The sequence below is a fragment of the Elephas maximus genome, chromosome 10, assembly GCF_024166365.1.
Source record: "Elephas maximus indicus isolate mEleMax1 chromosome 10, mEleMax1 primary haplotype, whole genome shotgun sequence".
NCBI classification, from domain to species: Eukaryota; Metazoa; Chordata; class Mammalia; order Proboscidea; family Elephantidae; genus Elephas; species Elephas maximus.
Genome location: NC_064828.1, coordinates 15,628,145 through 15,741,104, shown reverse-complemented (window position 1 = coordinate 15,741,104; position 112,960 = coordinate 15,628,145). Strand labels below are relative to the sequence as shown.

Sequence of the window (112,960 nt, the reverse complement as noted above, 5' to 3'; positions counted from 1 at the left end):
TTCCCATCCTTGCCCCGGGATGGTGTCCCCTCTTGTCTCATTTTGTTTTATGTGGCTGTCTAATTTTTGATGGAAAGGTGAACCTCAGGAGTGTCTCCAAGTTTCTCCAGTCTCTGTCAGACCAGTAAGCCTGGTCTTTTTTTGTGAGTTAGGATTTTGTTCTGTATTTTTCTTGAGCTCTGTCTGGGGTCCTCTGTTGTAATCCCTGTAGAGCAGTCAGTGGTGGTAGCTGGGCACCATCTGGTTGTACTGGACTCATTGTGGTGGAGGCTGTGGTAGTTCTGGTCCATTAGTCATTTGGACTAATCTTTCCCTTGTGTCTTTGGTTTTCTTCATTCTCCATTGTTCCAGACAGGGTGGGATCAGAGGAGTATCTTAGATGGCTACTCACAAGCTTTTAAGACCCCAGATGCTACTCATCAAAGTAGAATGTAGAACATTGTCTTTATAAACTGTGCTATGCCAATTGAGCTAGACGTCCCCCGAGACCAAAATTTTTTAAATTTGGCTCTGTTCTAGTTTTGCTTCCTCAGACATGCCTGAACAGTTCAAACATGGTTTTTACTCTCTACTTTCAAATTTATATTCTGCAAATGGATAACCTGGAGAAATTTCTTTTTTTTAATATTCTTTCTTTTTCTATTTTTTTATTGTATTTTAGATGAAGGTTTACAGAGCGAATTAGTTTCTCATTAAACAATTAATACGCATATAATTTTGTAACATGGATTGCCAACACCACAACTTGTCAACACTCTCCCCTTCTCAACCTTGGATTCCCCATTACCAGCTTTCATGTGCCCTCCTGCCTTCTCTTCCTTGCCCCTGGGCTGGTGTGCCCATTGAGACTTTGCTTTATGGGCCTGTCTAGTCTTTGGCTGAAGGGTGAACCTCAGGAGTGACTGAATTCAGTATTGAGTTAAAAGGGTGTCTAGAGACTATGCTCTTGGGATTTCTCCAGTCTCTGTTAGACCAACAAGCCTGTTTTTTTTCTTTTTGTAAGTTTGAATTTTGTTCTACGTTTTTCTCCTGCTCTGTCTGGAACCTTCTATTGTGATCCCTGCCAGAGCAGTCAGTGGTAGTAATCAGGCACCATCTAGTTGTTCTGGGCTCAGTCTGGTGGAGGTTGTGGTAGTTGTGGCCCACTAGTCCTTTGGACTAATCCTTCCCTTGTGTCTTTGGTTTTCTTCATTCTTCCTTGCTAACCTGGAGCAATTTCATCTGAAGAACAATAGCTACCAATTCATTCTTTATATTGCAAATAATATTGCATTTTTATATTAACTCAAATTTTGTTCATCCAAGACATTGTAATTAGTTTTGAAAGTATCAATACTAAGCTATTTGTTTCTACACGTTCGTTAATAATTAAATCTAAAGTGACAATAATGTTCAATTTCAACTGCTGTCTCAAAACATTTTGATACAAAGTAAAACGCATTTTTAAATTCTGTTTTTTTTAAATATACTAGAATTCACTGCAACACTGAGTCACTTTAAAAATAGTATTATGATAAGAGAGGTGGGGCCAAGATGGCAGAATAGCAGATGCTTCCGGTGAGCCCTCTCACAACAAAGACCCAAAAAAACAAGTGAAACGAGTATATTTATGACAAGCTAGGAGCCCTGAACATCAAAGGCAAAGTTAGAAAATGAACTGAGTGGCATGAGGAGGAAGAGATGGTTCAGAAGCAGAGAGGAGTTACTGGACCTGAATTGCCAGGAGCCCTCAGGCACCATTCCCGGGAATGGCTGTGGTGGGCTGATACTAGCGTTCGGCCGCAGTTTCCTTGGGGAGAAGCAGCCAGCCACACAGCCTACTCACACCTCCGGAACCAGGGAAGAATGGCGCCCTCGGCAAAAGCTAAGTACTTGCGTACATTTTACCATGTTCCCTGCCCCCTAGCCAGCTTTAGTGATGACTGTTGATTTCCCTGGGCCTGAGATAGGCCCTGTTGAGGGCCTAGAGCCATCCTCCTGGCCTTGGAAAAGGAATAAATTTGCAACTGGGGGGAAAAGATAATTTGCCAGCTCCACTAACCTGGGGAGCTCAGGACAGAAGTGGATCCTGTCTGGGCATAAAAAGTTCGTGGGCTTTGAGTACCTTTCCCCCCGCATGGACCTGTTTGGGCCTATTTCAGGAGAATAGGCCCTTGTTGGCAGACTACAACTGTTTCAGCTGTGCGGTGGAGAGGTGGGCATTTGATGTTTGGCACCACTTTGCCTATTAAACAGGGTCCTCACTAACCCACATCAGGGGTCTAAGGACTGGTGGCTCCACTCAGGTCACCCATCCACCCACGACAGGGATCCAAGGATAACTGGTACCTCCCAGTCCTTACAACCAAAAACTTTAGGTGCCCATGGTCCATCTGCAGAACCCACCCACCCGTACACTCTAAGGAAAAGTGAAATGCTTTCCTCACAGACACTCGGGGAATGAATCTCAGCCCCCTGCCTTGTTCAGAGTGTGACTCCCTCCTGCAACCAGATACCAGTACCTACACAAATCACCCCTGCACCTCTAAGACTGTAGGACAGAGTCTGTACCACACACTTGATGATCAGCTACCTGAACACCTGAGCTGAATCCATACAAGAAAATGAATGGACTCCTAGATTGATATACCTGATAACAGCTCTAGCCATCTGGGAAAAGGACGTCAGAGCTTCAAAGGTGAAAATAATTGAGCTAGCTCACTCAAACAACCCATTTGGGCATATCAAAACAGAACAAAGCAAGAAGCTAGGATACAGTGAGCAAACATAAAATAAACTAATACAATAACTTATAGATGGCTTGGAGACAACAGTTAATATCAAATCACATAAAGAAACAGACCATGATCACTTCAACAGGCTCTCAAAACAAAGAATCAAGGGATCTTCTAGATGAAAGTGCCTTCCTGGAATTACCAGATGCAGAATACAAAAGATTAATATACAGAACCCTTCAAGACATCAGGAAGGAAACAAGGCAATACGCAGAATAAGCCAAGAAACATTCAGATAAAGCAGCTGAAGAAATTAAAAAGGTTATTCAGGAACATAATGAAAAGTTTAATAAGCTGCAAAATCCATAGACAGACAGCAATCAGAAATTCAGAAGATTAACAATAAAATTACAGAATTAGAAAACACAGTAGAAAGTCAGAGGAGCAGAATTGAGCAAGTGGAAGGCTGAATTGGTGAACTTGACGATAAAGCACTTGGCACCAATATATTTGAAGAAAAATCAGTTAAAAAAACTTTTTTAAATGGAGAAACCTTAAGAATCATGTGGGAGTCTATCAAGAGAAACAACCTACAAGCAATTGGAGCACCAGAACAGGGAGGCATAACAGAAAATACAGAGAGAATTGTTGAAGATTTGTTGGCAGAAGACTTCCTTGATATCATGAAAGATGAGAAGATATCTACCCAAGATGCTCATCGAACTCCACATAACATAGATTTTAGAAGAAAGTCACCAAGACATATTATAATCAAACTTGCCAAAACCAAAGATAAAGAGAGAATTTTAAGAGCCGCTAGGGATAAACAAAAACTCATCTACAAAGGAGGGTCAATAAGAATAAGCTCAGACTACTTGGCAGAAACCATGCAGGCAAGAAGGCAATGGGATCACTTATATAAAGAATTGTAAGAAAAAAATTGCCAGCCAAGAATCATATACCCAGCAAAAAACTGTCTCTCAAATATGAAGGTGAAATTAGGACAGTTCCAGATAAACAGAAGTTTAGGGAATTCATAAAAGCCAAACTAAAACTACAAGAAATACTAAAGGGAGTTCTTTGGTTAGAAAATCAATAATATCGGATATCAACCCAAGACTAGACCGCTTGTCAGAGCAATCAGAAGCCAACCCAGACAGGGAAATCACAAAAATAAATCAAGATAAAAAAAAAAAAAATGCTTAAAACAGGGAAACAGTGATGTTATGTAAAATAGGACAACATTAAAACAATAAAGAGAGACAAAGAAATGTAGTCATAGATCTTTCATAAGGAGAGGAAGACAAGGCAATATGAAGAAATAAAAGTTAGGTTTAAATTTAAAAAATGGGGTAAATAGGAGACAAACTATCCTACACATCGAAATAAAACATGAGAAAAAAATAGAGACTCAAGAGAAACAGAATCAACAACGAAGAAGAGGAAAAGACAATATATAAAGATAAACTATTCAGCACATAAAATTAAGTGGGAAAAAGAAACTGTCAACAAGACACAAAAAAAGACATCAAAATGACAGCACTAAATTCATACCTATCCATAAGTATCCTGAATGTAAATGGACTAACTGCACCAGTAAAGAGACAGAGAGTGGCAGATTGGATAAAAAAACATGATCCATCTATATGCTGCCTACAAGAGACACACCTTAGACTTGGAGACACAAACAAACTAAAACTCAAAGGATGGAAAAAATATATCAAGCAAACAACAATCAAAAAAGAGCAGGAGCAGCAATATTAATTTCTGATAAAATAGACTTTAGAGTTAAATCCATCATAAAGGAGGAGGAATGACACTGTATAATGATTAAAGGGACAATACACCAAGAAGATATAACCATGTTAAATATTTATGCACCCAATGACAGGGCTGCAAGATACATAAAACGAACTCTGTCAACATTGAAAACTGAGATAGAGAGCTCCACAATAATAGTAGGAGACTTCAACACACCACTTTCGGTAAAGGACAGGACATCCAGAAAGAAGCTCAATAAAGACATGGAATATCTAAATGCCACAATCAACCAGCTTGACCTTCCAGACATATACAGAACACTTCACCCAACAGCAGTCAAGTATACTCTCTTATCTAGTGCACATGGAACATTCCCTAGAATAGACCACACATTAGGTCATAAAGCAAGCCTTAGCAGAATCCAAAATGTTGAAATATTACAAAGCATCTTCTCTGACCATAAGGCCATAAAAGTATAAATCAATAACAGAAAAAACAGGGAAAAGAAATCAAACACTTGGAAACTGAACAATAACCTGCTCAAAAAAGACTGGGTTATAGAAGACATTAGGGATGGAATAAAGAAATTTGTTGAATCCAATGAGAATGAAAACACTTCCTTTCAGAATGTTCGGGACACGGTGAAAGCAGTGCTCAGAGTTCAATTTATATCAATAAATGCACACACACAAAAAAGAAAAAAGGGTCAAAATCAAAGAATTATCCCTACAACTTGAACAAATAGAAAGAGAGCAACAAAAGAAACCCTCAGGTGCCAGAAGAAAGCAAATAATAAAAATTAGAGCAGAATTAAATGAAATAGAAAACAGAAAAACAATTGAAAGAATTAACAAGACCAAAAGCTTGTTCTTTGAAAGATCGACAAAGTTGATAAACCACTGACCAAACTGACAAAAGACAAACAGGACAGGAAGCAAATAACCTGAATAAGAAATGAGATGGGCAATATTACAACAGACCCAACTGAAATTAAAAGAATCATATCAGATTACTATGAAAAATTGTACTCTAACAAATTTGAAAACCTAGAAGAAATGGATGAATTCCTAGAAACACACTACCTACCTAAACTAACACAAGCAAAGGTAGAACAACTAAATAGACCCACAACAAAAGAAGAGATTGAAAAGGTAATCAAAAAACTCCACCCTCCCCCCCCCCAAAAAAGCCCTGGCCCGGATGGTTTCTCTGCAGAGTTCTACCAAACTTTCAGAAGAGTTAATACCACCACTACTAAAGGTATTTCAGAGCATAGAAGAGGATGGAATACTCCCAAACTCATTCTATGAAGCCAGCATATCCCTGACACCAAAACCAGGTAAAGACACCACAAAAAAAGAAAATTACAGACCTATATCCCTCATGAACTTAGATGCAAAGATCCTCAACAAAATTCTAACCAATAGAATTCAATAACATATCAAAGAAATAATTCACCATGACCAAGTGGGATTCATACCAGGTATGTAGGGATGGTTCAACATTAGAAAAACAATTAATGTAATCCATCATATAAATAAAACAAAAGACAAGAATCACATGATTTTATCAATTGATGCAGAAAAGGCATTTGACAAAGTTCAACACCCATTCATAGTAAAAACTCTCAGCAAAATAGGAATAGAAGGAAGATTCCTCAACATATTAAAGGGCATTTATACAAAGCCAATAGCCAGCATCATCCTAAATGGAGAGAGTCTGAAAGCATTCCCCTCAACATCAGGAATCAGACAAGGATGCCCTTTATCACCACTCTTATTCAACATTGTGCTGGAGGTCCTAGCCAGAGCAATTAGGCTAGATAAAGAAATAAAGGACATCAGATTGGCAAGAAAGAATTAAAAGTATCTCTATTTGCAGATGACATGAACTTATACACAGAAAACCCTAAAGAATCCTCAAGAAAACTACTGAAACTAATGGAAGAGCTCAGCAGAGGATCAGGACACAAGATAAATATACAAAAATCAGTTGGATTCCTCTACACCAACAAAAAGAACATCAAAGAGGAAATCACCAAATCAATACCATTTATAGTAGCCCCCAAGAAGATAAAATACTTAGGAATAAATCTTACCAGAAATGTAAAAGACTTATACAAAGAAAACTACAAAACACTACTGCAAGAAACCAAAAGAGACCTACATAAGTGGAAAAACATACTTTGCTCATGGATAGGAAGACTTAACATTGTAAAAATGTCTATTCTACCAAAAGCCGTCTATAGATATAATGCAATTCCGATTCTAATTCCAACAGCATTTTTTAATGAGATGGAGAAACAAATCACCAACTTCATATGGAAGGGAAAGAGTCCCCAGACAAGTAAAGCATTACTGATAAGAACGAAGTGGGAGGCCTCACTCTACCTGATTTAAAACCTATGATACCCCCACAGTAGTCAAAAGAACCTGGTACTGGAACAACAACAGATACATAGACCAACGGAACGGAGTTGAGAAACCAGACATAAATCCATCCACATATGAGCAGTCAATATTTCACAAAGGCCCCCAAAACAATTAAAAGGGGGAAAAGACAGTCCTGGCATAACTGGATATCCACCTGCAAAAAAATGAAACAAGACCCATACCTCCCACCATGCACAAAAACGAACACAAAATGGATCAAAGACCTAAATATAAAATCTAAAATGAGAAAGATCACTCAAGAAAAAATAGGGACAACATTAGGAACCCTAATACATGGCATAAACAGTGTACAAAACATTACGAGAACTGCACAAACAGCAAAAGAGAAATTAGATAGCCAGCAGCACCTAAAAGTCAAACACCTATGCTCATCCAAAGACTTCACCAAAAGAGTAAAAAGATTACCTACAGACTGGGAAAAAGTTTTTAGCTATGACATTTCCGATCAGCGTCAGATCTCTAAAATCTACATGCAACTGCAAAAACTCAACTTCAAAAAGACAACCCAATTAAAAAATGGGCAAAAGATATGAACAGGCAGTTCACTAAACAAGACATTCAGGTAGCTAACAGATACATGAGGAAATGCTCACGATCATTAGCCATTAGAGAAATGCAAATCAAAGCTACAGTGAGATTCCATCTCACTCTAACAAGGCTGGCATTAATCCAAAAAACACAAAATAATAAATGTTGGAGAGGTTGTGGAGAGAATCGAACACTTATACACTGCTGACGGGAATGTAAAATGGTACAACCACTTTTGAAATCGATTTGGCGCTTCCTTAAAAAGTTAGAAATAGAACTACCATGCAATCCTGCAATCGCACTCCTTGGAATATATCCTAGAGAAATAAGAGCCTTTACACGAACAGATATATGCACACCCATGTTCATTGCTGTACTGTTTACAATAGCAAAAGGATAGAAACAACCAATGTGCCCACCAACGGATGAATGGATAAATAAATTATGGTATAGTCACACAGTGGAATACTATGCATTGATAAAGAACAGTGAGGAATCTGTGAAACATTTCATAACATGGAGGAATCTGGAAGGCATTATGCTGAGTGAAATCAGTCAGTTGCAAAAGGACAAATATTGTATAAGATCACTATTTTAAGAACTCGAGAAATAGTTTAAACAGAGAAGAAAATATTCTTTGGTGGTTACAAGAGGGGTTAGGGAGGGAGGAAGGGAGAAGGGTATTCACTAATTAGATAGTAGACAAGAACTATTTTAGGTGAAGGGAAATACAACACACAGCACAGGAGAGGTCAGCACAACTGGACTAAACCAAAAGCAAAGAAGTTTCCTGAATAAACTGGACACTTCAAAGGCCAGAGTAGCAGGGGCAGGGGTTTGGGGACCATGGTTCTGGGGGACATCTAAGTCAATTGGCATAATAAAATCTATTAAGAAAACATTGTGCATTCCACTTTGGAGAGTGGCATCCGGGGTCTTAAAGGCTAGCAAGCAGCCATCTAAGAGCGCAATTGGTCTCAACCCACCTGGAGCAAAGGAGAATGAAGAATACCAAAGACACAAGGTAATTACGAGCCCAAGAGACAGAAAGGGCCACATAAACCAGAGACTACATTAGCCTGAGGCCAGAAGAACTAGACGGTGCCCAGCTACAACAGATGACTGCTCTGACAGGGAACACAGCAGAGAACCCCTAAGGGAGCAGTAGAGCAGTGGGATGCAGACCCCAAATTCTCTTAAAAAGACCAGACTTAATGGTCTGACTGAGACTAGAAGAACCCCGGTAGTCATAGTCCCCAGACCTTCTGTTAGCCCTAGACAGGAACTATTTGCAAAGCCAACTCTTTAGACAAGGATTGGACTGGACAATGGGATAGAAAATGACACTAGTGAAGAATGAGCTTCTCAGATCAAGTAGACACATAAGACTATGTTGGCATCTCCTGTCTGAAGGGGAGATAAGAGAGTAGAGGGGATCAGAAGCTGGCCAAATGGACAGGAAAAGAGAGAGTGGAGGGAAGAAGTGTGCTGTCTCATTAAGGGGAGAGTAATTAGGAGTATATAGCAAGGTGTATATAAATTTATGTATGAAAGCTTGACTTGATTTGTAAACTTTCACTTAAAGCACAATAAAAAATATATATATACCCAGTTTACAGTAAATTATTAATGTAAAAGATAGACCAATTGGTTTGATATCAGTTCCATTGGCTTGTGTTTAGAGCTGTAACTTCAAAAACTAGAAAATAAAACAAGGTGCTTAATTAATTTTTGTTGGGTTTTTTCCCATCCCATTTTTTTCCCCATAGTCAATTCACCTGTCTCATTTTGTTCTATGTCTATGTCTACATCTTTGTCTATGTCTATATCTGTGTCTTTATCTTTATTTTTGTAATTATATGTTTTTAACATAATATTTGCACCTAATATTCAATAAATTGTGCCAGTCATTCTTTTAATAATCAATAGTAGGTCCAATTTTAAAAGCTAGAGATACACAGGAAACCAATCAAGAATTTTCAAATTTTTAGGTTTTTCTTTTTAAAGTAACTCTCTGAAATAGCCTTGTTATTCCTCTAGTCTAGGTAGAGTTTGAATTTTTTTCAGTGTTTATTCACTAACAGATAGTGGGCTAACAGAAAGTGTAGTTATTGACTTAGGCTAATTTAGAATGAAAAGTAGGTAAGATTCTCAGGTCATACACTAAATTATCAGAATCTTCATTTATTAAAGCATTTACCTTATCAAAAATATAGATAACTTTCAACTGAAGAGACTTGATGTTTTTATATTATTCAGCTTAATTCAACTAAAGTAAATAAATTGTCTTTTTGGCAAAAAAAATAGTATTATGATAGAAAACACTCCTAACATACTTATAAATATTAAATTGAAGATTAAAAATACTTTTTAGTGGGAAATTCTCAATACACTGAAAACAAACTTAATCTTGATGTAGATGACATTTCAATACTAACACTTGATACCGTAAAATTGGCAAGAATTTATTCACAAAATACTAGAAATACAAAATATGCTATCATACCTAATACAGCGATACATAAAGGCAAAGCACAATAATATATTTAATACTTTAATATTCACCCCAGGTCTAAGCTGAAGAGTTGCCATAACATCACATAAAATAAGCATTTTATTACAAATATAGATTTAATTCAAATACAATTAAACAGTTCATTTAGAAAGCACCATTGCAATAAACCATAATTATAATTAGACCTAATTAAAAGAATATCTTCTAATATTTTTTCATTTAAGCTATCGCTGTTGTCTTACAAGATCAATTTCAAACCTGAGAAAGCTTTCTCAACACTGACCTGAGTAGCTGGTGCACTCCAAACTATCACAGCTATTTCATTTAACTGGGGATATTGTGAACCGTTTTCCTCCAAAAATCCAAGAATACTTTTTTTCTCTCAACTCTTTGTACACTGTTGAAGCTTGTTAATATAGAATCGATATTAACAGTACAGTCATTTGATGTCAGCTTTTTTTCTTTCATTTTGAGAGATAATTCCATCTTCTCAACGTCATCATTTGAAACAAGAGTATTTCCTGAATTACTTTCATTTGTTACAATTTCAGTATTGGTGCCCCCTTTCAGATTTTCTATCATTTCCCAAATGCTTTTTAAATGTGATACGGCCTTCACCTTAAGTTCAGAGCTAATTAAAATTTGAAAACGAGAATTTAGATAAACGGCTCCTAATACACTATCATTTTCGATGATAACTTTTTCTCAGACCTTAAATTTTTCAGTAAATGTGTGTCCAAGTGTATTATTAAGAGTTCTTAATTTTAGCTTAGTTTCCACCCACGTACCAAAAACATCACTCATGGTTAGTTGTTCACTTTGCGATCTTATCGTAACTGTCTTTAAAGTTTCCAAAATTCATTTCACATTTTCCCATTTGTTATTAGAAAAGTAATACTTCATATTATTCCCAGCTAATACATGGCAGAGATTTTTGCATCTTAGTTCTAACATGGAACTTTCCAACCAGCTGGGCAATCCAGTACAGGTTTCCTTAAATTATTTTCCAAAAATCTGGTAGACGACGTCGGAATACAAAGTATTCGAAGGAGTTCACGACATTCTCCCAAAAATTCTTCCAATTCAGTACCCTTTATTGCATCTTAATAACTAATTGAAGTGTGTGTGCAGCAGACTTTATACCAGTCGGTCTTTTCTTACAATCCTTGTTGCTTTTGCCGCACTCCACAATGGTTAAAGTCTGCAAATCAGAGTGCACTAGGTCAGAGTCTTCAAAATTGCCGTTTTTCCCTGACATCTGCCATTTGATTTCGCTATCATTTCTGAGCAAATCAGCAATCATGTTAGATCCATTATCCGTGGTTACAGAATGAATCTGTTGTAAACCAATGTTGTATTTCTCTAAAATTTGATACACAGTGTTTTTGTTTTTATGTACAGACCAGTGTGTTTTTCTTTTAATTCTTTCATTCCCAGTGTCAGCAGGTGGATTTTACTGTCTTGTGCGAACTGAGCATTAATTCTTAGAATTGACAATTCGATCTACTGGCAACATCCACTTGCAAAGAGAATATTCATTTTTCTAGATTAATACTTATTTTGGAGCTAAGTTTTAAGGACAAGTGAGGAATCTTTTCCCTAATATCCTTCAAGGTGATTGAAAATATTTGACCAATTAAAGCAATAATTGGATTTATAATTTTATGGAATCTGGAATATTCAATTAACTCAAACAAACAACACTTAATGGAACTAATCCAACACACGCATCAACAATGGTGTGTCTAATTTCACCTTAAAGCATTCCGGAATGGCAAACTTGTCTCCTGTTTTTTGTTGCTTATTCAGAAGACTTCTGACACTTTCTTCAATCTTTGTCTTCTTGCTTTGCACTGCATCGTATTCATCCGCATGATGATGCTTCAGGTGCCTCTCTAAATTCACTGCACGGTCTCTGTCTTAGTCATCTAGTGCTGCTATAACAGAAATACCACTGGTGGATGGCTTTAATAAACAGAAATTTATTCTCTCACAGTCTAAGAGGTTAGAAGTCCAAATTCAGGGTGCCAGCTCCATGGGAAGGCTTTCTTTTCTCTGTCAGTTCTTGGGGAAGGTCGTTATCATCGATCTTCCCCTGGTCAAGGAGCTTCTGTGCGCAGGGACCCCTGGTCTCAAAGATGAGCTCTGCTCTCAGCACTTCTTTCTTGGTCATATGAGGTCCCCTTTCTCTGCTTGCTTCTCTCTCCTTTTATGTCTTGTAAGATGAAGGGTGATACAGGCCACACTCCAGGGAAACTCACTGTATATGGGATCAGGGCTGTGACCTGAGTAAGAGTGTTGCATCCCACCCTAATCCTCTTTAACATAACCTAATCTTGTCTCACTAACTACAGGCAGAGATTAAGATTTACAACACATAGGAAAATTATATCAAATCACGAAATGGAGGACAACCACATAAAACTGGGAATAATGGCCTAGCCAAGTTGATGCATATTTTGGGGGGATACAATTCAATCCATGACAGTCTCCAACCATATCTGTGTTGCAAATTTTACATGTGCTTTTATTTTCAATCTTCATACTTGAAAAATTCTTGACATGGATTTTCTCTGGTTCATTCCATACCAGAATTCAAGGTATAAGAAGTAACACTAACATTAGGTCATATTTTATAGTCTCTATATTCCAGGGGCCCTGGTGGCACAGTGGTTAAGAGCTCAGCTGCTAACCAAAAGGTTGGCAGTTCGAATACACCAGCCATTCTTTGAAAACCCTACGGGGCAGTTTTACTCTATCATATAGGGTCACTATGAGTCAGCGTTGACTCGACAGCAGTGGGTTTGGTTTTTATATTACATTGCAGAATTTTTTTTTTTACAGTAAAAACAAGTTTTAAACTTTAATAACATGAAGAGAATGCAGTGCATAAATACATTTGCTGAAATGAATTACAGCCAGTGTGTATTAAAATGTTTCCAGACATGTATCATCAGTATATTAGAAAAACTGGAATAACTTTGATTTTACATTCACAGGGTTTGCCAATTTCTCCCATTCGAAGTCCTACTTTACAACATTCTCGTGCATTTATCCAGCACTTTTTGAATAAAGATCTCACTTCATAGTGATGCCATCAAGTTGTTTTCAATGAATTAATGGTATAGTGCAATTGAAACATTTTCTTCCCACTAGTTGTTGATGGAAAACGCTGGTGGTATAGTGGTTAAGAGCTACAGCTGCTAACCAAAAGGTCAGCAGTTCGAATCCACCAGGCACTCCTTGGAAACTCCATGGGGAAGTTCTACTCTGTCCTGTAGGGTCTCTTTAAGTTGGAATTGACTTGATGGCAATGAGTTTAATTGCTGATATTTGGTCACGTTTTGATTTGTGAGGTAAATATTAAATTTAAACATACACTTTTAACTTGAAGTTGAATATAAGAATGGAATCATCAAAAAATTATACACAACAGGAACCAGACAAGGATGTCTATTATCACCACTCTCATTCAACATCATACTGGAAGTCCTAGCCAGAGCAGTAAGGCAAGACAGGGAAATAAAAGGCATACAAATCAATAAGGAAGAAGTAAAATTATCCCTATTTGCAGATGATATGATCCTATGCATAGAAAATACCAAAGATTCTACAAAAAAAGCTACTGGAACTAATAGAAAGATTCATCAAAGTGGCAGGGTATAAGATCAATATACAAAAAATCAGTTGGATTCCTCTACACTAACAAAGACAACTCTGAAAAGGAAACCAGGAAAACAATACCATTTATAATAGCCCCCCAAAAGGTAAAATACTTAGGAATAAATCTAACCAGGAATGTAAAAGACCTATACAAAGAAAACTACAAAGCACAACTGCCAGAGGCCAAAGAGGCCTACAGAAACAGAAAAACATACTATGCTCATGGAAAGGAAGACTTAACATTGAGAAAATGTCGATGCTACCCAAAGCAATCTATAGATATAATGCAATCCTGATCCAAATCCCAACAACTTTTTTAAATGAGTTGGAAAACTAATCACCAAATTTATATGGAAAGGAAAGAGGCCCCAGAGAAGCAAAGCATTACTAAAGAAGAATGAAGTAGGAGACCTCATACTCCCCAATTTCAGAATCTACTATATAACCATGGTAGCCAAAACAGCCTGGTACTGTTACTATGTCAGACACACAGACCAATAGAACAGAATTGAGAACCCAGAAGTAAATCCATCCACCTATGGACAGCTGATCTTCAACAAAGGGTCACAATCCATAAAACGGAAAGGAGAAAGTTTCTTTAACAAAAGGTGCTGACAAAACTGAATATCCTTTTGCAGAAAAATTAAACAAGACCCATATCTCACACCATATACAAAAACTAACACAAGATCAATCAAAGACCTAAATGTAAAACCTAGAACTACAAAGATCATGGAAGAAAAAATAGGGGCAATGCTACGGGCCCTAATCTATGGCATAGACTATCAAACATAACTAAAAATGCACAAACAGCAGAAGATAAACTAGACAACTAGGACCTCCTAAAAATCAAATACTTATGTGCATCAAAAGACTTATCCAAAAGAATAAAAAGAGAACCTACAGACTGGGAAAAAATTTTGGCAATGACATATCTGACAAAGGACTAATCTCAAAAATTTATAGAAAACCTCAACAACTCAGCAACAAAAAAAACAAACAATCCAATTAAAAACGGGCAAAGGACATGAACAGACACTTCACCAAAGAAGACATTCAGGTGGCCAACAAATATATGAAGAGATGCCCCAATCATTAGCCATTAGAGAGATGCAAATCAAAACTACAATGAGATGCCATCTCATCCCAACAAAAATGGCACAGATCCCAAAAAAACCAACAAATACTGGAGAGATTGGAACTCTCATACCCTGCTGGTAGAAATGTAAAATGGTACAACCACTGTAGACAACGGTATGGCACTTCCTTAAAAAGCTAGAAATAGAAATACCATATGATCCAGCTGCTGAACTCCTAGGCACATATCCTAGAGAAATAAGAGCCGTAACATGAATAGACATATGCACACCCATGTTCACTGCAGCATTATTCACAATAGCAAAAACATGGAAACAACCTAAGTGTCCATCAGCGGATGAATGGATAAACAAACTGTGGTATATACACACAATGGAATACTATGCAACATTAAAGAATAATGATGAAACTTCAAAATTTCTCACAACATGGATGAATCTGGAGACATGATGCTGAGTGAAATAAGTCAATCACAAAAGGACAAATACTGTATGAGGCCACTATTATAAAATTCAAGAAAAGGTTTACACACAGAAAGAAATATTCTTTGATGGTTATCAGAAATGGGAGGGGGAGAGAGGGAAAATCACTAACTGGATAGTAGACCCATATTAACTTTGGTGAAGGAAGAGACAATACACAATATGGGGGAAGTCAGCACAGTATGACCAAGGCAAAGGAAGACACTGAGAGGTATACAAGAGTAAAAGGCAACAAAGGTAAATACTATTGCATATACAATCCTGCAGTAACAGTAGTAACAAACAATAAATTATGAGTAGTTACACAGGTTAATACATAAGCTGAACAAGTATGAGATGGTGTATGGGAGTACCCCCATGAGCATATATAAGTTTGGCAGTGTATATTACTACATACATATTTGTGTGTGCTGCAAATTTGTCTATCTGTATAATAGAGCACAGAGGGGGCACAGTTATAAAAACTTCTTAGCCAAAACCAAACACCTCTCAGGACTGAGTCACTGACTTGAGGGATTAGGACCATGGTCTCAGAGAACATCTAGGTCAACTGGCATAACATAGTCCGTAAACACAATGCTGTACATCCGACTTTGGTGAGTATTGGCTGGAGTCTTAAAAGCTTGGGAGCGGCCATCTAAGATACAACTAGTGATCTCTTCCCACCATGAGCAAAGAAGAGTGAAGAAAAACAAAGACTCAAGGAAACAACTAGTCCAAAGGACTAATGGACCACATGAATCATAGTCTCCATTAGCCTAAGACTAGAAGAATTAGATGGTGCCCGGCTACCCCTACCAACCACTCTGAGTATGGCCCTTAGAGACCCTTCAGACCTGGAACAGAACCCACTCTCGGAGATGGCCTTTCAGCCAAACAATAGATGGGCCTATAAAATGAATGATAACACCAATGATGCAAGTTTACAGAGCAAATCACTTCCCCATTCAACAATTTATACACAGCTTGCTCCATATCACTGGCAGCCATCCCCTCAATGTATCAGCACTCTCCGCCCTTCCTCCCTGGGTTCCCTGTGTCCATTCACCCTGTTTTGCCCCTACAGTCCTTCTGAACTTTGCTTTTGGGAAAATGCTGCTCTTTAGATTTTGTACAGTTAATTGTTCTGAGGTACACATTCCTCACTGGTGTTATTGCTCACTTTTTAGGCTTGTCTATTGTGACAGCACTGGGGTTTTTTATTGTATGGCTATAATGTGATCTCCAGGAGTGATTTCAGTTCCAGGTTTGAAGGGTGTCTAAGGGCCATAGTCTCAGGGGTTTCACCAGTCTCTACCAGACCAGTAAGCCTGGTCTTTTTTATGAGTTTGAATTTTGTTCTACATTTCTCTCCCACTCTGTCCATGACCTACTATTGTGATCCCAGTCAGAGCCCTCGGTAGTGGTAGCCCGGCACCATCTAGTTCTGGTCTCAGGCTAATGGAAGCTGTGGTTCACGTGGTCTGTTTGTCCTTTGGACTAATTGTTTCCTTGGGTCTTTTGTTTTCTTCAGTCTTCTTTGCTCTGGACAGGAAGAGACCAATTGTTGTATCTTAGATGGCCACTCACAAGTTTTAAGATCCCAGTTGCTACTCACCAAGGCAGAATGTAGAACATCGACTATATGAATTATGATATGCCAAATGGCCTAGATGTCCCCTGAGACTATGGTCCCCAGCCCTCAAGCCCAGTACCTCAGTCCCAGGAGGTATATGGTTGTGGCTAAGTACTTTTCATGACTCTATCCCCTGTGCAAACTATTGGAGCGTGTACACATTTGCAACATGTACACATATATGTGGGTGTGCTTCCATACATCTTCCCACCCCTGTTCAGCTTACATATCTACCTGTGTACCCAGTTGTACGTACATTATTGTTTGTTATTACTGTTGGTCCAGGATTGTATATGTATTAGTATTTATTGTTGTTGCCTTTTACTCTTGCGTACCTTTCAGTGTCTTCTTTTACCTTGAATATGTTGTGCTGACTTCCCTCATGTTGTATAATACCTCTCCTTCACCAAAGTTAGTACGTGAGAAAAACCTTTTTTTTTCGATTCAAGTTTCAGTTTTACTCCTGTGATAATTTCTTTTTTTTTCAGTTTTGGTTTTCGGTTCTGTTCCAGTTTGAAGTCCTGCATGAAACACACAGATCTTCACACTTTGTGCCCACTGCCACTGATACATTCCATGCCTCTTCCCGAGACCTTCTTGCTCCTTCGCAGTCCTCCCATATTTCTCTTTCTAGGCCCCTCGCCAATCAGCCAGGCCATTTGCCAGTGCCTACGAATCTGTATATATATATATATATTTTTTAAATAATTTTTATTGTGCTTTAAGTGAAAGTTTACAAATCAAGTCAGTCTCTCACACAAAAACCCATATACACCTTGCTACACACTCCCAATTACTCTCCCCCGAATGAGACAGCCCGCTCTCTCCCTCCACTCTCTCTTTTCGTGTCCATTTCGCCAGCTTCTAACCCCCTCCACCCTCTCATCTCCCCTCCAGGCAGGAGATGCCAACATAGTCTCAAGCGTCCACCTGATCCAAGAAGCTCACTCCTCACCAGCATCCCTTTCCAACCCATTGTCCGGTCCAATCCATGTCTAAAGAGTTGGCTTTGGGAATGGTTCCTGTTCTGGGCCAACAGAAGGTCTGGGGGCCATGACCACCGGGGTCCTTCCAGTCTCAGTCAGACCATTAAGTCTGGTCTTATGAAAATTTGGGGTCTGCATCCCACTGCTCTCCTGCTCCCTCAGGGGTTCTCTGTCGTGTTCCCTGTCAGGGCAGTCATCCATTGTAGCCAGGCACCATCTAGTTTTTCTGGTCTCAGGATGATGTAGTCTCTGGTTCATGTGGCCCTTTCTGTCCCTTGGCCTCGTAATCACCTTGTGTGCTTGGTGTTCTTCATTCTCCGTTGATCCGGGTGTCTGTATACATTTTTATCTCGAGTCACTCTACCAGGGGGCCATGATGATAATTCAGGTCCCCAGGTATAATGTGAATTCAGACCCTCCATTCCAGACCTTAAAATGTTGGGCTACTCCACTTTCCTCAGGATACTATTACTCAAGTAAATGGCTGTTGGTCCCTTTGGGGAAGGACTGGGGGAATTATTATTGTATTGCCATAATACTACAGGCTCCTTCCTCCTAGGAGCCAGGCCTCTCCTTTAGTTAATGGGTTCTGGACCTGAAAATTGGCTCAGGTCTGGAAACGGAACAAGGTATCGTGACTTTGTAGTGGATGGACTGCCATCAACCTCCTGGTCTTTCAACTTGATTTCATTTTACATCTCATCAATTCTCAACCTGCATCTGCAGATCCCTTGCGGTCCCTGAGACCATTTCTGGGGGTTCACAAGGTCAAAACTATTGTTGTAATAATGCTAAGAAGTTATGTGCATTTTTAACTGTGTTGACATTTGCATCGATGGTGCAAAAGCAATGTTGGATAAAACTTCCGGCACCTTAAAAATATCAAGGCAGTGGTACCAAACATTCTGGTAGTTCATTGTTCTGTTTTGTTTTCAGTCAGTTTCACTTAAAGAATGTCCTTGATGAAGCTGTAAAAATGATTAATATTATTAAATCTTGATGAATATATGTCTTTTTAACATTCTGTGTGATTAAATGGAAAGTACTGTACTGCGTACAGAAGTACAATGGTTCTCTTGAGGAAAAGCACTTGTGTGATTGTTTGAGATATGAGCCAAACAAGCCACTTTTTTCACAGAGCACACTTTTTATTTAAATGACTGGCAGATAAACAATGGTTATTCAGAGCTGAGTGTTTGGCAGATGTTTTCTCAAATTTGAACCAAGTGAGGCTGCCATGTTGAAGAAAACAACTGATAGTATTTGTTGCCAATGATAAAATTTGAGCTTTTGAGTAAAAATTAGAATTTCAGAAAACTTGTAAGCACTATCATGATCTTGACATCTTCCCAATACTTAAATTTTTCTAATGAGATCAGTGATGATATTAACCAAATGTGATTTTTTTAATATTGTATACTGAGATATATCAATATTTGGATGTTACAAAATCATGCATGAGTAAAAGCTCTATTCAAAGTGCAAGGTAGACCAGTGGATTTTAATGTAATTGAGTACAAAAAGTTCATTGATATGGTTTCATATTCTACATTGAAACTACCATTTAAAGAAAGACTACTTATTGAGTTTAGATGTAGTATCAAAGAAAAATATCCACAATTATCTGAAAAGGCTATTTAAATACTCTCCTCTTTTCCAACTACATTATCTGGGTGCGGTCAAGTTTTCCTCATATACGTATGTATTTTTCCGTACATTTCATCAAAACAACTTACTGCATCAGGTTAAATGCAGAAGCCAGACATTTAGGAGATTTTAAAAAATACGTAAAACAAGGTCACTTTTTTTCACAAATTTTTGTCTCGGAAAATGTGTTTGCCGTAAAAATATGCAATTTATGTTAACATATAATGGTTTGTTTTTTCTAATGCATAAATATTTTACTTATTTCTCTGTCTTATTTCTAATATGGCAAATATCAATAGATAAAAGCCACACATACCTCAATAATTGGGGACTTTGATACATTTTAAGAGTATAACGTGATCCTGAGATCAAAAAGTTTGAGAACCATTAGTATAGGTTAGCAATAGGGTTCCTGGTTGCCTATCTAGCTTGTCTCAGGGACAGTATGTTCTATTAGCTATTTCCATAGCCCTACCGGTCAGGACCCCTCACTGCTGCTTGAACTTTCTACTCATTATAATAGTTGTGCCAACCTCGCCTCTGACAATTAAGTGCCTCCCCCTGACTTCTATTATTTCATGGTCCTGTCGTTCTCACTGCTACCAGGGAGCAAGTTTGTACTGGCCTCTCTTGTCAGCCCTCGACTATAGAGGACAGTCAAACCTGAGCTTCTCAGTGATGCTGGTACCCCTCTCACCAGTGCACTCCTTTCCGCTTTGATAACCAGAGTATCCTTTGGGGCTTCCTGCAGAACTTCGTGCATTGTCTGGCAGTCTGTGTATTCTTTGTAAATACCCACTATAGCATGCCCACTTCTCTGAGCTTTTTGAACCCTTCTTCCACCTTCTGCCATGCATTTCTGGCATTTCCATTTCACCTTGGTGGGTCACTGCCTTTCTCCTATATCCCAGAATCCTTGTTAGAGTATTAAACCCTGTTTCATGGTTGTTGTTGTTGTTAGGTGCTGTCGAGTCGCTTCCAACTCGCAGCGACCTTATGTACAACAGAACGAAATACTGCCTGGTCCTGCACCATCCTCACAATCACTGCTACGTTTGAGCCCATTGTTGCAGCCACTGTGTCAATCCATCTCATTGAGGCTCTTCCTCTTTTTCGCTGACCCTCTACTTTACCAAGCATGACGTCCTTCTCCAGGGACTGGTCCCTCCTGATAACATGTCCTAAGTACATGAGATGAAGTCTCACCATCCTCACTTCCAAGGGGCACTCCAGCTATACTTCTTCAGGGACAGATTTGTTCGTTCTTCTGGCAGTCCCTAATGTATTCAATATTCTTCGCCAACACCATAGCTCAAAGGCGTCAGTTCTTCAGTCTTCCTTATTTATTGTCCAACTTTCACATGCATATGAGGTAACTAAAAATATCATGGCTTGGGTCAGGCATACCTTAGACTTCAGAGTGACATCTTTGCTTTTCAACACTTTGAAGAGGTTTTTTGCAGCAGATTTATCCAATGCAATATGTCGTTTGATTTCTTGACCACTGTTTCCATGGACATTGATTGTGGAACCAAGTAAAATGAAATCCTGGACAACTTCAATCTTTTCTCCATTTATAATGATGCTGCTTATTGGTTCATTTATGAGGATTTTTGTTTTCTCCATATTGAGATATAATCCATACTGAAAGCTGTAGTCTTTGATCTTCATTAGTAAGTTTCGTGGTTGAGCGTTCCCATATTAATAAACACTCCCTTATTCAACCTTATGTTCGTCCCCCTTTGATCCAGCCTTTACAGACTTGGGATACTGTCCCATACATACTCTTCTGGCTCCTGCAGGTACATGTTACTACTCCTGCAGTTCCTTCTGGGTAGAGCCCTCTTCCTTCCCTAGCAGGTCCAGCACATCTCTGGTTAGGTTTTGTTGCAAACCTGGCCCTATTTGTTGGGAGGGAGAATGACCAAGAGCAGACTCAGCTGTGAGCCATCAGTAGCCAACAAGGCTGGCAGCTGGGAATCGATCCTGAGGGTGATCTGGGTGGTAACGCACAGGATCCACTATGTAGACAAAGCTCACTTCTGCCTAGGATACAGAGTAGAGTAGGGATTAAGAACCTAATTCCCTTGAGTCAGAAACACTCAGGTTTCAATTCTCTTTCTGTCTATCCAGCTGCGTGACCTTGGGCAAATTAACCTTTTTGAGGCAGTTTCCTTGCCTATAAAATTAAGATAAGTAGTAACTACCCAATAAATTGTTGTGAGACTTAAATAAGATGCGGAATCTAAGCGCTTAGTTTGGTGGCTTGCGCATAATAAGGGCATGGTTTTTGCCGCTTTTATAATTGGTCATAGCTTTCCAAAGTCTGAAAAGGCTGCCTCAGGGAGCCGACAATAAGGTAGACTGTCATGGAAAGTGCTCTGCAGGGACGCTGTGAAGGAGATTCTGGGGCCCATGGGAGTATTATTTATCTTGGGCTCCTTCTAACCCCACGCAGCCTTACTTTTGATTCCTGCCTGTCCTTAGTGGGGGAGAAGCACTTAGAGAAGCATATTCGCTTTCAGGCCACTAGGGGGCCACTTAGTTGCCTGCAACAGCAATACACTAATGGTTTCTTAATGGCTCAGGCACCAGGGAGATCAGGCTCAATTATATCTGAAAGCATTTTCAGTTCCTGGGGTAAAAGACACTACGTAAATCCAGATAATAAATAGGGCTTATTGATGACAGGTTAAAGAATCTGGCATCGTTTAGTTTGGATAAGAAAAGGGTGTGAAGAATGGAATAAGGGCTTCAAGTATATTATTCTTTAGTACACAAAAGAGTGGCATGCTGTTTTCCTCCTCCACGGGGGACCAAACAAGAAGAAAGAAGTTTCATTTGCAACAGGAGAAATACGGAGTGCATTCAAGAAAGAGGATCGAGGGAATTTTTAAGAATAGTTCCCTTAGTATGATTCTATGATCTGTTCTGCCATTGAGAGAGAGGAGAATTTCCAGAGACAATCCAAGGATTTTAACTCTGACTTAATGGGTCACCCTGCTAGACAAGGTCTGGCTGACCTGGGAGCAGGGTGGAGAAGAAGTGGGCCCCATCAGCCCACAGAAGGCAATAAACACTCCTCCGAACTTCCAGTGTTCTTGTATTTCTCAGAAGGTAAAAAGGCGGCCCGTTCCTTGAAATCGCGTCCAATTGGCCATTGCTGGTGGCAGACACAGACCTGGGTCCTAGCTAGAAACGGGATTGAGGGGCTGGATTATGGGCCTGTGGTTCCTGCAGTCAATCAGCACGCAGGCCTCTGGTGGCCACGTGACCTCTGTGACGCTCAAGTGGCAGGGCACCTGAGTGGAGGAGGGGTCTGGAAGCCAAAGATTCCTGGGGCGAAGGGGGGAAAGCGGGGAAGGCAGAGAGGACCCTGCCCCACAGGGTCTGAAGGCCAGGAGTCATTCTCACCCGTCCAGGGGCCGGAGGAAGGGCTTCCCCACAGCACCCCATCATGATCACAGTCCTCCTCCCACACACTCATCAGGCACACTCTCCCACACCCATTCACACCCAGAAAGAAAATCCATACACCCCGCTCTGGGAACACAGGCAGTGGAATTCAAGGGCGAGGGAACTAGACATTCTAGAAAGCCTTGAATAGAGGGATGCAGAGGAGAAAAGGCTAGCAGAGAGAAATGAGGGAGAAGGCGAGGCGAAAGCGGCTACTGAGAGTCCAAGGTGGAAGAAGTCTTCAGCAGGGACCTCCCAGGACGGTCCAAAGACCAGGCACAAAGCAGACTGCCCGGCCCCCGGCTGGGCAATCTCCCAGGCTCTGAGGCCCGAAGAGGATCAGAGAAGAAGAAACCTCTGGGAACCACACTCCACAGGTACAATGCAGCTCCCTGAGTCCAAATCAAGCATAAACCTGGGAGTCAGGAGCCCCCAAAAGTGGGACCTGAGACCTGTCGCAAACTTGGGGACCGAGGTGGGGCTCTATCCCAGAGGTTCCGAGAGGACTAGCAGCCTGATTCCGGGACTCTAAGAGGACAGGTTATCGGGAAGATGCCAACACAGCCCGGAAGCTCGGCCCCGAAACCGGGTAGGGGGAGACGCGACCCGCAGGGACCACAGAGCGCGCTCCGGACCTCTTGGCTGCCTCGGCGGGACAAGGGCCTGGCTTGCTAAGTGCGGAGGGGCCCGGGAGACCGGTCCGGGGTGCACGTGCAGCGGGGAGCGAGCCAAGGGCACGAGCGTGGTATCCCCCCGCTTCTGGGGGTAAACTGAGGGGGCCGAAGGCGCTGCCATTTCACCAATCACTACCGATGGTCAGCGTCCGGAAAGGCAAAGAGAGGAGGTGCCAGTTGACCGCTCTGCTCCCGGAACGCCCCTCCTCGCCCCCCTTCCAGTTACGCACTCCGCCCCGCAAGACGCCCTTCCCCTTTTAAAGAAGCCTGCCGGGCGCCCCTCCTCCCGGTGCCAGCCCGCGCGGGGCAGCGAAGGCGTTGCCCTTTTAAGAACCAGCCCCTTTTAACTCCCTCTAAAAGGGGCGTTCTGGCGGGCGGGGGTGCTGGCGGCGCCCGACAGAAGCCCGCCTCCCCGCCCGGCACTTCCGGACCCCGGCGTTGCCCTTTTAAGAGGCAGCCCCCAGCAACGTTCTGCCCCGCCCCTGCTGCCGGCGCGCGAGGCGGGGGAGCCCGGCTGGAGCGGAGCGCGCGGTCCGCGCGGCCACTGGAGACCGGGCGGCCGGCGGCCGGGTAGGCGGCGGCGGAGCGCGGCGGCAGCGGATGGGGGCGCGGAGCCGGGCGGCTGTGGCTGTGGCGGTAGCGCGGAAGCAGCTGACGGGCCGGCGGCGGCGGCGGCGCTGGCGGCGGTGACTGGTTCAGGCCCCGGCGGCGGCGGCGGCAGCGACGCGGTGGCGGGTTGCGGGAGGGCGGCGTGAGGAGCGGCGGCGGAGCGCGGAGCCGCCGGGAGCCGAGGGCGCCGGGCCGCCCCCTGCCCAGTCCTCGCAGGCCGCCAGGCCCCCTCCAGCCGGGGCCGTGGAGCACCGGGGCAAAGCCCGGGGCCCCCCGATGAAGGAGCGCGACGCGGCCCCGGCCGAGCGGGGCAAGCCGGCCACCTACACCGGGGACAAGAAGGCGAAGATGGCGGCCAAGACCAACAAGAAGTGGGTCCGGCTCGCCACCGTGTTCGCCTACGTGCTGTCCGTGTCGCTGGCCGCCATCGTGCTCGCCGTCTACTACAGCCTCATCTGGCAGCCGGTGGGCGCCGGGACCTCAGGGGGAGCCGCCGGCCCGCCCCCCGGCGGCTCCAACGCCACCAGCCCGTACGGGACTTCGGGGGCGGCGCCGGGGCCCAACGCCACGGGGTCGTCCCGCCGCGAGGCGCCACGCGACGCGCCCCCGCTGCAGGCGGTGCGGCCCGCGCCTCCGGAGCCCCCCGCCGACAGCCCCCCGACCGGGCCGCTCGAGCGGCCGCAGGGACCGGACGAGGACGAGGAGGAAGCGGCAGCGGCGCCCGGGAGTCGCTGAACCTCCCCGCGCAGAGGGCGGCCGGGAACCATCCTCCCCAAACCCAGAGGCAGGACTTTGCAGCGGGACGGAGCGGGGAGCCCGCGGGAGTGACCCCCATGGGAGTGAACTTCTACCCCAGAGATCGCCAGCTCGCCCCGGGGGCGGGTGGCCCGCAGCCTGATCGAAAGCCAAGGGACCACGGGCTCGCCGAGGCCCCGGGCTTGGTCTTCCCAGGATCGTGGTGCGCCAGGGCCCTGAGCCATAAAGGGGATGGTGGGGAGGGGTGGGGAGACCCCAGCACCAAACCCTTCTGCGCCGCTTGCTCTTGTGTTTCCTACGTGCAGGGGTGACTCGGGTTTTCCCCCAAGACTCAGGGGAAGGAGACAGCTATAGGAGCTTTTTTTAAAAGTAAGCCAAGCTCTCACCAGGAGAAGGGCATCAAAAGTAGTGGAGCTCAGGTACATCAACCTAGTTGCAGTGGCCACAGATGCATTTAATTTGTAGATCCGTGTATATAGTTGTTGACATACGCTCTAGAACCTAAAATTACATAGAACTGTATGTATCTCTCACACCCTGGGTAGCTAGTAATTGATGGGGTCAAGCAAGGGCTGTTTGCTGGCCCCCAAAGTGCAGCTAGACAGAAGGGCACAAACGGCTTTTTTCATCACCCACTCTTTTCTCTCTCTTCCAACATCCTATGTCTGAAAGATTTATGATGTCCTTAAACAAAAGGGTATAACTATTCTTAGACTTGGTGACATGACAATGGAAAACCTTAGAGAAGCAGAAGCAGTTTAGGAGGGTGAGGGATGTCGGGATCCCCTCTGCTTCCCACCCTGGTGTGTCAACAGAGGCTTCCCGTTGTATCCCTAAGTATCTGGATTAGGGTCAGGGAAGAAGGAAGGGAAAGAGCAATGCCTGTGTGCTTCAAGCCTTGGCCTTTCCCTCACAGAGTTCGTTTAGGAAGAGCAAGCTTTTGTAAGTAGAGTGACCGGCAAGTGGTTTGTTTTTGTTTTGTCTTACTGCTCCTCAAATTTTGTCTTGTTCCAATAGTCAGCCTTGCCATCCCTCTTTCCTAAGCCTGTAGCAACAACGCAGCCCTGAGTTTGGGATGGAATCTGTCGTGAAACCAGAGCTTTGGTCACAGATGTTGGGTTTTGAGTTGTACTCTGGAATCAAAGGGCTGGAAGGTGGGCTTCAAACTCAGGATTGTGCTTAAGTACAAATAGCTTTGAAAGCCAGTCAGCAGACCCGCCGTAAGGTTTAATTGTCTCACCTTTACCTCTACTGATAAGCTCTGCTTATATGCAACCTATACTTCTAGGAGATGAGAAGCATAAAGGGAAATGACAGCTCTGGGGCAGCAAGAATTCTACTACCACAGTTGGGATTCCATTTCCTTCTGCCACTTGCTTTTAGGCATTTGAGGGTGGTAGTGACAAGATATCGAACCCCTTAGTATTTCCTTTTTGGGAAATGAGGCACTTAAAAAAATATATCCACCCGAATTCTGAAACGGTTTGTCTCTCCAGTTTTCTGACCTACACCTTAGTTAGCTCTGATCCACGTTTACAGGACAACAGCCTTGCTTTAAGCCATGTCCTGTTGTGGCTTCATAATAGCAACTGAGCTGTCGTAGCCTGCAGGCTGGCTGGTAGCACCCCCAAGGTCTCTTGGCTGGAGAAGATTTCTTAGCAGCTGACTTGGACTTCAGTCATTAGAAAGCCTATGAGGTCTTTTTAAAATTTTGGTGGGGGAATAGGGGAGGAAACATGAAATGCCACCTTTATAACTTCAACAATAGCCTGTAATTTATATTTACTGTGTGAATTTTTAGTCCTATATTTTAATAATTTATAAATTGCTCTCTTATTTCAAGAATCCTTTGACCTTGCAGAAGAACATCTGGGAGTTCGATCCCCTGTCCCCACCCTGACCCCAGCATTCTGGACTGTTTCAATCCACTTTGGGATGGATCAGAGCACCTGGAGAGATCACTTTAGGTCCAGCTGCTGGCCTCCCAACTCTCTAAAGCCTTCACTGGAATTGGACATTAGCGGCAGCTGTAGCTGTGAATATGACCAGAGACATTATTTATAATTCAGCCATTTAAGATATTCCTGTATTCAAAAAGTCCTGTATATTTTTTAAAAGTTTTATTTTTCAGGTGAACAAAAATACACCCTAAGAACTCTGCCTAGGCCTGTGGAAGTGATCATTTCTCTTTCCGTACTTGGGGAGGGTGGAGAGGCTACAGGAGTAAGTGGTTTGAGATGTGGTAGAGGGGTGGCGGTGGATGTAGGTCTGGGAGGCAAAAGAATTGCCCTGAGGCTCTCGCTGCCTGATGGCGTGGCTGAATTGGTTAGTGAAGGGTGGCCCGAATCCTTCTTTGTGGAGAAGCAGTCATGGGGTCTGAAGCGTAGCGACAGCTGGCTCAGCCACCTTTTGCCAACCTTAAAAAGGTTGAAAAAAAGTTCTGCCTTACGGGGACTGTGAGCAGATGCCTAGCTGACGAGGCTAAGGAACCAGTAAGCGAGAATATTAAGATGTATTGCAAACATTTAGCTGGCTGAGAGCTGAGGTAAGGCTAAGCTGCGTCATAGCACTGCTATTCTCACCCTTAAGCCCTTGGCTCCTGGATATTTCAAAAAGCGCAAAAAACAGAAAAGTTGAGCCTGTGCGTCTGCGGTGGTTTGGGCAGAGCGGCACCCACAGCAGTGGAGACCAGAGAGCCAAATGGCTGGGAGAAGGTGTAGGTTGCTTCAAAGGTGAAGCTTTTTCTTACCCTAAAGCAAACAAGAAAAGACATGTGGGTGAAAAGCACAAGCATAAGGGATTAGTTATGCCGCAAAATACATGGTAAGCAATTGAGCTGAGCTCATGATTAGACAATGCTGCCCAGTACAAATCTGGAGTGAGAAGCCGGTGCCGGTGGGCCCCCTGAGGCCTGCACTTCACCAGAGCTGCTGGCAGATCGCTACTGTGCTTTCCCATCACCCTGTAGTCTGCAGGGAAGCATGGAAAAAGTCCGCCCTTCTTTTATTTTCCTCTCCAGCCCACACAGTGGCTTTCTGTGAGAGGGCTTGGTAAGGCAGAGCCAAAGGGGAGTGAAAAGAGTGAGTTACGAGGTTCCTTGAGTCAGCCCCTCCTTTCTGCACCGTGTGGCTGCTGAGGCTTCTCGCACTGAGCACACAGCAGTACACACAGCAGAAGCCTGTGGCTGTTCAGAAGGGGCTGTGCCACCAGAACAGGGCCCAGTTGGCCCAGGAACAGTGGTTGGAATGGTTTCTTTTCAAGGGTTAGAAATTAGCTGCGAAATTGTTGATCAGGTTTGGAGCCAGAAAGGAGAGGTCTGTGCAAAATGGAGGGGGAGGGGGGCGGGGCGGGATTACTTCCCTTAAACTGCTTTGCACGGGGACTACCCGGACCGTTTCTAGGTGTTTGCTTATATTAGAGTTACTGTGTGCTTTTATTCGCTGACAGCCTGAATTTGAAGGAAGAGATAAGCCTCTTTTAAGGTGAGGTTTTGGAGAGTCAGGGGATTTGTTAAACCATTTTGACTGAGTTTGTGTTGGTATCGTTTCTTTCCCCCACTGATGCTGAGGTGGGAAGAAGTATTTTTCTGAAGTGTTAAGCACTAGGAATCATTTTCTTCTTACAGCTTTAGATAATCTCCGTGGTATGAGACCATGGCTTTGGAAGCTTCTCTCTCTCCCTTGTTTTTCAGTTTTAACTGGAGAATTCTAAGGTAGTATGTTCTTTAGTTGAGTGTTTATATCTTGTTTTGAAATGCTGAGTGGAGAGCATCTACTTGTTTCTACATGTTTCTTCAAGGAGAACTGAAAGGTCATGCCTGAGTTTAGGGCAACCACAGATATTTAAAAGGGCTAATAGTTGTCCTCTCTTCCCCTCTGCAGAGTATAGAGGTATTTCTGGAATTGCAGTTCAGTACCAAAAGGGCTACAGCTGTACTTTTTTTTTTAGTTTGGTCTCCCTGCAGTGGAGGGAGGGACCACCATGGCTTTGCCAGTCTCTCAAGACCAGTGTTCAGCGCAGCACCTAGCGCATAGGAATAGGTGCTAAGTGTTGATCGCCTGGTTGACCATGTTGGATGGAATTGGCCCTGGTGTCATTGTGGTGTCACAGTCATAATCCACCTGTGTGTCTACATCCACAGCCCATAAATTCATTCAAGGGATGGGTCGCTAAAGAGACCCCTGCAAATCACAGCTGTATTGACCTCTCTTGGCCTCAGTTTCTTTATTTCCACGATGGGCTTGGCCTTCCCATTCTTTCCAGGTGCCAGAAACCCCCAGCTGTATTCCTTGTGGTGCAACATGAAGACAGCATATGGTGCTTGACCCATTCATTGTCTCCTCTGTCCTGGCCTTATGACCTAATGTTGAGCTCTAAAAGTGCCGGCTCTCTCAGCAGTTTTTTGGTCACATTTTTTTCACTTGCTGACATAGCCAATGGCTTTCTAATGCCAATTGTGTTATGCTTTTTGTTCCCTCCAGTAGCTAATTTAAAACAAAAACTTTTTTTTTTTTTTAAACCGTATATCCAAACTTGACACGGCTCGCCTTGTCAGTAGGGAGCACTCCAGCCAAACTGGCCTCGCTGTGCCCTCTTCGCATCTATAAACGTGTTAAGCTACTTCTCAAGGACCAGAACATGACCACACAATTCTTACCCCCAAGGAACATGGTGCACAAGAGTTTTCCCTGTTCCGCCCTCTTTTATTATCTTCAGTAATCTGTTTTTACACTAGCTTATCAGTGAAATAGCAATAAGATTCTAACTTTCCTTGGGAATAGTTTCATAAATCACTACCATTAATTCAATAAATGTTTAGTGCCCACAGTGTGCCAGCTGAGCCTCGAAAATCCCAAGACCAACTTGTCCAAAACACCAATTATGTTGATTTTCTTTGGAATTATACGCCCGGCCCTGCCTTTTTTTTTTTGTTGTGGTGAATATGTGTGTAAGGCAACATTTGTCATTTCAACATTTTTTACGTGTACAATTCAATGACATTAATTAGCGCTCCCTGCTACCTCAGTGTTCAGAGTTAGTAGTTGAAGTGCCCCCCCACCCGTGTCCTGGAGGCCACCTGGCCTTTCAGTTCTCTGTGGTGGTCTGGGCAGAGTCAGGTCACAGCAGCCCGTCTGTGGGCTACGGGCAGCTCGCAGCACTGTGAGGACGTGGGTGGGGAGGCAGGGTGCTCTTGGAAGAGGACCCTGAACTGGGCGATAGGAAACCTGGGGACTCAACAATGTCATTGGTTAAAGCCTTTGACCTGTTTCTTCCCAACCAAATGGGAGTTTACGAGAGCAAAGGGAGGTAATAGATGCAACAGGGCTTTGAGATCTGGGGAATAAAAGCACAGTGTATACACACAAGGTAATACAGGCGTGGAAAGAAATGAGAAGGGGAGGGGCCCAGGGATAAACATACAAGTGCTCAGACCAGAGCGTCAACTTCACCCGCCAACTTGTTGGAAATGCAAAGTCTGCGGCCCCTTATACCTGCTGAATGTGAACTTCTGGGGGGGCGGGGAGCCCAGTGTTTTATGTTAACCAGCCCCCCAGGTGATTCTGGTGCATACTGAAGTTTGAGAACTACTGGCCAGGCCGTTCTGTCTGATTCTGTAACTGAGGGTTAGGGTACCTCTGTTGTGACAGATGGTTCTCAAAGTGACTTTCAGCCCTTTTTCTTGGTTGAAGTCAGCTGTCCTATTGGAGGACAGGAAACACTGTCCCCAGAGTTTACAAGAAGAGGGAAAAGGCATACACTGATAGTGGTTTTTCACAGTTGCACAGAACTTGCCTTGGAGAGTGTTAAGAAGGAGGCAGGTCTGCAGGAGTCTCCCTTCCCTCGCCCACAAAGGTGCGGGTGCGTCTTCCTCACCTCCTGCCCTGGCCTGCTGCTCCTCGAGACAGCCCTTAAAAGGAGCAGTGGGTGCCACGTTCGGCCAGGTCTGCACTATTTCACTTCCCCAGCGTCAAGTGGATGGTTAATGAGGGGCTGTGACGTCAGGCTGGCAGACTCTTTGAGAGAAAGCAGCCCCAGTCGGTGCTTTATGCTGGCTCCCCTCATTCCCTTTCCCGGCCTCAAGTTCTGCCCCCTCAGTAAGGCTGTAGTCACCCTGTGTCAGGCCTTCCTCATAAACCCTGATAACCCTTGCTCAGAAAGATGCTGTGGCTGGGTCTGTGGACACTGATAAATGACTCTAAAGGCAAAAGGGAAGTGGTGTCGTTAGGTTCTTTTATTCCCTTTGAGCCCATGGCTTAGTCCCCAAAATAAAAAGGACCATATGGGAATTTTTGCCATTTCCTTTGTTCTTTTGGGGGCTAGTGCCATCTTTTCCTATTACTCTTGTCCCTGAGGCCAGGGTTGGGGTTGGAGCTGATTGGTGGTTAAACCTTCTAAATTTGTGCCTTGTTAGATAGCTGGGCACTTTTCCCTGCTTCCGGTGATTCCCAGTCGTTCCTTGACCATAAGGAAATAGAGTCATGGTGCCCCTTTGGGTGACAAAACTCAACTCTGGGAGGCGTGGAGCAAACTCCATAAGGGGATTTGTTTCTGGGGAAAAGAAGAATCAAGCATTGTGGTGGGATTTCATAAGATCACTACTGATGTAGACAGAAGAGGAACCGCTCTGAGCTGTTTAAGAGCCAGTATGTGAAGTTAGAGGCAAGTGCTGAAGACATCCTTGTCATAGAGCTGGTGGCTGAGGGCAGGGGACCCTCCCTATGAAAGCAGAATCTCTTTGTGAGGCTTATAACTAGACGACCACCTAGAGGGATTAAAAGAAGCTAACTGTCCTGGAGGGCTGGACTAACGTTACAAGCCATCCCTGTTTCCCTGAGAGCATATTGACCCCCTAGTGAAGGCGAGGCTAAGAGAAGATAGAAAACAAAGTAGTCAGAGATCACACCAAATAGCTACTTCATTTATTCACTGAGTATCCTTTATATGCTGGCTACTGTTAATAGAATGCCTACTGTGTGTGCCGGGTACATTTTGGATTCTCTTATCTCTAATTTTCTCGACCTTGAAGGTAGGTATTACTAGCTCCATTTTGCAGATAAGGAAGCTGAGGCTTATAGAGGTTAAAATTGACCAAGGTCACCCAGCTAGCAGATGGCAGACCTAGGATTCAGACCCAGTCTGGGATTCCAGCCTGTGCTGCTTCCACTCTACCATGTTGCCTGTCCACAAAACACCCCCTCCTGCATTGCCCTGCTGCCAAAGGAAAGTGGGCCTCTTCCGCCCTCCTCACTTTACAGCTGCAGGTGAAGCTGTCATCTCTCTGCTGCCTCCTTACTAGTGTCCTCTCCTCTCTCAGTCCCTCCAGCTCTGTGCCAGGGTTTCTGATAGCCTTGTCTAGGGAAGAGCTAGCTGCCCCCCTTTGAGTCTTGTCTGTTGATGGAAGAGAAGGGCAGCCAGAGGAGGACTCAGCCAAGCCTTTGAACAAAGGAGCCAGAAAGAGATACAGCTAGCCTTTCATGATGCCCAGGGGTGGGGGTGGGTGTCTACTCCATAGCAGGCTCCATCAGAGAGCAGGAGGGGTGGCACCATAGCTCTGGCTCCCTTTACCCCAAGGTAGACCTCCCCTTTATTGAGGAAAGTTGTGTTATTTGCCTTGCACTACAATCTTCCTACAGTGAGAATGCCCTGTGCCCAGTCTCCATACTATGCAACCCCTAGCGACTCGCAGGACATCCTTTCTCCCAACATCTTTCTGGATGCTACCCCTGGGGAGAGAAGCCCTGTTTGTCCAGAGCCCTTCTGCCCAGCTTTCCCGCCTCTGTAAATCCTGTTGTGACGGCTGAACCAGAGCTCGGCCGATTTTTACATCCCCCATCCCATAGGCAGACATGCATCTAGTGTTTAAAGAAGGCACAACTGTATACAGTTGGCAGCACTGGGGGTTTGGGAGCAGTGTGTGGATCTTGTAATTCAAATTCTTGATCAGAAGAGCTCGTGGAGACATCCAAATTCAAGGGCTCTGCTCTACCTCGGCACCATCCTTTGGGAGTCACAGGCTTCAGGGCCTGTGGCGCCCTCCAAAGCCACATACGTGTGACTGGAAGGCAAGAGGAAAACTTGAGCCTGGAGTCTTTCACCCTGGCCCAGCCTGTCTTACAGGGGTCCTCCTCCCATCTGCATAGGGTGTTCCCCGAGCTCAAATTCCTCCCATCAACCCCTGCGATCTCTATCCCTCTCCTTCACCCCATCCCATTCCCAACCAGCTTTCTCACTCCCCACCACGGGAAGGTGGCAACACCCATTCATTGCCCTCTAAATTATCTTCCCCAGGAGCCTCCACTTCCCACCCACCCTTACCCAGCATGGACAGCTGTCACCCCATCCCCCATACATCCAGACACCAGCCCTTAGAACCTAGAGTCAGTCTTAGCCCCCCAACCCTCCATATATATATATATATATATATATATATATATATATATATATATATGTGTGTGTGTGTGTGTGTATATATATATCCATATACTACTCAAAAAGTGTAGTCTGGTACCAGCAGCGTAGGCATCAGCTATTAGGAATGCAGATTCTTAGGCCCACTCCAGACTTCCTGACTTAGAATTTGCATTAATCTGAACATTAAAGTCTGAGAAGCCCCCGCGCCCCAATGGTCTGATCTGTTGAAGAGATACCTGATCCTTATGCCTCCTGTATGGAGGCGGTGGGACCCCACAGGTTAGGCCTCACTTTGAACAGTGGAGAAATTCTGGGGATCATGCAGATACTCCCCGAAGCCCTCAGAGAGGAAGTGAGCCCAAGACCCTGAGCAGAGAGGAACCACCATGCAGAGCCACTAAGGAGGGGACGGAGGGGACCACTTGTGGCATCCAAACCAGGGTTCAAGAGCAAAGAGCACACATCACAAGAAAGAGGCACACCGGCCTTTGCCAAGCAGAAGTGGGGCCATTCCCTTTGGGGCCTGACACCATCCTGCCCCAGCCCCTGCTAGGCACCTCAGCCAAGAAGGCCATTCAGCTCCAGCTGTCAGCCTGGATATGCCGGATTACTGGGTTTCTTCCCTCCCTCTTGTTGGCAAAGTCACCAGCGCCCACTGGCCAGATTACTCGTAGTGGGTGCTCAGGAAATGTTTGTTGAATTGAGAGGAAGCCACAGCTTGTGCGGAGTCTGGATAATTCACCAGACGTGGGCCCCAGGGGAGGGCAGGAATGGAGCTGAACTGGGAGAGACAAGTCCTGTTGTCATACTTAGATGGAGTCGCTGTTTCTCTGTCTCCTGAGTCCCTGTCTGAGTCTGTGCATTAGCCTGGTCACGGCTAGGGGAGGTGGTGGGGGGAGAGGAAGTGGGAGTGGGCAGGAAGTGACCCTGGGTACAGTGACGGCTGACCTGCAAGGGTTCCTAGTGGTGAGCTCTTCCCATCCAGTGGTGAGAGGAGGCCCCCACCCCATACCATCCCAGTTCAGGGAGGAGGCCTTTCCAGAAACCATGCGCTTCCCAGAGAAGATCTAATTCTACTTTTCTATTTCCAGCTCAGCCCCTGCCAGTTGTGTGGCCTTCCCCTCTATGGGCCTCAGCCCCTCTTCAGGAAAGGGAGAAGGCTGGGCAGGCGATTACTGAGATTCCCCTGGTTCTGACAGTCTATGAGTTACCTGGGTTCAAGGCAGGGTGTGGGAAAGGGCCCAGGCCTTCACTGGCCATGCCAGCTGCTGAGGCTGCCTGAACCTGAGGAACCTGAAGCTGGTAGCTGGGGCAAGAGCCCAGGCCTCTGGGGATGATAAGGAGCAAGGTGCCAAGGGCTTCCAAGCCGTGTCCCCCCACCATGGCGGGGTAGCCTTGTGGCCTGGGCAGCAGTAGGCCAGGACAGGGCTGACCAAGGGAATACAGCAGGGCTGGAGCCCTGCATGTGAAAACACGTGTGCACAGGGAAGTGTGGGTGAGACACGGGGAAGGAGACAGCTCTGCCCTCATCACATCGCTCTGCCAGAGAGTTTGCCAAACTGCTCGGCCAGCCTGGGGCAAGCCTCCAGCAGCCAGACGCTCATCGCACAGAAGACTCTCAACTGATCTCTTCCCGCCTCCTCTCCCGTCCCGGCTCCCCAGCTGCCAGGAGCTGTGCTCAGCATCTCCCTGCAGGCCCAGGACCCCCTGTCCTGCTCCTCACACCTCCTGTGCCTCTTGCCCTTTGGCCGGTTCCTCTCGGGGGTCTGCTTCTCGGTGCCAGGCCCTGCTGGGCCCCCACTTTGCCAGACCCATCTTCTCTGAGCTGTAGGGGCCCTGCTCCTCTCTGCAGCTCAGAGCGAGTCTGGACTTTTGGTTCGGCTTGGTGATCGGTCCATCCCAGAGGCTGCTCTGAACCATCTGGCCAGGACACGGGGTTTTCCTGGGCCCCAGGCCCTGGACTGAGCACACACATGCTTTCCTCAGGCCCAGAGCTTCTGGCCCCTCCTAGAGAGAGGTCAAGGGGAGCCAAGTCAGTCTGTTGTGGAGATCCAGGGGCCAAATTGGCTGCCAAAGCCCCTGACTCCCCCGTTGGCCCCTCTGGGGATGCCAGAGCTGGGCTGGTGGTCGAGACATTCTCCAGCCCAGCCGGCTCCATCCCGCTCTGCTTCTGTCCATGTCCCTCCTCAGGTGGAGTCTTTCTGGTGCTTTGGCTTCCCTGAAACAACAGATCGCCTGTGGCTGGTGATTCAGGCTGTCCCAGCCCACCCCATCCTGGGCCCAAGTACCCACCTCCTGACTCTCTGGCTCCTCCTTGTCTTCCTTCATATCCCACCTGTAGAAACACAACACAGGGCAGGCCCTCCTCCTACCCATTCCCACTTCAGTCGCCCCCTCCAGAGCCGATGGCCATGTTCTCCAGGGAGAAGCTAAAGCCCAAAGGTCTCAGGAGGGAACAGAGCTGGAATGAGACTCCAGGATGCTCCCCCCGCCAGCCTGACCATGTTCCAAAAATCCAACCACTTCCTCTGGCCCCATCCCAGGTCCCCAGCTGCTGTTTATGGCCAAGCCTGCAGCACCTTGAGTTCTGTGGGGACACCAGACGTGTCCCTGCCTGCACTGCCTGGGAAAGGCAAGACTGACTTCCCCCGGGGCAAGTAACTGCTGTAATTACCGCCAGCCTCCCTGGGCACCAGGCTCTGAGTGCTGCTGGTGGCCTTTCCCAGCATCTCATTAACCTGCTGCCAGGCAGCAGTCAGCCAGGTGGTAGAGGCCCCAGGGGCCAGAGCAGGCACCTGGACCTGCACTGGTCCTGCCCTCCCAGGGGCAGGGGAGATCCAGGAAATCAGGAGCCCCAGATGCCCCCCTTGATTCTGCCCCCTGCCACCTGTTACCTGCGGGCCCTGCCAGTCAGCCGTTCCTTCCCCCGGGCTTTGCTTCCTGTGGCCGGTGCCATGGAGGGTCTGCCATGTTGCCCACCCCGAGTGGTACCACCTGTGAGAGATGGCCCACCAAGTCAAGGAGAAGAAAGCCATCACAGCCTGGCTCTATCCTGCTCCTCCTCCTCCCCCAACTCACCTTTCCCATCAGGGAGCAGTGGTGGAGGCTGCAGCTTCCGGTGGCCCCTGGCACCTAAGGCAGGCAAAGGAAATGGGGATAGGGTGGGTCACGAAGGCTCCCCTAGGACCAGGAAGGTGTTAGTCCTCTTGGTCCAGTTGTGGGTTTTCTGCCTCCTGAAAAGACCCCTGCCTGGGAGGTCTTGAGAGCTGGGTCCTGTGCTGGGTGACTCTGACAAGTGACCACATCTCTCCAGCCCCAGCTTCCTCTCAGCATAAAATACAGGGAACAGCAATGCATAGAGCCCTGTTCTGGCAGGCAGGCAGGGGCAGCAAATGCAGGACTCCCACCCAGGAGGGGCCAACCCTCCCGAAGGACTCCAGGTCAGACTTTGACGTGCGCCTCCTCTTGTGACCTTCTGGAGTCAGAACCTGGGGCAAGAGCTGTGGGTTTGGAGGAGGGGAGGGAGGTCGTGGTGCCCTCCCCTGTACCAAGTGAGAAGACGTTCTTCAGTGATTCCTTCCAGATCTGAAAATAACTGGGAAACCAAGAGGCAGAGAAAGAGGGGGGTGAGAGGTGAAAAAGAGCCAAGGAGCAGGATGAGGTAGCTGTTGACTCACCCCTCTTGCCCCCCCTGGCTGAGCCCTCTTCCCTGGGGTTGCTGGAGTCCTTCGGCCTGTGTAGACAGGGAGAGGGAGTCAGGCTGCCGGGTGGAGGGAGGACAGAGACTGCAGCAGGACCCCACCGACACTGCCATACACCCCAGCCCAAGAGCAGAAGGCAGCAGGGAGATGGTTGCCCAAAAAGAGACAGGAGACCCAGCACCCAGAGTGTCCCCTGAGCCCAGGGTCCAGTCGGGGGCTAAAGTAGAGCTGCACCACCCTGGGGAAGGTCCCACCAGCCCTCAAGCAGCGCCCACAGTTAGCCCTACCCCCCAGGTCCCCACGTGTATCAGCCCAGCAAGCTGCCCGGCCCCACCACCCACATGGGCTTGGCCTTGTCCAGGTCCCACGGGCGGCGCCAGTCACCCTGTGGGTCTCTGTGCCGGGCGAGGCGGGCCAGGTCGATCTGCTCCCGCTCCTGCTTCCACTGGTCATAGTCCCAGACCACCTCTGGGAGCGCCCCTGCTGGCCGCCAGGGAGCTAGGCCTGGGACCCGGGGCTCCCGAGCACCCTGTGAGGAGAAGGTTCTCAGCACCATGGAAGAGAAGCAGAAAGACCACTGGGCTTGGAACGGAGACCTAGAGCTGCTATCAACCCCTACCCCTCTCAGGACTTCGACTTCCCCATCTGAAAATTCGGTCTGTTCCATCTCTAACATGCTGTGTTTGCGTGGGCATGGTTTCCATCCACTTATCAGCTGTGTGTTTTTCCTCAAGTTCCTTAACCTCTCTGTGTATCATTTCCACATCTGCAAAATGGAGATAATAATAGTACCTATCCCACAAGGTTGTTACAGAGTGGGAGGGACACCCAGAGGCTGTGAGCCATAGAGAGAAAGGACTAGGGGCTGCTGCCACCTAGAGGTCACACCTGGCACATGGCCAGCCCTACCCACACCACCCCACTCCCACCTCCACACACAGTGGTCCAGGAAGGGGCCAGGGCTTCAGATCCAGCTGGGCTGGGTAGGACACAGGGCTGGATCACATCCCTGGCTTACCCTATCTCTTACTGCGGCTTCTGCAAGGCCACCCAAAGTGGAGACTGGCCAGAGGAAGGAAGGATGAGTGGGAATTCTTGGAGATGCTGCCTGGGCCATATTCCCTCAGATAGGGACATACCTGACTCAGCATCTCTGCCTCCCCCAAATGAGGACCCCCACTTTCATGTCCCTGTCCTCCCTTAAAGACGTACCTTCCGTGCAGTGTCTGAGCTGGCAGCGATCTGTGTTGGGGGGCTCCTTCCAAAGGCCCCTCCAGGTGACTCGTCTGCCCCCTGGTTCCTTGCTCTCGGGGGCTTTTCACTTACAATCCTCTTGGCCTGAGGGAGATAAGAGAGCCAGGGAAGACTAGTCTGCCCTCCTGGTGGCTGGCTTCCCCGCCCCCCCTACACACACTCGCGCACACACACACTTGCGCACACACATTCACACACACACACACACACACACACACACACACTCACCTCGGCCTTGTTTTCCATGGTCACAGCCAGCTCCACCCGCTCCCCCAGGCAGAAGGCAGCAGCATGGTCCTCGTCCTCCTCCTCGAGCATCGCACTGGCTGCACAGGGCCCGAGGCCGCTCCTTGCCCAGTTCCTGCTGACCACTCGCTTCTCCTGCAGGCCACATAGACAGAGCTGGGCAGGAGCTGGGTGCTGGGAGCCCTGGCCCTCTCTGGAATGCCCTCGGAGAAGCTGACTCCCGCCACTCTCACATGCCAATGGCATTAGGTTATCCAGGGCCTAGGGCCACCGGGACCCAAGATACCACAGTGGCCGTCATCTCCGAGCTGGGAAATCCAGGGCACTCGGACAGTGGGGCTTTGTCCCTCAGACACTGTTCCTGGCATTCAGCTGTCCCCCACTTCCTGTAGGGTTTTTAGTCCCAGGAGTTTTGGGTTCAGGAGCAATGGTGTAGGACTGTGGGGCTGGAAAAGGGATAAGGAGGCTTCTATTTGGTGGCAGCAGTGGTCTGGGCTGTGGGAGCTTGTGGGTACATCCCAGAACTGTAGGTGGGAGGAGAAGAGTTACCCCCCCACCCCAACAAGGGCTGGGCCACCAACCCTTGCTGCCTAGCCCTGTCTCCTGGGGTAAGGCTTACGCCGGGAACGTGGCTGATGGTGACAGTGAGGCTGTCAGGTTGGAGGGGCTGCAGTGTGCTCACAGCCATGCCCCCCTGCTCTGCCTGCCGCCGGTCTTCCTGGATCTCCTGTGGGAGGGCCCGGGGTCAGCACAGGCCATGGCCCCCCAGACGCACAGAGATACAGACGCCGACAGGCCTACACGGAGAGACACCAGTGGGACACCAGGGGGCAGAGGCACCTCATCACAGTCCCCAGACCTGCGGCCACACCACCGAGAGGACCACACCCACCCGAACCCTGGCCCCAGGCCCAGACACGTTCCGGAGCCTGATGCAAGCTTGGATGCTGGGAGAGCTCGCCATGCGGGGTCTTCAGGTCAGCAGGACAGTGGCAGCCATGTCCGTCCTCCCGGCCCACCATGGCGCCCTCACCTGGTACCTGCGTAGTAAGGCCTGGTTCTTCTTGCGCAGGGCAACTATCCTCCGGTCCAGCTCCGCGTCCTTTTCCTCCTGCCTGCTCAATGGGGACTCGGCCCCAGGAGGTCCCTGCGGAGGGAGGGGGCCCGAGCTCCTGGCTGCTAGGCCCACTCCTTGCCAGTTCCCTAACTTTCTCATTCACCTACCTAACCGTATTCTCACACCCAGGGAGCAGACCTCAGACCCTGGGCTGTGGTCACACAGGAGGGACGAGGGTTACTCTGGGAGTGCACATGGAAGGCTCCAAGACCCCTCCCCAACTAGGCCTGTCTGCTGTCCCTCTACCTCTTGGGGACTCAGGTCACAGGCCTCCTTGGACCCAGGCCTGAAGCTCCCAGCAGTGGGGTACCCCTCCCCCAGCTCTCCAGGGAGCTCTCCTGCCAGGCGGAGCCTGGAATGGGAGTTATAAATGGCTTTGGCAGCAGAACCTGCGTGACTGGGAAGCTGCCAGGGGATTCAAGAGGTCGAGGGGGGGCTCTCTCGCTTCCAGGCCCAGAACCACAGAAAAAAGAGAGACCCCTGCTGCATTCTGCACTCCCAGGCCCTGGACCCCACTCCCCAGGCCTGGACCCGCCCTGGGCAGGCACCGCTCCCACAAGCCCAGCCTCTCCAGGCCGTGACAGTCCCAGCGAGTCCGCCTCGTTAGGCAGGCCCAGCTGGGGAGCCACCCTGGGCAGGCCGTTCCTCTGGAGCAAGATTCCCAGGTCCCTCCCCACCTGGCTGCAGGGTCTCTTGTAGCCAGCACCCCTTCCCAGCCCCCTCCCTGTCTGCCTAGGCACAGCCCTCCTCCTCCCAGGCCCAGCTGTCCACAGCCGCCCTCAGAGTGTGGCAGCCTGGTATCCCAGCCACCCCCACCCCAGCCCCAAGAAGCCCCCCGCCAAGGCAAGGTGCCACTCACAGCCAAGTGCATGGCGGCAGCAGGCACCGAGAGAATTCCAGAGCAGCCCCGAGGGAGCCAGGGCAGGAGGCAAGCCGGAGCCCTGGAGCCAGGCCTCTGCCGGCCTCTCCCTGCCGGCTTCACTGCTCAGCACACGAGATCATGTTGTGATTACAAAAGACGCCTCTGGGCTCCCAGCCAGGAACGCCTCGGTCACCGCCCCCACCCATCCACTCTGGGAGGGCAAGGACCAGGGCACTGGTGGCCAGCTTGCCCTGCCCAGCACCTCTCCCTGCCCTGTTCCAGCATCCCCAGACACACCGTCAGAGCTTCTCCCTGGTGGGCCAGGCCCACAAAGGAGGCCCTGGCTACCCAGGCCCTGTGGTCACCTGAGGCTCAGGCCCCAGCAGACAGATGGGCAACCACTGGAGGCCTGTGTCCCTCCCATCTAGTAGAGAAAGGCCTACAGGGCATAGCCGAGCCCATCCAGCCCCGTGGTCTGAGAGTCCCCTCCCCAAACGTACCTCAGCTGTCCTGTGTGGTTTAAGTAATTCAAGGGGATCAAGAAGTTCACCCTCCTAGGTCACCAAATAATACCACATACCTAAAATAACACCATTAGTCATTCATTCCTTTAGGCTGAACATTGTCCTCTCTGGTTTTTAAAGTACAGCCATGCCTGAGAGGCTCAGCTGTTTGGGTTTCTAGCCCTTTGGTACAGGAAGCTGGGTCTTCCTCTAGGGCCTTTGACATCCCAGCTCCAAGCTGGCCAACAGCCTTCCCCTCTCAGACTCCAGAACTCCAGGCCACCGACCCCCCGCCAGCCTTGTTCTCCAGGGCTGGTCCTTTCAGACTCTCTGGACTTGGCCCACCTGCTGCCTTCCCCTGGGACCCCTGCCTTTTCTCTGACCCCAAGAAAGGAAGGGGCCCTACTTGGGAAAGACTCTTCCCAAATCTCCCCCATGGAGCTGAGGCTGGTCTTTGCCCAGAGAGGCAGCTCACCTGGCAGCACCTCCCACCCCCCTCCCAGGGGGACCTCTGAGGCTTGGATCTTGAGGGCTGTGCAGGCAGGGGTGGTCCCTCTGTGTTAGGAGGCCTTCTTCAGTAGTTACAGGGACCCAACTCCCAGGCCACGTGGTGAGCTCAGAAGCCCCTGCATTCCCCACATCCTAACAGACTGGGCCTCAGTTTCCCTAAACCCAGGCCACACTTGTCCCTTTCTCTTTCCAGGGCAGATAGCCCAGCTGCCCTCTCTCTCCTTCCCAGCCCAGCCCAGCCCAGCCCAGCCAGCCGGAGGTCTAGCCTGGAACGGCTTCCCTGGAACTGCCCCTTCCACCGCCCTCCACACCATACTTAGCCCCTTTCCTGTCCAGGCCTTCACACAGCACCCCTGACCCCACACCCGGTCTGCGGCGCCCCGGAGTTCCCATCCTGCTTGGAAATGCCACTGCGATCTCATCTTCCCCTCCTGCCGGATGTTCCCACTGAGTCAGACGCGTCTACTTTCCCAGCGACAGTGACGCACTAGGCTCCTCGCGCTGGGCCTCCTGCGTGTGTGTGTGCGCGGGCACACACACACACACACACACACACACTCTCCCTCATTCTCTCACCCTCTTCTCCCAGACCCCACGTGGGCTGCTGAGCTGCAGCCCAGCCTCAGAAGGGCGGGGCAGAGCCCTGGCTGGGTGGTGGTCAAGCTTCCCATCACTTACCCCCCACCATGTTATTGGGCTGGGGGCCCACAACGCACTGGCCTGGGAGTGGGGGGAGATGGCAGCCAAGACCTATGTTCCCTACCCTCTTTAGAACCCAGGACCCCAGACCCAGTCTGGGGAGTAGCAGCGTAGACAGAGGAGGCCACGCGAGTAAGGTAAGGTCTGCCACCCCCCGGCCCCTGTTCCCAGGCAGAGTGGGCAGAGAACGGCAGGAGGAACAGGTGGAGCAGCAGGCCCAGGTAAAAATCCGGCCAATCTGTAGGCAGGGTGACCCAGCTCTTCTGGAAGGGCCTGTATGGCGAGAGTCCCCTGATCTAGAGGCAAAAACCTCCCAGCCCAACAGGCTGGAGGCCCACGTGTCTGGGACAAACCACCAGCCAGGGCAGGGCTCACAGCTGCTGACTGAGTCCTTCCCCAGTGTTAACTCACACAACACTAGCACCTTGGAGCACCCCCAGCGTTCTCCCACTCTCTCCAGGGTCTGTGGTTTGCCTGGCTGCTCCCCCATTCGGAAGAGGCTCTCTGAGGGCAGGAATGGTGTGCCAAGTGCCTCTGGATCCCCAGTGCCTGGCACAGTGCCCTCCATCGGCGCTTGCAGAATGAATATGAGTGGAGAGCCCATGTTATCCTGTGTGTAACTGCAGTATCCTGTGCATAGGCTGTGCCTCCCTTTACCTCTGCCCGGAATGCATGCAGCCCTAAGGAAGGTGGTGGATGGGGAAGGACCCTAAAATGTTCCCGCCCCGCCTTGGGGAGAAGTCCCCGGGTGGCAGGGGGATGACAGGCTTGACGCTCCCCTTTGAGGCCACGCGCGATTATTCCTTCCCACCACCAGGGGGCAGTCAAGTTACGAGCACCTGGCTATTGGGAGCGGAGGAGCGGGGTGAATTCCCCTTTTCCTCTCCTTTTGCTCCCAGCTCCTCTCCCCCAGGTCTCTGGAACCCCCTCCTCCCAACTCCGCCAGTTCTAGAGAACCACCCGGTGGTACAGGCCTTGTTTTATTGATGAGGAAACAGGCCTAGAGAGGCGGCACCGTCTGCCTAGGGCCTACAGCCTGTTAGCAGCGGGGCTGACACCCGGTCCAGTGCCCTTTTCAACGGCTGCCCCGCCAGCGCTGTTTGTGCTGATACTTCACTCTGTGACCTCCCTCTCCCTCCTAGCCCAGGGATGGGCCGATTGTCCCAACACCTAGGGGCACGGGCTGGTCACATCTCTTCCCTGGCTAGTTCCCCACCCTCCCTGGCCGGCTGCCAGCTCTGCTGGTAGGTAGCCCCACCCCGGGGGTGAACCGTATTCTTGGTCTGTAGTACACAGACCCGGAGCCAACCCAGAGGACGAGGTGGCAGCGAGTCTGGGGGTCCCCCACTCTGGGAAGGGAGGTCCTACTCTGTGGACCACACGCGGAGAGCACAGACCTGGCGAGGCTCCACCCATGGCGGGGGTGACTTCTCAGACTTTATTCACTGTTTCCTGACCGGCTGCCCCTGTTGATGGCTGATCAATAAAAGATTAGTCCTGGGCCTTCTCCTCAGTCTCGCGGTGACATGAGACAGTGTGGGCTAGTGGATTCCAGATGAACTTAGCCCCTCCCTGACTGTGGCTTTAGTTAAATTCTTTCTCTCTCAGGCCCTCAGTTATAAAATGAGGGTGTACCTACATCACCAGGACTCTGAGTAGATGAAATAACATGGTTGATGTCACACCTGGAACAGTGTGTCTTTCAGAGTAAGGTTCAGAATAGTTCTCTGCTTGCCTCAGGTAACTCCGTGGTAGCCACTGTCCAAGTGGACAGACCCTCCCTCCACCGAACCAAAATCAAACTCATTGCCCTTGAGTTGATTCAGGTCATAGCAACCCTATATCCTCCACAGTGTCCTTTAAAGGGCTCCAAAGGCTGTCTCCCATTAGCCTGCTGGGGCTGGAACACATAGGTTATGGGGACTGTTTGTGACCTGGTGGGGGAGACCCTGAGGCACACTTGGAGTTCTCTCAGTACTTCCCTTCATGGTGTCCCCTGCCAGCAAATCCAGGCTCCCTGCCTGCTCCCCTCCTCCACACCCTGCTCTCTCAGAAGCCCCAGGCTCTGGCTGCCATCTGTCCCCAGCTGGGCTTGGTGCTCCTGGAAACAGTCACTGGGCCACACTTGCCTCTGGATACCACCAGGCCCAGCCCCAGGCTCACAACCCAGGGCTCAGGAAACATCCTCCTTGGCTGGGCTGAGCCCTTAGTGGCCAGTGGCTCCACTTGCTGGCTCCGGGTGGGTGAGTAAGTGTTGAGGAGGAAGCGGATGGGCAAGGCTGGGTTGCATGAGAGCCCAGCTACTAGGCAGGTGACCCTCAAAATATGAAGGAGCAGGGAAGGACCAAGAAGGTGGCTTAAAGCATGACATTCCTTTCCTACAAACCCACTGCGCCACCCCACTCCCGTGACCTTTCCTGTTTCAAGAAACTGTTGTCCTGACTCCTACTGACTAGAAGTCTTTGTGCAGGCCTCTCAGGCCAGGCCAGGCCTCTGGAAGCTGCCAACACTTGCCCTGGGTGGGGAGGACCCAGGGTCCAAGGGGTAGGACTGGAGGGATCAGCCCTGTGTGGGCTCCAGCTGCCAGGGACAAAGTCTGGGCCACAACCCTCCCAGGAACACAAATGTCAGAGCAGGGCGAGGCCCAGATCTAACCTTTAGAGGCATCAGGAGGCAGAACAAGGTCTGGTCCGGGGATCCACCCCTCCATTCTGCTCTCCAGGACACACTCAGGGCTAGGGATCACGAGTTTCCAGTCCCAGGCCCAGCAGTGGGGGGTAGGGGGGAACCCTGTGTGGTGCTGAGCCCCTGGGGTCTCCTTTGGTTAAGGCTCTGTTCCCTATGGTGGGAGCATAAAGAACTCACAGTGTTTTCTCAGACGCCTCCACCTCAACCCCCAGTCCAGAGCTGCCCGCAACCAGAAGCCAAGGGCTACCTCGTCAGGGCTTGCTCACGACATACCATTTAGCAGGGCACCTATGCTGTGTGTCACCTGGCCTAGGCAACGAGAGGACTAAGGGGTGATGACCCAGGTTCCACATCAGAGACACTTGCCAGGACCAGGCAGCCGTAGACTGAGGTCAGGGAGTTTTCCAGAAGGAGATGAGCTTCAAGAGCATGAAAAAGACTCGGGCAAGGGTATGGTAGTGAGAGGGCATCCCACGGACAGGAAAGCAGCACAGCGAAAGGCAGGGAAGTGGCAGTGGCTTTTCCAGGAGGAAGACATTGAGCAGGTTGGGGAAGTTCCTGAAGAGTAGACTCAGGGGGTAAACTTGACCCTGTAGTCCAGAGGGACTCACTGCGGGCTTTAGAGGAGAGGGCTGATGAGGCCATTCAGTGGTTTAGGAAGCAGAGTTAGGAGGTAGTGTCCAGGTGCCGGAGAGAGGGGTCTAGGCCACGTAGGGCAGTGGGGGGTGGAGAGAGGGAGTGACCAGGGGGAACTTGGGGGCCTCAGAGCCCTAACATGGTTGGGGGGTGGACGCAGTGGCTGGGTGGGGGGAGCCAAGACAACGTTAGGTCTGAGGCCTGGGGGCCCTCACAGATACAGGGAGCAGAAAGGTTACCCTGTATGGCCCCAGGATACTTCTTCGTCTGGACCGAGAGGAAGGAAAAGCCCTAGCTGGTCTTGTGGGGCAAGGTTTGGGATGGTGCCAAAGGGCCACAGAGAGGCTGGCAGGCTCACTGGGCAATGTCCACCCCTCCTTGAAGCTCAGCACAGGGACCTCTCATGAGAGAGAGGTGTGTGAGGGGTCACTCCCTCTAGGGGAAAGGTCTGGCACAGCCTCTAGAGGTGGAGGGAGAGGCCCAATGGAAGGCCAAGGGATTGGTGGGAGCAGGCCTGGCCCCGCTGAGAAGAGGAATAGCCTTTGAAGTGGCCATGGGAGGCACAGTGCAGTGGCTGTCGCCTAGAGGCGTCAAGGCAGGGAGAGGACAACCAGATGTGTGGGAACAGGATGAGCCGCCAGGTGCCAGGCAGGGGACAGGGTGGTCACCGTAAGGGAAGTGGGGTGACCAATCATTCCAGTTGGCCTGAAACTGTTCTCATTTTCATACTGAAAGCTCTGCATCTTGAAACACCCCGAGGTTCTGGGCAAACCCAGATCTTCCAAGGTAGAAGGAGGTTGTTTCAGGGAGGTTGGGGCAGGGAGGGAATGTCTCAGGAACCTGCGGGTGAAATGCTCTGAGCAGTACCAGCAGCCAACGGTGGTGAAATGTCACAGAGGAAGAGCCCCAGTGCTGAGCAGAGGAAGGAACAATGAGGCCAGGATAGCAAATACATCATCAATGCTTATGCTGACAGCAATAATAATTATAGCATTTTGCACTTATATCAACACCTCCAAAGCCCACACACATGTGATGTCCTTTGATCTCTTCAAGCTTTGAAATCTGTGAATTTGCAAAAAAAAAAACCAAACCCACTGCCATCAAGTCGACTCTGACTCATAGTGACCCAGGTGTTATTAGCTTCTCCTTGGAGATCAGGGTTAGTGACCTGCCCAGGAATCTTCATGGCTGGGCGGGGACCTTCTCCCCCATGCCTGCTCTGATTCACTGAGGCCAATAGCCCCATCCCTATGTCTCCAGCCCATGGCCAGGGTGGGGAGATATTTGCCCTCATGCCATGAGAAACCATTATAAAGGTACCTGGCTGTCCTGCCTCCCTCCCCACCCCACAGGGCAGCCCAGGAGGCAGGAAGCCCTTGCTGGCTCTGCTGAGCTGGGATTGGGAACCACACACACACAAAAAAACCTTTGCCCTCAAGTTGATTCCAACTCATAGAGACCATTCAAAAATCCACTGCTGTTGAAGAGAGGGCCAAAATCCTGCCTCTGGCCCTCAGGGTAACCCTTCCTCACCCACCCAAAGCCCCCACAACTGCCTTCCCTGCAGCAGGAGCCACCCCTCAGCCTCTTCCTGCCCCCTCCTCTTCTCTCCTCTCCCTGATTCCAGCTCCCTCACCTCAGAAATGTTTCTTCTCACTCCACGGAGCTCCTTTCTTCCCCACTCTGCTGCTCTCTGTCAGGGAAGCACCACCTCGCTCAGCCAGGCAATAAATCCAAGCTCTTAGTGAATACTTGCTATCTGTGATGCACAGGGCAGAAAGGTAGAGGGGACACAAGGGGGTTGAGGCTTGTGCTTGTCCTCAAAGTCTGAGGACTGGGAGGGGAAGAAGGGCGTGAACATACATCGTAGTCCTCAGTTGCCACGAGGTCACCTCAGACTCATGGCAACCCCATGTGTGTCAGAGTAGAGCTGTGTTCCGTAGGGTTTTCAATAGTTGTCTTCAGAAATAGATCACCAGGCCTGTCTTCTGTGGTGCCTCTGGGTTGACTCGAACCTTTAATCTTTTGGTTAGCAGCAGAGCACGTTAACTATTTGCACCCCCTAGAGCCTCCTTGAACATAAAGTCTCTACTATAAATTGACCCCAAAGAGCACCCACTCCTGTGGACATCTTTCTCCCTCCTGGCAGGTCTCCCGGTTCCACCAGGCTGCTTGGCCTGTCCCATCTTCTCTGTCCACTCCCATCAAGGCACTACCTCCTCCTTTCATGTCACTGCCTGGCTGCCATGACCCAGATCCTGTGCTCAGGCCCTGATTCCAGAAACGCCGAGAACTAAGGTCCTGAACTTGGAACCCAGAGCACTAAGCCCCCACCCCACTCCTCAGCCTTACAGCCCTGCTTGCTGCCGTGGGGGTCTGGGAGGACAGAGGCCTCTCCTTCTGGCTCCCTGCCAAGAGCTAGGGCTTGGGGATAGGGAGGTCATGCCCCAGGGTGCCCAAAGGGGAAAAGGAAGCTACCTGGAGGAGGAAGGCTTGAAGGGCTGGTGAGGGTGGGGTGAGAGTGGGAGCAGATAGCACTGTGCACACTGTGTGGGCTGGAGGTTGGGAACACTGCAGGGTGCCACACTTTTGATAACTTCCCCTCTGTCCCTCCCAGGAGCCCACTTGCCCTACTGGCCTCCAAGCCCTGCAGGCCTACAGCAGATGTGGGCCCAATCAATTAGTAATTCCTAATCTAGTCTACTAACCCTTGTGGCCCAGTGGTTAAGAGTTCGGCTGCTAACCAAGAGATCAGCAGTTCGAATCCACCAGCCGCTCCTTAGAATCCCTATGGGGCAGTTCTACTCTGTCCTATAGGTTTGCTATGAGTTGAAATCGACTTGACTGCAACGGGTTTGGTTTGGAGTCATGAACCAAGGTCCTTCACCCATAATGTTACCAAAGTAGGCTGCAATTTTTCAAAAGAGCATTCCTAAAATGACAAGGTAGCATGGAGAAGGGGCCCAGCCAGAGGCCTAACAGGCGCTGCTTGAGGAGGAGCGCTAATGAGCAGTTCCTGTTGGCCATCGCAGTTTCCATGACAAGCTGTGAAAGATCATTCAGCAATTTAACGCTAATTGTCATAGGCGCAATTTTCTGTAGATAAGCTAAAAAACCAAACCCACTGCCATGGAGTCAATTCCCTCTCATGGTGACCACATAGGAGAGAGTAGAACTGCTCCATAGGGTTTCCAAGGAGTGGCTAATGGACTTGAACTGCCAACCTTTTTGGTTCACAGCTGTAGCACACTGTGGCTCTTAACCACTGCACCACCAGGGCCCCGATTTTCTGTAGATAGGCCCCTGATTTAAGCTCAGACAATTTCTGACTGGGACTAAATACACACTGGCTGGGTGACCTTAGGCAAGTGTCTTAACTCCTCTGAACCACAGCTTTTTTTTTAATCTACAAAAGATGGGGTGATAATAACACCTGCCTCCAATAGCTAACATGAGTGACTTGATATTGTAAAAGTCCCTGGCACACCGAAAAGAAGGAAGAATCACTCTTTCCTCCTCCCATTTTTCAAATCGTTCTCTGATGTGGCTATGTTACTTGTGTTTTTGCAGCTGTCATTGAGGTTCAATTGACCTACAGTAAACTTGTACGTATTTCAATTGTACATTTTGACACGTTTTGATGTTGGTATGCTCTCATGAAACCAGAACCACAATCAAGATAATGAACAAATCCAGCAACTCCCAAAATTTCCTGGTTCCCCTTTTCAATCCCTCCTTGCACCCATCCCCACCCCCACCACACTATCCCCTGGCAACCCCTGATCGGTTTTCTGACACTATCAGTTAGTGTTCGTTTTCTAGAATTCCATAAAATTCTAGAGTTTTATGAACAGAATTATGCAGTCTGTATCCTTTTTGTCTGGCCTCTGTTTTGAGATTCAGTTATGCTGTAATGTGTAGCCATTGCTGAGTAAGGTCCCATGGAATGCATGTGGCTTGTCCGTTTACCTATTCATGAACGGTAGAGAAGTCCCCAGTGTTTAGGTATTACAAATGAAGCTGCTATGGGCATTCATATATAAATCTTTGTGAGCCCCCATGTTTTCATTTCTCTTGGGGATATTAAGTTATTTATCTAGTGCTGCTATAATAGAAATACCACAAGTGGATAGCTCTAACAAACTTGAACTGCCCACCTTTCAGTTAGCAGCCAAGCACGTTAACCATTTGCACCACCTAGGGACTCCAGCACTCAATAGGAGCTCCACAAATGTTCAGAGCCAGCCCTTGGGTGCTGAATAGCCCTGCCAAGGTTTGGTCCGCCTGTCTTGGTTCTATTTACCAGGCAAATCTGTTCTGTGCCCCACCCTCTAATCACCCCCTTACCGCACACACATCCTGCTTCCAGCTGTTCTTTGCCAAGCTAAAGATTAACTCATCCCTCCCAGTCCTCCCACACCCTCTGTCCACGACCCCTTCCCCCCCAGCGCACCTTGACCCATCCAGCCCCTCCCTGCACTGTACAAATACACCCAAGGACAGACAGCTTCAGACTTCCTTCTCCCCTGCTCCACACTCTCAGGTAAGGATCCGGCACTGCTTGCTATGGGCAGGGGCAGGAGGGTCTCTGTGACAGTGGGCTCTGTGTCTGTGAGGTTGTGGTCTCTCTGAGGGCTTTGGGTCTCGCTGTGCATGGATGTGTGTGAGCTGAGCCTGTGCCTTTGTGTGTCTTTGTGTGGGTGTTATGCACCTGTGCACGTTGGTCTGTGTCTCTGGTGAATGTAATGTGTGTGTGTGCTGTGTATCCGCCCTGCCCACACTCCCGGCTGGGCCTCTCTGCTCTCTACTTGAGGAACAATTGAATTTATAGCCTCTGCCTTGTCCAGGCAGAGGGGCTTAGCTGAGGACTGATGGTACTGCATTAGGTCCCTTCCAGAACCACCCACTCCTGTCCCTCAGACACCTTGGCCTGAACTGGGTAGGGGTTCAGGGGGAGAGGCTCTCACTTCCAGGACTGTTCCAGGGACCCCTCCCAGCCCAAGGCCTGTTGCCTCTTGTCTCCTTCTTCCAACTGGATCCTGACTGGCCCTAAGGTTTTCTTTACCACTCCGTCCCCCAAGCCCAGCCCTGTTGGTCTCTTACCACTCCATCACTCACTAAAGGGAAGGATGAGGCGGAAAGTGGGCACAGCTCAGAGGCTGACCTCAGCTAAGCATTTGTGCTGCAAGCAGAAGCCAGGAGAAGTGGGCAGCTCCAGAGGGGCAGGGGACCCTTGAAAGGGGCTGGGGCTGTTGCATGAGCGATGTGTGTGTGCATGTGAACATTTGTGCTTGAATGTTCAGCAAACATATGAGCACCAGAAAGCCCTGATGTCAAGTATTTGGTCCTGATTTGCGGGTCAGAAAAAAATGAACATGCTATGTGTGCAATGCACCCATTCGAGGTTGTCATTGTGAATTGCGTACCAGCCCCAAGCAAGACGAGGCTAACCTTGGCACCTAAAAACCTCAGTAGCTCCATCCAACGACAGCATGGTTTATTGGTGAATAACAAAATGGATCAGATCCCAAACTTTCAATCCTGGTGGGTGGGTTAGGGACAGGCAGCTAGGACCCTGGGAGGCTTTTCATTCACTTGCGCTGCAGGGGCAAAGATCACAGGGTCTCCTGGGGTCCCAGAGGCCCCCACTCGCCAATCCATCCTGCGCTTCTCCACCTAGGCACATTCATCTCTCCATGCCTCCCTCTCCTGCCCGTAAGCTAGGTGTTTACACAGGGAGAAGAGGCTGTAGGGGCGGAGGCACCATGGCCTGGTGCATGGTAGGCACGCAACACAAGTAACCAACATAAATGAAACTGGCCTGAATGCAAATGAATTAACACATAATTGTGAGTCTAGGGGTGGATCTGGGTGTCAAGTGTCAAGGTATGATTCAGGGGCAGCTGGTGTCTGCCTGTTGCTGTCTATCCACCACGTCACCACGTTGGATGAACCTGCTGTATGCATTCAACACCCATGCCTGGTACCTACTGAGTGCTAGCTCCATATCGGCTACCAAGCTAAGCCAGAGGGAGCAGTTTGGTCCCCTTGATCCCTTAAAGAGGCTGTGTGTGTGCATCCTGGGAAGAGAAGAGACTAAGATTTAGATTACAATAAACTAAACTCTACCTGGTAACCTGCAGGCGTTCCTTGCGTCACTGCCTTCTCTTGCCCTGAAAAGATGGACCCAGGTAAGCACCATGGCTGGGAGGCTGTGGGGTGGAAGGCCTGGAGAAAGAAGGGGGGTGGTGAAGGCAGGGGCGATTAGCCAGCATAGTTTCTGCAGCCAAGCAGTGTGCATTATGTGTGTGTGAGTATCATGGCGGTGGTAGGGCCAATGTGAAGATAGGCCTTTATATTTTGTAGAACACTTTACAGTTTAAGAAACAAGCTCACACATCCTTCATCTGATTAACTCTTCAGCCTCAGGAGTAAAACAGGCAGGTGCTTCTCCCATGGTGGACAAGGCCCAGGATGTAGGGTTCATGCTCACAGTGAGGCCATGGTCTCACTGGTTTGAAGCCCTGAACCCAGCATGTGGCAACTACACCATTGGCTTGCCTCAAAAGGAGCCAAAGACCACCCTGGATCTTAAGAAATATAATTCTCATCAAATAGGCGAGTCCTACCAAGGGAGCACTTCAGAACACCCAGGACCACTCAGGCTGGCAAGTTGTAGGATGAGCCCAGGGGACCAGCAGCTGGGCAGGCAGGATGGCCTAATCTAAGCAGACTTCCTGCAGGAAGGCAATGCAGAGATGAGCCAGAGTAGCTGGAAGGCATGAGTAGTGGCCTAGAGCCAACAAACAGCTCTGAGGGGCTGAGCAGAAGCTGGGCTGAGATAAGTGAGTGGGACACAAGGGACCGATGGGAAGGCTAGGTGGGACCTGCCTGGGCACGGAGGCAGAAGGATAGGTTGGCCCCTGACCAGTGCCTCCTTTAGTGTCATGGAGCCTGGCGGAGCTTGGGAGGGCAGACAGCTGACTGAGTGGGCACCAGGCCTCCTCACCTGGAGGACTCTGCCAGCTCTCAGGCACACAGAGATGTGCCACTGAACTTTGTAGTGCCTTTTGATACATATCTGTTGTTGAGTGAGTGAATGAAGGGACGATTGTCTGGCAAGTGACCAGGTCTGAGAGCCCTGTTGGGATGGGGGTATGGGCACAAAGTCAGTGCCAGCGAGAGGACAGGTTCTCATCGCAGAGCCAATTGACCAAAGCTGCTTCTCTTCTTCCCGTCTTCACCTGCAGGTCCAGGTCCGAAGGTAGGAAAGTTCCCCAGCCCTCCTCCCCTTGCCATGGCCTCCAAACCTCCAGGGAGCAGCCGCCTTTCCCCGCAGAAGAGAAGGATGCGGGGGCGGGGGGGGGGAGGTTGGAGCGCTTCCACACCCCCTGCCGGTGGCAGCCCTCTCCTTGGCGTTCTCTTCTGTGTTTTCCCATCTGTCTCTCTCCTTCCCTCACATTCCCTCCCTGCCCCAGCAGCCCCTCTTCTCTCCTGCTGCTTCTCCGCCTGTTCTGTGCTGCTCTGCTTTCCTGGCTACCCTGACAGCCTTGCTGGATAACTGGCTGGCTCCCAAACCTCAACCACGTTGCGGGGCGTCTGGCCTGCCAGCATCCCCCCACGTCTCCCCCCATTGGCTACCACCCCCGCCACCACCCCTATAGCCATCTCCTAGGCCTGGGGCTGTAGCCCCGCCTCATGAACAATCATGGAAAGTAAATAAGTAATTTTTTTTATAAGGATCAGCACAAAGCTGGTTCCTAGGAGGTGGAGGTTAAAGATGCCCCAAATGTCCAACTTTTCCAAACTGCTGTCCCACTCTATCATCTCTGACACCAACTGCTCCTCCCCCGTCAGTACTCTCCGTCCCATCTTTGGGTTCCGTAATTCGCTGCAAGGGTCTCGCAGAACTCAAGAACTGTACTTAGAGTTACGTGGTTTATTAGGGTAGTAACAGGGTATGACTCAAGACGCAGTTCCTGGATCAGGACAGCTTCTTCTCGCCCTCAGCCTCCTGTCCCTGTTGGGGCCTTGCTGCCACAGGGCCCTGTGAGCAAGCATTTTACCCCTTAGCTCCGTGGCAAGCCCCACTGCAGCCCAAACCCCTGCAGCCATCTAGCACTGATCTCCTGATTTCTGCCTCTAGTTCTGCTGTCTTTCCCTGCCTTCTGTGTTACATCTCCTCTCTCTCCATGTCTCCCTTTAAGCCTAGTGGGATGGCAAAACTGACTGATCCCCTCTTTCGGGATTCATACACCTTATTTGCATGGTCCCACCCCCACAAAGGTGCCACACACCTTATTTACATTATTAGCAAGCTATCCAATCCCCTTGGTGGGCCACATGCATCTCATTTGCATAGTCCGAAATAGTCATTAGATGGGAATTACAAAACAATGGTGAGAACAGCCTTATAAAAGTGACCCATGCAGGCAAGGTGGGAAGTAAGTTTCCAGGTATTGTTGAGCCCTGATGGGGCAGGGACTGCAAGGACATAGTCACAGGAAGGTCTCAGCCCTGGAGCAGAGGTCTGCTTCTTCTCCCCCTCTCTCACCAATACCAAGCCCCTTATCAAGCCCCAGGAGGCAGAAGCAGGCTGGGGAGTAATCCAACCTCTAGGGTGGAGGTCCAAACCTACCCCTGCTCCCCCAGGCCCTAGTGCCCCAGCACCAGAAGTGAGGAGCTGTCTCCTCTTCCCTGGGCCTGTGGCAAGAAGCAAAGAAACTCTTCTGGCCTTAGGACCTCAGGAGTGGTTTAGCCAAAATAGAAGTTAAAACCACTCTCTTTCTAGGTCTTTTCTGCCTGAGGCAATAAAGCCTTGATTTTTACCTTCTGTTCTTCCTGGTTTCTTGAGCCTGGCACCTGCTCAGGGACAGGCATGAGCTTACACACCCCCATTGTCAAGTATACACATCCATGCACATGCACACCATATGCATGTATCTGTGCACCCAGCATGCAAGTACACACACCCACCCATGCCTAGGTACACAGTCATAGATAGTGATTGTAAATGCAGCACACACCTGTGTACACACACACTACCTATATGGAGAGCAGTCACCTTGGCACCTCCTTCCCTTGGTCTCCTGCCACCCTCTAGCTGCCCTCCTTATCTCCTGCATCTTCCCCACCCTGCTTCCTGTCTCCCCTTTGCCCTCAGTGAGCTCCTCTGTAACCACCCACAGCCTCACCCTGGCTTCTGTGTACAGTCTGCCTGCCGTTCTTAGCATGGCAAAACCTCTGACCGCTCCGCAAGGCTTCCTGGGTAAGGCAAGGGAAAAGATGAGATAATTCCGCCTCTTAGTTACACATAAAATAGACCAAGGTCCAGGGAGTGGGAGTCGTAGAGCCAATCAATCTAGGTTCTTCCCTTTTGTCTGCTCAGTGCTCTGGCTTCATCAAGACAAAAGGCCAGAGCTAGGAGCAGTCAGATGTTGTCCCTGCCACCCAACCCTCCACCACAACCCCTTGCTGCTACCCCCAAGTCCCTTGTCCTCTCTGGGAAGGGGGAGGGGTGATCTTGGATAAGACTGGCACTGAACTTTGACTCTGACATTGCTCATTTGGCCTTCTACAGGGGCACTGCCATGGGAGAGGGCACCCCCCTGGCCCCGGAGGCCATCCTCCTCATCACTGCGGGCACCCCCCTGGTCATGGTCCTGGGCACGGTCCTGGGGGGCCCCATCCCCCAGGGCCCCCTGGGAACCCCCCTTGCCATGGCCCTGGGCACGGTCCTGGGGGGCACCATCCCCCAGGGCCCCCTGGGAACCCCCCTTGCCATGGCCCTGGGCACGGTCCTGGGGGGCCCCACCCCCCAGGGCCCCCTGGTCCACATCACTGAAGAAACAGAAGGACACAGATGGGGAGCCTGAGTGGATTGCCCTGCTGACCTGCCATGGGACCGAACCAGAATCTTCTCTTCCTAATAAACAGCCTGCTGAAGGCCATGTTCTACTCTTAGAAAAGTTGGTCTTCCTTCACGTCCAGTCTGGCACTCAGGGGCCAGGTGGTCTCTCAGTTCCCCAGCTGTAAAAATGGGACACCCAGCCCTCTCAGAAGCTTGGCTCAGTGCTGCCCATTGCATATGGTTACATAAGGCTACCACTCCTTTACTTTTCAAGTGTGTCCTTATCACCTCTACCCCATCCTATACACCCGGGTCTGATGGGCCTTTCAAGGTTCCATCTCGAATGCCTCACTCAACAGATCAGAAGCCTTCAATAGCTCCCTGCCATCCATATGAAGGAAACCCTGGTGGTGTGGTGGTTAAGAGCTGTGGCTGCTAACCAAAAGGTCAGCAGTTCAAATCCATCAGATGCTCCCTGGAAACCTTATAGGGCAGTTCTACTCTGTCCTATAGGATTGTTATGAGTCGAAATCGACTCGATGGCAAAGGTTTTTTGTTTTTTTTTTTTTAATCCATATGAATTTCTCTTCATTCCCTGAAAATACATTCAACTTTCAGGCCTCCTTAACTTTGTTCATACAGTCCTCTCCTGCATCCCCACCTTCCCTCTCTCCTAACTCCAAATTTTCAAAGCCTATCCTTCCTTCCAAACCACCTGAAGCCCCATCATCTCCATGGAACCTTCTTCAAGGCCCATTAGGAAGCGTGAGGTCCTTCCTCTTTGCACTCTGTCCCCTTCTCTGCAGCTTATATCAATCATCACATGGGCCACACCACACCCGTCCAGTCAGCACCAATTTATGGGCTGGGCTATCATCTCTCCAACCAGACTGTAAAGTAACTCAGGGCAAGCCCACCACGTCTACACCTCTGGGGTCTCCCACACTTCTCCCCACTGACCCGTGCCTTGCATAGACCCGGCATTTGCACACATGTCCACCAACACTCCAAAGGCTCCTGGATTCTGACTCTCTCAGCCTCATTCCTTCAGCGAAGTCCCCTTGGTGCACGTGCAGCCCCGGCCTGAACAGCCCGCTTGCTGTGAAACACTTTCTGCCCATCCAAATCCCACACCTGGGACCCTCTCTCCGCTGCCAGAATTTTCACACTGTGGGTATCTACGCTAGTTCTGCCACAGTCTTCTAGCCAGGCCTGGCCCATCACACCCAAATTCGCCCTTGTCCTCCCGTTTCCCACAGTTCACAGCCATTTCCTGAAAGGGTCAGCAGGTGTGCTGGGGTGAGCGGCTATTATACACCTCCCAGGCTGTGATTCTACGGAAATGAGCTAGGGAGCCTCTGAATGTTGCCCCTCCCCGCTCTGTCCCCTCCCATACTCCGCATTTGAAGAACAGAGTCGTGGCTCCATGTTTGAGGAGCGCAGACCTAGGTGAAAGCCCATATGAACGTGAAGACAGACCCAAACTGAAGAGGTGCCCAGCCCCCGTGGGTAGGAGAGGGGGACGCTGAGCGGATTCGAGGGAAATGTGGGCCTAAAGCCGCCCGATATCTTTCCGGCTGGAAGTCTGCATTTTAGAGAGGTGAAGGTCTCGGCGCGGTGCCTGGGATCGCGCTCCCTTGCTCCTTACGGGAATACCTAGGCCCCCAGGAAAGGTTGGTGTGAGGACTGTAGCCAGACCGCCAGACTCTTTAACAGCGGCTCTCCGCCCTGCCCCCGGCGGAGGGCTTCCTGTAACCAGCGCGAGAGTCCTCGGACAGCGAGCCCAGAAGCTGGGCGGTGCCGCCGCCGCGGGGAGCCTCTGTCCCCGCCCCCGGCGCCGCGCCCATTTGCTGGGCTCCTCTTCGGCCCCGCCTACCGACGGGCCCGCCTGGCGCTGACGCATGCGCAGGAGCCCGCCGCCGCCGCCGCAGCCGCGGCTTCAGCACCAGCTCGCGGACAGCGGCGCCGCCCACGGGCATGGACGGTGGTAGCTGCGGCAGCGGCGGCAGCGGTCCGGCGCCTGGCCCGGGTCCGGAAGGGGAGCAGCGGCCCGAGGGGGAGTCCTTGGCCCCAGACGGCAGCTCCCCAGACAGGTAGGGCAGACGGCTCCGCAGCCTCAGCCTCTCAGCCCTTCCAGCTCCCCGCCCCAGGTATCCCCGGTAGCCGCCATATGCCTCCCCATTCATTCGCCAGCCCCGCCCAGAGCCCCTCCCCGGGGCCTCTTGGCTCCCGGTCCCCCTCCCCACGCTCTCACTCTGCCGGCTTAATTTCCCTGCTCCCTGACACCCCCTAGTGTGGGCCCCGTCGCCCTCAACGCCCGGGGGACCTGCCCCACCCACTGTGCCTACCTCTCCTCTTAGGCCCCGGGGTCCCCCTCCCCTCCAGTCTCCGGAGCCCCTCGGCTAGTCCTTCCCTCCAGGCCCTGCCCCTGCGTCTTCTCGGGAAGCCCCAAGCCCGCAGCGACCTCAGTCGGGGTCCCAGCGTGTGAGGGTGCACGAGGGTGTGCGTGTGTCGTGGACGGGGACCTCACGAAGACAGGTGTCCTGGGGAAGGTATACGCTCCGCTGCCACATCAGGTGTTGTCTTTGTCCGATACCGTCGGTCTCCTGCTTGCCCTGCTCGGCCCTGGTTGTGCACGTGCGGGCCTGAGTCCCCGCGGGAGGCGGCCACCGGCACTAGCTGGAGTCGCTAGGGTGGGCAGGCTCTGAAGCTCGGCCCGCAGTCTGTACTTCCTCTGAAGGAGCCCCAGGCTAGTGGGCCAAAAGGGACACCTTCCTGCCAAGGGCCAGATCCCAGTGCCTCTCCTCTCTCTTCCTCCACCATATGTGGAGGAAAGAGCCCAGCCAGGTAGCAATATGGCGAAATTCCTGTGTCCTGCCTGGCACTGCTGCCCCCAGAATCTTTCCCCTGACATGGCATTGCCTCTCTCTCCTGCTTGGACTGAAATAAAAGGCATGGGGGTGAGGGGTGCAAAAGCAGAGGTGGACACACTGTCTCCAGACTGCCCCAGCTAAAACGTACATTCTGTACCTCAGAGGGAAGAAAAAGCCCCAGAGTGAAATGTTCGCCTCCCTCTGTTGTTAACACATCAGCCTGAATAGATTTAGCTACTTTTCGGTCTGAAAGGCACAGAGGCTTCTTCAAGGGAGTGAGACATGGGTTGGGTGTGCTCCCTGGACCAGGGGGCTGCCTGGAACTATGGCTTGACCCAAGAAGCCAGGGATGGAGCTGGGATTAGGCAGGAGCCTGGGGCCAGGAGCATCCCCAGAAAGGGCTGGGGAGTCACTGACTGCCTTGACCATTTTGCGGAAGGTTAGCCTTGCCTGGTCTGCTCACTTCCCCTGCACATGGGGTCACTTCTGGGCATAGGAACCACTCGCTCTTCAGCAACTCCTTGGGACCTCTGGCTCCTTGCTGCACTTCCCCAGAGACCCTGTACACTGATCAGGCACAGGGACTCAGTTCAGTTTAATTCAAGAACGCAAATATGCTCCTGCTGGGCTAAGGAGCACATTCTGGGGACAGATATGTAGTGAATAAGATGGCACACACACAGGGTCTTTTACAAATGCATTGGCTTTATAGCAATTGGAAATATTTAATTCTTTGTTTTTTAAATTACCCCCTCCGTTTTCTTTTTCCCAGTGGAATGAATGAGCTGCTGCCCCATCTGTCCTGGCCACGCTGCAGGCTCACGTGGATGTCCATGTGGCTGCAGGCTTGGGGGAATGGTTAATGTACATGTACACTTGCCCCTTACACTGGGCCTGTCAGTCAAGCCCTGGCTGCCGGTCTCTTGTGTGAGGCCTGTGTCACCATTTTCCATCCCCCCACCAGCCTGCCCCAGTCACTTGGCTTACAGGCCAGCAGGCCCCTGCAGGTAGCCCAGGAAGTTACTCACCCCAGTAGGGTCTATGCAACTGAGAGGGTGAGAATGAAAGGCACTTTGGGAGGTGAGGCCTGGAGTATTTAACTTGTTTTATTACTGGGTCTCCTGAGAGCAGAGGGCAGCAGGGGCTGGCAGGAGAAAGCTTTTATTCTGAGAAGAGTAGTTTGGCTCTTCACATTTTGGAGAGTTGAGACAAAGGCCCAGCTCTATAGCAGTCAGAATGTGGGGGATTTCAAACTCTGCTACACTGATAATGGCAGGCACAGTCCAGAAGGATGAGATCTGGGGCAGCTGACCCTAGGCCCCTGGAGAGGGATAAGAGGTTGAAGGGAAGGATCTCGTCCTGGAGGGACCATAGTGGAAGCAAACCAGTGGTGAAGGCTGGAATTCCCCTTGGGCAGGAGCCAGCTAAAGAAGGGGTGGGCTCATAAAGCCTGGCTGACTGGTTAAGGGGGAGTGTTCCCATTCTCCAGCACTCCCTGGGGTGCTGGCTTCCCTTAATGTGAAGAAACTGATGCCCCAACTGGAGGCCTGGACCCTAGGACAAGCCTAGTACTCAGTGCTCTAAGGCCAGGACCCTCACCTAGAACAGGACCCTCACCTCCACCCTAGCTGTCCACCCTCCCGACCCCTGGATGGCAAGCCCTGCTCTAAAGAGGGAGACCAAAGTTGATGGGTCACCTCTATGCCTTAAGAACCCAACCGAGACCAAGCAGTGGCCAGCACATGGCACGTCTACAAAAAAGACCTGCAGAAAAAAAATCCTAAAGTAGATGTCTACACTTACACACATAAGCCCAAACCATTTCTCCAGCTTCTCTTTGGCACAAGAGGATTGGCCTACAGGGTCTTTTATCTGCCAGGAGACTGGTTGCTTGTTTCCCTAACATTATGCAATCATCTGAGGTCTTGCTTTAGAACAACTTTGGCCAAATTACTGTTTTTCTAGATGTTGAACTAGTAAAAAATACATCGGTGATTTAAATCATGAGATTGAATTTTTTTTCTACATTTCATATATTTTGTTGAGAATATACACAGCAAAACATGCACCAATTCGGCAGTTTCTACTCTGTACAATTTAGTGACACCGATTACATCCTTTGAGTTGTGTAACCATTCTCACCCTCCTTTTGTGACTTGTTCCTCCCTCATTAACATAAACTCACAGCCCCCTAAGGTTCCTGTCTAATCTTTTGAGTTGCTGTTGTCAATTTGATTCCATATAGATAGTTCTTAAAAGACCATGATGCTCAAGGCAGACCTAGTTAAGCTAATCTAAATTGTTCAGTTTTAAGATGACTTCTGGGGGTATTTTTGCTTTAAGGTTTGAAGATTATCTCAGGGCAATAGTTTCAGGGGTTCTTCCACCCTCCGTGGCTCCAGAAAGTCTAGAGTCCATGAGAATTTGAAATTCCATTCTGAATTTTCCCCCCTTTTGATCAGGATTCGTCCGTCTCTGGAAATGAGGCTTTTGGATAACAAAAAGGAAAGTATTTAGAATAATGTATGTAGTGAGAGTCTCAAGGTGTTAAAAGTTTTAAAATAGAGATAGATTATTTGAGGTACCTAAAGAAGTCATTGTGAACACAAAAATACTTCTTAAAGTATATGCTCCCTGTAGCACTGAGGGTGGGAAGGGGCAGCAAAGCAAAAGCGTCTCCCACATACCAGGTTCTGTGCCAGGCACCTCACATGTTATACCAGTTAGTCCCCATAAACCAAAAAAACCAAACCCAGTGCCGTCGAGTCGATTCCGACTCATAGTGACCCTATGCATATCCCAAAAGACAAGCATTATCATCACATCCTCACTCAATAGACGAGGACACCAATACTCCAAGAATTGTGTGTCTTGCCCAGGGAGCCAGAAGCCACCTCCATTGCTCCCCCATTTTACCCTCAGAATGAGTTTCATTCCTTCCCAGACTGCTGTGCCTGCCAGCCATCCTACTGGGAGAAAAAGGAAGAGCTTGCTTATTCTTTCCGGTTCCTCTATTTGGTCTCTGGGCAGAACCCAGCATCCATGGGCAATGTCCACCAGCCATGTCAGCCAGGACTCTGGCCCACACACCCTTCAGCACTGCAGTAGGCAGGACCGGAAGCCAGGGTTGGCTCACCTTAGGCCTGGCTCTCCAATGAAAGCTCCATGGGCTGGGCAAGCCCGGCAGGATGGGGGGAGAGAGGAAGGCCTCAGCCAGTGCTGCTCAGTCCTGATCCCCTCTGGGCACCTTCCATGTCCCTCAGGTACTCTATTCTATGCTCTCTTCTTCCATTCTAGGTCTGGCACCCTGGCTGGCAGGCTTGCCACTGGGATTGAGCCCCCTCCCCCTAAAAAAGCAGGGCTGAGTCCATGCACAGAGTGTTACCCTCACGAGGAATTCTGAGAGAGGAATATACTGCTGACTCCGCCCCAGCAAGTTTCTCAGGAGTCCCCATCCCCACCCCCAACCATCCACACTCTTGCAAAGCAAACCTTCTGCCCCAAGAATAGGCAATGACAGAGTTGGTGAAAGGGCAACGGTCACTCCTGCAAACTTTTCCTGACCACCTCCACCTCCATCAAAGTTGGGTCCCCGTCCAGGATCCCTCAGGCCTCTGTGACTTCCTCTTTCATGGCACTCAGCACCCTGGACTGCTCACATCTCCGGCGTACTGTGAGTCCTCGAGGGCAAGGACTGGGTCTCAGTCATCCTAGCACCACTATTAGCAGCCTGCCTGCCTGCCTAGCACTCAGTGTTCATTCAGCAAACATTCCCTGGGCACTGTCTGTATGCAAATATTGTTCAAGGCACTGGGGATACAGAGATGGACAAGTGGCCCACTTGTCTCAGGGCCCCACGCTCCCAGAGCTCACATTCCATATGAGAGGCACACAATAAACATGACTATGTTGACTCAGTTACCTAGTGCTGCTGTAACACAAATACCACAAGTGGGTGGCTTTAAGAACAGAAATTTATTTTCTCACAGCTCAGGAGACTAGAAGTTTGAATTCAGGGCATGGCTCTAGGGGGAGGGAGGTCCTTCCTTGTCTATTTCAGCTTCTAGTAGCTGCTACAGGAAAACAGTTGTAGTGTAATGGTTAAGAGCTACAGCTACTAACCAAAAAGTTGGCAATTCTAATCCACCAGGTGCTCCTTGGAAACACTATGGGGCAGTTCTACTCTGTCCTATAGGGTTGCTAGGAGTTAGAATTGACTCAATGGCAACAAGTTTAGTTTTGGAAACCCTGGTGGTATAGTGGTTAAGAGCTATGGCTGCTAACCTGAAGGTCAGTAGTTCGAATCCACCAGGCACTCCTTGGAAACTCTATGGGGCCGTTCTACTCTGTCCTATAAGGTCACTACAAGTCAGAATTGACTCGATAGCAACAGGTTTGGTTTTTGGTGCTTTTAGCTGCCACAATCCTTGGCTCGTAGTTGTATCTATCTCTGTAGTCTGTCTTCCTCTTTTCCCTGTGTCTAATCTGCTCTTTTTATAACTCAGAAATGATTAGGGTTAGGACACACACTGCACTGCAAAGAAAACCCTATTTCCAAACAGGATTACATCCTCAGGTATAGGGGTTAGGATTCTGACACATATTTTGGGGGGACAAAATTCAATCCATAATACATATAATATAGTAAAACCAGCGAGAGCTGGAATCTGTGTAAGGCAGAAACCTGTCAGAGAAGAAGAACTTACTGGGTGTTTATGAGGTAGGATCTTTTTTTTCCTTCCATCATTCTTTTTTTGTTTATTTGTTTTAATTTTTATTGTGCTTTAAGTGAAAGTTTACAAATCAAGTCAGTCTCTCACACAAAAACCCATATACACCTTGCTACACACTCCCAATTACTCTCCCCCGAATGAGACAGCCCGCTCTCTCCCTCCACTCTCTCTTTTCGTGTCCATTTCGCCAGCTTCTAACCCCCTCCACCCTCTCATCTCCCCTCCAGGCAGGAGATGCCAACATAGTCTCAAGTGTCCACCTGATCCAAGAAGCTCACTCCTCACCAGCATCCCTCTCCAACCCATTGTCCAGTCCGATCCCTGTCTGAAGAGTTGGCTTTGGGAATGGTTCCTGTCCTGGGCCAAGAGAAGGTCTGGGAGCCATGACCACCGGGTTCCTTTTAGTCTCAGTCAGACTATTAAGTCTGGTCTTTTTACGAGAATTTGGGGTCTGCATCCCACTGCTCTCCTGCTCCCTCAGGGGTTCTCTGTTGCATTCCCTGTCAGGGCACTCATCGGTTTTAGGAGGTAGGATCTTAATAGAGAGCAACAGATAAGTGATTAGTACCCTGTCAAAGGTGGAAAACTTGTGAGACCTGGGAGAAAAAAGGCAGTCCTGTCAGGTTCCAGCTCTCATAGGTTTTACTGTATAATGTCTAGTTGTGGCAAATGCTATGAAGAAATATAAAGCAGGGTAAGGGACTAGAGAGATGGTGGGTGACTATTTTAGAGAGCATGGTCAGGGAAGGCTTCTCTGAGGAAGTAATATTGAACAGACACCAGATGTGAGCCATGCAGTTGTCTGAGGGAGGTACATCCCAGGCTGAGGGAGGAGAAAATTCACAGGTCTTAAGGTTGGAGCCCTGGTGGTTACAAGCTCAGCTGCTAACCAAAAGGTTGGCAGTTCGAATCCACCAGCCACTCCTAGGAAACCCTACGGGGCAGTTATACACTGTCCTATAGGGTCACTATGAGTTGGAATCAACTCGACAGCAATGGGTTTTAATGGGAAGGTGGGAACAAGAGTGCAGCAGGTGCCCAATAAATGCCTGACAAAAGGATGAGCAGCTGAAGGAGCATAGGACTGCAAGTCAGAAGAACTGGGTTCAAGTCCCAGCTCTTCCCCTCACCAGTTAAGTCACCCTTTCTGAAACCCAGCTTTCAAATCTATAAAATGAAAATATTTCCCTTACTGAGTTTTTGTAAAGGGTAAGTAAGATCACATATGTGGAGTAAGATCATATATGTGAAAGGACTTTCAGCGTCTAGTCCAGTACCTGGCATGTAGCAGGCTGCCAACAATGTTTACTGAGCTTGTGGAGGAGTGAATGAGTCGATCCCAAGACGTAGGCTGGGGATACAGGCCCTGAGCCCCCACCCTCCTTGTCTCTCCCCCAGGGCTAGTAATAGAACAGCCCTGAGCCCCCAACCCCTCGTCTGGGCTTACCGAGCACTGCTGGGGTAGAAGGGGCCAACCCTTCCTAACCTAAGCCCACCCCTACCCGATCTTCCCTGCCTCCTCTCTCCCCAGGTCCCAGACCAAGGCTGTGGCCCCTGAGGCAAGCCCAGAGAGAAGCTGCTCCCTCCACAGCTGCCCCCTTGAGGACCCTTCTGGCTCTTCAGGACCCTCACCAGCAACCAACACCCTCCAGCCTGTTGGTCCATCCAACCCCTCGGCCCCTGCCCACTACACCTATCCCCAGGCACCACAAGAATACCGGGGGGGCAGTTCCCTGCCAGGGCTTGGAGACCGGGCAGCTCTATGCTCCCACGGCTCCAGCCCCAGCCCTTCCCCAGCCCCCTCACAGCGCGATGGGGCCTGGAAGCCACGGTCTGTGCAGCACCATGTGGTTAGCGTCAGGTAAGGAGGGGGCCAGCAGCCTACCAGCTGCCACCGGAAGGTGGGGCAGGGTTAAAAGTGAGGTGGGCCCCAGGGCTCTGGACTCCTTCAGGAGGGAGCCCTGGATGGTCCCTGCCTCTGATGGAGGAGGAAGTAAGGGTTGGCGCCACAAGTGGGAAAGGCAGGAAAGGGTTAATGCCATCTCTCCCCACCTGCCCCCCTAACCCCACACCCACCTGCAAGAGGGCTCTGGCAAGCATCTTCTCTTCCCTTCCACAGGCAGGAACGGGCTTTTCGGATGCCAAAGAGGTAGGCCTGTCCTTCTTTAGGCCCAGCTCAGCCCCACTCCGTGTGTTCTCTGCTCTACCATCCCTTCCTGGTGGCCACTAAGCTCACCCAGCCACCCCCCCATACCACACCCAACACCAGCTCACGTGGGCTTCCTCCTCCTTTCCAGCTACTCTCAGCTGATCGCCGAGTGGCCAGTGGCCATGCTGCTGCTGTGTCTGGCTGTTGTCCTCCTCTGCACCCTGGCTGGACTGCTAGGAGGCCAGCTGCCTGACTTCTCCAAGCCCTTGCTGGTGAGGGGCCCCTGGGAGGGAGGGCATTCCCCTCCCTGACCACCTCAGCTCACAACAGCCAGGGGTCGAGTGGCAAGGGAGGCTCTCACCCTCCCAAAAGAGCTGGGGAGATAGAACAGAAGTCGTACTCACGTCCTACAATCCAGGCAAATGGACTGCCCCCTCCTCCTACCCCCGCCATCCCAGGGAACCAAAGGGGCAGAACTGAGAAGCGCCCAGATGGAGAACTCCTCACCTGTCCACCTGCCCCCTTCTCTGCCCTCTCCTGCAGGGCTTCGAGCCTCGGGACACGGACATTGGACGCAAGCTGGTGGTCTGGAGAGCACTGCAGGCCCTCACAGGCCCCAGCACGCTGCTTTCCCTCTCCCCAGACCTTGAGCTGAACAGGTAACATCTTCTCCTGTGGGCGGGAAGGGGAGGAAGATCAAGGTCCTCAGGGAAAGGCCATCGGGTGATGCCTACCAAGGCAGGTCAGAGAGGCTGGCTGGGACCCCTGGGGAGTGTCCCTGGCCTCCTCTGTGCCCTCCGCCCTTCAGTGGCCCCTAGCACAGACCTTCTCTTTACCTCAGCTCCAACTCCCATACGGCTCCGAGCCCCGAGTCCTGGGGCAGTACCCAGGAAGGCACGGTCTGGCCTCCGAGGATGGTCAAGGCCCTGGAGGACAGAAGGCAGGAGAGCTTCTTCTGTGGTCCCCCTGGTAAGCTGCAGCACTAGTTCCTGGCTAGTCTCCACCCACCTACACAGACAGGAGAACAAACTTGGACAGACAGAAAGCGAAGGTGGCCAGCTGACCATTCTGAAGCCAAGGAAGTTGGGTTACAACTGGGAGGACAAGGCAGGTCTCAGATGCTCCAGTCAGGAGGGGTCAAGCCAAGTGGCGGTGGGGCACAAGGACGAGGCCCCAGACCCTTGATTAGCAGCCAGGTCCATGTTTCGGGCTTTTGAGCATGTGGACCTCATACGGCCCTGGGTAAGCGTCTTCCCCTTGGTGGGCCCAGGGCCTGGGGCCAAAGGGCTGAGTTCCAGGGTGTGTGTTGCAGAGAAGAGCTATGCACAGCTGGTGTTCATGTCCACCTCCGAGGGCAGCCTATGGAACCTGCATGCCATCCATTCCATGTGTCGCATGGAGCAGGACCAGGTGAGCTGGCGGGAGAGGTGCCGGGGGCTGGGGGAAATTGGGGTTAACAGGGAGTGGGCCCCGAGGAAATATAGCTGAGCCAGGCCTGCTGAGGTGGACTGGGGAAGAGCACTCCCTGCTTAGCAAATTATTCCAACCCTGCTGAGAGGGTCTGGGTTGGGATGGGAAAGAGCCAAGATACAAGTGCTGGAAGAGAAACCATGTAGCCATCAGCCCAGGGATATTCAAAAAGCCTTCCATGGAGCCTCAGGGGTTGTGGAGGCGCCCTGACCCAGGGAGCTGAGACTGCAGGCTTCAAGCCCCCGCCCCTGTCAACTCAAGCAGTGCTGATCCAGTCCTGCTAACTGGAGAACCAAACATGTTAACATCTGGAGAAAGATCTGCTGCTAAAAACAGTGTGAAAAACACTAAGCTGCCCAAGCCCCTGACTTCACACAAGGGCATCCGAATACCAAGAGGCACTGGTGAAGGACATGTGCTCTAAAGTCAGGTGCCCAAATTCAAGGCCAGCTCTACTACTTCCTAGCTGTGTGACTTCAGGCAAGTTTCTTAACCTCTCAGTGCCTCAGTCTTTATATATATATATATATATATATAAAATAGGGGTAATAATGGTACTTTCCTCATAGGGATGCTGTGACAATTAAAAAATATAGAATTTGCATATTATTTATATATGTGTGTGTACATATACCTGTTGCCATCGAGTCAATTCCGACTCACAGTGACTCTATAGGACAGAGTAGAATTGCCCCATAGGGTTTCCAAGCAGTGTCTGGTTGATTCGAACTGCCAAACTTTTGGTTAGTAGCCAAGCTCTTAACCACTGTGCCACCAGGGCTCCTATGCTTAGAGAGAGAGCGGGGAGGGGGGGAGGAGGAGCCTGGGTGGCACAAGCGGTTTGTGATCCGCTAACCTAAAGATTGGTGGTTCGAACCCATCCAGTGGCTCCATGGAAGAAGGGCCTCGTGATTTGCTTCCAGTCATTTATGTGTATGGTTGTTAGCTGCCATCGAGTTGGCCCCCGACTCTTGGTGACCCCATGTGCAACAGAGTAAAACTGCTCCATAGGATTTTCATGGCTATAATCTTTACGGAGAGACTGCAGCTAACTCAGTAGCAGCCAGCACCAACATATACATAATGATTGGCAATAGTAATCTCGCAATAAATATTACGATTATTGCCATCATCTCAGGCCCAAGGCTGCACAGCCAGTTAGTGGCAGAGAAGGGCCCTAGCTGCTGTGATGTCCGCAGCAGGGTGGCAGAGCAAAAGAGACATGAGGTCTGAGGACGAAACATCCTGGCCCTAGGAGGGCAGTCCAGTGGACGGAGGTGGGGGCCAGGGCTTGGCAGTGACCCTGATCCTGGAATCTGTTGGCCTCTACTTTTCCTACTGCTTGCTTCCAGTTCCATCTGTAGTTGCCACCTTCCCTCCCACGCCTAGCTTAGGCAGTGGGGAGTTGGAGCGTGTGACCTGCAGGGGCCCTGAGGGCAGGGCCTGTCAGGTAGAGGCCTCTGGCAGCACCCCTGAGGCTCCTATTTGATGACACCTGGGCCAGGAGCCAAAACCAGCTCTGGGACAAGTTGCTTACCCCAACCCCTACCTCTATCCCCTGGGCTGCTTAAGCCTTCTCAATGCCAGGGATGTTTTGTTCTCAGACTTTGTGCCTCCTTTTCACCCGCACCCTGCTGCTGACATCACAAGCCAGTTCTGCTGTGCTATCAAGCTGCCCCTCTGCCTCTGCCCTGCAGCCTGGAAGGAGATGAGAGGGCCTCAGGCAAGGCTGGGGGAATCTAGGCCCCTGAGCTGCCTCTGAGCCTTCCCCTGCTGTGTGTGCCCTACAGATCCGCTCCCATACCCGCTTTGAGGCCCTGTGCCAACGGACAGCAGCCAACGAGTGCTGTCCCAGCTGGTCCCTGGGCAACTACGTGGCTGTGCTTTCCAACCGCTCCTCCTGCCTGGACACTACCCAGGCTGACGTGGCCCGCACGCTAGCCCTGCTGCGCGCCTGTGCCCTGTACTACCACCGCGGCACCCTGCTGCCCTCCTGCCTGGGACGTGGGCAGGACAAGCCCCGACGCTGCGCCCAGGTTCCCACCAAGTGCTCCCGCAGCAGTGGCGTCTATCAGCTCCTGCACTTTCTGCTGGACCGGGACTTCCTGAGCCCCCAGACTGCTGACTACCAGGTGCCCTCCCTCAAGTACAGCCTGCTTTTCCTGCCCACCCCAAAGGGTGCCTCCATGATGGGCATCTACCTGGACCGTCTAGCCGCCCCCTGGAGGCTCTCCGACAACTACACAGCCATCACCGGCATGGACCTGGGCCTCAAGCAGGAGCTGCTGAGGTACTACCTGGCCCAGGACACGGTGTACCCTGTGCTGGCCCTGGCCGCCATCTTCCTCAGCATCGCCCTCTATCTGCGCTCGCTCTTCCTCACGCTCATGGTGCTGCTGGGGGTGCTGGGCTCCCTGCTTGTAGCGTTCTTTCTCTACCACGTTGCTTTCCGCATGGCCTACTTCCCCTTCGTCAACCTGGCGGCCTTCGTCCTGCTCAGCAGCGTCAGCGCCAACCACACGCTCATCTTCTTCGACCTGTGGCGCCTCAGCAAGAGCCAGCTGCCCTCTGGGGGGCTGGCGCAGCGCGTGGGTCGCACCATGCATCACTTCGGGTACCTGCTGCTGGTCTCGGGCCTCACCACGGGCGCGGCCTTCTACGCCAGCTACCTGAGCCGCCTGCCGGCCGTGCGCTGCTTCGCCCTCTACATGGGCACGGCCGTGCTGGCGCACCTGGTGCTCACGCTCGCCTGGCTGCCCTCTGCCGCCGTGCTCCACGAGCGCTACCTGGCGCGCGGCTGTGCGCCCGGGGTGCAGGGCCCGTGGGGCGGCGGCGCGCCCCGGCGGCTGGCGCTGGCGCTGCACCGGCGGCTCCGCGGCTTTCGAAGGGCGGCAGCCGGCACCTCGCGCCTGCTCTTCCAGCGCCTGCTGCCCTGCGGCGTCATCAAGTTCCGCTACATCTGGATCTGCTCGTTCGCGGCGCTGGCGGCAGGGGGCGCCTACATCGCCGGCGTCAGCCCCCGCCTGCGGCTGCCCACCCTGCCGCCGCCCGGGGGCCAGGTCTTCCGGCCGAGCCACCCTTTCGAGCGCTTCGATGCAGAGTACCGCCAGCAGTTCCTGTTTGAGCGGCTGCCGCAGGGCGAGGGCGGCCACATGCCGGTGGTTTTGGTGTGGGGCATCCTGCCCGTGGATACCGGTGACCCCCTGGACCCTCGCAGCAATAGCTCACTGGTGAGCGACCCTGCCTTCTCAGCCAGCAGCCCCGAGGCCCAGCGCTGGCTGCTGGCACTCTGCCACCGGGCCCGGAATCAAAGCTTCTTTGGCGCCCAGCCAGAGGGCTGGCCTACGCTGTGCTTCGTGGAGGCCCTCCAGGGCTGGATGGAGAGCCCCCACTGTGCCCGCCTGGGGCCTGGCCCCTGCTGTGGCCACTCAGGCTTCCCCTGGGCCCCCCAGCTCTTCTTGCACTGCCTCAAGATGATGGCTCTGGAGCAAGGCCCAGATGGCACCCATGACCTGGGCCCCCGCTTTGATGCCCAGGGCAGCCTGGCCGCCCTCGTCCTGCAGTTCCAGACCAACTTCCAGTATAGCCCAGACTACAGCCAGTCCCACCACTTCTACACTGAGGTCAGCCACTGGCTGGCAGCAGAGCTGGGCAGGGCACCTCCTGGCCTCTGCCGGGGTTGGTTCACCAGCCACCTGGAGCTGTACAGCCTGCAGCACAGCCTGAGCACTGAGCCTGCTGTGGTGCTGGGCCTGGCTCTGGCGCTGGCCTTTGCCACACTGCTGCTGGGTACCTGGAACGTTCCACTCAGCCTGTTCTCGGTGGCAGCTGTGGCCGGCACCATACTGCTCACCGTGGGACTCTTAGTTCTACTCGAGTGGCAGCTCAACACTGCCGAGGCCCTCTTTCTCTCTGCCTCTGTGGGCCTGTCTGTAGACTTTACGGTCAACTACTGCATCTCCTATCACCTGTGCCCACACCCCGACCGCCTGAGCCGTGTGGCCTTCTCACTGCGCCAGACCAGCTGTGCCACGGCAGTGGGGGCTGCAGCCCTGTTTGCAGCTGGCGTGCTCATGCTGCCTGCCACAGTGCTGCTCTACCGCAAGCTGGGCATCGTCCTCATGACAGTCAAGTGCGTCAGCTGCGGCTTCGCCAGCTTCTTCTTCCAATCTCTCTGCTGCTTCTTCGGGCCAGAGAAGAACTGCGGGCAGATTCTCTGGCCCTGTGCCCACCTGCCATGGGATGCTGGAGCTGCAGAGCCCAGTGGGGAGAAGGCAGGCCACCCCCGGCCAGGGCCAGTGGGAGGGGCGCCCAGGTCCTGCTCAGAGCAGTATGAGCTTCAGCCCCTGGCACGGCGCCGGAGCCCCAGCTTTGACACCAGCACAGCCACCAGCAAGCTGTCCCACCGGCCCTCGGTACTCTCTGAGGATCTGCAGCTGCATGATGGCCCCTGCTGCTCTCGGCCCCCACCAGCCCCTACCTCCCTGAGGGAGCTGCTCCTGGACCACCAGGCAGTCTTCAGCCAGTGCCCAGCCCTGCAGACCTCCTCTCCCTATAAGCAGGTTGGCACCAGCCCCAAAACCCAGGTCAGGCAAGACTCCCAAGGGCAGAAGGCTGAGCCCCTACAAGCCTCACCAGAAGCCCCAGCCCACTCCCCCAAGTCCAAGGCTCCAGAGCCTTCTGATTGCCTCTGCTCCTCAGCCAGCACCCTGGCGGGACTCAGCGTCTCTGATGAGACCTGCCTAAGCGCCTCTGAGCCCAGTGCCCATGTACCTGATTCAGTGGGTGCTTCCCCAGAGGACCTGGATGAACCTGGGCAGCCAGCACCTGAGCGGGGCCAGCTGAACGAGAAGCGGGATACTCTGTGGCTGGCTCTCAGGGAGACTGTGTACGACCCATCACTGCCTGCCTCCCACCACAGCAGCTCATCCTGGAAGGGCCGTGGGGGGCCTGGTCCAGGGCCAGGGGACAGCAGCCCTGTCATGCTGCCCAACAGCCAGCCAGGTCTACCAGATGTCTGGCTGCGCAGGCCCAGCACCCACACATCAGGCTACAGCAGCTAAGGGAGGCCCAGTGAGGCTGGGCCGGGGAGCAGAACTCTGCCAGGGACTGGGGAGCAGGGCGACAGCAGGCCGAAGCCTGAAGGTAGTTCCCCAAGTCAGCATGGAGAGGGCTCACTCTCCGGCGGTGGCTTTTACACCCTGCCAGTTCCAGTCTTGGCCCGGGCTGCTGCTCACTCCTCACGTTCGGAGGACTCAGTGGGGAGGGTCTTTGAAGGGGAATGCCAAGCTCTCCTTGCCACCTGCTGAAGGCCCTTCTTCCTCCACAGCCCAACCAAGACTGACCCCCTGGAAGGGGGAAGGCCAGATGTGTAGCTCCAGGTATCAGGGAGGCTAACCTGGGCCCATCCTGAGTGGCATGAACTTCAGTGGGACTCAGGGACCCAGTCCTCACGATGTGGTCAGGATACCTCACTGACCAGAAGACCCGTGTGCAACCTCAGCAGCTCCTGGGTCTCCCACCTTTCGTGGGCTCTTTATCAGGACACTCCTCTGTCAGCTTCTCTGGGCCAGAATTGGGCTGGGGCCTCTGTCCCAACTGCCCCTGCTCTCCTTACATGTACCAGTCTGGCCAGAAATCGTTCAAGGGCAGGCAGAGAGGCTGCTGGGAGTGAAGCAGGAGGAAGGACGGGATCCTCGGAGCTCCCTAAATGGCAGGATGTCCCTCTTTCGAAGCAGTTTCTGGTGCTCTCCCTGTCAAGAAAAAATAACCCTTTATTTAGATCCCTGTACCTTTTAGTTTACAGAGCACTTCCACACCCTTTTATCCTTGTCATCTCCCTCCATCACTGGGGGGTAACCTACAGTTGGTTAGGTCCTTCTGTCCCCGAATTCAGGTAAAGACATTGAGACTAAGGTAAAGTGATTGCCCAAAGTCACATAGCTAGTAAGTGGCAGAGCTGGTTTCCTGATTCACCCAGCACTGCACCTCCCAATCTCCTCCTGGCCACTGCCTCAGGGACACTGGCCTGGGGTTGCCTTGGTCCTTCAGCTCTACCGGCCTCCTCCAACCTGCCTTCTCAGGTGCCTCTGAGTAAACCCCTCCCCCCACTTTTAGGCCTCCATTTCCGGAGAGAGCTGGATTCTGAGCAAACTCGAGTTGCTCCCCGACTCCTCTGGGCTAAGGCTTCCCTCTGGGATCTGCAGAGCTGCCCCCAGCCACGGGCCTCCTGGCTGATCTGATCCGAGGCTTCAGCGCTCAGGGGAACGCCTCTTCCATGGTCAGGAGAGGCTCTGAGGGGCAGTGGAGATGCCGCGGAGTTTAGTTAAGGCATCAGGCCTGCCCTTTCTGGAAGCCTGTGAGTCTGCAGCAGTTTCCCAGGCCAGAGTCCCCAGCTTCTCTGGGGAGCACTCAGCAGGTCAAAGGCTGCTCTGTTTCTCTAGGCACAGAGCCTATCTGAGAGGTTTTATCCCATGTGAGAGCTCAAGACACTTGGTGGCATCAACAAGTTTACTGAACACCCATTACTTTGCATAAGGTACTACAAGGAGACAGAGGCCTGGAAGACAGAGGAAATCAAACTCCTGCCCCACCTACTAGCTGGGGGAACAGCTCACATCCACACACAACCATCAGATGAGTCAGCCGGGTGCCATGCAGTGTGTGCTGAGGGCACCATCTGAGCTGGAGCTCAGATACCCAGGACTGGGCAACCAGGAAGGCTTCCTGGAGGAGGGATGACTTGAGCTGGGCTTTAGAAGACCAAGAATCTCAGACTGGGAGGGACTTGAGAGATCATCTAGCCCAGCAGTTTTCAAAGTTTGTAGCCTCAGGATCCTTTTTTCAAAGAACCCTTCTATGGAAACACAGGTTGCTTTGGTGAAAGTTGAGTGGGGAAGTACAGCCCCCAGCTCAGCCCTGCTTTCTACCGCAGCCTCTCAGGGGGCTCTGAGAACCTCTCAGGCTCTAGGCAGCGCCACAGAATGTGGTGTGAGAATCACCGATCCCAGCTACTGCACAGATGAGGCTCAGAGAGGGGCAGGGATTTTTCCAGGGCCAAACAGGTCATCTGCTGTAGACTGGAGGCAGATCAGAGGCTTGTGTCCCGATATTGTCTGGGCCTACCTCCCACCCCCAAGTAGTCCATGGGAAATGAAACAGAAACTCAAATGAGCCAGGAGAGTTGTGGAAGAGACAGAAGACTGTGGGCGGGAATGACAGGCTACGTTGGCTTCTTTGCAAGAGAAGTGAGTCAAACTCATGCTAATTCCTGACACCTGAAGAGGGAGCTGTAACTAGGGCCTGACTTGGATGTGCACCCCTGAAGGTCTGCCAGGACCTCTCTCTTCCTGTCCAAGTGGAATTCAGCCTCTCTGGCCTTGGGTTGCTCTTCACGGTCCTGGCTTCTCTGCATGGCCTGGCCTCTCCTGTGACAATGAGCCAGAGGAAGGACAAGCTGTGCCCTTCCTCCTGATCATGACCAGAAGTCCTGCCTGGACTCAAAGAGAGTCCAATCCAGCATCTTAGTTGCCTCTCAGCAATGCACCAAGGCTCTTCTGCCCTACGCGGTGGGAAGGCAGCAGGTACCTGGATCAAAAAGAATCTGCTCCTCCAACCCCTTCTTTTTTGTCTTGCAAAGGGAGACAGTGGTGTCTGGGACTGGAGCTTCAAAAACTTTGTCCGAACACAGCCCCTGAAACGTTAGAGTATATGGAGTGGGTGAATGGAGTGGGCACAGGGGCTTGGATGCACCCAAGGGCTATACTTGGGATTTTCTGGGTCCTATTGTAGACCATGGCTAACAAAACCCCACAGGAAGGCAGGTGAACCAGAGCAGCTGACGGACTGACTGGATTTGTACTTTATGTTGCTGGACCCAGGGGACTGGAGGAACCCAGTAGCAATTTAAAACATCACCTTACACCAAGAGTAGTCCAAACCAAGAGCAGGCAACCCACATCGGTCGGTAGTCCACACGCCACTCTAGTCCTGGTTTTGGGATGCAAGACTTAAAGTGTTTTCAATTTCCTTTGTGGTTCAGCAGATTTACTCACTTATTTTTATGGGGGGGCGGTGGTGGTTACAATGAGTGCATGGCGATAGATAGTCAAGCATCATGTTTGCCCTGGGAAATTCTGAAATGGTTTCTCTCCACTTAGATGCTTTCAAAGAGGACTACATTAAACTCATTTAGGACTTGAGATCATTTCTCCTATTTGGGTCACAGATCCTTGAACTCACACTCAGAGTATATGTACTATATGTTTTTAAAATATAACTTGGTATAGTCTGTTACTGTGGGAAAAGCCATTCTTCCACGATGGTGGCCCTTTAGGGGCTTTTAGCATAACAAAGTTAGACAGAGATTGAATCAACTAGCAGGATCTCAGATTTCATTGGCACAAGGCGTATTCTATACCATGGTAAAAAAAAAAAAAAAAAGTCAGGCAATATTCCAGCTTGAGCTTGATTCTGTAAGAGACGTTTTATGAGATATTTATAATCTAAATTTCTGCAGCCTCTCCCAACTCAGTCCATGTTTCTCCCAATGCATGACAGAGCTGGGAGGCAGGTGAGGGGTATTGGAAAAGAGGATAAATTGGTTTACACCTGTAAAAATGGCATGGAGGTGGTGTCTGACCTCCTCTGTCATCACAAGTGGGAAGGCGAATCAAGATCAACAGCCCAAGGCTGATTCCTATGAGGCAGAGAGGTCAGACATGCTTCCTGTCTCCGTCATCTTTACCAATTCTGACACCAACTGTCCCTCCCACAGCACTCCCTACTTCTCTGCTGGGTTCGATAATTCATTGCCATGGCCACACAGAACTCACAGACAATACTCACTATTAGGGGAGTAACAGGTTACATTTCAGGCTCAGGAACACTCAGGATGCAGTTCTTCCATCAGGACAGCCTCTTCACAGCTGTGCTGCCAGGCACGCATCTCCCAGCCCTCTGCCTCTGACCTACTCTGGCAAGTGTTATCAAACACTTTTAGCCCCTGCCAATAAGTTCACCGCTCCATCTCCTGCTGGTCTCTCCTACCCAGTCTCTGGTGCCGGGCCTCTGTCACCACTTCTCACCGCCTTCAGGGTTACAGTTTGCTGCCGGTCTCCTGAGACCAGGAGCTTCTCAGTGCAGAGATCCCAGGTTCAAAGAACATGCTGGTGATTGGCTGTTCTTCCTTGGTTGTCATAGATCTTCTCTTTCCCAGCTCTGGGGTCACTCATTTCAAGCCCAGCAGGATGGCAAAACCTTTTGGTGGACTACAATACCTTATCTGCACAGTCCTGCCCAATCATCTGGGTGGGAGTTACAAGACCATGGTGAGAAAGGCCACACAAAAGCGACCCATCGCACCACAACAACTTTCACCCCTTGTCCAGAGAGCTGATCTTTTCTTCTCTGGTGGCCTTATCCCATCCTTCGATAATACACACAGACTAATGGCAAGCTCTCTGGCTCCCCATGCCATGCACCCAAATCCCATTTACCCGGGAACAGGGAAAACACAAATTCTTCACCTGTATTCACAGGGGAGACTGAAAGTCAAGGTCTGGAGGCGTTCATGCTTAAAAGAAGAAATTGTAACTCAATTTGCTGGGAAAAAGAAAGCCACTACGCACTAATGGAAATGTTGGGCCTTCCAAAGCCAGCTTGTGCTGGAGCCCTGAAAGGACTTCGATAAACTACTCTTAAAATTATCATCAGGCCTCTGTGTGATTATTTACATTACACTTTAACATAGGGAAAAGATGAACATTTACCAAATTCAAAAACATCAATCAAACAAGAGCTGCATCATTGCTGAAGAAAATCACACAACTGGCAGATTCATGACCACCAAAGTCAAATAGGCCCTCAGTCCTGCCTAGCTATCTTCCTTTCTAGTTACTAGTTTCCATTCTTTGTAGTGACACTTCATATTTTCTCTACCTTCCTCAAACATTTGGTGCCCTCTACCCTGCCACTTTTGGGGAGTCCCTGGATGGTGCAAATGGTTAAGTAATCTACTACTAGGTGAGAAGATTGCTAGTTCATGCCCAGCCAGAGGCTCCTCAGAAGACAGGCCTGGCCATCTGCTTCCAAAAAGGCGCAGCCTCGAAAACCCTGTGGAGCAGTTCTCTCACATGTGGGATTACCATGAGTCAGAATCAACTTGACAGCAACTAACAAAAACAACCCCGCTACTTTTCCATGGGGGAAAAAAAAAACTCATTTTTCATGATGAAAACTGAAGCCATCAGACAGAAATTTCCTTATCAAATCTCCAACTTACCTACCCTGTTTCCCTCCCCATCCCTTCTATGACAATGAAAGAAGCAGCAGTGGCTCCATGAATGAATTCCGTCTTAGTTAATTACTGCCATTGTAAAAAAAAGAAGAGAAATTAATTTTCTCACAGTTGCAGAAAGCTAGAAGTCCGAATTCAGAGCAGCACCTCTGGGGGAAGACTCCCTCTCTTTTTTCTCCTGGGAAGATTCTTGTCTTTCCCAGCATTCCTCGGTTCCTTGGTGACCGTCAGTGGTGTGACATCTATCTTCCCCATTTGTGCCTGCTTGTCTCTGTCTATGCTGCTTCTCATAACTTAGAAGTATGTTTAGGACACACCCTACACTGATATGTCCTCATTAACATAACAAAGAACACCCTATTCCCAAATGGGATTACACCCACAGGTATAGGGGCTAGGATCCCAACACATATTTTTTGGGAGGACACAATTCAACCTATAATAGCTTCACACAGTCTGCATCAAAGGCCTTCAAACCAGGGCCTGCATTTCCCTGCAGGGACACAAAGACTTTCTAAAGGTAAGTGGGCACAAATAGTTTTAAGGGAATCAATTTCCAGAGTCTCATTTTTCATATGTTCTCACTCCTCATATTGATCTACCTAAGAAGACATTTGGTTAGCGCTTGGCTGCTAACCAAAACGTCGGTGGTGGGAACCCACCAGCCACTCCATGGGAGAAAGATGTGGCAGTCTGCTCTCGTAAAAGATTTATAGCCTTGGAAACCCTATGGGGAAGTTCTACTCTGCCCTACAGGGTTGCTATGCATCCGAATCCACTTGACGGCAGTGGGTTTGTTTTGGTTTTAAGAAGGAACCTTAGGTGTGCCAGTTCTCTGTCCCAAACTCTACTTTTCCATTTGCCCCCTCTCCCTCGTTCTTAATCCTACTCTGGCACTTTGCTCTGGAGCATAAAAAATCAAATAAAAGAACTGCTTGAGAATGCTCGGCGTAAGGAAGGCCCCAAGTGAACAAAGCCTAGAGAGCATCTATGAGAAGCTTCGAAGGGAGCAGCCCTGTGGCTCAGTTCTGTGCCTTCTCCATCTAAGAATTAAAAGGCAAAGCTGAGGTGGTTGACACAGGATGCATATTAACCACATTTACGTGAATTGAAAAATGAAATCAGACTTTTCTGATAGAAAGTCACTCTGATTCGGCGGATGGGTTTGACAAAGAGGATTGGCTTTGCAAACAGAATATAGAGTGGACGTTTTTGAAAAAATGGAATGATCTTAATCTGTAGCTCCATAGTTTGAAAAATATATTTGAAGTGTATGTGCAAACTCCCTCTCTAGCCAAGATGGAGCAGCAGGGATCCAATTTTCCCTCCTGCCTGAAACAACCAAACAAAAAAATATGTGAAACGATGGTTTTTAAGACACTGGACACTGGGCGGCAGATGACAGTGATCCCTGAGAGACAAAAAACAAATGAAGTGAGCCCTGTGATTGCCAAAGCTTATTACTTGAGTTTCCAGGGTGTGGTGCAAGGAGAGGGAACGCAAGCAGAACCCTGTAGACTCCTTGGACTGAGGAAACAGCTGAGACATTAGGCAACCAAGTTGCTTGACTGCTCAGGACAGAGTACGGCAGGGAAGAAAGGTGCACAGAGAATTCCAGAGACCTGCAGAGAGCCTCTCTTGAGTGTTCAGTAGAGTAGTGCTCAATGCATGAGTGTGGGAAACTGTTTGAGGCCAAGGAAAGAACCACCCAAAAGGATTAGAGGGAACAGTAGACGGCACTCACACAGGACTGAGGACAGTGCCTATTCCCATCCACCAGGCTAGAAAACCTCATAATTTATAGGGCATTGGTTAGAGTTCTCAGAGGGTCTTGCCTCAGTAAACCAAACCAAACCTGTTGCCATTGAGTTGATTCCAACTCATAGTGACCCTATAGGACAGAGTAGAACTCCCCCATAGAGTTTCCAATTAGCGCCTGGTGGATTCAAACTGCCGACCTTTTGGTTAGCAGCCATAGCTCTCAACCACTACGCCACCAGGGTTTCCCCTTGCCTTACTAAATTAGCCATAGACTAAACACTGCATAGTCCCACCTAACAAATCTTAAAAGCAAAACTCTAAGGGATCAAACTGTTTCTAAGTGACTTAACTGCAACTTAGAACAAGGTTTAAGAGTATTTACAGGAATACAAAAATATCCAGCACCCAACAGAGTAAAATTCACAATATCTGGGGTCTAACAAAAAAATTACCAGTGATGCAAAAAGCAGAAAAATATGACCCATATTGAGAAGAAAAATTAGTAATTGCAACCAAGTCAGAACTGACAACTATGTTAGATTCAGCAGCCAAGGACATTAAAACCTTTATTATGACTGTATAACAATATGTTCACAAAGTAAATACATGGAAGAACTTGTGGAGATAAAAACCAGAATGTCTGAGATGAAAAATATACTGGGTAGGATTAAGAGCAATTTAGACATGGCAGAAGGAAAGATTAGTACACTTGAAGAACTAGAAATAGAAATTATCTAAAATAAAACACCAAGAGAAAAAATAATTTTAAAAACTAAATCAGAAGAACCAGACGGTGCCTGGCTATCATTGCTAAAAATTTTGATCAACAATTCTATAGAAGATCATAAGAGGAAAACGCAGAACAGAATTTCAAGTTCTCATGCACTTTCATCTTTCTGGAACCATGGAGGCTAGATGAACCCCCACAATTATTGCCCTGAGATAATCTTTAAAACTTAAACCAAATATATATCCTGAAGTCTTCTTAAAACCAAACAATAGTTTAGCTTAACTGGTAAAGAATGTCTGCCTTGAGCACTGAACTCTTTTAAGATAAAAAAAAAAAAAAAAAAGATCTATCTATACGTGATCAAATTGACAATAGCACCTGGAAAGATTAGATGAGAACCTTAGGGGGCAGTAAGTTAATGTTAATGTGGGAGGAACAACTCAGAAAAGGAAGGTGAGAAATGGTTGCAACAACTCAAAGAATGTGATCAATGTCACCAAATTGTGCATGTAGAAACTGTTGAATTGGCTTATGTTTTGCTGTGTACATTCTCAACAACAACAAAATAAATAAAATTAAAAATAAACTAAATCAGTCATAAAAGCACATATATTGTATGATCCCACCTATGTGAACTATCTAGAACTGGCAAATGTATAGAGACCAAAGTTTATTAGTGGTTACCAGGGGTAAGTGGAAGGGGGCACTGAGTTTCTGTTATTGTTGCTATTAGGTGCTGTCCAAGTTGATTCCGACTCATACCCACCCTACGTACTGCAGAATGAAACACTGTCCAGTCCTGCGTCACCCTCACAATCTTTGCTACGTTTGAGCCCGTTGTTGCAGCCACTGTGTCAGTCCATCTTATTGAGCATTGTGTTAGTCATCCAGTACTGCTATAACAGAAATACAAATGGATTTAACAAACAGGTGTGTTTATTCTCTCACAGTCTAGTAGGCCAGAAGTCCAAATTCAGGGTGCCAGCTCCCAGGAAGGCTTTATCTCTCTGTTGACTCTGGAGGAAGGTCCTTGTCATTAATCTTCCCGTGGCCTAGGAGCTTCTCTGTGCAAGAACCTCAGGTCCAAAGGACATACTCTGCTCCCACTGCTGCTTCCTTGGTGGTATGAGGTCCTCATGTCTCTATGCTCCCTTCTCTCTTTATATCTCGAAAGAGATTGGCTTAAGACACTACCTAATCTTGTAGATCCCATCAATATAACTGCTGCTAATCCCTCTCATTACATCATAGTGATAGGATTTACAACACATAGGGAGATCACATCAGATGACAAAACGGTAGACAATCACGCAACACTGGGAATCATGACCTACCCAAGTTGACAGATATTTTGGGGGGACACAATTCAGTCCATGACAAGTGTCTTCCTCTTTTTTGCTGACCCTCTACTTTACCAAGCATGATGCCCTTCTCCAGGGACTGGTCCCTCCTGATAACATGTCTAAAGTACATGAGACTAAGTTTTGCCATTCTCTCTTCTAAGGAGCATTCTGGCTGTACTTCCAGGACAGATTTGTTTGTCCTTCTGGCAGTTCATCGTATATTCAATATTCGTTGCTAACACCATAATTCAAAGGCATCAATTCTTCTTCAGTCTTCCTTACTCATTGTCCAGCTTTCACATGCATATGAGGGGATTGAAAATACCATGGCTTGGGTCGGGAGCACCTTAGCCCTCAAAGTGACATTTTTGCTTTTTAACATGTTAAAGAGGTCTTTTCCAGCACATTTGCCCAATGCAGTATGTCCTTTGATTTCTTGACTGCTGCTTCCATGGGTGTTGATTGTGGATCCAAGTAAAATGAAATCCTTGACAAATTCCATCTTTTCTCCATTTAACGTGATGTCACTTAATGTTCCAGTTTTGAGGACTTTTGTTTCCTTTATGTTGAGGTGTAATCCACACTGAAGGCTGTAGTCCAATGGTAACTGCAACTTTGAGAAAACACTTCTTTGATCACCACCCTGTTCCCTGTTGCCCTCGAGTCGATCCCAAGTCATACGGACCCTATAGGACAGAGTAGAACTGCCCCATGGGGTTTCTAAGGCTATAAATCTTTACAGAAGCAGACTGCCACATCTTTCTCCCATGGAGCAGCTGGTAGATTTGAACCCCTGACCTTCGGTTAGCAGCAGAGTGTTTAACCACTGTGCCACCAGGGCTTCTTTGACCACCACATCTGCCTCCAATTACTGCCCAATTTCTCGATTCCATTCACACTCTCTAGAGCCCACCATCTGTACCTTCTCACCCCTCTAGGGCTCTTTAACTCACTCCAGTGTGACTTTCATTCCATCCACTCCACCCAAATTCCTGTTGTTGCACTCGCCAATGACGTTTATGTTGCTAAATTAAATGGATGTTTTTTAGTCCTCACCTTGCTTGTCCTTTAACTGCTTCCAACAGTTTACCACCACCTCCTCCTTCTTGGCTTCTGGGACATCACCTTCCTTTGTTTTTCCCCACCTTTTTGGCACCCCTTTCTCAGGTTTCTTGGCAGGCACCTCTTTATCATCACAACTCACAACTTCTAAATGCTGTGTATCCCTGTCTTTGGCCCCAAGGCTCCCTCTACCCTTCTCAAAGTGGTGATCTCACCCAGTGTCATGGCTTTAAATACATCCGTATACCAGTGACTCCCAAGAGTATGTCTCCAAATCAGACTCTCCCCTGGGCTCAAGGGTGTGTTTCTAACTGCCTGCTTGACAACTCCACTGACTGTGTCAAAGGCATTTCAAGTTTACCATGTTCAAAACTGAACCCTCCGTCTCTCCCGATACAGCCTGTAGGCTTCTGCTCCTGTGATTCCATCTCAGGAAAGGGTGTCTCTATGCGCACAGTTGTTCAAGTCTGGGAGTCATCTTTAACACCTCCCTCTCCTTCACCTCCTCCCCTTTCCCACGGTGGGCTTCCCAGCCCATGAAGCAAGAAATCTGAGTACCTTCAAGTAAAAGTCTTGCTGTCCTCTGAGTAGGGTGCCTCCAGGCACTGGGTGGAGCCAGGTTTGCCAACCCAAGGAGCTAGAGTCAGTGCCTTCTAGCTGAGGCTTACTGGAGGAGCGGGGTGCCTCGGGCACTTACCTGCAGAGACAAAGGAGCTTGTACCACTTGCCAAGCAGGACAGAGGTGGAGGGCCAGACAGAAGCTTGCCTTCCAGCACCGCTGAGAAGAGGCTGTCCTGATGGAAGAACTGTGTCCCGAGCATTCCTGAACCTCTTACTTCCCTAATAAACCCCAGAACCATGAGTATTGTCTGTGAGTTCTGTGTGGCCATTGCAGTGAATTATCAAACCCAGCAGAGAAGTAGAGAGTGCCCTGGGAGGGACAGTTGGTGCCAGAATTGGTAAAGATGGCAGAGAGAGGAGGCATGCCTGACCTCTGCCTCATAGGAATCAGCCTCGGGCTGTTGATCTTGATTTTTCTTCCACCTTGTACTGACACTCCTCCATGTGATTTTTACACCTCACACGATCCTAAAAATAAAAAATAAAAAAACCAAACCATTGCTGTCGAGTAGATTCCGACTCACAGCAATCCTGTAGGACACAGTAGAACTGCCTCATAGGGTTTCCAAGGCTATAAATCATTACGGAAGCAGACTGCCACATCCTTCTCCCGGAGCAGCTGATGGGTTCAAGTGCTGACCTTTCAGTTTGCAGCTGTGCGCTTAACCACGGCACCACCAGGGCTCTTAAGAGTCAATAGGAGCGACCCAGATGAGAGGGGGGTTATATATCTGAGGCATGCAAAGGCAGGGTAAGATCAGGGCATTATGTCAAGAGGTGGAGCTTAAGTGGAATGGAAGTTAGGGGAACATTGTGGAGAGACTCTTGCCAAGATAAATTTTGAGCTTCAAGATCCACACCAAGATTTTAGTACCTTTGTGCTAGGCACTGGCTCAGGTGCTGGACATCTTTCTCTCTTACTGCAACCCAGCAAGATAGATATTAGCTCTTACAGATAAGAAATTAGGCTGAGGGAAGTAACATGCCGAAGGTCAGTTTTTAGTGGGCAGACTGGGATTCCAACCCAGGTCCATCTGGCTGCACAGCCTACGTCAATTCCGTCATGCTGTGTGTGTTCCGGCTGGTAAAGAATGGGCTGCCAGCTGAAATTTTAAAACATCCTAATTTTCATAACCAATTCTTAAACTGTCACCCTGGCTCAAAACCTTCGCGTGTAGGTTCCTTCTTGCAACCCTCATGCCATCAACTAATTTCTGTGGTTTTTCTCATGTTTCAGATCTTTCTTTGCACCTTTCCTGTCTTGGCCCTAACACACTGGATTCCTATATGATGTTTTCTTGATGTCCATTCTCTGTCCTTGGCTCCATTCTCTTAATCCGGACACTCATTTTTTACACCAATGCCATAGTAATTTTTCTGTAACTTTCATCATGGCGGTCACCTGCTCAAAATCTGCCAGTGATTCCCTATTGCCTTTGTCTGTGGTTCCCAGGCTGCGAGCCCAGGCACCCTGGGGTACCACAGCAAACTCACAGGGGTATTTCAGACTGTGAGAGAATCACAGTGACAGTCAACATCTGTCAGTCACCATGTGAACTGTTAGCTCCAAGCAGGTTAAGTTTCAACATTAGATCGGGCAACAGTACTTTCAATGTGAAACAGAAAATACAAGTGGCGGCGTCCAGTGTGATGCCAAGCTTTGGGAACCCCAGCAGTGCCCAACACCCCAGTAGGCAATAACTATAGTTATTTTACAATGAAACAATTTTTTTCTTTAGATTTAGGTGTACCATTTCTTCAAACACCTACTAAGTTGTTAGGACAAATATATTGTTTGGACTTAACTACTTAACTGATAGCTATTGAGTTTGGTGTGTCATAGAAAATTACAGAGGCACTAAGAGCACCAGAACTGAGAAAGTGGAAACCTCTGGCCTTGAAGATAAAACTCCATGCTTCTTAGCCTGGCATTCAAGGATCTTCAAAATTTCTGGTATATATTCACGCACCTTCCATCCTCATTATTCCCTGACTCAAATCTTAGTCCAACCCCTAATTGTTTGACCTTGGGCAAATCAATTTAACTTCTGTGAGCCTATTTCCTCAGCTATAAAAGGAGGCAAAGGAGCCCTGGTGGCACAGTGGTTAAGCATTCAGCTGCTAACTGAAAGGCTGGTGGTTCGAATGCACTAGGTGCTCTGTGAGAGAAAGATGTGGCATTCTGCTTCCATAAAGATTTACAGCCTTGAAAACCCTACTGGAACAACCTAAATGCCCATCAATAAATGAATGGATAAAGTGGGTACTCTCAGCCAGCAGAAGAAATGAAGTCTTGATACATGCTACTGTATGAATGGAGGTTGAAGACAATATGCTGCATAAACAAAGTCAGTCACAAAAGAATATTGTATGACCTCACTTACATAAAAAGAAAAGGCAACTGTACAGAGACTACAGTTTATTAGCAGTTACTAGGGGTTGGAAGGGAGGGGAAAGGGGAGTTATTGCTTATGGGAAAATCACATTAAGGGTAGGACTGCACAGCCAATTCTTGTTAAGTGCTGTCAATAAGTTGCGTACCTGTAAAAAACTGAATTGGCAAAAGTTGTGTGATAGATCGTAAAAACGGCAGGGGGTAGTTGTCTGACCTCTAGTTTCACAAGGAGGAAAGAAAATCAAGATCAACAGCCCAAGGCTGATTCCTGTGAGGCAGAGGTCAGACACACCTCCGCCTTCCAACCTTTTTACCAACCCTGACACCAAGCATCGCTTCCAGGGCACTCTCTGCTTCTCTGCTGGGTTCAGTAATTCGTGGTAATGGTCACAAAGAACTCACAGGCCATACTCACGATTGTGGAGCTTCTTAGGGAAGTAACAGGCTACAGTTCAGGCTCAGGAAAGCAGATCCTCCATAAGGAGAGCCTCTTCTTAGCTGTGCCCACAGGCACGCCTCTCCTGCCCTCAGCCTCTGCCCTGCTCCGGCAAGTGTTACAAAGCTCTTTTAGCTCTGCTGATAAGTGCCCTGAGGCAACTCACTCCACCAACAAGCCTCCTGACCAAAGGCACGCAGCTTTCTTGCTCCCACCATGCCATCTCCTGCCGTCATTTCTCTGCCACCGCTTCTCGAGTTCTCTGTCTCCTGGTTACAGGAGCTTCTCAGCACAGGGATCCCAGGTCCAAAGGATGTGCTTTTCGCTCCTGGCTCTTCTTCCTTGGTGATGGTGGGATCCTCTCTCTGCTCTGGAATTGGCTCTATTTTAAGGCAAAACTGACCAATTCCCTTGGTGGGCCACAATTACCCTATTAGCACAGTCCTGCCCAATCACTTGGGTGGGGTTACAAGACCATGGTGAGAAAGGCCACACAAAAACCATCTGTCAAACCTGACAACAGCAACTCCAAAGACTAGATACCTTAGGGGCAGTGAATTTATGGTAATGAGGGAAAAAGGACTCAGAAAAGGAAGGTGAGAATGGCTGCCACTTGAAGAATGAGATAAATGTTATTGAATTGCAAATGTAGAAACTGTTGAATTGGTTTTTTCTTTTTTAATAATTTTTATTGTACTTTAAGTGAAAGTTTACCAATCAAGTCAGTCTCTCACATATAAACTTATATACACCTTACTACATACTCCCATTTACTCTCCCCCTAAGAAAAAAAAAAATTTTTTTTTTTCTTAATGAGTCAGTCTGCTCCCTCCTTCCAGTCTCTCCTTTCGTGACCATTTTGCTAGTTTCTAACCCTCTCTACCCTCCCATCTCCCCTCCAGATAGGAGATGCCAACACAGTCTCAAGTGTCCAACTGATACAAGTAGCTCACTCCTCATCAGCATCTCTCTCCAACCCATTGTCCAGTCCATTCCATGTCTGATGAGTTGTCTTCGGGAATGGTTCCTGTCCTGGGCCAACAGAAGGTTTGGGGACCATGACCACCAGGATTCTTCTAGTCTCAGTCAGACCACTAAGTCTGGTCTTTTTATGAGAATTTGGGGTCTGCATCCCACTGACCTCCTGCTCCCTCAGGGGTTCTCTGTTGTGCTCCCTGTCAGGGCAGTCATCGGTTGTGGCCGGGCACCATCTAGTTCTTCTGGTCTCAGGATGATGTAAGTCTCTAGTTCATATGGCCCTTTCTATCCCTTGGGCTCATAATTATCTTGTGACCTCGGTGTTCTTCATTCTCCTTTGATCCAGGTGGATTGAGACCAATTGATGCATCTTAGATGGCCGCTTGTTAGCATTTAAGACCCCAGACGCCACATTTCAAAGTGGGATGCAGAATGTTTTCTTAATAGAATTTATTTTGCCAATTGACTTAGATGTCCCCTGAAGCCATAGTCCCCAAACCCCCGCCCTTGCCCTGCTAACCTTCGAAGCATTCAGTTTATCCAGGAAACTTCTTTGCTTTTGGTCCAATCCAGTTGAGCTGACCTTCCCTGTATTGAGTATTGTCCTTCCCTTCAGCTAAAGTAGTTCTTATCTACTATCTAATCAGTAAATAACCCTCTCCCACCCTCCCTCCCTCCCCCTTCTCGTAACCACAAAAGAATGTGTTCTTCTCAGTTTGAACTATTTCTCAAGATCTTATACAATATTTGTCCCTTTGCATCTGACTAATTTCACTCAGCATAATGCCTTCCAGGTTCCTCCATGTTATGTTTCACAGATTCATCACTGTTCTTTATCATTGCGTGGTATTCCATTGTGTGAATATACCATAATTTATTTATCCATTCATCCATTGATGGACACCTTGGTTGCTTCCAGCATTTTGCTATTGTAAATAGTGCTAAAATAAACATGGGTGTGCATATATCTGTTCGTGTAAAGGCTCTTATTTCTCTACAATATATTCCGAGGAGTGGGATTTCTGGGTTGTATGGTAGTTCTATTTCTAACTTTTTAAGGAAATGCCAGATAGATTTCCAAAGTAGTTGTACCATTTTACATTCCCACCAGCAGTGTGTAAGAGTTCCAATCTGTCCGCAGCCTCTCCAACATTTATTATTTTGTGTTTTTTGGATTAATGTGGTTTATGTTTTGCTGTCTGTATTCTCGACAACAAAAATTTAAAAACCCTGTGGGGCAATTCTACTCTATCCTGTAGGGTCGCTATGAGTTGGAATCAACTCAACAGCAATGGGTTAAAAGAGGCAATATTTGCCTTACCTGGTTGTAATGAGAAGTACTGGAGAATGTACGAAAGGTACTCAGCACCTTGTGTGGCAGGTTAAGATGCTCAGGAAGTGGTAGACAAAATCCCTTCTTGAGCCCTCTGAACAAGCCCAGACAGCGCTCTTACCCAGTTCCCTGTCTCACCTGGGTGGTATCCCCTTCGCCTGCTAGGTATCCTCTCCCAATGTTACTCTTCAAGTCCCAACCAGACTAGCCCACAGTTTACCACTCAGCTATACCACACAGCCGACTTCTAAGCACTGCTTTTTGCTATTTAAGTTGTATGTCACCTGCAGTTCTGTGGTGTACTGAATTACTGAATACAGGCCTTCTAGCCATGCATGGTCTTGTGACTGCTACAAAATGATTGGGTGGGACTATGCAAATAAGGTGCTTGTGGCCTACCAAGGGAATTGGACAGCTTGCTAATAATGGAAATAAGGTGCATGGAGCCCTAAAGAGGGGATTCATTAGTTTTGCTATCTGCTAGAAAGAGAGCAGGGGGAGGGGGATCATCACACCAAGAAGAAAAGTTGGGAGTGGAGGGCCTCCTTTGGACCCATGGTCCCTGCACAGAGATCCTCCTACGCCCAGGAGACAGGAGCAACAGCTGTAACACCAGAGACAGCATGAGACAGTGAGAAGCGGCAGAACTGGGAGACTGGCAGGAGATGGCACTGTGGGCTTCTCAGCCCGGGGAGTGAGGTGTCTACAGTGGATGTGTAGACCCACAAACCTAGAGAGCTGAGCACCTTTGGGCAGGAACCTTACTGGCAGGCACTTGGAGCTAGGCTTGCAGACCCACTGAGCCAGCAGTTTAGTGCCTTTGGGCCAAGGTCTACTGGCAGAGTGGTGTGCCCCCAGGCACTTATTGGCAGAGCTAAAGAGCTGCCTAACACTTTCCTGCGCAGGGGAGAGTTGAGGTGAGAGGCTGAGGACCAAAAGGAGGCCTGCCTGCGGGCTCAGCTGAGAAGCTGTCCTAATAGAAGAACTGTATCCTAAGTTGCGACCTGTTACTTTCCTAATAAGCCCCACAGTCGTGGGTATTGTGAGTTGTGTGTGGCTACTGCAACGAATTATCAAACCCAGCAGAGTGCTGTGCAAGGGACAGCTGATAACAGAATTGATAAAAATTTTAGAGAGGAAGTATGTCTGACCTCCATCTCATAGCTATCATCCTTGACTGTTGATCTCAATTCTCCTGCCCCCTTGTGAAGCTAGAAGTCTGATGCTGCCCCAGCACCATTTTTATGTTTTTCCCCCAAAAAGCCTGTAAGCATCTTTGAGGTTAGGAGTGTCATGCTACATTACGATTTCCTGCAACATCTAGCAAAGTGGAAGGGGCAGATCAGTATTTGCTAAATCTATAGCAGAGCAAGTAAAAATTTATTTAGGCTCCAGATCAGATTACTGCCCAGAACACCTCCATGTGCACAAGGGGCATGTGGCGAAGCAGAGGTCAAGGGGGAACAAGAGAAGGGCAAGAGCGTGTGCAAGTACTGTGGACTATGCCAAGGGGAAGTCAGGTGAAGATCCCTTGTGAGAACTGGACACAAAAGTTCTAACTGGGCAAGACGAGTAGCCATAGGTATTCAAACAATTACATTCCTAGAAATAAACTAGGGAGGATCTCAGGTTTCCACCCTCTGCTCTTAAGAAGGAGGAAGTAAAATGCCAATTACAACTTCATTTTGGTAAACCATCTTTCAAACTGTAAACATCCTGAAAGTGAACAGAAGAAAACATTCAGCACACTGGTGAGATTTAACCAGGTTTCCCCTCAAATACTTGAGGAATAGCCTATGAATGCTTATGTCTGAGGGCAAAGACTTTTCGCCTTTTGAGCTAGGGTGTGGGTGCTACTTGGCTTGATGGGTGGCTCTGGGCAGCCTTGGAAAACAATGAAGCCGAAGGATGGTTACGGTGAGAGCGGTGGTATATAAAGACGAAACTGGGAGGTGCAGAAAAGATCAGTGGTGGCCAAAGCCAAAGTCCGCCTAGCTTGACTAGGAAATGGAACATGGCTGTGCCTTTGTTAAATCAGTGGGAGGCCGGCCAGGGACTTCATTTGACTGAAGGACTCTGCGCCTGGGCCAGGTTCAGGATTAGCTGCACAAAGCAAGCAGTAGGCACATAATCATGTGTAGGAGTTGAGGGAGAACAGGCAGCTTGTGGCCATGGCCTGGTGAATGGACTCAGGCACCTACTGCTACAAATAGGCAACATCCCCAGAAGACTAGCTAGGACTCCTGGAAGACAGGAGCTGGCCACAGACCACTTAATGAGCGGTAGGAAACGGTTGTGTTAAGCCAGAGCCTTGAACGTGTTAACTAGATTAGTTCAATAGTGTTCAGTGGGCATTTAGGTTAAAATGCTTTTCCATTCCTCATTGTTACAGTCAGAATATTTATAGAAATATTTATTTTAAAAGAAGTGCCTTTAAAAAAAAATAGAAGTGATTTAGATTTAAAGCTCCAAGGTGTACTGTTTCAGGTGTCATTGTTACTATACCTTCACCCCATTTATTAAGCCAAACCATTTCAAGCAACTTCAAGTTCATAAATTTACAATGAGGTGCAGAAGCCCAACCAGGATGGGACAGAATGCATTCTAGGTTAAAAGGGGACAGCACGGCTCCTCAATGATGTCTCCCGTGTACAAGTAAGGTTTTCTTCCCGTACACGTGAACGTGAACTTTTAGATCCTTCGGCTATGGCTGGTTTAGTCTCCCAGTTCTAATGGTGTACTGCTTTGTTGCCTAGGAGGTGGAGCCAAGCCTCCAGGTCCCCCTTCTTATAGGCCTCAATGATCTATTTGTGAGGCTCAGGAGAGCTGACCGATCTGACTGTTGGGAACACTTGCTTAAAGGTGGGACTGCCACTCCAGCATAAACCTGTCCTTAATCCTACTGCAGAAGCTGTTTCCATCCAGGAATGGTGAGTCCTAGACCACAGCCAAGAAGCCTATGTCCTAAGTGGCTTCCTGGGAGAGTTCATCCCCAAAGGGAGCCATCTAGCCACTTCCTGTTTATCACATTTCTAATAGCTGCTCCATTTCTTCAAGGGCGGTTGTAACATCATTCACTTGATTGTTACATATGTTTTGCTGTTCTAGGAACCGGATCCTTTCTTCTTCTTTCGTCTTCAACTTTACCTTTAAGGCCTGCATGGAATGACATGAACAAACTAAAACAAAACTCAACACCACCACAGTAAACATTATGTTTCTATTCCACTGAGGAAGGCCATTGGAATGCTCACAGGCACTATTATTTTCTATCTTAGATTTGTTTGTCTGTGCTGTTTGGAGGAATTATGTCTCTATCTTAAAGGCTCCTAAATCTAACCTAGAGCAATGAAATCCTACAGGATTCAGTACAGTAGCCAATGATTCATTCCAGCAGTTCAGACCCAGGAATCTGGGTTTCCTGCTACAGGATTCATTCTTAAAATGTGCCCTTATCACGCTTCCACAGCACACATCTCATACAGGTCCCAACTCTCAGTTCTGAGCGACCCAGCGTGCTGCGCACTGCCTCACGCCCCGGAAACATGAGCATCGCTAAGAAAGAGTCCTCCGGAATGGAAAAAGGAAATTAGTGGGACAACTGGTGAAATCCAAATGATTTCTGGAACTTAGCGAAGAATAACACACCAACGTTGGCTGGGTTTTGACAAAGAGACCATGATAATACGTTAACATTAGGAGAGATGAAGTCTCTGTTATCTTTGCAAATTTTCCACAAATTTAAAATTACTCCAAAATAAAAACAATTAAAGATAACCAGAAAGAGTTCTCCACGTATCGACATATTGTGGTAGAAAATGGTACTTTTGCCTCAGTGATGTCTGCCTCTCACCTGTAACTCCTCCATCTGCTTTTTGGCTGTTTCATTAAAAAGCTTCAGCTCATCTCGCAAAGTTTCTAACAGCAGCTGAAAGTACAATGCACAACAAATCTTTACTGGAATGTGGAAGCTTTTGTTCCATCTCTTCATATAAAATGCCACTGAATTAGATGACCGCTAAGTCCACTTTTTTTTTTTTAAGTCCATTCAATCATTTACCGATCCTCTACCACACATGCCAGGCACTTAACTGGGAGGGAAGGCTTGATGAACTCAGTCCACAGGAAAGGCCCGGTTACTGCACTGTGATGTGCTTTGTGTGGCAAGGCGACATGAACAAAATGCAGTAACCACAGGAGGGAGGCTGAAGGCCTGGGCAGCTGGGGAAGGCGTCCCTATCCACTAGTCTGTGATTGCAAGATGACGATAGCTCTTCTTGGGGAAGCGGCCACAGAGGCTCAAGAGACTTGAAGCCCAAACAGTTACCTGCCTACTTCAGGGAAGGAATCAAAAAGAAGCCAAGAACCTAAACTTAACTCAAGCTGGATCTTTGTATCATACAGTTCTCAGCAAGGGAATAAGGGGAGAAATTTGGTTAGGTGTAGAATGGAGAAACTAGAAAGCTCTTTATACGGGTTCATCTTACTATTTGTTTTAAAGTAGTAGTACACTTTCAATTCAGATTCACTTAACACTTGCAAGCACAAAGCCAACTTGCAAGTAAAATATGCTATTTTGGGAGTACGTATCTCTCTATTCTCTTCCTCTATCGTGGACAACCACAGGCCATTTATTGGGGTGTACTGAGCACACAGCAGAGCCCCTCAGATTTCCAGCGCCCCATAGTCCTTTGGTCCTCACCATTGAGTCTATGTGATCCGTAGTGGATTCCTGTTGTGCTGCCAGGGTCTCACTTCCTAAAACCAACAGATATGACAAATCAGCCTTGCGTGGGCAACGGCACCTTCAACAGAACAGAAACCTCTCCGTGGACAAGCACAGGGGAGCTCACGAGAGAAACTCATCTGACCGTCTAGTCTCTGACACTCTCCCCGAGTTTGCTTCTTGGCAGGGCCACCCATGCTTACCCTCAAGGGCTTGCTCTCTAGGTTTGGATATGGACAAAAATTCATTTTGCTTTCTCCTTACCTTAGTGGAAACAGGCTGGAGTTTCTCCAAAGGAAATGTTTCGGTTGGATTTTTGTTTTGTTTACAAGATACAAAGCTACTTTTAAGTCCTTAACAAAAATTTATTATTATAAGGTAAAAGTAGCACATGCATATGGGTAAATTAAAATTATACAAAAGTATATAGTGACTATAAAGAATATATTCTAAAATGCAACCCATAGGTTAACTAGTACCATTCAAAGCCAACATTTCTTCATTCAAACAGGCCTGGGCCCCTTCCCTGGGCATTCCCAGGCTCCTTCCTCAACTCAGTCCAAGGCCACCCTTGGACTTGGAGCAATTCCTCTGCTCTCTTCTTCACTCCAGACTCTGCTCTCCAGGGACAGGGCAGGACAGGAGTCACATTAAACCTCAGTGATTCCGGTGGTTAGCCAGGTTTAGGAACCCTTGAAACGGTATTATGTCTCCCTCTTCCCACCTGGGAAAGTTACCAGGGTGCCCCTCCCTTGAAAGAAACGTCTTCTGGTCTATCTGAACGGGCATGCCTGTTGGCACCATGTGAATGGCATCACGTGTTCACATAAGGAAAAGATAAGCCTCTCCCTCCACAACCTCCTAGCGTTCTGTTAAACAAGATCAATGCCACATGAGGGAGAAAGCAGCTGAACAAGAGAAGCTTCCAAAATCTTTAGCAACCCCTGGCCCCACTGAGTCAGCTGATGTCATGCTAGATGCTAGATAATCAATAGAGTGAAGTCAGCCCAAGAAGGGGTAGCGTGGTGCATTGATTCCTTTGAAGGCAGCTGTGTGCCGTCTCTCACCTGGGTTGATGCCCTTGCTCTCCAAAATTGCCAAACAATTGTCCTGAAATTTCTCCAGCAGCTCTACCTTCTGAGTCAGGTCCTTCAGCTCTCCCTGTTGGGGTGCCACACAGACAGATCAGGCCTGAACCATTCCCTGGGTGATCTTTGCTACCCTTGCTCTTGGAAAGCCACAGCACAAGCCTGGTGTCCTCTATTTCTGGCCTCGGGGACTTAGGCATTACAAGCTTGTTCCCACCCAGAGAATGATCCCTCAGGATTCCACAGGCATTGCCCTTTGGCAGCTGACGGCAGAGGTCTGGTCTCTTACCTGAGTTTCAGTCAACTTCAGGTGCAACTGCTTGTTGACTGCCTCTAAGAGCTGGTTCTTATCCTTTAGCTCCTCCTCTGATTTCTGCTTACTCAGTGGTTTGTAGCTGTAATAATAATTGTACGTATATGAAGAGGTACGGGGTTGAGACTACGGGGTATGGAGTTACACAACAGCGGTTCGAATCCCAGTCTCACCACATAGTGGCATACGACCTTCCAAAAAACCCAAAACCCGACTGCATCAAGTCAATTCTGACACGCAGAGACCCTACAGAACAGGGGAGAACCACCCCACTGGGTTTCCAAGGAGCGGCTGGTGGATTCAAACTGCCAACCTTTTGGTTAGCAGCCAAATGCTTAACTGCTTGTGCCAGCAGGGCTCCATATGACCTTCAATAGGTTGCATATCCTCTCTGAAGCTGTTTCCTCATTTCTAGAATTAGGATTTACATCCATGTCTCATATTATTATGTAAAATAAATGAGAGAATGCATATACAATTCTTAGCACAGCTACTGGCACAGGCTAAACATTTAATAAGTAATATCCCTGGGTGGTAGAATCGGTTAAGCGCTCAACTACTAACTGAAATATTGGCAGTTCGAACCCACCCAGAAGGACCTCAGAAGGAAGGCCTTGAGATCAGCTTCTAAAGGCCACAGCCGTGAAAACCCTATGGAGTAGTTGTACGCTGCACACATGGGGTAGATCACTAACCACATGAAGCTCCTCTGATCCGGAAGGCTTTCCGCTCCTGCTGACTGGCAGAGCCGGGTTAGATTCTGAACCAGCCATGGTCCTGACAGGAGACCCAATAAGCTCATCTGCTACTCAAGACAGTAGCATCATTGATTCCTGCCCCAGTGATGGTTCTCAAACCTGCTGTTCTACTCCTGAAAACCCCACCCAGATATCTGGGGTGGAACCCAGACTGCAGCGTGATCCTGAATGAGACCCACTACCCTACGACAGTGGCCTAGTTCCATTTCCCCTGATGCTCGCTCACCTCTTTCTGATGTTCTTCTTAAGGGCAGGGTCTGCAGCTTTCATCTGTCTAGAGAACCAAAAACAAAAAACTTAATCAGAAAACCACAGTACTACTGTTACGTGTGTTGTCAACAAGGCAGGACAAAGCCTGAGTTTCTGAGTGAAGAACCAGAGAAAACAGCCCAAGCTTGAGAAGCTCTGAGGGTTCATGCACTTTTGTTTTACCACAGACTACTAAAAAAGGTGTATTAATAAGGAACAGGCTTCCCTCCCCTGACCACACCCAACCACCAACCTGACAGACCTCCTGCTCAAGATCAGGTCAGCTTTACTCATGGGGGAACTGAGAGCTGTGCTGGGAGACACACATATACACACACACACTACAACGGGGCTGGACTGTGCTCAGGCCAGCCACCTAGTCCCCACATCCCATAAATATCACTTAGGGCTGGTGTTGGACCACAGTACTGCCACTTGCACACTCAGAGCAATGAGTAAGCCTTGCTGTGTCTCTTCAGAACAGACCAGCACGTAGGGTTCTGACGAACTGCACGGCAGTGCTACACTGCTCTAGGTCGCTGCCCACAGGCCACCCATTCAGATGGCACGTGCTCCTGAAAACCCTGTTTTCTCATTCCTGGTGCTAAGCAATTTCCAGCAAGATGCTCTCATTAGATACCAATGATCTGACTCTTACCCAGTCTCTCGTCTTGGTTTGATGATTTTTGTAACATCATTCTCTGAACTGCCTGAATGAAAAAGTCTGGTAATGTCTACTTCTTTGGACTTAACAGGTAATAGACTTTTAGAAGTAGCTCGAGATTGTTTGTCTGTAAAAGAAACAAGAGTGTGAAACCTCAAGCAGCACGACCCAGCTGCTGCAACCCTGTAACGGAGGTCCATTCCAAGTTGTCATAAACCATGCTGGCCAATCTCAATTTTGAAGATTAGTTCGGAATAAGACTTCTGCAAATAGAAACCAAAATTCTTTAAATGAGCGTAGCCAAAAGCTTGATGAAACACCAGACTGAATGGCTGGAGGGTACAATGTGAATGTGGAGGTTGATAAAAGCAGAGAACTAAATGAAAGGCAGAGTGGAGGACGGCAGGGCAGAACACAGCTGAGTCCTTTGTCAAGCACCACTGGAACTGTACCATTTTCTTAAGCTTCCAAGTACTCTGCACACCCTCCTAACTCAACACTCAAGCTGCTTCGTTTTCTTTTCATTGCTGCTGTTGTTGTTTTAGTAGCCCCTGGGTGGTGCAAACAGTTAACGTGATTGGCTGCTAACTGAAAGGTTAAAGGTTCAAGTCTGTCTTGAAAAAAAAGCCCTGGCAATCTACTTCCAAAAACTCAGCCACTGAAAACCCTATGGAGCACAGTTCTACCCTGACACACATGGGGTCACTGTGAGATGGAATCGACTCAATGGCAATTGGTTGGTTGGTGGCTATTTTCCCCAGACTGTATCCCTAACAACTCAAAGAGATAATCTGTGTGTCCCTAGCCTAGTAGAGCATCTGACATATTAATACATTTTCAATAACTGTTGAATACATGTAACACTTCAGTATCAGCGGCTGTTTCACAAACCTTCATCCCTGAACTGAAAGTGTCTCCTCTGGTCTTCCTTCCCTCTTCCATGCTGACCGGCTCTGCCACCAGTCTTTTTAACCTGTTTATCCTCCATAAGTTAAAACCAAAACAGTTGCCATCGAAGTCAACTCCAGCTCACGGCAACCAGAAGTGGGTCAGACTAGAACTGTTCCATAGGGTTTTCAATAGCTGATTTTTCTGATGTAGCCTGCCAGGTCTTTCTTCCAAGGCACCTCCGGGAAGACTTAAACCTCCAACCTTTCAGTTTGCAGCTGAGCACATTAACTGTTCGTACCAACCAGAGACTTCCCGCTAAGTTTTGTTGCTGTTGTGTGCCATCAAGTCAATTCCGACTAATAACGATCCTATAGGACAGGGTAGAACTGCCCCATAGGGTTTCCTAGGCTGAAATCTTTACTAGAGCAGATTGCCAGGTCTTTTCTTCCACGGAGTGGCTGGTGAGTTCAAACCTCTGGCCTTTCCCTTTTGGTTAGCAACTGAGAGCTTAACCACTGAGCTCCTTCCAGGGCTCCTTCCATTAAGTTTAGAGGTTCCTACTTGGCATTATTCTGATTTTCTTGCTAAGCCATTGCCAGATAACACAAATGGCCCTATCATGCCACCCTTCTCTCCCAAAGGAGAGCATTTTCCCCCAGCCCTTGTGCCAATTATCTACAATTCCTTTTTCACAGCAAATTCAAATAACTTATTCTGGAGTTAAGCACTCCCCCTGACACACACACACACACACACACACACACACACACACACACACACAGAGGGGCTTTTCTAGCTTATACTAACTTCACTCTGTTCACTATAAAATGGCTCTCTTAAGCTTGATATACGGTTAAGAGCCACAACAACTCAGACAAGTTGAAGAAATGGGGTACAAAGCACTGGAACATACAAATAAAAACCCAGTGCTGTCGAGTCGATTCTGACTCATAGTGACCCTACAGGACAGAGTAGAACTGCCCCATAGAGTTTCCAAGGACTGGAAACTGGAACATAAAAAAACTAGGAAATTGGTTTTGTATTTGGTAAAGACTTTATTTTGAAAACTCTAGCTAGCAATAGTTTGGAATGAATAGGATTTCTCGGGTTACCAGTCTTTCCTTTATAGGTACACTCAACGGGCAACTTCACTACTTTAGATACCATCACCCACAAAGCAAATATTAAAAGGGCTCTTTTTGACATCTCTGTCTGAAGTAAAACGTAACTTTAGAGGAATATATTTTACCTTCTCCTGTCTCAAGTATTAGTAAACTCGTTACTGTTGAGTCGATTCCAATTAATAGCAGCCCTATAGAAGAGAGAACTGCCCCACAGGGTTTCCAAGGAGCAGCTGGTGGATTCTAACTGCCCTCGCCTTTTGGTTAGCAGCCAGGGCTCCCAAGGATTAATAAGTTATACTCAATAACAAATCAGCCCCATGTAAAAATGAGTTAATAGTAAATCGATCAAAACGATAAAATGATCGTTGACTCAAATTGGTTCCAATAATCCATATTTCTAGAACCCACGCACTGCAGTGAAGGAGAAACATTGTAGGATTTAACACAACTACCTTAAAATGGGAGACACTAGGAGGGGAATTAGATGGTGGTGTCGTGGAAGGTGTGGTGCAAAGAACTAAATCTGGCTTTCTGTCTATGGTTTTTGAAAACAGACTGAGCAATTAAAGTGCTCTTTGTTTTTTAAAATAGCCAGGCAAGTAGGGGCTACATACACAGGCCCCATACCTGGCAAACTAATTTCAGGAAGGAAGGGGGCAAGACACAATCAATCCTACATATCCACCGAGATCCCAACGGCTAGAGGACCCTGGGCTTGGGGCTGTCTTTTCGGGGCTTCCAGGACTGGTAAGAACATCATGCACAGGGGAGGAGCAACATGTGCCTGGAGAAAAGGGAGGCCGCGTACAGGGCCTCTCCCAGAGCTTGCCAGATGCGTCACTACACTGGTGTCCTGTCTGGTTATAATAAGTGGGTAACTGTAAGTACAGGTAATAGTCTCCATGAATTTTGTGAGCCATTCTAGAGAATTAACCAGCTCATGAGGGTTAATGGGGGTTTAGTGAGAGTTGGCAGAGAGGCTAGAAGGAAGAGTCCTAACTTGTGGAGACTCAACTCTTGAGCGGTTAGGGTCAGAGAGAGAAAGGGGCATGTGGGTGGCTGGTGTTGAAATGATGAAGTGGGAAAGTAGGGCCATGAGTTAGCTTCACATTTTGGAAATTAGCCCTATGTTATCCACAAGGAAGGGAAGGAGACTTGTTTCTCACTTCATATGGTTCTCTAACAATTTTTTTTTTACATGTGCATGTATTACCTACTCCAAAAACTAAAACACAAACAACTGACCCATACCCAAAATTGGAAGAAAAAAGCTGGGAGGCAGCCTAAAAATTTTTAACTGTTGAGGTTATGTACGATCATGAAGTGGAGGACAACGTTAGGAAGCAAAGACACTGAAAACCTCCAACTTGGCTGGGGAGAGCTAGTCACTCCCCACTGAGCAAGGGGCACTGCAATCTAGGGAGACAGCGGAGCTAGGTCAGCAGATGTGGTGGCTTCGGGTCTTCCAGCAATTCCTCAGTCCCTTGCTGACGTGGGGATTAACGCCCAGGTGTTCTGAGGCAACAGAAGCTGTTAAACCCTTGGAGAAAAGCCTGTTTACCCCACAGATCAATCAACCCTACTACTGCTCATCAACTAGCTGAAAGGAGTCATCTGGGAAAGGCTCAGAAATGGCGGCTTCATCATCTCCCACAATAGTTTTCCAGTGCCTGAAGCTTATTCTGTGCTATAATCTCTAGATTAGGCAGCTGACAACTGCAGATCCTATGCAACGACTTTCAACCACAAGCAAGGTAACAAAGCCAAGTGGCCAAGCAATTAGTTGTTTTTAATCATGTCTCTCTCTTCTTTATTCTCAAATACTGGGACTAGGCTGATCCCTCTCTCCTTTCACTTAACAAACATTTATTGAGCCAGTACTATATGAGAGACACTGGGAAGGTATAAATGTGAAAAACATGACATGGTGTCAACAACCTAGTGCCTGCCGTCCCCCCCGCCGCCCCCCACCAAGTATCCCACTTCCCAAACGACCTGGACAGTCCAGGCCCTCGAGACTGTCTACACTGGAAATAAAAGTGGTAACTCGTGAAATGGCAATTCCTGGCTTAATGGGAATTAAAAAAAAAAACCACAACTGACGAGTCGATTCCAACTCATAGCGACGCTATAAGACAAAGCAGAACTGCTCCACAAGGTTTCCAAGGACCGCCTGGTGGACTCGAACTGCCGATCTTTTAGCTCGCGGCCGAACCCTTAACCACTACGCCACGAGGGTTTAGTGTAGACCAACCAGCAGCTTGAATCTAAGCAGCACGGGTTAGGTCTTGGAGGGTAGCAGGGCAGGTCTAAGGCCCCACCACTTGACCCTTCCCCTAACTCCCAACCATAAACCTAGAAAGCCTGGTTTTAAGAGTAGGTTGTTAGAGCCGACGGAATGCACTCCCCCGGTCCGTGCCCCCATCCCCGCACACACACCCCCCTACCACTACACGTCGCTCTGCAGGGACCCAAGGGGGACCGAGGTTGGACACCCACCTGCGGGCAGGCCGCCGCTCAGCACAGAGGGGGGCTGCAGAGTGTACACTGTCTTAACTACGCTGGTCATCGTAACGAGGCGGCACGGCTGGACCCTGGAGGATGCAAGGGTGGTGTCAGCTATCAGGCGCTGGGCCGCCCGCCCCAGCAGGGCCCGCCGACCTAGCCGGCAGCCGGGCGCCCAAGCGGGCCGAGGGTTCGGGGCGGGCGCGACCTGACCAGCCCCGGCTCTGGGGAGAGGCCGGGAAAGAGAGGACCTCTTCGGGATGACCTTTACACTTGATCCTAGCCAAAAGGCCGAGAAGGATGAGTGGGAGTTAACCAGCCCATTCCGTCCGCCCCCCACATTCAGCGCAATCCCTTGTCCCAGGAGAGCCGAACCCGGGAGCCCGCCGCTCCGGCCTGCAGTCCTCCTCGATCTCGTTCAAAAGACGCTCTGAAGTAACTGCCGCACCCGGGACCGAGTCCGCCGCCTCCGTTTCAAATGGAAACTTCCGGTAGCTGGGCGGGAGGGAATGAGATTCGGCTTCCGTAGGCAGCCATGTTGTACGGAAAATACTATCCTGGCCTATGGCTTCAGGAGCTGCCATGCTGTACGGTAGATTCGAGTAGAGGCGGGAGACTGACTTTCCCAGCCACTGGTGTTGGAGCCCGCAGGTCTCAGCGGGGTGCACTTTACTGGCCTGAGTGGAGCTAATGAGCCACCCGCGTCATGTTCTGGGCTTGGGACACAAACGTGGCCACGTTGAGAGTCCATGTTGTCACAATCCTTATTATTTGGTCTGTGATTATTAAGGATATATTATTGCATGATGTCTGATTACGTAGAGCACAGGTTATTTGGATTCGAAGAAAGCTTCACGTTACAGGGTGGAGAATGGCAGGTGAGACTTGGAGAAAAGCCTGTGGACTGAAATACCTGAGGCACCTACCTGCAGTCCTAACTTTAATGGCATTTATCCAGATTTTAAGCAGAGATTCAAAGCTACTTCTAATAACGGGGCAGAGTTCTCAAGCACTTAACGCATTCACTTATTCATTTCACTCAACAAATGTTTATTGAGTACTTGCTGTGTGCTATGGAGCACAGCCACTATCCTAACTGGGTGAAGGGACAGCAAAGTTCAAGAGTAATCTTATGTCTGCCCTTGAGTTTACAATCTAGTGCAGGAAATGGTAAATAAATATATGTACATATTTACCAATTGTGGTAAAACTATGAAGGAAAAGTACAAGGTATTATGAGAGAGAATAGCAGCAGAATCTAGTTTAAATTGGGCGATCAGGAAGGACCTCTCTGAGGTGATGTTTGATTCAGGAAGGATTAGTGGGAGTTAACAAAATGAATACAGGAGAGAAATACAAACCCTCAGGGCAACAATAGGGTTTTCTCCTTTTTTTTTTTTTGAAACATTTTATTGTGGTTTGATTGAAAGTTTACAAAGCAAATTAGTTTCCCATTCAACAATTAGTACACATTTGGTTTTGTGACATTACTTGCAATCCCCTCAATGTGACAGCACTCTACCCCCTTCCTCCGTGGGTACTCTGTTTCCATTAGCCCATCTTTCCTGCCCCTTCCTGCCTCCTGAACTTTGTTTTTGGACAAATGCTGCCCTTTTGGTCTCATATGGTTGATTGTCCTAAGGAGCAGCATATTCCTCACAGGTGTTATTATTCACTTTATATGCCTACTGTTTGGCTGAAAGGTGATATCTGGGAGTAGATTCTGCTCCAGGTTTCAAAGGGTGTCTAAGGGCCATAGTCTTGGGGTTTCACCAGTCTCAATCATACCAGTAAGTCTGGTCTTTTTTATTAATTCAAATTTGTTTTACATGTTTCTCCCACTCTGTCCAGGATCTTCTACTGTGATCCTGATGAGAGTGGTAGGTAGTAGTAGCTAGGCACCATCTAGTTCTTCTGACCTCAGCCTAGTGGAGGCTGTGATTCATGTGGTCCATTAGTCTTCTGGACTGTTTCCTTGAGACTTTTATTTTCTTCACTCTTCTTTGCTCTGGACAGAAAGAGACCAATAGTTGTATCTTTTAAGATCCTAGACGTTACTCACTACAGTAGGATGTAGAACATTGTGGACTATACTATGCCAATTAACCGAGATAACCCCCAAGAATATGGTCCTAAGTCCTCAAGTCCAGTGACCCAGTCCTTCAAGGTGTTTGGTTATGGCTAAAAAGTTTTCATAACTGTGCCCCCTGTGCGATCTACTATATATATGGATATAGTTGTAGTAAGTACAAATACATATGTAGAAATATCCTCTGCCCAACGTATATATGCTCCTGGGTGTACTCCCATATACCATCCCACACCTGTTCAGCTTACATTACTCCCTATATATCTACTCATAAATTATTGTTTGTTATTACTGTTTTTGGCAGGATTGTGTATGAAATAGTATTTACTGTCGTTTCCTTTTACTCTTGCGTTCCTCCCAGCATCCTCTTTGCCTTGGTCATGTTGTGCTGACATCCCCCTTTATTGTGTATTGCGTTTCCCTTCACCCAAGTTACTACCTTTCTACTATCTAGTTAGTGATTTTCCCTGTCTCCCACTCCCATTGCTGGTAACCATCAAAGAATGTTTCCGTGTTATAAAAATTGTATGGTAGAGGAGTCTGACTTCCTCTAACTTCACAAGGGAGGAGAATCAAAATCCATAGCCCAAGACTGATTGCTACGAGGCAGAGGTCAGACATAACCTCCTCTCCAACATTTTACCAGTTCTGACATCAACTATTCCTCCCACATCACTCTCTGCTTCTCTGCTGGGTTCAAAAATTTGTTGCAATGGCCACACAGAACTCACAACGATACTCACAGTTATGGGATTTATTAGGGAAGTAACACGTTATAATTCAAGTTCAGTTTCTTCTCATCTGTGCTCACAGACACACCTCTCTTTGGCCCCTCTGCTCTAGGCCAGCCTTTGTCCAGCTCAGGCAAGTGTTACAAAGCTCTTTTAGTTCTCCCAATAAGTGCCCAGAGGTACCCCACTCAGCCAGTAAGCATCAGCCTGAAGACGCTCAGCTATAGCTCCCTGGGTCTGCAAACCAAGTTCCACCAAGTGCCTGGAGGCACCCTATTAGCAAGCCTCCTGCCAGAAAGTGCTCAGCTTTCTCACTCCATGAGCCGGAAAACCCACCACACCATCTCTGGCCAGCCTCCTACCTTTGTTGCAGCCATTCCTGTGCTGCTGCTTCTTGCCATCTTCAGTGTTACAGCTCTCTCTCCTCATCTCCTGGTTCCAGGAGCTTCTTAGCATAGGGATCCTGGGTTCAAATGACATTCTCCACTCCTGGCTTTTCTTTCTTGGTGGTGGTGAGATCCTCCCTTCCCTCCACTGGGATGGCTCATTTTAAGCCTAGCAGTATGGCAAAACTGACCAATGTCCTCATTAGGGTTCCATACACCCTATATTCATGGTCCCATCCCCACAAGGGTGCCATGCCCCTTATTTCCATTATTAGCAAGCTATCCAATCCTCTTGGTGGGTGACAAGTGTTATCGCAATTTCGCGAGTTAGAGCCGCCTGCCCCAAATAGCCAATTCTTGAGACAGGGGTGAGGTGGGTAGCAAGAACTTTATTAGATGTACCGGTGTATGGAGACAGAGGGGAATGATCTCCTCCTAAAGTCCTCTGTCTCACCAGACTACCGATGGGTTCCGGGTTTTTAAGGGAAAAGGGGCTATAAGTTTTAGGGACTTGTGGAATGTGCACTCTCTTTCTTCTGTTTGGTTTTGGTGGTCCTTTCTCAAACATGTTGCTGTTTTCCTGCCATCATCCCATCAGCTCAGGGGGTAGCTGGCGCCATCCTTCATCTTATTAGACAGGCTTATATCAATATCACTTGTTTTCCACAGTCTTAGAGGAAACATTGGTTAACACTTAACCATTTGGGGAGCTAACATCAGGATCTTACTTGGAGACAGGGATGGGCTAGGGGAGGGAAAGGAGAGAAAGAAGAAAGAAGGAAAAAAATTGGCTCAGGTTCTGTTCAAGATATGGCTGAGCACTCTGTTTCAATTCCCCCTTTTTGTTGTAGGTTTCTCAATCTTGGGAAACAGGGCGCCATATCTCTAGCTGCTTCCTGTTGGATGGGGGCGTGGAGGCCTAAGGGTTAGAGAAGTGGAACTCTTGTGTTGTCTGTGTTAAATCACTGTATCTCTCTTGTATCTATAAACCAAGCCAAAACCAAACCTAGTGCCATCGAGTCGATTCCAACTCGTAGCAACCCTATAGGACAGAGTAGAACTGCCCCATAGAGTTTCCAAGGAGCGCCTGGCAGATTCGAACTGCCGACCCTTTGGTTAGCAGCCGTAGCAATTAACCACTACACCACCAGGGTTTCCCTTGTATCTATAAAAAAAAAAATAGTGGCCCTTTATTAGGCTGTTGCCTCTCTTCTTCTTGGGTGATGGGTTGAAATTTCTGACCAACCATCGTTTGGAGCTGGAACTTTTAAATCACTTGAAATGACTCTACCCTTCCGGGGAGAAGGCACCAACTCATTAAGGCATACACCGAGACACATAAGCTTGTCTGGAGACAGGAACAACACAAGCAAAGGTTAAAATAGAAATTAGTAAAAGGGCTAGAGCGAAACAATTCTTAATACTTCTATATTCCTTATTTTTATGATACTTATTTACTGGTCTTTGTTTTGTCTCTTGAATAGCCACTTAAGTCTTTACACTGGTTCATATATTTTTTAAAAAAGGCAAAAGTGGGAAGCAGACAAGGGTGTTGTTGGAGTCGTGTCTTTTCAAGTCTTAAGAATACAGGGTATAAAATGAGCAAAACCATTGAAAGCTTTACTTTTTCACAAACTGGAAACTGTAATCTCGTATCTTGAATCATCATTCTTAACGATCATTGATACAGGTTTCAGTAAAGAGAGTCAGGAGGGTCTTCATTGGTCTAACAAATTTCTATTCATTAGATGTTAATAGAAAAAGGTAAGAGTGGAAAGTCTTTTGTGTTCTGGCTTATGTGAAAGGTTCTTTAAAAGACATTTTCTGAGATTATCCTATTTATTGTCTTTATACCTCAGGGCCCAGTTGATGTGTCCCTGTGAGTCCTTGTAAACCCAGCTCCAGCTGGGTCACATTCTCTATGCTCAAGGACAAGGAGTAATGACTCTAATATTATTTCTTAAATCATTCCCTCTTTTTGATTGGAGATTGGAGATACCACATTTGATGATCAATACCTGGACTTAGTCAAGTTCCTAGATGGCGACCATGGCAGGTTCTTTAAAGTCACGGTGCTGTTTTCCACCAGATAACCATCTGGTTCTTCACCAGGATCTTAAGAGCGATGTTCTCATCAATCATACTGTTAAAGTGAGCAAACTCAATGTACATCAACATTTTAGCCCAAAGCCTTCTTTTGTCTTTAGGTGTGTAAGACAATAGAAGTTAAGTTTTATTATGCCTAATACTATGAGGATGTAGACTAAGAATATTACTTGTAGTAGTGTAAATAAATCTGGTGTTTGTAAGGGTGTTACCGTGTGTAACCAAGTAACTTGCTGTCCAATTCTACTTGTATATTCTGTCCTTCTCTTGTGTTATTTATCTAAATGTAACAAGAGGTATTTGCTACAGCACATATCACACTTTTTTGGACCAATAAATAAAATCTAAGCTTATTTTGTTATTTCATGTCACCTTGGCTTAATGAGGTCAGAGATCACTGTTGTGTTTCTATCCCACTAGCAACTTTGTCATTTGTCCCATAGTGATTGATAAATTTCTTAAAGATTTCTCTAATTCGAATATACCATAAGTAGGAATTAATGTTACCAACCATACCCTGAGTGTTGAACCAATAGACTTTCTTCTGACTCTTGTTTTACAAAGAATAACAAATTAACATTACCTTTCCAGTATTTACCATGAATACCTAAAGATAATTTTAAAAGTTCTCAAAGTGTATTGCCCATGCATTCGCCAGGAATCTAAACGAGATTATCCATGTAAATTCACTATTAGTTAGAAAGGAATTATTTAAATTAGTATAGTTGGATCCACCACACAAAAACATATTTATAAGGCACACTAAGTTAAGTTTGTCTAGAGAAAACAGAAGGTATGGAAAATTTACTTGTGACAGACAAGTTTCTATTAAGAGCACATGATTAGCAAGATAATACAGGAGGGACTTCTGTTGGAGGTTTTTAGTTAATTAGTTTAAAACATACAAAGTGTTCTTCTCAATGGCAAGCTGTCCTTCTCTGGTTTACCTATTAACAGTCATGGATCACTTCTTTTAGAAGCAGAAGTGAAACCTAAGACAGAATGGAGTCAGAGTCATGAGGTCGATCTCTTCCCAGAGCCTGGTTTTTTTTTTTTTTAAAGATCTTTGTAGAGAAAGAAGGTGAGAGTTTGATTACAAACATTAAACAGGTATTTCATACAGCATTGTCTTGAAGACTGATAAAACTGATTACTGATTTACCCTAAACATAACTCTATTTACTGATCTTGGGAGTCAGTTTCTCAAAACAGACTGAATTCTTCAAAAAATAAAAATAAAAAACACAACGCCCAGAGCAAAATGGTCTTGGCTAGTTTATCTGGGCAATTGTTTGACTCAAAGTGGCTTCAGGAATGAGTTTTTTTTTTCAAGGCTTGAGGTTCAGAAGGACACCCAAGGCGATGGCCTATGTAGGTTGCCCCAACCTCTATGAAAGCCAGAAATCTGGATTTCAGGAGAATTATATACACTCTCTCACAGCTCCCTCCTTTGGATCATGATCTTGTTATAGCATCTTTGGCCAAAAATGTTCAATAAATGATAATTGGGCATCATCTGGTTTTTAAGACCCCCAGGCACCAAACAGCAAATCAGGAGGTAGAATAGAAACATACTAGACCAATTGTCTGAAATAATCAATGAAACCATGACCCTAAGGTCTTTGAACCGAGGAAACAAATCTCGTGAGGTGTTTGTTTATGTCTAAGCAGCATCAGTAACTGCTTTTTGTGTGTCTCTGTAGCAACCACATTCTGTAAAACTTATGACTGTGTATTAATATAAATACAGCAACATTTATTAAGGCACAAACTATTCCTTGAGAGAACTAATAGAAAGTCTAATACTATTCTAATCTGTAGAATCAGTCATAGCTCAAATTTCAGGCACTCTTCTGGTTATGATATTTACAACTTTCTTAAGTTTACCAACAGGAACTTCTAATTCAAGATTTAAAATAACTAAGCCCATTAAAAGTTAGACAATTTAGGAGAAAAGAGGAAAATGGTTTCTTACATGTAGAAAATAGGACCTTAAAGTATTATGTCCAGAAAGAAAGACCTTAAAACATCAGAAATATTCTCACATAAAACCCATAGTATTGTTTCATTTACTCAGTCTTACGTAGTTAACTTCTGTTGCAAGTGATCCTGGATCGGCTGCAGTCTGTAAAACCATCAGCTTCTACATAGAGGTTCTAGAAATCTTGACTGAGTCTAGTCACAGTCTTTTTCATAAGTCCAATATACCACTACACCACCAGGGCTTCCTAAGTCCAATATAGTCCATCTTTTTTTGTTGAGATATTCTGGTCAAATGTTTTCAGAAAATCAGTAAAGTAAAAACTTATCCGTAGATGACAAAACTTAATATGGTCATGATTAATTTATAAACATAATTCTTTATAGTGAAAGACCCAATAGAAATTAATTACAAGCATAACATAAAGGCCAAATAAAATCAGTTAAAAAAAAAAAAACTTTAAATAAAAATATTTTCAATAATAACATTAACCATATTTTTAAAAACTTCCAATGTAACACATAATAACCTTGTGACATAATGCCATATAGTCGGGATATCCCAAAAACATTCTAAGATTATCAAGTCTCTAAATACCTGAAGAGTAATTCTTCATTTAATCTATTGGCTTTGATGTTGCTAGATTCAAAAAAATATAGTTTTCACCAAGTTAGCAATCATTTGTTGCCTAATAGTAGGCAAAAACACAAGAGGAAATACCAACATATAAATTTTAACACAAAGAGAAAGAATCAGGCACTGCTCATGATTTTAACAACGTTCTATGTAATTTATAGCATGTTAAATAAACTTTTTTAGCACTTTTTTTAAATAAAATTTTGTGGCTTCCCAACTTGTCAGGAGTTTATCGTAAGTTACTAAGAACCAATACTTTATTTAACCAAAAATCTTAAAGTAAAAACCTTAGTTTTCTTTTTTTTTAGGCCATATTGTTTGGTTTCTGACTCAGAAATCTCATTGTAATGACAGACTGAACCTTTTCGTCTTTGAAGCAGAATACAGAAAGAAGATATTAACTCTTTAACTGAGTAACCAAAGAAAATTTTATTTTAACAGCGAGAAACCTAATTCTTTGTTTTATATGCTATTTAGCATTAAAGTTCTTAAAAATCTCATAAATTAAACCATTAACTTTAGTCAAACAGATAGAACTTTTGACCGTTATTAAGAAAATTTATTTTTTTCAATAAACTTCTTAAATTTTTTGTTGTTGTTGTATGTCTCTTACGGTACATCCTCTTAACCAGCAAAAATGAAATCATTCATTAAACCCAAAAAACAAACCCAGTGCCGTCGAGTTGATTCTGACTCATAGGGACCCTATAGGACAGAGTAGAGCTGCCCCATAGAGTTTCCAAGGAGCGCCTGGTGGATTTGAACTGCTGACCCTTTGGTTAGCAGCCATAACATTTAACCACTACGCAAAATTAGCAGACCTAAATACACACATATGTATTTTTCTTTTTGGCTCCTTAAAGTTCTCTTACAACAGAGAGAACTTGTTTAGAGTTCTGTTTTGTTTTGTTTTGTTAAGGCACAAACTATTCCTTGAGAGAACTAATAGAAAGTCTAATACTGTTCTAATCTGTAGAATCAATCATAGCTCAAATTTCAGATACTTTTCTGGTTGTGATATTTACAACTTTCTTAAGTTTTAAGTTTACCAACAGGATAAACTATAGTAAAACAGCACTTTTTTATCTTTTGTCTTAAAAGAGCTTTTACCTAGTTGAAAGGAATCTTTTAAGAGGTTCTCTGGAGCTATAGGAACCTGGAGACGAGGGCTGGGGGCTGAGAAGGCCTGATCTTGCCCCGCCCTACCTGCCTTTTAACTGTAAGTAGAAGATAAGATTAGGTCATTTCTGATTCTTTCTGATTCACATTTAAATTGACCTAGGCATTTTGAAAGGCTATTTACCCAGGAAGTACCAAAGCTCTTTAGCAATTTTGTAAATGAATCCATCAATTTTTAGTTAGGGAGACTGGGGGCTGGAGGGAGTCATCCCAGTTCATTTACATATGTTTAAGTGCACCTAGGCATTTTGAAAGGCAAAAGATAACAATTTCTTTCTCTTTATCTCAGAGTAAACTTGGCAGGCCAGTTCTATTAGTCAAGAGATTTTTAACCCTATACTTCTTTCAGTTTTTGAAGACTTTTTTTTTTTTTTTTCATAAGAAAAGAATTTCTAATGTTTCAGGATGCACCCTAGGGATGAATCTCTTAGTATGTTTTCTTGGTTTTTCATTCTGTCTAACTAACTATTCTCAAGAACCTAGTTTTTGGTTTTTTTTTTTATGGGTAGTTGATACCACCATTTTTTTCTTTTAGTCTAATAGGAATTTATTTGTCTCACGCATTGCAGCCAAGAGTTTTCTGAGCTCTCGGAGAGAACCTCTTTTTAAAATCTTAACACCCTGCCCTGAGTGTTTTCTGTATTGTGATTCAAATCCCAGTCTAGACTGAAAATCTGATCTCCCCATGCATCTCTCCTTTTCTTTTCAGCCCAATCAACAAATCCTCAGGAGTCTCTATGTTTTAACTCACCCTGCATATATATTTTTTCACCAATCACTTTCTATGCATCACACATAAATTCCACACAAGACACAGAGGCAACAGAGATAATCTTGCAGCCTCAACCTCTCCGACAGGCAGCCAGGCTACAGAGGTGATCTTGGCAGCCTCAACCTCCCAGACAACGCCCATCACACATAAGATTCACCCATAAGATAAACAAACAGAGCACTCGGACCAGACAATCCAGAAGGGAAAAGGGGAATGAGGACAACTTTAGTGAGGTCTAACACATTACTAGGAATGTCTCAATCTCCACTTCAATCCTCCAGATACCTCCTATCCCCTGTGCCAGACAGAGGGTCTTCAATCTCCCAGTCTAAACCGACAGAGATGTCTATACCCACTCCCCAAAACCAGGGTGCACCAACCAGAGACAGAAAACAACCCAAACACAAAAACCAACGGCCGATACACACTCATACGCCTGCCCAGCTTTAGAGTCACCAAGAGTCCCTCCTTGCGATCCTACTCACGGGGACGGTCATCCAAGGCGCCACTCGCCTTAGAAACTAAGGGCCCGGGTCCAGTTCCGGAAGCCACGCTGGCCTGCCCTATCCGCCCTGGCCCTGAGCGCAATACGGAGAGGGTCGCAGACTCACCTCAGGATCCTGGTTAGGTCTTGCCTTCACCCATCTCTTTGGCGCGGTTAGGGACTGGTGGTGCTGCAGGGCAGCCCGGGTCTGGGGACAGCCTCCGGGGACAAAGAGTCCTCAGCGGCCGCTTGGTAGGAGAACTGTCGATCAGGCCCGGGCCCCGCCGTGGGATCACCGTGTCTCAAACGGCTGGAGTCCCCCTACGGACCACCAAATTGTTATCGCAATTTCGCGAGTTAGAGCCGCCTGCCCCAAATAGCCAATTCTTGAGACAGGGGTGAGGTGGGTAGCAAGAACTTCATTAGATGTACCGGTGTATGGAGACAGAGGGGAATGATCTCCTCCTAAAGTCCTCTGTCTCACCAGACTACCGATGGGTTCCGGGTTTTTAAGGGAAAAGGGGCTATAAGTTTTAGGGACTTGTGGAATGTGCACTCTCTTTCTTCTGTTTGGTTTTGGTGGTCCTTTCTCAAACATGTTGCTGTTTTCCTGCCATCATCCCATCAGCTCAGGGGGTAGCTGGCGCCATCCTTCATCTTATTAGACAGGCTTATATCAATATCACTTGTTTTCCACAGTCTTAGAGGAAACACTGGTTAACACTTAACCATTTGGGGAGCTAACATCAGGATCTCACTTGGAGGCAGGGATGGGCTTGGGGAGGGAAAGGAGAGAAAGAAGAAAGAAGAAGGTTCTGTTCAGGATATGGCTGAGCACAGTGTCTCACAAGTACCTCCCCTGCATAGTCCCATCTAGTCATTTGGTGGGAGTTACAAAGGCTATAGCTGCAAGGGCCATATTAAGTGATTGACGGAACCACAGGCCACCCACTGGCTCTTCTAGACATTGGCCCTTTCATACTTGAAGAATTAATTTCCTCCCCCCAATCATTTTACCAGTCCAAAATAGTCATTAACAATTAGTCCTTCAGTAGGGCAAAGAGTCCTGGAGGGGTGTGGGGGATTATTCACGTACTGGCCAACCAGTTCTGCTGCATGTTTTCATCTGATCTGGTCAGGTTCTCCAAGTCATTTCAGCTTCACCCTTTCTGGTGTCTGATAAAATTTAACTGAAAGATTATCCCCTTGCTCTGAGCCTCATGAGGTATCAGCATAGCAAAACCTTTAAGGGGCTTTAGGTTCAGCCACTGTACTCCAATCCAGCAGTGCCTCCCCTTTAGTCCACTCTTACATAGTCACTGCTTCTACAATTGCTGTTTTTATAATCACAATTAGCCCTGTTAGCAATCAACACTCACAACTGAATCATATAATCCCATCAGCTTCTCCCCCTACCCTCTCTTCCCCAGACCCCTCAGGAAAAGAGCAATCTATTCAGTGGGGATCCTCTGTGCACACACTCATGAAAGTATGTAAGCCAGCCACTTCCTGCTTTCATCTCCCCTGTTTCAGACAGCCAATATTTAGATTTCCCATCCCTACCATGCCAGTACTTTGAAGAGACAAGTATATTCCTTGGTCTTGAAGAGCAACGGTTTGTTCCTGTTGGAACGTTGAGCATCTGCATCCATACGCCAAGTCCAGTCCTGAGAAGCCATCAAATTGCACAATCTACACCAGGTCACGGTGTCAAACATCTTTCTCTTCATTGGCTGGGTTCTGGCCAGTTCATCCCAGCCATCCAGTCTAGGTCACAATGGGTTACAGCCTTAGGCTCGGGAGTTCACACACCTCCTGGCACTTCAGATCAGCCAGTGCCTTCTCTCTCTCTCATTCCTCGTTTCTGTGGGCTGGGTCAACGGGTGCCAATGGAAGATGTTCAAGTTCAGCCTGTCCCTTCATTGCTGCACTCTGCCACATCCACTCATGAGTTGACCCAGGTGGTCACCACAGGCAAGTATACCAGGCTGTCTACTCACCGGCTGCCTTTAACTTCCAGTCTTGGAAGGGAGCGTTCTTCTGACAGCACTAACTTTTCCTGCCTCAATGCACCCAAAGGCAAACCACTTGCTTGCTACAAGTTCGAACAGGAAAACAGTCTTTTTTTTTTTTTGTAGATCCTCTCTTCGAATGTAGATCTTCTTTGGCTCAGCAGTTCTGGGTAGGTCTGCCTCTCTTTTTGAATGCAAAATTCTTGAGTGGGGCTTATGTGTTCTACCTAAGGCCCCCATACTCTGTACAAAGGGCTACTACGTTCAAACCAACAGCAAAGTCTAGTTCCTGTTTTAGTATGTCCGATTAAATATGGGCTGAAGGCAGAGTTACAGTCTCTCTGTTATCTGTAATACCCAATATTCATTTCTGTTGTAGGGTACAAACACCACAAAGTTTAGTAAAGCAAAAAGAAAGGTTGTATTCAGCATATATTCAAAAAGGGAAGAGTGAGGAACAGACAAGCACGCTGTCAGAGCTATGTCTGCCCAAGTCCAAAAAATATTACGGAACAGACAAAAGTGGGAAAACAGACAAGCATGCTGTTAGAACCATGCCTGTCCGAGTCCAAGGAAATATTACAGAATAGGCAAAACTGACTCACCGCTCGACAGCAGTGGATAGTGGTAGGCAAAACTGAGAAAAT

At 48.3% G+C, this 112,960-nt stretch overlaps 4 protein-coding genes across 13 annotated transcripts; 2 read left to right on the top strand and 2 right to left on the bottom strand.

The window, feature by feature from the left end:
* The first annotated feature begins 24,108 nt into the window (after positions 1 to 24,108).
* INAFM2 (InaF motif containing 2) lies at positions 24,109 to 28,263 on the top strand. The gene is made up of 2 exons (XM_049898996.1): positions 24,109 to 25,159; positions 26,801 to 28,263. The coding sequence occupies exon 1, from the start codon at positions 24,478 to 24,480 to the stop codon at positions 24,934 to 24,936; it is 459 nt and encodes a 152-aa protein (XP_049754953.1). The 5' UTR covers positions 24,109 to 24,477; the 3' UTR covers positions 24,937 to 25,159; positions 26,801 to 28,263.
* A 5,113-nt stretch (positions 28,264 to 33,376) lies between these two features.
* On the bottom strand, positions 33,377 to 41,750 carry CCDC9B (coiled-coil domain containing 9B). 5 transcript variants are annotated; one of them, XM_049898850.1, is made up of 11 exons: positions 40,547 to 41,750; positions 39,604 to 39,717; positions 39,190 to 39,297; positions 38,553 to 38,705; positions 38,283 to 38,408; positions 37,412 to 37,599; positions 37,047 to 37,102; positions 36,448 to 36,501; positions 36,264 to 36,363; positions 35,662 to 35,704; positions 33,377 to 35,587 (listed from the first exon to the last, which is right to left on the bottom strand). In XM_049898850.1, exons 1-11 carry the CDS (start codon positions 40,556 to 40,558, stop codon positions 35,048 to 35,050), a joined length of 1,494 nt encoding a protein of 497 aa, XP_049754807.1. In that variant the 5' UTR covers positions 40,559 to 41,750; the 3' UTR covers positions 33,377 to 35,047. The 5 variants fall into 5 exon arrangements, with proteins under 5 accessions (XP_049754807.1, XP_049754806.1, XP_049754810.1 ...); XM_049898849.1 differs by lacking the exon at positions 40,547 to 41,750 and having other exon boundaries at positions 39,604 to 40,367; XM_049898853.1 differs by lacking the exon at positions 40,547 to 41,750 and having other exon boundaries at positions 39,190 to 39,367; positions 39,611 to 39,700.
* A 15,665-nt stretch (positions 41,751 to 57,415) lies between these two features.
* DISP2 (dispatched RND transporter family member 2) lies at positions 57,416 to 71,821 on the top strand. The gene is made up of 8 exons (XM_049898347.1): positions 57,416 to 57,531; positions 64,576 to 64,905; positions 65,164 to 65,193; positions 65,342 to 65,465; positions 65,737 to 65,852; positions 66,035 to 66,162; positions 66,506 to 66,603; positions 68,454 to 71,821. Exons 1-8 carry the CDS (start codon positions 57,416 to 57,418, stop codon positions 71,724 to 71,726), a joined length of 4,215 nt encoding a protein of 1,404 aa, XP_049754304.1. The 3' UTR covers positions 71,727 to 71,821.
* On the bottom strand, positions 71,529 to 100,521 carry KNSTRN (kinetochore localized astrin (SPAG5) binding protein). Of its 6 annotated transcripts, XR_007518946.1 has the most exons (11): positions 100,313 to 100,521; positions 99,932 to 100,026; positions 95,412 to 95,544; positions 94,731 to 94,778; positions 93,723 to 93,828; positions 93,413 to 93,506; positions 92,322 to 92,377; positions 91,473 to 91,547; positions 82,415 to 82,553; positions 74,251 to 74,356; positions 72,349 to 72,416 (listed from the first exon to the last, which is right to left on the bottom strand). XR_007518946.1 is itself a non-coding variant. In XM_049898344.1 (9 exons), exons 1-9 carry the CDS (start codon positions 100,519 to 100,521, stop codon positions 72,306 to 72,308), a joined length of 927 nt encoding a protein of 308 aa, XP_049754301.1. In that variant the 3' UTR covers positions 71,529 to 72,305. The 6 variants fall into 6 exon arrangements, 4 of the variants coding, with proteins under 4 accessions (XP_049754301.1, XP_049754303.1, XP_049754302.1 ...); XR_007518945.1 differs by lacking the exon at positions 74,251 to 74,356 and having other exon boundaries at positions 72,334 to 72,416; XM_049898344.1 differs by lacking the exons at positions 74,251 to 74,356; positions 82,415 to 82,553 and having other exon boundaries at positions 71,529 to 72,416.
* Positions 100,522 to 112,960: the final 12,439 nt, after the last annotated feature.

Bases quoted from the DNA above. Each gene is read 5' to 3' on its own strand.
- INAFM2 (XM_049898996.1), top strand. From the start codon at position 24,478: ATGAAGGAGCGCGACGCGGCCCCGGCCGAGCGGGGCAAGCCGGCCACC.
- CCDC9B (XM_049898849.1), bottom strand. From the start codon at position 39,786: ATGAGAAAGTTAGGGAACTGGCAAGGAGTGGGCCTAGCAGCCAGGAGC. The intron at 38,409-38,552 runs GTGAGTGTGTGT...TATCTCCCTCAG, and splicing joins CCATGGAAAACAAGGCCGAG to GCCAAGAGGATTGTAAGTGA. The intron at 36,502-37,046 runs GTGAGTCAACAG...TGCCTGCCTTAG, and splicing joins AGCCAGGGGGGGCAAGAGGG to GTGCCAGGGGCCACCGGAAG.
- DISP2 (XM_049898347.1), top strand. From the start codon at position 57,416: ATGGACGGTGGTAGCTGCGGCAGCGGCGGCAGCGGTCCGGCGCCTGGC. The intron at 64,906-65,163 runs GTAAGGAGGGGG...TCCCTTCCACAG, and splicing joins CACCATGTGGTTAGCGTCAG to GCAGGAACGGGCTTTTCGGA. The intron at 65,853-66,034 runs GTAACATCTTCT...TCTTTACCTCAG, and splicing joins CCAGACCTTGAGCTGAACAG to CTCCAACTCCCATACGGCTC.
- KNSTRN (XM_049898343.1), bottom strand. From the start codon at position 100,521: ATGGCAGCTCCTGAAGCCATAGGCCAGGATAGTATTTTCCGTACAACA. The intron at 94,779-95,411 runs GTAAGAGTCAGA...TTGGTTCTCTAG, and splicing joins AAACCAAGACGAGAGACTGG to ACAGATGAAAGCTGCAGACC. The intron at 93,507-93,722 runs GTAAGAGACCAG...GCACCCCAACAG, and splicing joins TGAAGTTGACTGAAACTCAG to GGAGAGCTGAAGGACCTGAC.